The sequence below is a fragment of the Xenopus laevis genome, chromosome 8L (assembly GCF_017654675.1).
Source record: "Xenopus laevis strain J_2021 chromosome 8L, Xenopus_laevis_v10.1, whole genome shotgun sequence".
NCBI lineage: Eukaryota > Metazoa > Chordata > Amphibia > Anura > Pipidae > Xenopus > Xenopus laevis.
The window spans coordinates 130,979,321-131,106,447 of record NC_054385.1 but is presented as its reverse complement, the minus strand read 5'-3'; the positions used below and the strand labels follow the sequence as shown (position 1 = coordinate 131,106,447).

Genomic DNA, 127,127 nt, shown 5'->3' with positions numbered 1-127,127 from the left:
ATGTAATGAAATGTTTAAACAAAAATAATGTTTTGTGTAGAAAGGCTTCCAAGTGCTCTGCAGCACAATAACAGTTTTGTTTCTTTCTCATTCCACTCTTCCTCCAACTCTCTCTTGTGTTCTTTATTGTCATTTTTTTTCCTTTACAACACTCTGTATCTCCCTTCACTCCTATTCATTATTTGTATCTTTATACATTCTCCCTAATTGTAATCGGTATCACTAAAATTTGCCCTATTGTGTTTTTCCTTCTTTACTGGCATTACTAGCATACAGCTGTTGGGGAAGGAGGGAGCCAGGGCAGATGCAGGGTCTTCTCTATGGTTTCAGCCCCACCGGCTGCTCACCCTCTTACTCAGAATACACCGCTGTACTGCTACTTTTGATCTACACTCATATTGATATTGATCTACACTGCTTCTTTTGATCTACACTTTTTGATCTTTCCCATATTATACACTGGATTTTATTCTCCAGCTTTCCCTTTCCTACTTCACTTTCCTCATTTTCTCTGCTGCTCTTTGCTTCATTTAGTTTTCTGTGCAGTCTTAGATTTCTTTCTTGCTCTCGCCTCTTTTTATCACTATTTTGCCACCCATCTTCCCTCTCCCGGGCTTCTGTTTTCCTATATTCTCCAGCTTGGTGCGGCCTCACAGAGTCAGATCCGATCAGTCATTTATATAGTGACGCTGGATCCAATCAAACTACTGAGTTTGCATCAAGCCTGAGAATATCAGAAAAGCAGTAACACAGGACTGATTCAGTTTACACAGCGGGTGGATTAAGTTCTATTTGGGCCCTGGGCTGTTTGGAGTTTGGGCAATACTACTTTTTAATGCTACGCCCACTTAAAAGTGTATATGTTTGTACTGAAACATTCTAATATAATCCATTAATGTAATGCAATGACATAACACTTTGGGGCAGATTTACAAAGCTCGAGTGAAGGATTCGAATTAAAAAAACTTCGAATTTGGAAGTGTTTTTTTGGGCTACTTCGACCATCGAATGGGCTACTTCGACCTTCGACCACTTATTCGACTACGAATCGAAGGATTCGAAGTAAAAATCGTTTTTTCGATAGTCGAAGTACTGTCTCTTTAAAAAAAAATTCGACCCCCTACTTCGGCAGCTAAAAGCTACCGAAGTCAATGTTAGCCTATGGGGAAGGTCCCCATAGGCTTTCTAATGTTTTTTTGATCGAAGGATTATTCCTTCGATCGTTGAATTGAAATCCTTCGAATCGTTCGATTCGAAGGATTTAATCGTTCGATCGAACGAATAATCCTTCGATCGTTCGATCGCAGGATTTGCGCTAAATCCTTCGAATTCGATATTCGAATTCGAAGGATTTAAATTCCCAGTCGAATATCGAGGGTTAATTAACCCTTGATATTCGACCCATAGTAAATCTGCCCCTTTGTGTGTCACTCACTGCTCCTTCCCCATTGTACCTCAGGTGCTGTTATCTGATCAAACCCTTCATTTTTACCCACATCCCACTCTCTTCTCCATTTTATCTTCTGTACTACTCCATTATTTCTATGTTATTATCTCTTCCCTCACATTCCATTCCCCCTTTCTTTCCTAAATGCACCTCACGTGTGTCATTTTAACTTCCGTCCATTCCTTCCATTACCCCCTCATGTCATTCTCTTCTCTACCCCTTTCCTTGCTATTGACGCCCTGTGCTTTACATATAACATTTTCCAATCCCAACTTCTTTTCCCGCCCGCCCTTTGTTCGAGGAAGTATCAGTCTATCCTGTTCCACAACAGAATGCTGCAACTGTCGTGAGACTTTGGACGACACCCTTCCCTCTTCCTGTTCTAGCCCCGCCCTTTTGTGATTTAACCGGTGGAGCAGAAGTGACTGCAGTGGAAGAGGCTGTGATTGGCCCAATAGCAGCAGGCTGGCAGTTTAGTGATGTCACTGGGTTGGGGGCGTGGTGTTAGGCTACCACAGAAGAAGCTCAATGTCACATTGGTTCTATGCTGAATTTAGCACATGCCCAGTTGGTGAAAATTCAGCAATAATTATAACTCTCTATAGAGGGAAACTATTTTAATATCTAGATTTGCCATTGTGTGACAGAGATTCTACATCATTCCCATCAGGCCATGCGCGAGACAGAGGAGCTTACAGTCTAATGTCCCAGTCACACACAGAGTAGGCCCAGTTGCATTAAGAACCAACTAACCTGCCTCGTATGTATGTGGAAACCCAGTCAGTTGTGGGAAGAACATACTCACTCCTTACACACAGTGCCGTGGCTGGAATCAAACCCAGGACCCAATTAGGGTAAAACACCTGCCAAGGTATTAAAATTTTAACCAGCAATGTAGCTGCCGGTAAATTTGTAATACTCCGCTCCTCTCAGACAACCGCTTGGTTGTACCCCCCACTACTACTGCTGTTTCCCGTATCAAACCCTTCTCTCTTGCGACTCCTTATATTTGGAATGTCATTCCTGAATCTCTCAGGAGAGAATCCTCCTTCAGTGTTTTTATAACAAAACTCAAAGACTCCCTCTGGGAGCACCTGGATAACAGCTGAACTGGCACTTATAGAACAGTGTAACAAACTGTAACTTACAGCACCTTAATACCCCTCTGAATTGTGTCTGTATGTTACCCTCCCATTTAGACTGTAAGCTCTACGGGGTAGGGTCCTCTAGCCTTTTGTTTCCTTGACACTGAGCACTTAATCTGTATTGTAATTATATTTTATAGTTTTGTAAATTGTATTTCTAATAATGCACTTATTGTTACTTTTTATTTCAATGACCCCTTGTTTGTTACTACTAATTTATTGTTTTGCTGTACAGTGCTTTGCCCTCAAGGAGCGCTTTACAAATAAAAATATACATACATACATACATACATTCTACATGAGGATCTATTCTCACTGATTGTAGCTTGTTAAAGAAATCGAACGAAACTTTTAGGAATGATGGAATTTTCAGGACATGAGGTTGTAGGAAAGAATCCACAAACTGAGCAAGATGTTGACATATTGAGCCTGACGCTGAGATGATAGGTCTCCCTGGTGGATCAATTAATGATTTATGAATCGTAGGTAATAGATAGAGACACGGTCGTCTCAGATAATTCATAATTAAAAATGCACTCGTTTTTTCATCGATAAAGCCTCTCTTACTTTAATATAAATCTCATTAGCATACTGTAAGTAGGGATGTAGCGAACTGCCGTTTATGTGTTCGCGAACGCCGTTCGCGAACACCGGCAAAAAATGCGAACAGTTCGCGAACAGTTCGCGAACTTCGAACACCCGCAAAATCGTTCGATTCGAACGGTCGAAGGATTTTAATTGTTCGATCGAACGATTTTCATTCGAATCGAACGATCGAAGCCATTCTATCGAATGATTTCATTCAATCGAATGGCTTCGATCGTTCGATTCGAACGAAAATCCTTCGATTTTAGCGGTCGAAGGAATCGAATGCGAACTCATATTGGCGAACGTCGCACGACGTTCGCGAACATTCGGCGGACGCGAACAGTCGAAGTTCGCCGGCGAACAGTTCGCTACATCCCTAACTGTAAGGTGGGATCTCCTGTCAATTCCTCATAACATCTGAAAGTTGCTGAATTGCCTCTGACCTGTATTTTGCACAATCCATAACCACTTTTCCTCCCCCCTTATCTGCGGGTTTAACAATCCCCGATGCATCTCTACTTAACTCCTGAATGGATGACATTTCTTTGCGTTGTATGTTTTTAGTAAATCTGTGTTTACGTTGAGTATACAACCCAATGTCTCTTTTGCCATTGTTCACAAACGTACATTCTGGTTTATTGTGTATGGGCTGCAAGTAGGTGGATTTGAGTCGTAATTGCTGTGTCCCATTAGAAGTTTGTTGCTCAGCTCCTGTACCCGACAAATCATCTGTGGGTTTAGAAGCAAAAAAAGGATTTAAGTTCAATGTGCGACAGAATTTGAATTGTTCAACCTCAAAATCAAAACGGTTGAAATTAGTAGTTGGGACAAAGCTCAAAAGCACATACCTGGGTTTCTGTTAAAGGTCTGGATGATAAATTGAAGACCATCTGTCCCTTTTGCTCCGAGTCTTTACTGGACTCTTTGGGATCGGAGGACTGCTGTCCTGGGGTGTAGGACTGCTTGCTTTTATTTGAAGAGGCCTCTTCTGGTTTTTTTCTTGAGTACCCTTTGATGCCCTTGGATAAAAAAGACTTTTGTTGTGGTTGTTGAGCTGGGGAATCACTATTGTTAGTTCAGTACTACTCCCAGAGGAAAAACCCCTTCCTTGCTGTCTGGGGAAAAACTTCCTTGTTCTCCTATTATAACTATCACCTTTTAGCCATCTGTCTACATTGTCAGTTTTATAATCTTCTACCACTTTTAACAACTTTTTCTTTTTGAATGCTAACAACTCAAGTTTCTACTAAGTAGAAAATAAATCTCTTTCTTCCTGGGTTGAGACCTTGTCAAACTCCAAATCAATCTTAAAGGGATCCTGTCATCGGAAAACATGTTTTTTTCAAAATGAATCAGTTAATAGTGCTTCTCCAGCAGAATTCTGCACTGAAATCCATTTCTCAAAAGAGCAAACAGATTTTTTTATATTCAATTTTGAAATCTGACATGGGGCTAGACATTTTGTCAGTTTCCCAGCTGCCCCTGGTCATGTGACTTGTGCCTGCACTTCAGGAGAGAAATGCTTTCTGGCAGGCTGCTGTTTTTCCTTCTCAATGTAACTGAATGTGTCTCAGTGGGACATGGGTTTTTACTATTGAGTGTTGTTCTTAGATCTACCAGGCAGCTGTTATCTTGTGTTAGGGAGCTGTTATCTGGTTACCGTCCCATTGTTCTTTTGTTTGGCTGCTGGGGGGGGGGAAAGGGAGGGGGTGATATCACTCTAACTTGCAGTACAGCAGTAAAGAGTGATTGAAGGTTATCAGAGCACAAGTCACATGACTTGGGGCAGCTGGGAAACTGACAATATGTCTAGCCCCATGTCAGATTTCAAAATTGAATATAAAAAAATCTGTTTGCTCTTTTGAGAAATGGATTTCAGTGCAGAATTCTGCTGGAGCAGCGCTATTAACTGATTCATTTTGAAAATTTTTTTTTTCCCATGACAGTATCCCTTTAAGAATATCTGTCCTAATTTTTGGCAAATTGTGGCTAGCGTGTTCAATAACCAACACCATTAAATCAAGTGAGGCTTTGTTCAGAATGGCGCATCATTTCTGACAAAATTCTTTATTCTCCCGCCCTGTGGTTGGTGTGTTTGAAATTCTAAAACCACGGGGAATGAGTTTCTGTTTATAGTACTCGCTTAAAGTGACTCCATGTAAGTGGAGTTCCTGTTCTTTTTTTCTTTAAGCGTTCAAGATTAGTGATGGGCGATTTTCGCTGGCCGGCGTCTCGTTTTTGACGCAGGCGTCCGTTTTTTGGACACGGGCGTCTGTTTTTTTGGAAGCCCGCACACATTTTCCCAGTGAATTTTCGCATCCTTTCGCTAATTTATTCGCCGCAAATTCACGCATGGCAAATAAATTCACCCATCACTTTTCAAGATCTCTAGTTATATCTTGTGGTCTATCCGGACCAAAGGCCTCTAAAGGGCTACTCTTAAATAGAATTGAATTGATCAGACAAAGTATGTGTTTCTTCTCTGTTAATAATGTCTTTTGTCAAGGTCTCAATTTGTTCCATTTGAAAGAGTAATACAGATCACCAATTATCCAAAAATACTTTTCAGCACACGATTAGTATGTACAATGTCAATGTTAGTACAACACTTCAATATTCATAGTACTGATATATTAACATAATAATCCCCAAAACAAGAAAACCAAAATACCAGGGCCCTGCTAGACAAATAATAAGACAATACTCAACACATAACACAAAATATATATATGTTTTTAAGTGTAATGTCGTGATTGCCCAGGATTGAAAAGGGAATAAGAAAAAATATCCCGATTCAACAAATAAAAAAGGAAGAAAAATGACTATTAAATTAACAAAAAATAGTTATGTTAAGATAATGCTGCCATAAAAATATACAACATTTAAAATGTATTGAATTTCATTATATTAATGGGGTGCTGCCATCTCAAGTGGGGAAATTACATAGAAAAATACAATTTAGAAGGCGCACACCCTATATTAAACTGTGGGGTGCTTATTCTTATTCATATCAGTGCATGGTTGCTAGGGTAATTTGCACTATAGTAACCAGACTGCTGAAATTGCAAACTGGAAAGTTGGAAAGCGAATAACGTAAAAGCCACAAATAATAAAAAATGAAAACCAATTGCAATATCCCTCTCTACATCATACTAACAGTTAATTTAAAGGGGAACAACCCCCTGAAGGCAGACAGCAAGAACAGGACTGATCTGAGAAATGAGAATGAGAATGTCTTTGTCCACCTTAGTGCTCTTGTACTTGTGCCCCCCACAGAATTAAATGCACCATCCACTACTAAGTGAATCCTTTGTGGAATTTATTGAGTGAATCATAAGGCCTCATTTACAGAGAAAGTTTGCTGCAGTCATTTTAGGGAAAAAAGTCATTCGTTAAAGGGAACCTTTGATCTTAAGAAATAATTCCAAATCTTATTTTATGATGTAAGTCAAGCAAAATACACTTCATTTGAACTTTAAAAACTATTTAAATCTTGTTTTTTTTTTGTCTTGGAATTCACAATCACAGCAAGTAGGCAGCAGCCATTTTGTTAACACTGTTATTAAGGCAAGCTTTGCATCATGACAAAAAAAAGTTTATGTGCCAGAATGGGGCACCTGATGCCCATGCACGTTCTAAAGAGGGAGGGAGAATGTGGGGAGGGCAATGATATCTAGGAAGTGCAGAATGGAAAGTGAAAGTAATTTCCTGCCTAAGGCATAGAGGCGGGGCAGGCAATATTTGATTGACAGGTGAGATGTTTAAACAAGTTTATATCAGGTAAGGAAGTTTTAATAAAAAAAAAAGAATTTGGATTTCATGTTTAATATAAAAAGGCCTGTAATTATACAGATTTTTATGTCTGGGTGACAGGTCCCCTCTAGTTAGTGGTAGGCTGTGCACTTTAATAGGTCACTCTAGTGGTGACAGACCGAGTAAGGTTATCTAGCTGAGCAGCTAAGGCTCCACCAAGGAGTGTCCAGACTAGATTCCCTGGTGCACTAGTAGTGTACAGACTAAGGAACTAAGAAGGTATCTCTGGCTTCCACTTAGGATAAGGCCTGAAAGCTGGAGGTGCCTCTTTATATGTAGGTTTGTTCTCATTGCTCACCCTGTAGAGATATATACTGACCAGTGTTTTGTGCTGTGAGTATAAGCCTTACCACCATGTTCTTGGTTAAAGAGATACTGTTATGGGAGAACATGTTTTTTTTCAAAATGAATCAGTTAATAGTGCTGCTCCAGCAGAATTCTGCACTGAAATCCAATTCTCAAAAGAGCAAACAGATTTTGTTACATTCAATTTTAAAATCTGACATGGGGCTAGGCATATTGTCAGTTTCCCAGCTGCCCCCAGTCATGTGACTTGTGCTCTGATAAACTTCAATCACTCTTTACTGCTGTACTGCAAGTTGGAGTGATATCACCCCCTCCCATTTCCCCCCCAGCAGCCAAACAAAAAGAACAATGGGAAGGTAACCAGATAGCAGCTCCCTAACACAAGATAACAGCTGCCTGGTAGATCTAAGAACAACACTCAATAGTAAAATCCAGGTCCCAATGAGACACATTCAGTTACATTGAGTAGGAGAAACAACAGCCTGCCAGAAAGTTGTTCCATCCTAAAGCACAAGTTGCATGACTGGGGGCAGCTGGGAAACTGACAATATGCCTAGCCCCATGTCAGATTTCAAAATTTAAAAAAAAAACAAAAAACTGTTTGCTCTTTTGAAAAACGGATTTCAGTGCAGAATTCTGCTGGAGCAGCACTATTAACTGATGTGTTTTCGGAAAAAAAAAAGTTTTCCCATGACAGTATCCCTTTAAGTAAAAGAATCACTGCCGCCCATTTCCTCTATAATACCCATTAGTTGTAGTTCAACAGAGAGTACAGAGAGTTTCATCTGAAGCAAATGACAAGTTATAAAGCTCAAATTATGTAAAAGAGGCCACTCCATCTTACGATAGTGTTACAATTACATCAAAACCCCCATTTTACGTTTTTCAGGGGACCAGAAAAAATGGTGTAAAATCCAGGAAAATGTAAAATCAGGGAAATGTATTGTGCATAATATATAGATGGGACCACAAAACAACAATGAGGGAAATGAGGGAAAACTTAAAATCAGGGGATGTAAAATGGGGATTCTACTGTATATTACCACAATACCCACAAATATTTCCATTGACTCCCCAGGCACATTTACACGTAATATGTGACCAGTCATTGCAACATGTTAAAGGGACACTGTCATGGAAAAAAAAAAATTCTAATTGAATCAGTTAATAGCGCTGCTCCAGCAGAATTCTGCACTGAAATCCATTTCTCAAAAGAGCAAACAGAATTTTTTATATTCAATTTTGAAATCTGACATGGGGCTAGACATATTGTCAATTTCCCAGCTGCCCCCAGTCATGTGACTTGTGCTCTGATAACCTTCAATCACTCTTTACTGCTGTACTGCAAGTTGGAGTGATATCACCCCCCTCCCTTCCCCCCCCAGCAGCCAAACAAAAGAACAATGGGAAGGCAACCAGATAGCAGTTCCCTAACACAAGATAACAACTGCCTGGTAGATCTAAGAACAACACTCAATAGTAAAAACCCATGTCTCACTGAGACACATTCAGTTACATTGAGAAGGAAAAACAGCAGCCTGCCAGAAAGCATTTCTCTCCTAAAGTGCAGGCACAAGTCACATGACCTGGGGCAGCTGGGAAATTTACAATATGTCTAGCCCCATGTCAGATTTCAAAATTGAATATAAAAAAAATCTGTTTGCTCTTTTGAGAAATGGATTTCAGTGCAGAATTCTGCTGGAGCAGCACTATTAACTGATGTGTTTTGAAAAAAACAAGTTTTCCGATGACAGGATCCCTTTAAATAGAGATACAGAGACAATTGATTTCATTCTGCCTGATGGCTCTGTGCCCGAGGCGGTGGACTAAAAACTTTGATCATAAATAAACCTGTTCATGCCAAGTTTTATTCGTATTCTGCTCCTACAGTGAGAGACCCATAGGGGAGATTCAGATTAACTCCTGCCTTGCCAAGTATTGGAACACTCAACATATTCACCAAAAGGAAATGCAGGTAAAAGTGCAGCCCCCAAGGGCTCATACAGTATTGCCTGTATCATGTGGGTGAGGAGTTAACCCTATTAATGACTTGTTAATAAAGGGAAATAGCTGGATGGAACATGAGATAATACTCATTTTATTTTGTTTATTCTCTTCTAGTTACTGTGACCTGAACAAATGTGACCTTGATGACTTGATTTCTTGCATTAGACTGAGGCCCTGTGAGTGCTGCACTGTGGCCCTAATTGATGTCCCCATGAAGCAGCCATGTAGCATCAAGATTTCATAAATGAAAAAAAAAGCTTCAAGACACTCCCTGCCAGCCTACTCCAGCAGGCACATATTCAGGGCAGTAGCCACAGCCAATAAACTACAGCTTGCCTTCTAATGGCCACTCCCAGCACTTCCCATCAGGTTCAGCAGGACCCCAGTGATCTTGGAGATCAGAACCATTTTAATTGAGGATACATTGTTCTTTTTTCAAAGAAAATCCCCCTGAAACTTTCTTTTTGGGTCTCTTGTGATATGTTCTACTATATTTATTGTTACTCTCAGATGGATATAATAAGCTTTCATGCTTTACTAAACTAGAGTCCTGTTATGTAGACCCGCGCCTGACACAGACCCGCCACTTAGTATGCTCCCCTACCTAGACCCGCTGCCCTACCTAGACCTGCTCCTCTACCAAGACCTCCTCCCCTACCTAGACCTGCTCCCCTGCCTAGACCTGCTCCCCTGCCTAGACCTGCTCCCCTAGCTAGACCTGCTCCCCTGCCTAGACCTGCTCCCCTGCCTAGACCTGCTCCCCTAGCTAGACCTGCTCCCCTGCCTAGACCTGCTCCCTTAACAAGACCTGCTCCCCTGCCTAGACCTGCTCCCCTACCAAGACCTGCTCCCCTACCAAGACCTGCTCCCCTACCTAGACCTTCTTCCCTACTAAGACTTGCTATCCTGTCTAGACCTGCTCCCCTACCAAGACCTGCTACCCTGCCTAAACCTGTTACCCAACCCGAACCTGTGAATAATTCACTTACCTCCCGACCCAGCACCCACAAAATCGGAAATTATATCACTTTGTGCCAGAAGTGACATCACACCGGAACCTACTTGAATACATAGGGAAATACATTTTGCCAAACACTCATGGGACGGTAGGTTTTACCAGGTACCCAGACAGGTTACAGGCAGACATCAGAACTTTCTGCCCAAAACCTGACCACCTTCCAGGTACTTTAAAGTTTAGTTTATATGAATGATGTATTGGTGTGATGATGATGATAAGTGCCTGCCTTAATATGTACTTTTATAACCAAAAGCTGTGTGTTGAAGTGACAATAAAACTTGATATAAAAACATAAAAATCATGTTGTGCTTTATGATCTATATTGGATATATTCGAGAGCTGTAGCTGCTGCAGGAGTTAAAGCTTTTATGGATATACCAGTTTACCTAAATGGTTTTGCAACCACCTGCACTGAAACCTTAAATGGAACATGACACTTCTCGCTCTTGATATTCCATGGATATTGTGGCACCAAGTTCATTACATTTGCTGACCAAGACCCTACTCTTATCTCAGTACTATGGGGGTTATTTACCAAAACTCTCATTTTTTTCTTAAAACAAAGTCTCATCCATGAATTGAATTCATTTATCCCAATTCTTCTCCCCTTTAAAAACGTAACCAGATACATTGGAGGTTAAATAAATGGGCTTCTATGTGTACCTTTCTCCTTTTCTTGATGTAGGATGTGTGAAAATATCTTGGGTTCCCCCCGGTTTGGCCTCCGTCCTGGTTGACAACTCTGCATTCTTTAAAGGGAAAGTAAAGCCATTAACTAAGACCCTGGTCCCGGGTTCTCCATTAAAAGAGAAAACTATTTCCAATTAGTGCAATCAGCAATCCAAACTAGTAGAGTGAAGTGGGAATTGCAGGCAAGGGATTGCGCTTTTTATTTAAGGCAGCTTCTTCTGCCCACTCCTAATTCCATCTCTGCGTTGGCATACGGGTCACTTGCAACCTCCAACTATGTCACAACAAACCAAAAACATTTTCATCTTTCAACATTTTTTTTATCGGTTCACTTGGTTTCAGACAGTTCACCAGAAATAAAGACTTTTTCCAAATACTTTCTTTTTTCTATTTGTGACCGTTTTTCTAATATTAAAGTGTAAAGTGTAATTTTCCACCTTGTAAAGCAGCTCTGGGGGGGGGGGGTCGCCGACCCTGTAAACTGTTCCAAATTTATCCATTATTCATTTTTTGTGTTTGTCTCTGCTGAGCAGAATCCCTGAGTTTCATTAAATGCAGCTGTTAGACTTGATACAGTAGTCCTGCTTATATTCCCCATAGATCCTATGAGAAATGGAGCAACTAATGGAACTGCAAACTGAATTTGCACCCGGATCACTGAGCTGCTAAACTTAAAACTTCAATTTTGGAAAAACGATAAAAAATAAAAAATGGAAAGCAATTGAAAAAAGTCTTTACTTCTGTGAAAATCGGAAAACAACTGAAAAAAGTGTTGAAAGGTGGAACAACCTCTCGATTGATGATTTTTTTTTTAATACAAATGCAGATCTTATCCTGAAATTGAAACATTCTGAATGAAAGCTAAACTAACAGATATTGCAGATACTAAATGCCAAAGGAAGACAAGTAGGAGTAAGACTTTAGTTCTTATAATGGCAGTTATTTATACAGGCAGTTGCTTCCATGTAGCAGGCGCATGCACAGACCTGTCCTTAAACAAGGGCCCTCACTCTTGAACCTTTCAAATATCCTTAGGTGGGTCACTCACTAGGGGCTCAGAATCAGCTCCATTACCCTCTTATTCAGTAATATCTGTTGCACGTACAATTAATGGCGACAGTCCATTCAATACTGAAGAAGATTACAGCAACTTGTTTCAATGGAATAAAATAACTTTATTTGATACACATGGAAGGATCTTGATAACAGAGATGTTCCCCGGTCGGACTTTTACCAACCACTAGATTAATGCAGTGCAGTGAAATACTGTAGGTCAGTCTGAGCAAGTTCCGTTTATACTGTAAATAGGGCCCTACTGCAGGATGATATAAAAGCTGTAGAATTCCAGTGTTCTGGACCCTGGTGTCCCACAATCCTAAGGTCACATGAGCCAGGTACATGATAAAGGGGTAACAATGCTCTTGATATTGGGTGTTACAATGATATGGCTCCAACTGTGTAGGCTAATACCAATGGGACTGTCGTATGGACTTCACATATGAACTAACAGCTGGACTGGACCCTAAAGTGGAGGCACCTCTGTCCAAGCTTCAACATTATCCTGGAAACCCTATGACTGTCCAGCAGGTCAGTAGAAAAGTTTCTGTATACTTTATCTTTTGGTGCCCTTGACTGTTATAGGCCAGAAAAAGGTCTTTATTGGGAGAATATGTTTCCATCCATATCCTCAGACTTCCTTGGAATTTCACAGACAATTTAATTTTCATCCTGCACCAAACAAGATTTTTTTATTGCATTAGTTGCGGGGAAACAGATCCCTGTGTGTACAGAGAATTACCCTGGAACCCATCTGAGAAAGCCACCTGCTGTTCATATTGGCCAGTTGACTACAGCTTGTTTAGAACTGACCAGAGAAATGTCACGTTACTAAAAAAAAAAACCGATGAATGTAAATTGCAAAAGTACTCAGAGGAGCACTTTAATTATTTTAAGGGTTTACAATTTCTTTAAGCCAATCAGTGTTGTCCATTAGTTTCCACATAGTGGGGCTAATTAATAAACACTGGGAAAATTTGCCCATGGGCAGTAACCCAAAGCAACCAATCAGAGACTGGCTGTTTTTCATTGTGGAACAATGAAAGCAAACATTTGATTGGTTGCCATGAGTTACTGCCCAGGTACAAATGTGCCCAATGTTCTTAAATGAGGCCAAGTGAGTCATAAGTGATATTATAATATTAGAAGTCTATGGAACCCACTGGCAGTTTCCTGGTGTGGAAATTAATTTCCAGGTCACGTCAAGAGTCACATACAAGTAGTCCTTTAACCAAGCAGCTTTCAGACTCTACTGTTTTTAATTTCATTTAGTCTGCTTTGGCCCATGCAGATTAGGGCTGTGAAAAACGCCATAAGATCTTTCAGAGAAGTCCATGCCCCACCCCCAGCCTGAACATGGGAAAGAGAGCAGCCCAGTTGGGACAGTGATGGCCAAGAAGGTTTTAGCTCCCACATCACTGGGCCAGAATTAGGGGTCTTAACCATTTTGGGAAACAGTGCCATGTTCTTAATACAATGCCTACTACTGCAGTTATGGTTCCTCTGGTGTTCCATGGGTGCTGCACCCTGGGGATTCACTTGTACGTGACCTGGGTGGGGGTGGAGGTGCAGATTGCTGTTTTTGCCTTGGGAAAGCAAAGCAGAAAAGACAGAGTTAGGGCCATACCTGCCCGCAGTCTTGGTTGGCTTGAGTTTTAATTCTTGCTCCTTGCCACTTCAATACAGCGTAGGTGACACGTCCACCCTAAAGATAAATCTGATCAATAAACAGCTCACATATGTAACTCATGAGTGGGACAGATATCCTAAATAAGCAACAAGCATAAGGTAAAACCTTACCAACACCACCCAACCATTAGACTTCTGCTGGTGTCTTCCCCTGACTGTAGGTAACACTATGTACTATACATTATAAGATGGCACTTTCTGGGTCACTTGCCAGTGACTTGGCAGACCTGACAGAGAACTGCAGTACATTTCCCTGTGTAAGGGCAAAGTTGTGATTGGCTAAGAGTCATAACACCCATATCCTGCTCTATTTCCTGGCAGGACCAGTAACACCCATTTGTAGATAAACAAGGACCAACTGGAGAAGACCAATGGTCCGTAACAAAGGTATAATTTTTGAAGATAATTATTGGTTGGATCCCAAAGTTAAATCAGGCACCCCTTTTTTACTTCAGAGTGTCTTTTTCTAAATTTTTTAAAAAGTGTCATTTTTTTAATTTAAATTAGTGCCGTAAGGATGCCAGCAACATTACATTTAAAGGGGATCTTCACCCACAAACTGATTGTTCTACCAGGGTCTGACTGGTGGGTGCAGGGCTCACCGAGGCTGCTGCCCCAGGGGCCCCCACTGTGCCCACACCCCCGTCCTCCCCCGAGTGAGAATAAATGAAACCTATCTTCAGCACATCAGGAGAGGAAGATCAGCGGCCTTGGGGAGTGCCAGAAGGGTTCAGGTCTGGGCCAGTGGGGTTTGGGTCAGGACCGACCCACTGAGTTTTTTCCCGGTGTCCCGTCGGTCCAGTCTGACCCTGTGTTCTACTGCCAGGGTCAGACTGGGAAAAAACCTGGTGGACCCGCGGTTCTTGTGGGCCCTGCCGGCCAAGATCAGTACCCTGAGCCTCAATCTCCCCTCTTTGTCGCAGAAAAACAGTGTGCGCACTTTCACGTGCGTCTCTTTCTCTCTGCCAGTCGCAGCAAAAGCTGTACGTGCGCGTGCTTTCTCGTTTACGCACACGCACAGAAAGTGGGGGCCCTGAGGCAGAGCCCTGGTGGGCTCCGGCCCCCCAGTCCGACCCTGTCTACTGCAAGTTAGAAGATGATCTCCCAGATCTGATTGATCGCTAGCCATAACTGCGCCATTGCAATTTAGCACCTGTAGCACCTATAGCACCTATAGCATTTATTTGGGGACAGATATGTTTCAAATAAAGGGAAACCAAGTGTTTATACTCACCGACATCTTTCTGTCAGCTGGATGATATGGAAAAGAAATAACACATTATATTGGCTCAGCTACTGGCAAATGAGTGAATTAGTTGCATTCAGATTTTATGTACTTTTTGGCTGCATTTGATAAAATTATGTACTTTGTGGGGTTTGTGTATTAAACAGTGGTGATTTCATGTATTCCAGATGCTTCATTTATTTTATTATTCAGTAAAGCAGAAGGTTTGTCATTTGTAATGATAGTGCGGCCATTGGAGGGCACTTTAAATCTAAGAAGGAAACAACATTATTGGAAAACTCATATATAAAGGTAGAAGAGGCTCCTTGTTGGCCCAATGTGACTAAATGTGGATTAAGTACTTCTGAAAATATGATTTGCCTTTCTGAGCTATTTGTGATGAGGTGGAACAAAGACCACCCAGAGGTTGGATGGAGCATTGATGAAGTGTAAGAGATACTGTGGGATCATGGAGAGATAAATGGGATCAACTAGTGAGTACAGAAGCTGGAGTTCCAGCTAGGAGTTGAGTGATCCTCAGTTCTATACTCTGAGAGGTGGGACCCCAGGGGATGCAGACGGAGCACATTCAACATACTCAACATTCCACTCCATTCCATCAATGGGGTTCCAATGTATTACAGCCATTAAAGGGGTGGTTCACCTTCATCTTAAAAACTAATGTTCTGTAAGGCTACAAATGTATTGTTATTGCTACTTTTCATTACTCCTCTTTCAGGCCTCTCCTATTAATAGTCCAGTCCCTTATTCAAACATGGTTGCTAGGGTCAAGTAGACCCTAGCAACCACATGGCTGAAATTACAAACTGGAGAGCTGCTAAATAAAGAGCTAAATAACTCAAAAAACACAAATAATGAACCATAAAACGGTACCTTTTACTTGATTCCAACTAAGATATAATTAATCCTTTTTCAACGTAGTACCAGCCTATTTGAGTTATTTAGATTCCAGTTTATCCAATTAATGCAAATTTTTAGAATTTATTTCCTTTTTCTCTGTATTAATAAAAATGTACCCTTCTTCCAACTAAGATATAATTAATCCTTATTGAAAGTAGAACCAGCCTATTGGGATCATTTAATGTTTACATGATTTTCTAGTAGACTTAAGGTATGAAGATCCCAATTACGGGAAGATCCATTATCTGGAAAGCCCCAGGTTGTGATCATTGTGGATAACAGGTCCCATATCTGTATATTATTACACAGAGTATTTATACTGACCTTTAGGATATCGATTAAAATCAACATAAACGTAACACAAATCTTCCCCCGCCGTGTTGTTTCCACCTATGGTAAGAAATAGGATTCAATAGCAGGAACGCATTATTATTCACTTTAATTCCTAATACCATTAATAACATTTACAGGAACAGCGATACCTCCAAACTAGCGGGACTGGGATTTACTGTCTGAAACCAGTCAATGGCCAATGGGGTCAGTAAAAAAACAAAAAACTGTGCTGATTATTTGTATTTATGAATATGGAAAATATTAGGCCAGTGATAGATGTGATAGACCTGCACCTCCTTCTCCGTTTCCTTGCCATGTACTTAGACAATTGCAGATGGAGCCCTGACTATTCCAGGCAAGCTCTTTGGACATTTCCATTAATCATGATCCATTCAATTAACTGAACCTGCTAAGAATCCAGTTCAGAATATTTCAGTTCCGGGAAGATACTAAAGAATCACCTGGATCAGCCAGGGCTCCATCTGTAGCACAAGAACTAATAACCAGTCTGTGATCAGCTCTAGACATGGGCTCAGTTACCTGCTCTGGGCGGCTCCTCACTATTGTTGCTCCTGACTGACAGTTTACGCTTCTTCCTCCGTTTAATGAGTCCAGTGGCCCACATGAGAAATACTAATAGTACTGGCACTGCTGCTACCAATGGGATAATCACACCTAATGGTGAACCTCCGTCATCTGTGAAAACAAAACATTGCTACACTGTATTTACTCTACTAGGATACTATATGGAAGGTATTAAGCACAATTCAGCAGGAACAGCCCCTAAGTTTGCTCATAGTCTGTACAGAGAGATCCCATAAAACTATGGCAGCATAGGTATTCCCCTGTACTAAGCACAATTCAGCAGGAACAGTCCCCTAAGTTTGCTCATAGTCTGTACAGAGAGATCCCATAAAACTATGGCAGCATAGGTATTCCCCTGTACTAAGCACAATTCAGCAGGAACAGTCCCCTAAGTTTGCTCATAGTCTGTACAGAGAGATCCCATAAAACTATGGCAGCATAGGTATTCCCTGTACTCAGCACAATTCAGCAGGAACAGTCCCCTAAGTTTGCTCATAGTCTGTACAGAGAGATCCCATAAAACTATGGCAGCATAGGTATTCCCCTGTACTAAGCACAATTCAGCAGGAACAGTCCCCTAAGTTTGCTCATAGTCTGTACAGAGAGATCCCATAAAACTATGGCAGCATAGGTATTCCTCTGTACTAAGCACAATTCAGCAGGAACAGTCCCTAAGTTTGCTCATAGTCTGTACAGAGAGATCCCATAAAACTATGGCAGCATAGGTATTCCTCTGTACTAAGCACAATTCAGCAGGAACAGTCCCTAAGTTTGCTCATAGTCTGTACAGAGAGATCCCATAAAACTATGGCAGCATAGGTATTCCTCTGTACTAAGCACAATTCAGCAGGAACAGTCCCCTAAGTTTGCTCATAGTCTGTACAGAGAGATCCCATAAAACTATGGCAGCATAGGTATTCCTCTGTACTAAGCACAATTCAGCAGGAACAGTCCCTAAGTTTGCTCATAGTCTGTACAGAGAGATCCCATAAAACTATGGCAGCATAGGTATTCCTCTGTACTAAGCACAATTCAGCTGTAAAAGGACTTTCCACCTTCAGCAGAGTTTCCAGAGCCTGTAGTTACCTGGTTCTTTGGTACTAGTGGTATTAGGATCCATTGTACGTTCCATTACTTCTCCTGTTACGAGAGAAGAGTTAAAGGAACAGTGATCAGAATACAGAGTGATTAGCTGTGCCTGTATAATAGGATATACATTAGTATCTTTGGCCCATGCCAGTGATAGAACTCTGAAAAAGTCAGTTTAGAAGAAATAAAATTAAAAATATAGATACATTAATGACATGATTTGGTGACAGACAGTTCATATGAAAGGGGACTTACCTGAGCCCCCCCCCATAACTAAAGCTGTAAAGAGGGGAAGAGACAATATGAATAAATAACATTTCATTCGTTCTCTAATTGTGAATTCCATATTAAGATGTGCAAATAAAATGGGATGGGGGAAAACATAATATACTGACGATCATTCGCCACCACCCATTTCGACAATTATTTTAGTTGTATAATGAGGCTGACGTGGTTGGAGCAACATGTCGCTCAGCTTGGGATGACACCATCTTGGATTATAACCAATGATCCCCAGTAGTTGCCTAGTCCCAAGGACCAAAAGCAGACACAGAAATGTTTTTCAAGGACATGTACCCTGAGCTGCATGTAATTGTAATTTACATCATATATAAATGATATATATCATAGTTGGTTGTATGCACCAGTGGTGTAATTACCCTGTGATTTCTATACAGCTATAGAGGGAGAAGACTATTTGCCCTGGGTCCCCCCTGTGATTGAAGGATCTGGAAGCAGAAATGCATATAGAATGCAGGAGCAGCAATGCATGTAGAGTGTAGGAGGCAGCTGTGCATGTAGAATGCAGGAGCAGCAGTGCACGTAGAGTGTAGGAGGCAGCTGTGCATGTAGAATGCAGGAGCAGCAGTGCACATAGAGTGTAGGAGGCAGCTGTGCATGCAGAATGCAGAAGCAGCAGTGCACATAGAGTGTAGAAGGCAGCTGTGCATGTAGAATGCAGGAGCAGCAGTGCACTTAGCGTGTAGGAGGCAGCTGTGCATGTAGAATGAAGGATCAGCAGTGCACGTAGAGTGTAGGAGGCAGCTGTGCATGTAGAATGCAGGAGCAGCAGTGCACATAGAGTGTAGAAGGCAGCCGTACATGTAGGGTGTAGAAGGCAGCTGTGCATGTAGAAAGCAGGATCAGCAGTGCACATAGTGTGTAGAAAGCAGCTGTGCATGTAGAATGCAGGAGCAGCAATGCACATAGAGTGTAGGAGGCAACTATGCATGTAGAATGCAGGATCAGCCGTGCATGTAGAATTCAGGAGCAGCAGTGCACACAGAATGCAGGAGCAGCAGTGCATGTAGAATGCGGGAGCAGCAGTGCATGTAGAATTTAGGATAGAGAATATTGTATGTTCTTCAACCACCTTATTTAACCTTGTAGGTTGGGTGCAAAGCAGTACGGAAACCGCTGCAGCACCTCTTTGTTGCAAACAGTGAAAAGTTGAATTTATTAGGTCAAACAACAAGGCAACGTTCTCTTGCCCTTTCTCAAGCCTGATTACCAACGTGTCAGGCAACTGCTAAAAACAAGTGTTACTTGTGCGAGTTGCATGAATGGATGTGTGAAGTGAAATGTTCTGAAACTGCCTGTTTCTAGGAGTTCGGAAAATAGTTAGGAAATACAAAAAGTCCTTTAAAATCACTTTCTCTTGCTGATCTTTCCACAGTCTCTCAGCTGCACAAAAAAAGTATCCAAAAATGTATATGTAGATCAGCGCCTGCGGCAACAGAGAAAGAAGCAGAGACACAAAATAGTGCAACATATTTCAATATCACACCGCCACCCAGTGTCCAAGTTTTTTTTCCTGAGGTGTATTTCCCCTTTAAACTGCCACTCTTATAGGTGACATGCGAAGTTTTTCCAGTATCTTTCCACCACCGTTTGGCTGAATTGCCTACTTACAGACTGTGGGTGTAATATGTGGCCTGTAGTAGGTCTCTCCCTCCTTCTCCTGTCAGATTTAGTATGAAGAACGATCACACATAGGTATATGGATTTACACAGGCTGCAATCTCTGTATGGGGGCCCTGCCGGCGGGTGTAGTCCCCTTGTGGCTCTTCCTGTGTTCCCTGCGTGACGTCACTTCCTGCCTGACGCGCTTCGCCAATCAGCTGACTTGATGCAGAAGCCAGCTGATTGGCGAAATGCGTCAGGCAGAAAGTGACGATACACAGGGAAGACGGGAAGAGCCACGAGTTCCCACACCAGTCAATTGAACTGGAGAAGCTGCTCGGATGAGTAGAGAAACGTCTTCATTGATTACTTAGCAAGTCTAGTTGCTCTAGAATCACTTATATTAGATATAGGGCTGCTTCTTGTGTATCAGACTCCAATAAACAAACTACAAGTTCCCTATAAGAAAGATTTCCAGACCGAGCTCTTGTGCAGGATAAGTTTCCCCGACCAAACCTGACCCAGTAAGGTCAACAAAGCTAATAAACAAATGCAGTGAGTTGTACAAGAAATGTCCTATACTTACCCATTAGAATGAGCAGCCTGACTCAACAACCTGATTCCTTGAATAAAAGAGACATATGAGAACAAAGCGCCTTCCTGTGTTTCATTTCATTGAGGTCGAGAGTCTGTGCCCTCCTTGTGGGGCCTTTTCCTGTGTAACTACATCTGCCTTAGATATATACGTATTTATATAACAGATACTGCTCTCCCTTCTATAGTATATTATGTAAAGATATGCTTTCCCCTCACACTTCAGCCACACAAAGCGTAAATGTAGCATTAGTGGTTAGTTACACAGAACATTGTGTTAACAGTGACGTTAGCAGTCCATCCATCAGGGCCGGAACTAGGGGCAGGCAGGGGCCTATGGTGCATTTCTAGGGGGGGGGGTTGAGATGTACACAGTTCCCACTGTACCCTCAAATGGTGGCAGCCAATGAGGAGTGGGTGTCTGGCAGCTAGTGACTTGTGGTGGCAAATAAGTGGAAGGTTTGGGGGGATCAGGGGCAGAGCTTGGCTTTGGCAGCCTGGGGGCACCTATTTCTCATAGCTGAACTCTGATATCTGTAGTTCTAAATTCCACAGCAGATTCCTCCTTTAATGGTTCTCTGTCTATGTGATGTGGGGTCAGTCCTGCACACTCCCCACAACCCTATGGTACGGAGAGCACTTTTGTTAAAGCTGGGTGAGAGCAACACCATGTAGGGGTGTGTGAGATACAGTGTAAGTAGTTCTGTGCTCCAACAAAGAGGTGTGTTGGGGTAATTCCCCAGTAGACACCACCAGATTGTTGGGATTCTGGTGTAAAACCTTTATGGAACTCCGCTGCTTCTCAGACCCCCAGGGCCAATGATTGGATCATAATAGGAGCCAGTTTAGACCCACTTCTGTGTTAACAGCACAATACAGTCCTCACCTAAAGCTGGCCATAGACGCAAACATCCCATCGTACGAATCGAGGATTCATACAATTTCTGGACCGTGTGTGTAGAGTCCCGACTTTTTTCGTCCGGCGGAGATCGGTCGTTTGGTCGATGGGACAGGTTAAAAGATTTCTGTCGGCTGCTGATAATATCTCTGCGTGTATTGCCGGACATACGATTTTCAGTGGGAGACTGTCACCAGCTTTGGTCGGACATAACTTTCGTACGATTGCTGTCAGGGCCAGAACATCGGCTGATCTGTTCTTTTACTACTTTATTTGATCTGAATGGTTAGTGGCAGGTCGGGAGATGGGAAAGTCCGATCGTACTTTGATTCCTATGATCGGATCTTTGCGTCTGTGGCCAGCTTAATGGGATTTCTAGACCAGACTATTCCCACACCAGATATTGGTAGAAAAAAGCCCGTTGTATGAATAACTAATGTAACAGTTAAAGTATGAGAATCGTTTGAGTTAAGTTCAGAAGCAGATTGTAACCACAAGCAGATTGTAACCACAAGCAGATTGTAACCACAAGCAGCCCGTAATGGCAAGATTTGCACAAGAGTAAAACATATAATATACCAAAGTATTGGTGAGTGGCAGGTACCTCCGAAAGTGCCAGTTCTCCCTGTCAGCTCCTCCTCAGCCCCAAAAAAATGTCAAAGTTAATTGAAATGAGGAGCATGGACCTACTGATTGGGTTGTTTTTTTCCTTCACCAGCATTCATTTGAGATTAGACTGCTCTTGGGAAGAAGATATTACATAGTGTTTTCCTTTTAGTTTTTATGCTTTCAGGCCTTCTATTCTGAAAAACATAACTGCCTTCTATTCTGAACAACTGGCTCATTTGCCCCATTACAGGCTAAGTGTGCCCCTGCTCAAAACCCATGCCCCAGGCGGAATTCACAAACCAGATTGTTACCCTCTTGTACAAGTGAAATGTATGTGGAAGAAATCCTGTATACCAGCAGTTTTATACATTATAAATTTACCATGCCTCATCTCTGACTTGGTGAAGGCCAAACAAGAGAACAACAGTATCCTCATAAACAAGAACAAATCCTGCCATGACACCTGTTTTCTATATTCAATACTCTTCTCTATTCAATACTCTTCTCCATCCCTCATCAACAGTATCAGTCAACCTGACTTTCCTCAGGACTTTGCTGATTTTTTTAAAAACAGAGTAGAGTCAGGGTCGGACTGGGCCTGCGGGACACCAGAAAAAAACCTGGTGGGCCCCCGCCAGCCCAGGCCCTCTCCCCTAATCTGCAGAGCCCCAAAAATGAAATGTGCATCGCGATGCACTGGCGTTAGTGATGGTGTCTGCGCATGCACAGTGTGCGCCAGCATTCACACATGTGTGGTACACGCCAGTATTTTCGCGCATGCGAGGTACGCACTGGTGTGAATAAAACAAAAAATAACTTATAAACTCCTCCTCTTAACCTTCAAAGCCCTTCATTCCTCCGCACCTGACCTTGTCTCTCTATATGTTCCTGGCCGACTCCTCTGCTCCTCTCAGAGCAACCACTTGGTTGTACCCTCCACTACTACTGCTGTTTCCCACCTTAAATCCTTCTGTCTTGCTGCTCCTTATATTTGGAACGCCATTACTAATTTAATCTGGAGAGAATCCTCTTTCAGTCTCCCAGTCCCCCAATTTGTGTCAGTAAATTACCCTCCAATTTAGATTGTAAGCTCTACTGAGTAGGGACCTCTGTCATCTTGTCTCCTTGACACTGAGCTCTAAATCTTTTGGTAACTGTACTTTGTATTTGTTATATTTATTATTGTAATGACAGTGTTGTGCTTTCAAGTAGAGCTATATAAATAAAGATATACATAGATATATATTCAAACATGCCCTGGGTGATTCCAGTTGTTAGTTATGGCTTTACTTCTTTTCTTTCATCTCTCAGTGTGAAGATGAGATAATGATGGAAGTTGAATATAATTCCGTGTATACAGATTCCCCCCTGAGAGCCGCCCTTACTTGGATGGATTATGTTCTCACGCCAGCCTTGGTCACTAGTACCCTGGCCTTAAGGGCAGAGCCACCTATTTTACTGTAAGAGGGGTTTCTTGTCTTTCTAGGCTGTGGAGTGATATCTCTATGCTCTCCCACCAGTAACTCTCTATGTACAAGTCTATAAAAACTCTGTGATGCCTTTGTTCAGGGTTCTGACACTTTATGCATTCAGAATCCACAGAACTCATGTCAAATGAACTTTGTCTTTCACCTCAAGTGGTCTCTGGCTCCTGAAATTCCATGAGAGGTTCTATGCAGAGCATTGTAATCAGCACTGTAGTCTAGGAACAGCATTGGACATTTGTGTTAAGGTTCCTCAAGGTTTAGCAACTGCATCTTCTATGGATCTCTTTGGACCAAATGCAAACTGGAGTAGGTCTGAAGAGATGGGAGTTTATATAGTTGACAACCAGGCTCTTTCTAGCAACTAGTGATAAGGCAACATATATTTTTTGGTCAGATCTGTGAAGGTATTGATAGGTGACTAATTGCAAGAGGGCTATGCATGAAGGTCTGTTTCCTTGAAACCAAAACCAAAGAAGAAATGTTCCACTGCCCCCCTAATATAACCTGCCCAGGTGATCCCCTTCTGATTGAACTGAGAGGGAACCTGCTCTAAGACCTTCTCAAGGGGCCTCACTGCAGCTGGTGTTTCATTGTCAAACATGGCCAAACATGGGGAGGCCCATATGTCAAAGGTCAAATTTTCGAATTCATGTGAGTTTTTTTTTTTTAACTCTAATACATTTCAAATATACTCAAAATGTGATTGGGAGAAAAAAAATTGAATATCTAAAACTTGAAAGAATATTACTGACCTGAAAACTCAAATTGAATTTTATCTCTGAAAAAAAACGCAAATGTCAGGAAGGCTAATAACATCTCCAAATTGGTCACTGGACTTCTCCCATTGACTTATACATGAACTCGGCAGGTTTAAGTTGGCGAATAGTCAAATTCAAATTATTTCCAGGGTATAGGTTTGTCTCGAAATTCAAATTCAAATAGAGTTTGGATAATTTACAATTTAGAGTTTAGACCAAAAATCATTTTCGAAAATTTTAATTTATTATTCAATACTTAATAAATCTACCCCTTAATATTGCAAGGGACTATGTGTGTGTTTTATATAAGTCATTAGCAGCAAGAGATGTGTTCTTACAATATTGAAAGACTGACTCTGTTTTACATCTGTGACACCTCCAGCAAAAGCAAAAATACAATCTAAGTCTACATTTGTAGGGGAAGCATAGCAGGGGTGAGCATGGCAGATTTAGCAACTTAAGTCCATCAAGTTCAAGTACAGAAAGTTTAAGAACAACATATATAGTTAGATAGAGTTGGACAGCAGTTGGATCAGAGTTGGACTGGAATCTCCAAGCAAACATTGGACATCACTGCTCATCAATTCTTCAATCAACAAGATAAGCCGGATTATACTGTCTAACTATGTTTAATTTGATTGCCTTCTTTTTCTCTCTCTCCTCTATACTTCTGCATATATCCTCTGCACTCCAACATCCATCAAACTATCCGGAAATTGAAATCTCCTCTTCACTGCTCCCATCACCCTCTCTCAATCTAAGCACACTATCTTGTATTGTTAAATCTATTATCCCCTCTCATCCCATCAAACAATACACTGCTCGCACTGTCAAATCTAGGTCACACCTTGTCTCACTCTCATTATTACTGTTACTTGCAGCTGGGGATATCTCCCCAAACCCTGGTCCAACTCACTCATTTGTACCCTCACTTATTCCTACTCTCAGGCATTCAACAAGGTCTTTTCCAGTCTCTCAGACTTTGCGCACTTCTAATATTGCAAACCTTATTCACATAAAACCAGCACCCTCCCTGCCTTTCTCATGTGCCTCTGGAACGCACGGTCAATCTGCAATAAACTAACAGCAGTCCATGACCTCTTTATAGCTAAATCCCTTCACCTTCTTGCAATCACTGAAACATGGCTCTCCCCCTCAGACACTGCTTCACCTGCTGCCTCTGCTATGGAGGCTTCTCACTTACTCACACTCCTAGACCGGATGGCCGTCATGGCGGTAGGGTGGGATTTCTTCTCTCCCCCAAATGTAGGCAGGGCCGCTCCGGCCATGAGGCAAGGTGAGAATCTTGCCTCAGGCGACACGGAGCGGCCAGTTACCAGGGGCGGCAAAAAGCCGCCTCTGGTAACTTTAAGAGCCGAATTTCCGTTTTAAAAAACGGAAATTCGGCTCTTCTAGCGCAGCGAGCGCAATAGCGCTCACTGCACTAGCGATGCGGCCCCTCCTCCACCCGCTCCGACGCTGGTAGTTAGAAGAGCGGAGCAGGAGGAGGGGCGGCATTGGGGCTGCTGCCTCAGGCGGCAGCAGCCCCTGAAACGTGCCTGAATGTAGGTTTCAAAATCTAACTACACCGACTTCTCTCTCCTTCACTTCTTTTGAAGTCCACAGCATACGTTTGTTTTCTCCAATCTCTCTGTATGTTGCTGTCATATATCGCCCCCCTGGTCCCTACTCCACCTTCTTGGATCAGTTTGCTGCCTGGCTTCCATACTTTCTCTCCAGTGAGACACCTGCTCTCATTTTAGGGGACTTCAACATCCCCATTGACAACTCTGCTTCTGCTGCCACCTCTAAACTTCTCTCTCTAACAGCTTCATTTGGTCTCTCTCAGTGGACCGACTCCCCTACCCACATCGAGGGTCATGCTCTTGACCTTATATTCCGCCACTCATGCTGCCCATCCAACTTAATTAACTCTCCCTACCCTCTGTCTGACCATCATCTACTCTCCTTTCAGATACTGCTTTCTTCTGCACCTTCACAACCATCTCTCTCTACCCACACGTACAGAAACCTTAATGCCTTTGAACCACAACAATTATCAACAGTATCAGCACAATCCATATCTCATATTAATACTCTCTCCTGTCCCAATATGGCAGCTTCTCTCTACAACGATGCCCTTTCAACAGAACTTGACTCCCTTGCACCTTCTACCACCCGTCACAGCCGGCCAGCTAAACCCCAACCCTGGCACACTAGTGTAACTCGGTACCTCAGAAGATGTAGTAGATCAGCTGAGCGACGGTGGAGAAAGTCACAAACTGATCCTGACTTCATCCACTTCAAATTCATACTCTCCTGCTATAACCGAGCTCTATCATTAGCCAAAGAACAATACTTCTCTTATCTACTATGTCCTCCAAACCACAGCAGCTGTTTGCCACATTTAACTCACTCCTATGCCCCCCTCCACCCCCTCCACCTATCAATGTTACCGCCCAAGACCTTGCTCATTTCTTTAATGAAAAAATCGATCTCATTAGGCTGAGCATACCGTCCGACAACAATCTCAGACCAACGTGCAGTCCACTCACATCTACTTTGCACTCCTTCACCCCTACAACTCTAGATGAAGTTAGCAAACTTCTAGCCTGCTCAAAACCCACCACCTGTTCCCTTGACCCCATACCCTCTCGCCTCCTCCACCCAATCTCTGATACACTCTCTCCTGCACTTACCCACCTATTTAATCTTTCACTCTCTACTGGTACCTTTCCTTCATTATACAAACAAGCACTAATCACTCCTATCCTCAAAAAACCTTCCCTTGATCCCAGCTCTCCCACTAACTATCGACCGGTCTCCCTTCTTCCATTCGCATCCAAATTACTAGAAAGGCTTGTTTACAAACGCCTGATCCAGCATCTGACTCACAACTCCCTCCTCGACCCCTTGCAATCTGGCTTCCACCCATCACACTCGACTGAAACTGCACTCACCAAAGTAACCAATGATCTTCTATTGGCAAAGTCTAAAGGTCACTATTCCATTCTAATCCTACTAGATCTCTCTGCAGCCTTTGACACAGTTGACCACACACTCCTCCTTGACATTCTACACTCATCTGGCATTCGGGACACTGCTCTTTCATGGTTTACATCTTATCTGTCTGACCGTTCCTTTAAAGTTTCCTTCTCTAACTCTACTTCTACTACTTTCCCACTCTCTGTTGGAGTTCCTCAAGGCTCTGTTCTTGGCCCCCTGCTGTTCTCGCTCTATACAACTTCACTAGGAAAACGTATTCAGTCATTTGGACCTCAGTATCACCTTTATGCTGATGACACCCAACTCTACTTGTCTACTCCTGATCTTTCTAATTCTGTCCTTTCCCAAGTCACAGACTGTCTCTCTGCTGTCTCCTCCTGGATGTCACAGCGCCACCTGAAACTGAACCTTTCTAAAACAGAACTCATTATATTTCCTCCAAGATCTTCCCCTGTCCCTCAGATATCACTCACAGTAAACAACACCACCTTTCATTCCACCACACAGGCTGCCTAGGAGTCATCTTAGACTCTCATCTGTCTTTTTCACCACACATTCAAACACTTGCAAAATCTTGCCGTATTCAACTGCGCAACATTGCTCGAATACGACCCTATCTCAGTTCAGAATCAACTAAAACACTCATTCAGTCTCTCATCATCTCCCGCCTTGATTACTGCAACTTACTCCTCACAGGTATTCCAACAAGTCACCTTTCACAACTCCAATCTGTTCTAAACGCGGCCGCTAGACTCATTCATCTATCTCACCGCTCAACATCAGCTGCTCCCATATGTATGTCCCTTCACTGGCTCCCAATCTCTTCTAGAATCAAATTCAAATTACTTACACTCACATTCAAGGCCCTTAATAATGAAACCCCTCCCTATATTTCATCTCTAATCTCCAAATACTCTCCTTCACGAAACCTACGCTCTGCTTCTGATCTTCGCCTCACTTCTCCTCTGATCACTTCTGCCCATTCTCACCTACAAGACTTCTCTCGGGCTTCTGCTTTTCTCTGGAACTCTCTGCCACAAGCTGTCAGACTTTCTCCTTCCTTCCAAACTTTCAAGCGCTCCTTAAAGACCCACCTGTTTAAAGAGGCCTATTCGTTGTACCTTAATTTATCATTGCTGTATCAAAAATGACAAAATGTTTATATAATCCTAATGTCTCAATTGTACCCTAACCTTTAGTTTGTAAACTCTAATCTCTAGGTCCTTCTAACCCCATTGTATTCTGTAATCCTTGTCTGTTATCCACCATTTATTCCCTGTTTGCTATAACTGCAGTAAAGAACTGCGTATCTTGACAGCGCTATATAAATAAATGATGATGAAAAATAAACTCAGTGACTTTTTGAAATTGTTAAACCCACATGGACACCAGGAGAACATACACACTCCTTGCAGGTAGTTCCCTGGCTCAAATCCAAACAGGGACCCCAGTGCTGCTCTGTATTTTGCCCTGTAACAGCCTTGTAGTTGTAATCGCTGTCTGGTTGCTAGGCCTTATTTTCCCCAGCTACCAAGAACAACTTGGAAATCTTTACAAAACAAGGCATTCTGGGACACAAATCCAATAATACAGCCAGAAGCCTGAATATTTCTTGGAATTCCCTTTTATCTTGTAAGAATGAGGTTCTACCCATGAGTAACTGCTATAAACTAAACAGACTGCTGATAGACAAACCCAAGAACTTAATGTATAAGCAGGTTCCTAGAGCCGTACCAACAAAGAACACAGATAAAACATTCTATAAGGCCTTCCTGCCATTCATTGCATTCATTTTCAGCTGCCTTTTGGGAGCCCGACTAATGTATAACTTCAGCAAATCTGCAGCTGATCATTTTGTGTATGGATTGGGGTCTCTAAATATTTTTTGAGTGTTAGGCTTGAAAACACATCCTTGAGTGCACTTAAAGGAAAACTATACCCCCAAAATGAATCATATTTATGACATATTAAAGACTTACCAATCTGGTATATATATTTAAGTAAATATTGGCATTTTGTATCTCTTGCCTTGACCCACTATTTCAGGATGGTCTGTGTGCTGCCTCAGACACTTTCCAAGATGGTGACCCCCTGTGACAAGTTTGAAGTCCTGGATCATTGCTGCTATTGACAAGCTGGAACTTTAGCCTCGTGCAATAAGTTCACTCTATAAAATATGGCATTTTTAGCCTATTCATTTTTAGAGTTTAGTTCTCCTTTAAAATCTGATGCTAATTGCACTGGTTTCTGTGCTGCCATGTAGTAATTATGTGTATTAATTACTAATCAGCCTTATATTGTGACATTTCTATTCTATGTGTACTGTATATTGTGAGTGGCTCCCTAAGCTCAGTAAGTGACAGCAGCACAGAGCATGTGCAGTGAATCAGCAGAAAAGAAGATGGGGAGCTACTGGGGCATCTTTGGAGACACAGATCTTTACTGCTAAAGGGCTGTGGTTGCCTTGGGCTGGTACAGAAGCCCAAACCATAATGTACAATATTTCTAGCCTACTGCTTTAGTGCTTCTTTAAACGCTGCCACCTACTGGGCAAACCTTAAACTACAACGGACCCAGGAGAAGGGACATAGCTGCCCGGGTAGATCAAAGGACCACTTAGGTGTCCGAACTATATAGGGGAACTGCCTGAGCAAACCATACCTAAACCTCAGGGTCCCTACACAACTTAATGTACAATTACCCAGAATGCCTGCCTCCACACTTTTGTCATTTACACTATTTGTTCTCTTTTGTTTCCAAGATATAGACCAGGGATCCTCACCCCGTTTATATCCATGAGCAACATTTCGATATAAAAAGAGTTGGGGAGCAACACAAGCCTGAAAAAGTCCCTGGGGACACCAAATAAGGGCTGTGATTGGCAATTTGGTAGCCCCTGTGTGGCCTATCGGCCTACAGGACACTCTGTTTGGCAGTACAGCTGTTTTTTATGCAAACAAACTTGACTCCATGTCAGGAATCCAAAAATTAGCACCTGTTTTGAGGCCACTGGGAGCATCAAGGGGTTGGTGAGTAACATGTTGCTGGTGAGTCACTTGTTGGGGGATCACTGATATAGACTGTTTTAGACTGCTGTCATGCTGCTGTGATGTTAGAAGAGTCATCTTACCCATCTCTAGTCTCTAGTAGGGAGAGCAACATCCCAGACTCGTAGTTAATGTGTTTTTGCTGATCCTACACAGTCCGACAAAATGGCCATTAGGCAGAGTGGTTGTTGTTGTTACAAAATTCATTATATTAAACATTTAAAATAGTCCAAAATGGTCTAGAAAAAAAATAAAGTAAATTGAAAAAGTGCTTGGACAAGCAAGTGATTTTAATACATTTACACATTAATTAATATAATTCATTAAGTTGTATTCAGAGTTGACATATCCTTTATAGGATTTGTAATTAAAGGACCGTATTAACAGCACATGTATCCCTTAATATTTTGAAAATATAAATAAATCAATAATGAATTGAAATGAGAAAAGTGCTTAGAATAGCCCCTTTATCAATGTGACGTTCACTTATTTTAAAGGTTTACTTTTCCTTTAAAGTTAAAAGAAAAGGGTGAAAAGAAAGGGGGAGAAGGATGGAGGGAAAGGGGGAAATATACAGAGACAGAGAGAAGGTGGGAGGGAGAGAGAGAAGAGAGACATTATATTAGGGTAATGTGCCTTTATATAACATGACAATTCCTGGCAATCTGTCTGTCAAAGCTGCTGTCTGTACCCTGCACCTAATTCAAACAATCTATTCCTGAGCAGCTGCTTTAACCTCTCAATTACCCGTTTATCTTGTTTTCTGTTTACTTTTGTCACTTGAATGTTTCAATTCGGGTGGAATTTAACCCCGGGTTATCTGACAGCAAACAGCTTTTTTTTTTAATTATCATTGTCCTTTATCTTTACACTAATACTCAGGGACCTTTGGAATTCAAGGCTACAAAGGGTTATAAAATGCGGGTGTCACTGGAATGGAGGAGGCCCTTGTTCCAAGAAAACCCATGTTTCTTTTCTTGATTTTCATCAATTTACGGGAAACTGAAAGCTGCTGTGAGAGTGAAAGTGAAAGAGAGGGAATAGGAACTAAAGGGTGGAGATTTTTCATTGAGCAAGAAACAGACTGAGAAGTGAGAGAGCTGGAATATAGTCACACGTAGCAGCTTTCTAGGCAGCAGCCTTATACTTAGCCTGGACAACCCAGCAGGGATCTTATCCTTAGCCTGGACACCCCAGCAGGGATCTTATCCTTGGCCTGGACACCCCAGCAGGGATCTCATCCCAGGCCTGGACAACCCACAGGTAAGTGCTGAGGTTATAGGGGAGTTTCAGGCTGAACTTATTCATTTCTATGTCCCATGGTCATTATCAACATACTCTGTATCTCTGCCAATCCTGGGCCGTGTTCCACTTATGGCCTTCATAGACATTTCTGTAGAATTTGAGCCGCAGGTGATGACCCCCCTACACCCAAACAAAACAAATGGTCGAGTTATTGCTGTTGGGCTCCACATTATTTTCTTTATCAGGTTGTGTCTTATTTTCAAATACGTTTGCTGTTCTTTTTGCATATTTTGAGCTGTAACATTCTGTAATGTAATTGAAACTTGTTTTTTATATTATGCTGATACAAAGAACATCAGGTGTATTCTGTACAAACAAGCCAAATGCTCCCATGACTTTATTATTTGCTTTGGTGTTTGTATCAAAGAACCGGTAACACTGTATAGTAGAGACATGGATTAATGGAGTGCTACCATACTATAGTCATTCTCATTAACAGGCCCTCACGTATGTTGGAGGCAGGGTGTTGCAGAACTACAGGTTGAGTAAATAAATTGGGTGCCAGTTGTCCTTAAAGCAACAGTAACATCAAATTAAACAGCCATTCAAGCACAGGATACACAGTAGATAACAGATAAGTACTACTATAGTTTAAATAAACAAGCTGCTGTGTAGCCATGGGGGCAGCCATTCAAGCACAGGATACACAGTAGATAACAGATAAGTACTACTATAGTTTATATAAACAAGCTGCTGTGTAGCCATGGGGGCAGCCATTCAAGCACAGGATACACAGTAGATAACAGATAAGTACTACTATAGTTTATATAAACAAGCTGCTGTGTAGCCATGGGGGCAGCCATTCAAGCACAGGATACATAGTAGATAACATATAAGTACTACTATAGTTTATATAAACAAGCTGCTGTGTAGCCATGGGGGCAGCCATTCAAGTACAGGATACACAGTAGATAACAGATAAGTACTACAATAGTTTATATAAACAAGCTGCTGTGTAGCCATGGGGGCAGTCATTCAAGCACAGGATACACAGTAGATAACAGATAAGTACTACTATAGTTTATATAAACAAGCTGCTGTGTAGTCATGGGGGCAGACATTCAAGCACAGGATACACAGTAGATAACAGATAAGTACTACTATAGTTTATATAAACAAGCTGCTGTGTAGCCATGGGGACAGCCATTCAAGCACAGGATACACAGTAGATAACAGATAAGTACTACTATAGTTTATATAAACAAGCTGCTGTGTAGCCATGGGGACAGCCATTCAAGCACAGGATACTCAGTAGATAACAGATAAGTACTACTATAGTTTATATAAACAAGCTGATGTGTAGCCATGGGGGCAGCCATTCAAGCACAGGATACACAGTAGATAACAGATAAGTACTACTATAGTTTATATAAACAAGCGGCTGTGTAGCCATGGGGGCAGCCATTCAAGCACAGGATACCCAGTAGATAACAGATAAGTACTACTATAGTTTATATAAACAAGCTGCTGTGTAGCCATGGGGGCAGCCAATGTGTATAAGAAACGGATCCGCACACACGCTGATTAATGCAGTCGGGGAATATCCCCTTTTATTTAGCCACCAAACATCAACGTTTCGGGGGGGGGGAACACCCACCCGGGGGGGAACACCCACCCGGGGGGGAACACCCACCCCCTTCATCAGGATACAATTATTTGTGCAGTAACCCATTTAAACCCAACTTCCCACGCCTTCTTTTCCCATCATGCAACTTGCCACAAAAATGAACCCTTATGTGGAATACAGGAAATTTAACCTATATATAACATACAATGAAACAATCAATTTTGATAAGACAGGTTACAAAATGATCTTTTTCTATCTTAAAGTGTTCAAGTGCAATAATTATTATATATAAAAATGTAGTATCAAAAAAAAATTTAAAAAAAAATATTCACATACATTAAACACCATATTGTAAAAATCCATGCGTTGTATAAATATTATAATACCCTACTGCCCTCGCAATTTTCTAATAACCCTTAATATTATATGTGATCATTCAGCAGTTCTTATCTGTAAAAAATAGAAACATGTAAGAAGGTTAAAAAAAAGTTTATCTCTAATAAGAAACATGTATAACTAAAATTCTCGTTAACGCCCTAAGGTGTGAGTGTTTTTAGCTGCCAAATCCAAAAGGCCTCCCGTCTTAATAACGACTTCTTATCTATCTCACCTTTCTGCCTGTGTATTACTTCCAATATTTGCCATCTGAGTTGTGAAATGTTATGTTTTGCCTCGAAAAAATGTTTCGCCAGTAGGGTTTCCTTTTTAAATTGCTCTTTTTCTTTCTCTTTTTTCTGACCTATAGTGACCCCTTAACTTTTCTCTTCAGGCTTATAATTCCTTATTCTACTCTAATGTTCATATGTTACGTGGGACAGACTTCCAGAGCGTTTAAAACCCGGATGAATGAACATAAGAGTAGAATAAGGAATTCTATAGGTTAAATTTCCTGTATTCCACATAAGGGTTCATTTTTGTGGCAAGTTGCATGATGGGAAAAGAAGGCGTGGGAAGTTGGGTTAAATTGTCTCCTGATGAAGGGGGTGTGTGTTCCCCCCGAAACGTTGATGTTTGGTGGCTAAATAAAAGGGGATATTCCCCGACTGCATTAATCAGCGTGTGTGCGGATCCGTTTCTTATACACATTGGTTGCTAAGGGACCCGGCTGGGTCAACGGAAGGAACGCACCACCAACTGCAGGATTGGTGAACTACAGGTGTGCGGTAGGAGAATTACATTGTAGCCATGGGGGCAGTCATTCAAGCACAGGATACACAGTAGATAACAGATAAGTACTACTATAGTTTATATAAATAAGCTGCTGTGTAGCCATGGGGGCAGCCATTCAAGCACAAGATACACAATAGATAACAGATAAGTACTACTATAGTTTATATAAACAAGCTGCTATGTAGCCATGGGGGCAACCATTCAAGCACAGGATACACAGTAGATAACAGATAATTACTACTATAGTTTATATAAACAAGCTGCTATGTAGCCATGGGGGCAGCCGTTCAAGCACAGGATACACAGTAGATAACAGATAAGTACTACTATAGTTTATATAAATAAGCTGTTGTGTAGCCATGGGGGCAGCCATTCAAGCACAAGATACACAGTATATAACAGATAAGTACTACTATAGTTTATATAAATAAGCTGTTGTGTAGCCATGGGGGCAGCCATTCAAGCACAAGATACACAGTATATAACAGATAAGTACTACTATAGTTTATATAAATAAGCTGTTGTGTAGCCATGGGTGCAGCCATTCAAGCACAGGATACACAGTAGATAACAGATAATTACTACTATAGTTTATATAAACAAGCCTCTGTGTAGCCATGGGGGCAGCCATCCAAGCACAGGATACACAGTAGATAACAGATAAGTACTACTATAGTTTACATAAACAAGCTGTTATGTAGCCATGGGGGCAGCCATTCAAGCACTACTGTGTATCTTGTGCTTGAATGGCTGCCCCCATGGCTACACAGCAGTTTATTTATATAAATTAAACTACCAAGGGTAGCACCCTCCATTGGATATAGTATAGGAAAACAAAATAGTGGTGTGCAGGATCAAGAAACAGTAAATCAGCAGTAAATCAAAAACAAAAGGAACGAATGACCCATGAAGTTGCACCACCCCACCATACATGCCAGGTTCCAGTGTGAGCAAAGTTAAAAATTAAGCTTTAATTATTTTGGAGCTAAAAGAAAATGGGGAACATCCCGCTTAGTAGATCGGTGAGGCCGTATGTGCCTTGGCTTCTACCGCTACCAGAAATAGCCCATAGGCGTCTTAGAACCGGCACGCTATTCAGCCCACACCTCTCCCTTAATAAGCACAGTTGCTATCAATGCCCATACTAGAGGATTACTATGTCCTACATGTAGTAACTTCTGCCTAATTTCACAGCCAGAAATAACCCTGAGAGCGTCCTCGAGCCGGCCCGCTATTTGGCCCACATCGCTCCCAGAGTGAACACAGTTACTTCAATTTACCCAATTCAATCCAACACTCTATTCAACTATTCTACCTTCCTATTGCATTGCTGCACCGAGAACTCTAAGGGGAACGACGATTTGTGGCATTTTTGAGGCTCAGTCAGCTCTTTTAACAGCTTAGGGCAAGTTAAATAATCAAGGCCACAGTCCCGGTTTCCCTGTCTTCTACATCTTTGTGGTGTCCTAGGGATAGAAAAAAACAGGTAGCAGTTGATGGGACAACTCCACCTCCTTATCTTTCTCTCTTCATGAATTGAATTGATTGGGAAATAATTTATCCGATAATTTAATTTTTAAGAACAAGGTTACTGTTTAATTCACTATTTTTATAAACCAATCGGGATCTTCTTTTTTTTTAAAAAAAATACTAATTATTAGCGCAGCACTTTATTGAATGTAATTAACTTACTAATTAATTATTTATCACTTGGCACTTTATAGAATTACTAAGTAATTGTTATTTAGAATGAATTAAAAGGCCCTGTTTAAAACATTGACATATATTTATTTATTTAATTAATTGCACTAACCTGCGATTGTGGGTTAATACCCTGACCTACTAATTTGTTAAGGTGGTCAAGGTGGTGTTGTTGCACAACTACAGTGTTAGATTTCCCATAAGTTGGTTGTTAGTGGAATTAGTACTGGAGTAACTTCGAGACTAATTACTAGTATTGATAGTAGTGGGGTGCTTTTTTCTTTCTCTTTGAATCAACATCTTTAAATAATCAGTTCATGTTACCAGTGATAATTTACTTAATTTTGCCCATACTGAAAAACCTTCACCAGTTCAGCTTTACAGCACAGACCTTTGGATCTGGAATCAGGTGGATGATAACAAGCCAGGGTGAGAAGTCGTTGTCCTGGGAGGTGGTGTATCTTATGGGTACTTGAAGGCCCCAAACTGGGATTCCAAGTAGGTGGTGGTATTTCAAGTACACAGAGACTAAAATAGTCCCACCAGCCTAATAAATAGTGAGTGTCTATGGCATCTTTCAGCAGCCTCTCTGCCATTTGCCAGTCTGCAAATTTGGGTTGCCGCCTTTTCAGTTTGGGGAAACTACCCAGAGGGGCGGGGCTGATGACATCAGGGGAGGGGCCAATGATGTCAGGGGCGGGACTGATGACATGGCAAACTGCGATTTGCTAATCACCATGTCATTAGCTTCAATGTTCTGCCTGGATTTCCTCATTTGAGAATCCGGACAGGTGGCAACCATACTGCCCACAGATTGCCAGTCTGGGCCTGGGCACTAGGTTTAGTTTCACTGATTTGTGGGTCCAAAGTAAAATAAAGGGTTTCTTTTTCAAGGACAATGGGTGCAGGTGATCCTGGGAGTAGGAGGAGAGGCTTCCTGTAAAAGGAGAGGCCCTTAAATTCCAGCAAACTTCATCTAGCATAGGGCACGTAGTAAATACCGGCTCGTTGTGGCTCGTGTCTACACAGCTCCTTAACTTACACTTCCAAATGTCGACCTAAACACTGAATTCATGGGGGGTGGCCACACATTTCCATTTTGGAGCACAGAGACCCTGTCTTTCATGTTGCAAATCACCCCTCTGTTGCGATTTTTCTATTGTTAAACTACAGCAAAATAGTCAGTTACTTTTATAGAGAATTTATATAGTTCAATGCTATTGCCTTCAAGACTTTGACCCTTTCGACACCCCTTTGTCGGTGTTAGGCTCCACGTGTGGCGCTTATCCGATGGCACTAGACAAACCTGAGTCGCTCCGCAGTGGTATTGGGAGAGACTGGGTACCTGGTACTTACTAGCACAGTGGGATGCACTAGGTGCGCTTAGTTTTCTTGAATTGTCAGAAGTTGCCTTACAAGGAAACTTCTGAGCAACTTCGGAAAACGAAGTGCTCCAAGTGCTATCCAACTGGCAATTTAGATTCTAGCCAGCGGGAGGCAGTTTGGGAGATTAGTTGCTCTGAAGGAAATGCGATTTATCGCTGGGCTACTAAATCTCCCCGAATCTGAGTGTGTGTCTCTGCCCTTAATGTCCTTCCACAAAACAACGCTTCTTTAGGGTACTGTCCCTTTGAACAGGATATTCACTCCAAATCCTCTTTGGATGTTAACCGTTCTCTTCACGCGAGTCCAGCACAGTCAGTCATACAGTGAGACTAGCAGCTCCTTTGGATGCTCAGATAGGAATCTCCTGCTGTTTGTTCCTCCAGTCTGGATTCCTTTCACACTCTCTGTCTCTCCAGGCACAGTATGTGGCTTCCCTGTGCCAGCCAGATCCAAATGAATGTGGTGCAGCCTCTCAGCTCTCTGGTCTCTCTCTCTGTCCACCGTATGGTTCTCTCTGCCAGGCTTTTCTCTTATGTCAGTATCTGTGACTTCCTCTTCCTGCCAGCCACTCACTAGCTGCTGTGTCACTTCCTGCTGCACTGAGATCGCTGTACAGCTAGTTGCTAGGTAACAGCTTACAGCACACAGACACAGGATCTATGCCTGAGCCCTTACAGGGATAAGTGCAATGGTTTTGCACTAATTCCCAACACGCCATTTTCCCTTCAACCATATTTTCAGGAAGTTCTGAGGTATAAATAAGTGTTTATACCAATATTGCCTTAACTACCCTACAGATTCTAGCAGTACAGATATGGGACCTGTTCTCCAGAATTCTCAGGACCTGGGGTTTTTTTTATGCTTTAAGGGTCTCTCCATAATTTGAATCACCATACTTTAATAATTAAATCATTAAACATTAAACAACCCCAATAGGATGTAAGATGAATTATATCTTAGTTGGGATCAACTACAACTCTTTTATTATTACAGAAAAAAGGATTTTTTTTAAAGAATTATTTGCTTAAAATGGAGTCTATGGGAGATGGAAACCTTTAATTCAGAGCTGGATAACAGGTTTCCAGAAAACGGATCACATACCTGTATTAAAAACCATTACTAACCTTTAGGCTGGATACCCTCAATCACACGTTTGGGTCCATCTTGGTGGGGGGCAACCCCATAGTTTATCATAGGCTGTAACATATCAGGTTTTCTCACTGAAATCTATTTTAATTGCTTTAGTTTTATTGTTTATTGTATGGTATACAAAGACTGTATAGCACATTTATGGGGTTATGTAATAAAAGACACTAAGTTTGCCACAGTGCAGTAACCCATAGTAGGTATCAGTCAGGTAGGTAGTAGTAGTAGGTACCAGTAGGCAGCATTTACTGGTTACCTGTGTAAAAGCAAAGATGTTATTGGTTGCTATGGGTTTCTACTCCTAGGCAAACTTAGTGCCTTTTATTACATGTGGGGGTTAAAGTCTTATATCTTGCATGATTTGTGGCATGTGCAAAAACAAATAATTAATATGCTAACACTTATTCCCCCTCCCCCTTTCTGCAGGTTCCTACTGAGGAGCCAACTTCACCCTGAAGGATGAGATGTGAGAACTGTGGCCATGAATCAAAAGATTCATCGCCAAAATTCTGCAGTGAATGCGGCCACCGCATGGTTCCTCCCGTCACCATTTTAGAAAATCAAAGCAGATCGGGTAATTGTCTCAGAGATCCAGCGGTGAACTCAACAGATACCAAATATAGGATAGAATGGGTGTTTAATACTAATATGTTTTTATCAGTGAGAAGCTGTTGTGGTAAAAGCTGTTGTAGAACGTGTGCAACAGTATAACTTGCTCTACCAAGACATGCAGCCATTCAAGACTGATTGTTACAGTCCACTTTTTTTTTGTTCAAGAAATCTACAGCTCCTTAAAAATGACAAAGAATTGTTTGCAGGAAGTGCAGTGACACGAAACGCGTCAGACCTTGGACGCTGTTCTTAATACCAAGATTTATCTAATAAAGTAATGTTTTTTACCTAAATAAAAACCTTTGAATGGAGCGATTCTTGTGACCTTTGAGTGCGCCGCTACGTGAACAGAGGTGTATACTTGTGTTCAATTATGATTCTTCCAAATATTACTTGAAATTACTAGAATTCACTACGCCCCAGAACAAAATTGTCTTAGGGCCCCCTATACAGTGACTGATTGTAATTAGGGCCCTTAGAGAACTTCTTTATGGATCCTCTGTCCTGCTTATGGCTTCCAAACTGGGTTCCATCTGCAACTTTTGGTGCAACACATGGAAGCAAGAAAAAGAAGCAAGGAATCCAAGTTTGGGCTGTGGCTGTTGGGAATAAGTAAAGTGACCAATTTTCACTATATCTTCAGAACAACCCAAAGCCTCAAGTAATCTTCATCTGTCTATCCCCTAATCCTGACAACCTGACATAGACTGCACTTCTGGGCAGGGTTTATTGTAGCAGGTTGCTGGACAGAAGAGGCCTAACGCGTTTGGGATAAGATCCCTTAATCAGATCTTATCCCGAAATGCGTTAGGCGTCTTCGGTCCAGCAACCTATGTCAAGTCTATGTCAGGTTTGTCATGTGATACAATGGGGACACTGAAGAACCTGGCAGGGGGAGGATGAGCGGTGAGCTTGAGCGGTCTCTATTTGTGCTTTTTTACTTGTAATACCTTATCCCCTAATCCCTATACATGGAAACATGATCAGTAAAAGGTAACCACACTACTAAGATCCCTGCAGCTACGGTCCTTGCTGTCACCCTACTTCACGCTTCTATTTTGTTGCTCTCCAACCTAGAGTAGAAGTCATATTTACTTCCATGTAGGCTGTTCTCATAAAATTAGTTTGTGTTGAGCAAAATTCCTTGGCTTCACATCTTATTATTATTTTTATATCACAAACGCTTAGGGTGGAATGCAGGGTATTGTTTATCCTCTTGCTCATTATAATGAAATGTTGTGTGAAGCCTTTCTTCTTAGTTGACAATGCAAAGCAAATATGTAACAGTTTCACTGTATCTATAGGAAATGATGACACCAAACCAGCACTTACTTTTGAGAACAAATCAAAGCACGGAGAAACCCCAAGCATTGAAATAGCCTCCACCACTGTCTCAGATGAGGTATGTCAGAGAAATGAGAGATCTCTTTCACTAGAGGAAGAGGATGTGGCTTTCAGAATAGAAGGAACAGTAAGGATTATGTGTGCTCTGCTAAAATGTAAAACATAATGAATGAACTGAATAGATGTTCCTCATATTCTAGTGTATTTTTACCTTCACTTGTTTAGTTATACCATGTGACACATAAAAAAAAAAAAAAAAAATGTTGGGTAAGTACATGTATGATTAAAAGTCATGTGATTATTTGGATTTGGTTTGACCAGGCACTTCGATTCGGCCTAATCAATATCCTGAAAAAGGCTGAATCCTTTTGGCTTGGTCAAATCCCAAACCAAATTCTGGATTTGTTGCATCCCTACTAAATGGGTAATGTGCTCTCTCAAGTTTACTAATACAAATTGGTCCATCCAATATCTTTCATTTTCCCAAATGGTTCTTTCCACTGACAACTTATACATAAAATCCTTAATATATTGTGTGTGTGTTACAGGCAGAGGATAAAACCACAAGCTGTTGCACCTTATTAAATTCAGAGGCAGCGGGTCCTTGCAGGTCAGAAGATGAGAGCACTGATGCAAAAGAAGAAGAAGAGTGGGAAGTTATCAATGAGGATACAAAGCAGTATGAAAGTGCAAATGAGGATCATCCTTTCCAAGAAGCATGTGACGAAGATAAGACTAAAAAAAATGAGGATTCATTTTATCAGCCAGAAAACAATGCTGACACAGATAAAAGCCCTAAATCTGAAAATGTTGATGTTGAACAATATGGGAGAGTAGAGGAGGATTATCCTTACCAAGAAACATATGAGAAAGATAAGACTCAAAAGAAAGAGGATTTGTTCTATCAGCCAGAAAACAATGCTGATAAAGATAACAGCCCTACATCTGACAATTTTGATGTTGAACAATATGGGAGTGTAGAGGAGGATCATCCTCACCAAGAAGCATATGAGAAAGATAAGGCTCAAGAGAATGAGGATTCATTTTATGAGCCAGAAAACAATGCTGATACAGATAACAGCTCTAAATCTGAAAATGTTGATGTTGAACAATATGGGAGTGTAGAGGAGGATCATCCTCACCAAGAAGCATGTGAGAAAGATAAGGCTCAAGAGAAAGATGATTCATTTTTTCAGCCAGAGAACAATTCTGATACAGATAACAGCCCTACATCCAAAAACATTGATGCTGGCAGGACTAACAATTCTGCTAAGAGCAAAGTAGAACAAAGTACCACAAGAAACAAAGCAGAAACAGGCAAGAACAAAGAGAAAGAAAAAAGTACAAGCATGGAAAGTTCCACAACAAAGCAAGGCCCTGATAGCGATAGGATGAAATATTCTACAACTCCCGGTTATTTTACTAACAATTCTAATAAAGAGGAAGAAATTAATAAACAAACAGAGGAAAGCCCAAAGGACATGGCTTGTCAACCAGAAACCAGCAACAATACAGATGAAGGACATAATTCACAAAAATATGACAAGAACAGCACTAAAAAAACTGCAGAAAGTCATCCAGCTCATAATCCTAATACAATTAGAACAGAAGGAAAGGAAGCAGGTAATGCAAAACCAACCCAAAGTAGTAAGGGCATGAGAGGAACACCCCAAAGCAAGGGTTCTGGTAATCCTAATCCAGAGGAAACCAAAAACAGAAACAAGCCAACTGGCAGGGCATGGAGCCCAGGACATTCTTCTGAAAATAAGGGGGGAACAGGAAATACTTCCAAAACAAAGCAAGAAAGCACTAAACCACAAAGTAGTGATCCAACTAAAGATGGAAGAGGCAGCTCTAGATCTCCTAAACAAGGCCCAGGGACTTCTGACAATTCTGGGGAAGGGACACCAGAGTTAGAACATGAGAGATATTTGACTTCTGGGAGCCAAGGACAAGCAAAAAAGGGAGCTCAGGTAAGTGGAAACTTAATTTTTTATGTTGATGTACAAGTTCTGCGGCATTTTCATTGCAATGCTGTGTGGCATCACTCTTCCATACCCCAAAGTTGTTGTAGGACTAATACATCTTAATTATCATCTATAATCAACTACTATATTTGTGCTATTATACAGTACAGCTTATGTCACACAGGTTGTGTAGAAACTACTGGAGGAACCCTCCAGTAGTGACTGATTCATCTGACATTCTTACATTTGGACAACAATCTACGTCCCTTCCAACTATATTAATAAAGACTGTAGAATAATTATTGTGGACATTGGCATAAATTCACTATTGCCAAGGAATCATACTAATACAGCATATAATCTGGTAACATTTTTACAGAAGTGGAAAGAGAAAAAATCACAGGAACAAATGAGAGAAATAAGTGGAACCTCATCTAACGGAGGAAAACCTGTGAAAGGAGGAACCACGAGGTATGCTTTTTTTTAAAATCAGATGGATCAGTGGTCAGTGGTTTCATTATTTCACCTTGTAGCATTGGCTTGTTTCTGAGTTTTTGTGGCACCACACTGTACTATTTTGGAATAAATATATTTATATACAGTCATATAAAAAAGTTTGAGAATCCCTCTACATTCATGAAGTTTTGTTATTATTGGCTGAGCTTCCAAAGTAGCGACTTCCTTTTAATATATAACATGCCTTATGGAAACAGTAGTTTTTCAGCATTGACATAAAGTTTATTGGATTAACAAAAAATTAACAAAATTAGACAGGTACATAAATTTGGGCGCCCCAACAGAGATATTCCATCAATACTTAGTTACAAATGTAACAGCCTCTAGACGCCTCCTATAGCCTTTGATGAGTGTCTGGATTCTGGATGAGGCTATTTTTGACCATTGGTCCATACAAAATCTCTCCAGTTCAGTTAAATTTGATGGACAATCTACTTCAAATCATCCCATAGATTTTCCTTGATATTCAAGTCAGGGGACTGTGACTGCCATTCCAGGTGCAAAATTACAAGGGTACCCAACATTTTGCACATCCAATTTTTCACATATGATTTAATTTCATACAACTGAATACTCCTTCACTAAAACTCTTTATTCAGAAAACACCCAGTACTCAAATATTCCTGGGAAATCAAAGACATACCACTGTTATATTTTTTGTTGAAAGTGGAGTAAATTATTATGGCTGAGAAACTTTTTCACATGACTGTTTATAGGTTTCATTTGATATATAAGTATCAATTTACCTCCGACACTAAAGTGTCCAGGAAAAAAACAGCATTTTAAGTAGATCAGTATCGTTTGAGTTCTACCAAGTATCAGTCACGTAACTCCCCCACCGTGAGACCCAAGGCCGAGCCTAAAGCTGCTCAGGTCTATAGTCAAGCACTGTCTCATTCTGTCTTATTCTCTGAGTGTCAGTCTAGGGATGCCATTGGGATTATGTTGCAGTAAGTATTTACAGGTCACCTGTTTATAAAGAAACACCTGATGTTTATGATAGATGCCCCTGTGCAAACTTAGTGTCTTCTATTGTATGATACACAGTATTTAGCATATATATTTTATTATTATTAAAGTATCGATTCTTATAAAGATATGTTTAAATATTTATTGAAATTTGAAAACAAGGCTTTCTAAATACACATGCTAATATGGATATTCTGTATTGGCTGCGTCTCTTTATCTGCAGACTTGGGGATCCCGCAGATCTTATTTCTGTCTTTTTCCATGTCCTGGTTTCCAAAGACTTTAAAATCAATCCAGAAAATGTTGTGGTAGTGAAAGCTGCTCAGGTGGAAGGTTACAGAGACTGGACGGACACAGTGTGCCATCTGTATCCACAAAGGTAAGCAAAAGCATCAATCTGAGTATGTATTTATTATCTAGGTGCTCAGCCAGGCCTGGATTTCTGTCTTGGGTACCCCTAGGCCATTCTCCTTAGAATGAGGCTGGGCACCATGCCCCCCTAAAGTTCTTGCTGCCCTAGACTCGGACCTTTGTGCCGTCACCACAAATCCCGGCCTTTGTGGCCTCGCCATAAATCCAGGCCTGTGCTCAACTCATGCACAAAAGTTATGATGCCTATTGCACACTTATGATGATGAACACAAAAAAATATTTACTCAAGAATGTTGAGATTTGTTTACTCAAGAATGTTGAGATTCAGACTATTAAAATTATAATTTATTTTTAAAATCCTTTAAAAGTTCTTCATTCTCTGATTAATTACTCCGGAATATTAATGCCAGAAAAAACAAGGGAGTTTCTTATGTCATTCACGTTTTCTGGCATCAATTACTTTTTTTATATAGAAACTTTTTTTGAATCCCAAAACAAAGCCTGCTATTAATCTTTGGATCAAAAAAAAAAAAAAAAAAGGCAATCAATGCAAGTCTTAGGGGCTGATCTACTAAAATTCAGAGTTGGGTGTTTGCTGTGATTCGAGAAAATTGCTGGAAAACAAATTGTGACTGTAAGTCCTTTATAATTCATGTTTGTCAGACTCAAATTTCTGAGATTCAATCGATTGAAGCAATTCTGAAAACTTGAATGACAAAAATTCAGCATCTAAAACCTGTTGAGTTTTTATAGAAGTATTTTTTTTGAAATACAAAAAAATACAAAAAATTTTTATGGAAATGAATCAAAATTAAGATAACAATGCTATTACATTTTTTCTGATTTTTTTTCATAAATATGCTGGCAATCAAGATAATACTCTAGTTAGTTGTTGTCAGTCTCATTAAATGGTATTTAGTTTTTAATAATTTTATACCATTGTATCGATTTTAACTTGTCTTTCATTTGCTGTCATACTGTTATCATTTGTTTAACATGAAAATCAAATAAAATATTTTCAAAATAAAATAAAGATAATACTCAATCAACTTTATTAATATTTTCCAAGTGATGTACTAACCTGACCCATTTCGCTTGGCCAAAAATTTGTGAAATGGCGAAAATTCGCTAAAATTCATTGAAGTCTATGGCAACAAAATTTTATAGATGCACGCATAAGGTTTTTGAAGGTTTGGTAATATATGCATTTCATTTTTTACCCTTTACTGCTTTGTGAAGAGACCACAAGGGCTATTTGCTGTATGAAGGCCGCACTGAAATTTCTAAGAAGAACTTAGATAAATACATTCCATACAAGTATGTCATTTGTCATGAAAAGAAAGAGGAGGAATATGAATTAATTTACAAAAATGACTGTAAAGCGGGCATAATTGTGGATCGTTGTCTACACATTCCATCAAAGCTTCTGAGCAACCAGAGAGGTACGTAAGCCTGTGGACATGGAATTAAAGTATAATGTAACAGTGTTCCCCTGAATTTTTTTTACAAGTTATAGCTGCAGAGTCATCTCATATCAATTTATGAACCATCACAATATAATTTCATCTAGGAATTGTGCTTAAAAAATAATTGCAGCTTTAGACAGCTTATGGCACATTGGGACAGCTTATGCCATTATGCCATTGAGCTATAGCATTACAGAGAAAGCTTAAGATTTTTTTTTAAAGTTTAAAAAAAAAGTAAATGGCTTGTTATTACGACATAGTTGTATCCTAACTGCTTAAAGGAGAAGGAAAGCTACCAAAGCAGTTGATTGCAAATAGATTAGCCATATAAGTGCAAGCTAAAACACTATATTTATTCTGCAGAATGCTTTACCATACCTGAGTAAACAGCTAAAGAAGCTCGCTATGTTTCTTTAGGATAGCAGCTGCCATATTAGCTTGGTGTGACATCACTTCCTGCCTGAGTCTTTTCCTGCTCACTTATAGGTCTGGGCGCAGATTACAGCAGGGTAGGGGAGTAGTGAGGGGGGAGGGGAGAGGAGCAAACTGAGCATGCTCAAGCCCTAGCCCTGGAGGTTTAAGCTGAAAACAGTTAGTCTGATACAGAAGTCCATGTGTACACAATAGAAGGAAAGAAATGTGGTGTTTCTTTTGACAGAGGACTCAGAGCAGCATTACTTTGAGGGTTTACTGATGTATTTATATAGACCTTTCTGATAAAGCTTACTTAATTTTAGCCTTTCCTTCTCCTTTAAATGCATTGTGACTGGAGTAACTATAAGTTACGAAAATGTTGTGAAATGTTGTGTCTCCCATTAATATTTAGAATCCTCTATGTTGCCTTCCACTTTCTTCATGGCACATCTAGTTGTCATTTACTTGTAAAGTGATGTGTTAAGTGATATGCCATACTTTTGTACAGGTATAGGATCCCTTATCCAGAAACCCGATATCCAGAATGCTCCGAATTAAGGAATGGCTGTCTCCCATGGACTCCATTTTATCCAAATATTCCAAATCTTTAAAAATTATTTCCTTTTTCTGTGTAATAATAAAACAGTAGCTTGTACTTGATCCCAACTAAGATATAATTAATCCTAATTGGAAGCAAAACCAGCCTATTGGGTTTATTTCATGTTTACTTGATTTTCTAGTAGACTTAAAGCACAAAGACCCAAATTACGGAAAGATCCGGGAAAATTTCAGGTCTCGAGCATTCTGGATAACAGGTCCCATACCTGTATAAAAAACCAAAGTTTGAGCCAATAAGCTCTTGAAAAATATAAATATGTTTACTTCATTCTTGCCTGAGGTGTGTGAACTTGAAAAGAGTGTGTAACATGCTAATATCTTAACTCTGACACTTCTACTTTTATATTTCTAGAGTGGCACCAATACGATGACGTGTGTATGAAACGTGATGATGGATATATTAATAAGGCATACACATTTATAGGATGGAACAAGTCTACCATTTTTGAAGGGAAGAAATTGGCAGGAAATATCATGTTGGATGGAATCTTTAGTCTTCTCACTGACTGTGACTCCAGTAACTTGTCAAGTTTTCTAAATCAACTCCATCAGTTTTATTATGTTTTATTTAACTCACTGGTGTTTGAAGATGAACCCACAGCCTGGAAATCTCATGGGTTTGGAGAGAAGGAGGTACAGAATACCAGTTACAGTTCTAATAGTGTATTCAGGAGTACCCACATCAGCCTACAACATGCATTTACATACTTTGTATACTCTTGACACAAAAGCATCCTTCAGCTTTAGCACCCAACTGCTTGACATTTACTGAAGTGCTAGGAAGGAAACCCTGGAATTTGTGTAATCTCTGTATATGAACATTTTAATATTTCCAAATCTTAATGAATAATGAAATTTAAAAGCACCTGGGCACTCAAGTGTAATTTTCTTTGCACTTGTATACTTCTTGAGCCCTAGGACACAACTCTTTGCAGTCTTGCAATGGTGTGCAAAAACTCTTTAGGAAGCACTGTTTGAATTCAGTAATGATGCATAGTGATGGAAGGGAGCAGCATGGAGCTTGATTATCCCCTGTATCCCTTACCTTACTTGCCATTAAAGCGTGCTGTGTTAGCCTAAAGAAAATGAGTCCCTTGCACCGGAAAGTGCACTGAGTGAATATAGTAGCTAATCTTAGACCTTGGGTCATATTGTCTCAAAAACACACTTCTCTTGTGAGCACTCCGCCATCTTTGATCTGTCTCTCACATGCACAGTAGAGTGAAGTCTACTATCATACTGCTCATGCAAACTGATGAAGCAGATGTGTTGAAGGAAAGTAGTGTTGCTTAAAGGGATACTGTCATGGGAAAAAACATTTTTCTCAAAATGAATGGGTTAATAGTGCTGCTCCAGCAGAATTCTGCACTGAAATCCATTTCTCAAAAGAGCAAACAGATTTTTTTATATTCAATTTTGAAATCTCACATGGGGTTAGACTTTTTGTCAATTTCCCAGCTGCCCCAAGTCATGTGACTTGTGCTCTGATAAACTTCAATCACTCTTTACTGCTGTACTGCAAGTTGGAGTGATATCACCCCCCACCCTTTCCCCCCCCCCAGCAGCCAAAAAAAAGAACAATGGGAAGGTAACCAGATAACAGCTCCCTAACACAAGATAACAGCTGCCTGGTAGATCTAAGAACAACACTCAATAGTAAAATCCAGGTCCCACTGAGATACATTCAGTTACATTGAGAAGGAAAAACAGCAGCCTGCCAGAAAGCATTTCTCTCCTAAAGTGCAGGCACAAGTCACATGACCAGGGGCAGCTGGGAAATTGACAAAATGTCTAGCCCCATGTCAGATTTCAAAATTGAATATAAAAAAATCTGTTTGCTCTTTTGAGAAATGGATTTCAGTGCAGAATTCTGCTGGAGCAGCTCTATTAACCCATTCATTTTGAGAAAAATGTTTTTTCCCATGACAGTATCCCTTTAAGGAACTCCTGGGAAGTTGAACAAAGATGGCAGCGTGGTGCTTACAATAGATGATAGTTCAGGCTGGTGCATTTTGGGTATAAGGTTAGCAACTGTCTTTACTGGTGGTCCCCTAACAGATTTTTTCTTTAATATTACCAATAAATGGTGCCAAAGTGCTGAAGATAATCAGTGTTTTGTAAAAAAACAAAAAAAAAAAACAAACTTTGTCATAGGTTAGCAGTCACAAAAGACTAACAATGCATGTTTGTTTGTTTTTCTTAAAACAGTTGATTAATTTAATAATGGGAAAACTCTACCAACATCTTATCAACAAGAATTTATCAGCAGTGGATGCCATTATAAAAGACAGGCTGATGGCTGGATTACTCTGCGCCAAACTGATAGAAACCTACTCACTTCCTGCTGACAAGGATTCTCTTGTAAAGGTTTGCAGACTCCTCTCTTTGGAGCAGATGCTTAACAAAAACCTACCCATCCAACTTGAGGAACTGAAAAGAATCTTCTCAGTGTACGAGGGGTAGGTGTTCTCTTTTAATGCATTTTATGAAAATGGGCTTTTTTGTGTTTTAGTGAACCCCAATTTACAAAAAGTTACAAACAGAAATTGCCTTTGATGGAGAAGTTGCTGTCTTCTGTTGTCTGGTTATGCAAACATTTTTTGACATGTGTTTATTCAGTTGAGCTGAATACATATCTGATTTCACTGATTAAAACCATAATAGTCTGCTACAACTTGTAAGAAACAATAACCAACACCTCTTAGGGTGGCAACATTAGCTCACCTTGTTCCTTGAAGTGATGGAATATAGGACTTGATGTCCCTCTGGTTTCCATAGTAAGAAGCGCAAAGATTCTCAAGAACTTCAAGTCCCTGGCAGAGGGGGGCATGGAAGTAAATTTTCTGCATGCTATTTAGCAAATTGGTATTCTTTGAAAAAATATTGTGTATTAAAAAAAAATTGCCATTACCATTTGAACTTTGTATATTGCACTGAGCTCCTGACATCTGAATCTCGTTACAGAATAGAGTATTCCCTGAAACTATTCTGCATGAGATGCATTGATGGTAAAATTGAAGACTGGGTGCAGATATTGCCTGTTTATCACACATTTAACACTCCGGCTAAACCAGAGGATTCCACACAACTAAAACCAGAGGAAAACTGGGCAGGTTTGGACGGGCTGCCATATCAAACCATTGTGATACGGTCTAAGTTTTACAATAGGTAAAAATATAACAACTTTAGCTCATTTATTTCCTGGCATTTATACAGCACCAACATATTTATGCAGCACTTTTCAGAGATTATAAATCTTTCCCTGCACTGGTGAAGTTTACAATCTAAGCCCTATTAAATATACACATATACTGTATATGGCCAGTTTTTATCAGGAGCCAATTAACTTGCCTGTACGTTTTTGGAAGAAAATAAGAGTACACAGAGAAAATTCATATTGAAAGGGAAAATATAAAACTTTTTTGCAGGTAGTGCCCAAACTTGAGACCCCAGAGCTGCACGGCAGTAGTGCTACTCGCTGAGCCACTGTGCTTCCAATCTGATATACATAGTCTATGGATATCATCTGACGCTAGACCCTTGGTTATACTGTGCATCAGTCTCATGCTGGATCCTTTAGACTGTCTTTGAGAATGCCCAATCCATTTTATAAACCTTTAAATTGCTTTTCTCTTCATTTGCTGTGCTACTTTTGCCTTCCAAAATGAGGTGGGGATTACCATGATGTGTGGTCAACATTGGCAGATGTCTACACAAATGAAGACTTAACCTGAGTTAATCAAGGGTGTAATCTTAGGGTTTTTTCTTTTTTAATATTTAATTTCAATTTAATTTATTACATTTAAGACTTTTGCATCGGAGTCAGGTCAGAATTAATGTTTACCATTGACTTTATTACAGAGATGTCCAAAAATACATGAGGAGTAAGGAGAGTTTACAACAGGCAGGCAGAACTTTACACAGATCTTGGCTGTGTCTATTACCACTGGAAAACTTGTTCACGTTTTTGGATACAATTCCCACCGATTTCCGAGATGCTTTTACCGCTGCCTGGTACAAATTTCATACACAATCCTCAAGCAGCAAAGATAAGGTTTGTTTTATGTTACATTATATGGCATTTCTTGTCCCATCACATAACAAAATAATATTAGAGTAAAGGAAAAACTAATCATCTCAATACAGTGTACGAAGGGACAAAAAATATATTTTTAAAACGTCTTTTTTGCTCGCATATAACACTTGGGATGGGGAAAGCCGATTCTTGTTCTTCCTGTTCTTTCACAATACCACTGACTAGTCTGGAAACCGGATAAATTCATACACATTTAAATATATATCTTTTAATTCATTTAAACATTGGCTATAGTTCTGCTTAAGTACAATGAATTGAAAATTCTGTTTTTGTTTGTGCTGGATTTTTCTACTGTGATTAAATGTGAATACATTTAACCTGTTCATGTTTATTCTTAAATAATTGCTATGAAAACAAAGGAAGAAAACAAATATATTCAGCTGAAATTTTTTCAAACTCAAGTTCTTGAGGATTTCTCGAAAACACAATCTCGAAAATGGTTTGAAAAACCAAGTCATGGCAAGTTTTTTGGGAAGTGTATTCGAAGTCTTCTGTTTTTGTTTGTTTTATTAAATGGAGCATTCACATGAAACCCTACCCATAGCAAGTACAATCTTCACTACCATGGCCCGGTGGTAATACCAAAGGTAATGCCTACCCAAAAAAGGGTTAGGTACAGGGGTCCAGTGTGCCTTGCAACCCCCTGTGCTTTTCCTTTGTGCCTTATGAATTAATAGCAAGGAGGGTTGCTTGCTGGGTGATGTCCTTGTGCACCACTTTTTGTTTGCAGGATGGACATTCCAGTAGGCAAAGTGTTGCATCTGTCCATGGCAGTAGCAACTTCTGGTGAGACGGGTGCACTGGAGGAGAAATGTGGAGAATTTGTGCCTGGCGAATTTATTTTCCCATTACTACAATAACCCATTATACTGGTTACATTTAGTGATGGGTGAATATGGAGCGTTTCACTTCGCCGAAAAATTCGCAAATTTGCTGCAAAATTCACAAAACGGCGAAAAATTTGTGAAACGTCGCCGCCATCTCGTCTTCGACGCCGGCGTCCATTTTTTGGATGCTACCGCACATTCGTCTGCGAAAATGCGCCGGCGTCCATTTTTTTTTGATGCTGGCAAATTTTCAATGTCGATTTTTCACCGCGGTTTCGCGAATTTATTCGCCAGGTACAAATTTGCGGCGAATTCATGCCTGGCGAATAAATTCGCCCATCACTAGTTAGATTTCCTAAGACAGAAACCCATACTCCACAAGCTGACAGGTGCAAGCATCAACAGTTGCTCTCAATATAACATTTTCAGATAATTAGGTCTGACAAAAAGGATATTTGATGTCCAATGATGTAGTAAGTGCTCAACGTTTTTCATCAGTTAAGCAGTATCTGTCTATAACACAACATAATTGCATGGTGTCCCCATCTGTTTGGTCGTTCTGCAACAGTGTGGCCCTCCTCTATAGAAACAAACTGATGTTCCATCTTAAAATTAAAATCCAGAGAGTTTAAACCAGTTTTTTATTTCCATTACAGCACATTGAGAAGATTCTAACAAAACTTCTGAATATGGCAAAAGGACCGAGCCAGGGGTAAGTACAAAATCTGACAAAGTTTCCCTCTATGTAATCAATGTTCTGATTTTGACTCACATAGCATGCTTTTGCAACTATGTAATAGTTAGTAGAATATGTTTTAGTGCAATTGAGGTCTTTAATGCAATTTAATTTAATCAGTTTGGTATTGTAAATATGCTGAAAACTGAAAAAACACATGATTTGCATTTGCAAATTAGAACTTGAGTCAGTATTGAGCCAAGTCCACCATGGAAGATTCAGGGAGTTATTTATTAAATTCTTTACTAAAATTGTATTTAAAAAAACACTACCAAACTTTAGCTTATTTATTAATAAAAATACTTTGATTTAATCGGATCACAGAAAAACTCAAATTGCTAGAATTTTTGGGCTCTTTCCCAAATTGTTAGAATTTTTCAGGCTTTTTCCCTGACTCTCTCGATTATTTTCGAGTTTTTGTCAGATTTTTGGGCTAAACCCAGTGCATACCTTAAAAACTTCAAATTGAGATAGGTGCCTCACCCATTGACTTATACGGGACCTTGACAGGTGTGAGATGGCAGCTTTTCGGATTCTGGTTTTTGCAGCATCATAGTATAATAAATCTAAAAAAAATGTTTTTTTCCCCTCTAAATATTTGGGTTTTCTAGTTAAAAAAACTAAAATTTTTGGAGATTTCATCACTTCGGGGCAGATTTATCAAGGGTCGAATTTCGAGGGTTAAAAAACCCTCGAATTCGACCCTCGAAGTAAAATCTTTCGAATTCAAATATCGAATTCAAAGGATTTTTGCGCAAAACATTTGATTGAACGATCGAATATAAAAGAAACGATTTGAACGATTTTAAGCAATCGATCGAAGGATTTTTATTCGACCAAAGAAAAGCTTAGAAAAGTGATGGGGAAGGTCCCCATAGGCTAACATTGGACTTCGGTAGGTTTAATATGGCGAAGTATGAAGTCTAAGTTTTTTTTTAAAGAGACAGTACTTCGATTATCGAATGGTCAAATAGTCGAACGATTTTTACTTTGAATCGCTCTAATCATTTGATTCGAACGAATTTGACCAATTCGATGGTGGAAGTATCCAAAAAATTACTTCGAAATTCTAATATTTTTTCATTCTAATTATTAACTCGAGCATAGTAAATCTGCACCTTGGATTTCAATAATACCTCCCTTAGTGTTCAGCCGAATCCAAAATAATTGGATCCAGTGCATCTCTAGTTAAAGGGGACCTGTCACCCAAAAAAAATATTCAAAATCCTATTTTACCACATTAGTCAAGCAAGATGAACTTTAATTACACTTAGGGGGTTATTTAGGGGGTTATGCAAAAATCACGAAAAATTCATGATTTTTTTTTAAGAAAATCAGACTTTTAAAAAAATCATACATTTTTCGGAATTTATTAAACCCTGAGGATGGAAAAGTCTGAATCTGAAAATCCGGTTGCATATAAGTCAATGGGAGAAGTCCCAATGATTTTTTGATATGCGCTGGGTTTCGTGCAATACCTTGGAGTTTTCTGAGTTTTCAAGTGAAATTTATGAAATTTTTTTGAAATTCATGAAAATCGGATGAAAAAATCCGAAAATATAGTGAAAATCTGATTTTTTTTTCCGCAAATCACATTTTAGGGAAAAATCAATAATAAATAAGTGTAAAAAACCTGAGCGGATTTAATCGGAGTTTGTAGCACAAAATATTGAGATAAATTTCGACTTTGATAAATAAACCCCTATATATATTATTTGAATCTTGTTTCCTTCAGTCTGGGAATTCATAATTATAACAAGCAGGCAGGAGCCATTTTGAGGACACTGTTATTAAGACAAGCCTTGTATCATCTCAGAATCTTGTTTGTGCACCAGAATGGGGGACCTGATGTCCATCCCCATGTCCTGGTTACACAATTAAATGGTGAAGAGAGAGGGGGAATGTGGGGAGAGCAGTGACATGTAGGAAGTGCTGAATGGAAAGTGGAAGTAATTGTCTGTAACTGTTTGCCTATGCCTAAGACATAGAGGAGGGGCAGACAATATTTGATTGACAGCTGAGATTTTTAAATGAACTTACAACAGCTATGAATGCTTTAATAAAAAATGGAAAATTGGATTTCATGTTTAATTTGAAAAAGACTTTTATTATACAGCTTTTTGTGTCTGGGTGACAGGTCCACTTTAAAACATGAGTAGAAGTAATTTAACACAGCTTGATAAATATAGCCGTTTTATATCACTTTTTACTACTTTTTGTGTTCTACATAGCTTGATATATAAGCCTCTAACAGTAGTTTATATTTACTAAACAATTCATAGGGGCAGATTTATCAAAGGTCAAATTTTGAAGTTATTTGAATTTTTTGTTAACTCTAATACATTTAAATTTACCACAACTCAAATGGGAGTATATTCATGAAAAAACTCAAACGTATAATATTCGATCTAATACAACAACCTTAAAATTCTAATTTTAATCAAACTTGAATCGATTTGTCCTCCGAAAAAAACCTTGAATGTCAGGAAGGCAATTAACATCTTCAAATGGTTCAGCGGACCTTTGCCATTGACTTGTAAATGAACTCAGCAGGTGGAGAATATTCAAATTAAAACTGTTTCCAGGGCTGAGGTGTGATAAAACACATTCAAATTCGAGTTGGTGATTTAAAATTCAAATTTGTGAGTTTTGACAAAAAAAATGAATTTTGAATATTGTTCAACAAATCCAGTGATTATATGCATTGTTCCATTGATTGGATATTGTGTTATAAAGCCAAAATCAATGCTTTTAGCTTTTTTTTTATTTGAAATAGTATGCAGGCGTTTCATTTATTTACAAAATATTTCTTAAGTTTGCATATGCTACCCAATGAATTTGAGGTTTTGTGGTTGGATTAGTGTATATGTTTGTTTTATTAAAGATTTTTCACATTTAAAATTTTTCTTTGGGCGGGTATATATTTTTAGGTCACTGCAGAAGGACTCCATATACCTGTGTAATATCAGTTTGAAACTTCATCATTTAATCTGCACTCAAACAGGGCTGAATAAAAACAGTCAGCTCCCACTTTTGTCTTTCAAGATCGCACTAAAGCTTTTTGGAGCAGCACAGAAACAGGCAAGTGCGAGTTTCAAGAACAAAAAAGGCGGAGCACCATGAGAATTCAGTAAAATTTAAAAAATGAAGTTTTATTCAATAGACATCTAAGAACAAGTTACAGCAGCAGTGAACCCCTGGCTGCCCGCTTAACGCGTTTCGTGGCGTCCTGCCACTTCATCAGAAGCTCAGTGCGAGTTTCAGCCAATCAGCCATCTTGCCCTGCTCTACGCTGGGCCACATTTCTTTCAATCAACTCTTAATTGTTCCTGGAAACGTTATCTTCCAATATATCTTATATCTGTTAAAAGATGAGTTTGATAAATGAAACATTTTCATAGGTGTTACTTTTATTCAAACTTATTTTCCCATGAATTTGATGAATTCATTGAATCTGTACCACTTAAATGATCCAATTTTTTAACTATTATGTTACAAATACAGAGGCGTAAATAAAGCAAAGAGCTCTACCTAGGCCATGTTTCTTGCCTTTGTAGCGCTATAGTAAATTGAGTGCACCTTACTCTACTATAAGCTCCACTCCCAGTATATATGCTCCGGATGAGACCTTAAAATCAGAGAGTGAGCCTTTGCAGCAATGTGTGTAAAATCAGCACATACAGGATCAACATTACATTGAATAGGCAGTACTCACAGCACCTTTGGTCAGTATGATTCTCCTCAGAGATAGAAACAATACATGCAGCTTTGAGGAGGTACACCCAGCTTTCAGCCTCAGTTCCCTAAGTGGAACCTGAGGGGAATACTCTCTACCCTAGGTCTGTACACATAGTCCCTACTTCTGGGCAATTAGTACCCGGGATCTTAATCTCACTCACAATCCTCGGAGGAGCCTCAAGCTGCTCAGCTAAATATCCTGACTGTCTGTCACTCCTAGAGTGACCTATAAAGATGAGTAGCCTATCCTTACTAGACCTGACCTGTCTAGGTTCCACTCAAGCTCTGCCTCCTGCACAGGCTAGAGCCAGCACAAGATGGACACTGAAAGCATGGCTTCAGAGTCTTTTATAAGCTAACACAGTGCCATCTGCTGGTCACTGTGAGAAACAGCAAGGGGAAACAGTACCCCTCCCAACTGTATTTTATGACCCAGTTAGGTATCTATAACACTCGGGAAACTGCCTGGTAAATAATACCGGGGATGGCTATTCTACACATCCCTACACCCTACATATGGTTTACATGCTCTATATTACATTAAAAAAATCACAGAAGATGTTGTTAGGTGTATCCTTAACTAGCTCAAGATTTTCTGGTAGATAACCAGCAGAATCTACATTTTAGGTATCGCTGCTATAAATGTAATGTATGATTATTCGTTATTTTATCTAGGAGCCAATGAAAGGGAGGGAGACCAGTATCAATGAAGTGCAAAGCAATTTAAACAAAGCTGTTGAGATGCTGAAGACATGGCTACAGGACTTCTTTGGACATAGATTTAATTTTAGACGCTATGGATATCCAACATTTGGGGATGAACTTGAGGTATGTGTAACACACACATATATGCATATACACAATATGTTTTTGTTTGCATTTTAATCTGTAAAGTTGAAAAATAGACATGGTGTTTTGATTTCAGATTAACTCCTCAGTGCTAAACCCCAGTTGGCCAACATATAGCTAACCTAAAGGCTTGTTTGTAGTGACTATAGTGACTCAGTAATAACTCTGTGCTCCCTGGGGCAGAAGACAGTAGACAGTTTGTCGATTATTACTTGCCCTTAGCAAAGTTTTGTGAGGGGTAACTTTTTTGCAGCAGGTGTTTCTTGTGTCTCTTTTTTAGGAAGCACCCTCATAATGTAGCTGGAGGAACAGTATCCACTCTGATTTCACACACAGTCAGATCTGTCAATATTATAGGTGTCAATGATTCTTAAACAATATTAACTGTTTCTGTGCTTGTATGTATAAAAGTCTCTTTGGAGGGTGATTAAAATGATACAGTACAGTTGATCAGCATTATCTCACAGATGACAGTGCTTGCTCTGGACTGGTATTATTGAAAAACCTGTGGAATAATACTCACTTGAAAGTGTCCAATTTCAGAGTACAAGGTCCTCTAACTGAAACATCTGTGACATCCACCTCTATCCCGAAGTTTGAGTCCCTACTCTGCCCGGTGGTACCTAGTCCTTCTACTCTCCTTGTTGGGCATCAGGCTGTTCATGAATGACCTGATCCTAACTCTCACTTCTAGAACTAGAGCTCTATAACAAATCGATGTTCTAGCTTCTCCTACTGGCTCTTAGTACCATCCAGGCTCTTAGTACCAGAGCACATGGTGTCTTCCTTTTTTTATGACCAGGAAAACCTGAAAGCCCTGTCCAGTAAGGAAATTGCTAGGCAACAATTTCACCTGACAAGGAGATAACTTTCCCCCTCCAACACTGCAAACAGATCTAGCCCAGGCTTGTTTACTACACAAGGGGACTTTCTGAATGACAGGATATTAGAATTCAAGGCAAGTTTATGAAGAATTATTTCACTAACTTGCTTATTGTACTGGAAGGTGCAATTTTGTTTCTGTATGACAAGGGACTATACATGTATAGATATTTTTTATCAGAAATGTAATAGTTTATTAACCAACAGCTCTGCAAAGTACTATAATAGTTACTACTTGAAAAGGACTAATTTTGCACAGTCTTCATCCTGAAAATGCATTTCTTATGCAAACTCACTTGAGAAATTTTCTTGTGTGATCTCTATTCCTGAAGTAATGCCACCAAACATACAGTGCCAATCATGAGCTCATAAAGGGTATTTTGGCTTACGTGATAAAGGCTAGGGAAGGCTGTATTCTCTGGTTTTGTTGTTTTATTATTATTAACCACTTGTCACTTGGCCTTCGTGACACAGCCCTGTCTTGGTTCTCTTCTTACATCACCAATCGTTCCTTCAGTGTCTCCTACAATGGAGTAGCATCTTCTCCCCTACCTCTTTCTGTTGGAGTTCCCCAAGGCTCTGTCCTGGGACCATTACTATTCTCCCTCTATACTTCCTCCCTTGGCAAATTAATAAATTCTTATGGTTTCCACTACCACCTCTATGCTGACGATACTCAGATCTATCTCTCATCTCCTGATCTCAACCCAGAACTCCTAACTCGCGTCTCCTCCTGCCTGTCCGCTATCTCTACCTGGATGTCACAACGCTACCTTAAATTAAACCTCTCTAAAACTGAAATGGTTCTCTTTCCTCCAACTAACACCAGTAGCATCCCCGAAGTATCCATCATAGTTAACAATTCCACTATCACCCCCTCTCCCCAGGCCCGGTGCCTTGGGGTTATCCTAGATTCTGCCCTGTCTTTCACTCCTCATATCCAGTCACTTATTAAATCTTGTCACTTCCACCTAAGGAACATATCCAAAATACGATCATTTATCACCCAAGACGCTGCCAAAATTCTTATTCACTCTCTCATCATATCGCGTCTAGACTACTGTAACTCTCTTTTAATTGGCCTTCCCCTCCAGAGACTGTCACCTCTCCAGTCCATAATGAACACTGCTGCGAGGCTCATACACCTCAGCAACCGCTCCTCCTCTGCCTCGCCATTCTGTCAATCCCTGCACTGGCTTCCGTTACCTTTCAGAATCAAATTCAAATTAATGACACTGACTTTCAAAGCACTTCATAACTCTGCCCCACCCTACATCTCTAAACTCATCTCTATATACTCACCCACTCGCTTACTACGCTCCTCTACTGACCTGCTACTCAACTCTTCTCTCATTACCTCCTCACATGCTCGCATTCAAGACTTTGCAAGGGCTGCACCCCTCCTCTGGAACGCTCTCCCACGGTCTGTCCGACTTTCTCCCAACCTTTCTACTTTCAAGAAATCTCTGAAAACGCACTTCTTTCGAGAAGCCTACCCTCACTCTGCTTAACTACCAAACGCAATACCACATTTCTCACCCACTTAATTCGATCTTGCCCACTCCCACACCTTGTGTATTACTCCCTTCCCTTTAGACTGTATGCCTATGCATAGGGCCTTCCTCACCTTTTTGTACCTGTATTGATTGTGATGTTTGTTACTCCATATATTCTATGTATGTAATTCATGTGATGTAGTTGTATAATCACATTTACTTTACAGTGCTACGCAATATGTTGGCGCTATATAAATACATGTTAATAATAATAATAAATAAATAAAATAACCAATACACTTGATACCTATTACTGAGGTTTGGCCCAAAACATGTTGTATAGAATGGCACAGCAAATGCATCTATGCAAGGAAAAATGTCCTGCGGTTGAGTTATATTTTTGTTTCTGCAGTTATTACACTGTACTGCATAAAAACAGATCCCTATAATCTGCCATTCCCACACTTATCTCATCTAGTTTTGGAATAACCTTCTTATGAATGACGACAATATGGACCTGAAGTGGAAAGAACTGCTTCTCTCAGATCTGGCCAGGAAAATAAAAGAGGTACTTCTTTGAATGTCACCAAATGTAATCTTTTGTATTCAAGAAAACAGTCACAAAAATGTTAATTTTAATATGTTATAAAAAAAACATTTGAAAAATATTTGTAATTAAAATGGACACAATCACCTGCAAACATATCAAGAAATTAGGCTTGTCAATGATTGGACATTGCTGATGCGAGAATAATATTAAAAGTGAATTCAAATACACAATTCCCTTAAATATTTTTAACATATTTTAAGTAATGCCTTAATGAGGAAATTATATTTCTCCCCACTTTAATTTAACCTTGAGGTCATAAGTACTTATTAAATAGAATACAATTTAAACAGAAATCACTAATTAATAAATGAAGGCATTAATGTGTTTTAAAGGAGTAATATAATTTTAATTGAATTGAATTGAATTGCTGGGATTATTGTGTGGCATTATTTTGTACAGGCTGTGAGCAAACTTGGGGGTTGTTCCTGTAAATTTAGTACAAAGGAATACCCATGTACGATATTGCTTCTCTGGCCCCTAGTCCTCCAGTACCTTCATACTGGGTCTTTTTCTGTCAGGCTGCAAACCCTCCTGTGATGGGGCTATAGAATAGAATATTTGGGAAGGTAATTGATGTATGATGCAATCTAGATGGTTATAAATTGCTTACTATTTTGTTTGTTCCATAAAATCTTAGGGGCTTATTTATTAAAATCCAAATTTTTGTGAGTATTTAAATGAAAAAAGTCTGACCAAACTAGAATCCACAATTTGACCTTATTTATTATTTTTTTTTTAAAAAAAAAGCACGATTTCTTTGGATCGCGGACAAACTCAATAAAAACAAGCGAACACCCGAATCATGCAAGTTATCCCAAATCACTCAATTTTTTTCTCTTTTTCCCATTAATAGTCAGATTTTTGGGATAATTCCAGCGCAGACAACAGAAACTTCCAAATAAGATAGGGACGTCTCCTATTGACTTATATACAACCTTGGCAGGTCTGAGATGCCAGATTTAGAGATTCTGACTTTTTGCAGCACCGGGCTTTAATAAATCCAAAAATTACCACTAAAAATTGGGATTTTATTGTAAAAAAAATTTGAATTTTTCAAGTTTTCAACATTCAGACTTTGTTTTTTTTACAGGAAAGCCCTGTGGAACAGATTAAAATCTTTTGCAGAGAACATTCACTGTTGCAACGGCTTCATATCTCCATAGAAGAATGCTTTGAGGAATGCGCCATTAATGCTGTTCATAATGCATATAAGGTAGGAACTCAAAGTTTACCATGAATTGATAATCTGTAAATATTTGTAAGCAGTAAGTGACTCTTCTCCTTTAACTCTTTTGTTTCTTTGTTATGTTTTATTCATCTTTTTTTGAACCTTTTGAAATAGTCTATAAACCTTATAATGAGCTCATGAAATGTTCTGTCTTTTCTTCATAGTCTCATAACAATATTCTCAACCAAATCTCAATAAACAATCTACAACATTTTAGAAAACTGGTATCAACAATAATAAGAAACTCTTGGCCAAAGGATGTGCAGGGAAATCCAACTGAGAATAATAATGAGATTTTAAAGCACATGCTGCACTGGAAGGATTTCACTCATATATTCAAACTATATGGTAAGAGACGCTTTCATTCAAAAACAAATGTTTTACAATTGGGTTTAAGTCCAGCACATGAGTAAAATAATAAGTAAAAGAATAAATCATGTTGTTCCAAATCAATGTTGTTTCCTTTAACAGATCCTAACCAACCAATCACCTCTCAGTTTATAGAAGAAACTCAAAAGCTTGTTACTTTGTCAGATTCGGTCCTTCTTGACACCGTTTGTCGCCTAATGCATGGAGATATTCTGTATGAACACCTCAAGTTGGTACTGGGCAATAAAAACCAGTTCTTGGATATATGTAGACTGAGTAAGTCATGAATTTAAGAATGTTTTTTTTTAAAAATTTTAAAAATAAAAATACAATGCAGTTATAGATGGGGCAAATTATTAAACTTCAGAAGTTTTTGGTTTGAGGCAAAAAAATGCTCTCAGTTGTAATATTTTAGTTGTAAAGTTTTCAGAACTCAAAATTTTAAAATTTTCAAAATCTTAAATTGAAATGAAAAATTGTAGCAACTAAAACTTGGCAAGCTTCTATAGAAATCAATAGGAGAGGTATTTAGGGATGGGCAAATTTTTTCGCCTTGTTTTGCCAAAAAAAACGAAGCCCATAGACTTGAATGGCGTTGTGCGTCAAAATAAAAAGACTCGCGTCAAAACATTTTTGACATTTCGCCGGCAGCAAATTTTTGGCGGAACGAAACGGGTCACATTCACCCAACCCTAGAGGTATTTTAAATTGTAAATTTATTTATTTTTACAGTATTTTTAACAGGCAAATGCTTAATAACATTGGAAATAATTGAAGAGATGTGTTTTTGTTACTATCAATTAGAAAAAAGGAATGCAATTGAGCTGAATAGCAACTTTTTATTACTAGCATTTTACAGAAAAACAGGCTAAAACCAGCAGCCATGAAAGAAATTTTTTTAATGAGCTGAATCATGATTTTATTTCACAACTGAATTTATAAGAAACTTGATTTGAAAATGAATATATTGTCCTCCTCTTATCAACCACTGTTTATCCATACTTTGTTTTAGGAGAAACCATAAAGGTGGAAGATGTTAAGAAAGTTCTGGAGTGGAGGAATGAAGAGCTTAAAACAGTGAACTGTAAGAAAACATGGGTGGAGAACTTGCTGAAAACGTGCCAGAACATCAGCAAGTCTGTCCGAGGTAACATAAAGAAGACTTAACTTGTTTAACATACTGTTTTTAGCCTTTTTCACAAAGGTTTCATACATATTCAAATAATGAAACATTTAATTTTGCAATATAGAGAAAATGGCTTTTATATTACACATTTTAATAAAAAATCTTGAATGTCAGTGGAGCAAAGGAGGACAGGTATCTCAGAAGCAATGTATTGTATAATAAGCTATGAGAGCACTTGGGCATTCCCTTTCTAAAAAAAACATGTTGGGATAAGAGTGGTCCACTGGGATATCAAAAAAAATCCATGTGGGTCCTGGTCCTGGGGGCCCCATATGTTGCCCACCATCACTTATTTTCCTTAATGGAAATAAGAAGAAAACACTAAGGGGCATATTTATCAAAGGTCGAAGTTCGAAGTTAAAAAACTTCGAACTTCGAATTCAAAAAGACCAATCAAATGGAGGTCGACGTTTTTTGGGGTCGAAGTGGCCCGAATTTCGCCTACTTCGAATCGTATGATTCGAAGTAGCACCACTTCGATTCAAAGTTTTTTTTAACTTCGAACTTCGATCTCCCAAACTCCCCCAATTGCCTCTATACAGGTTCTAGGAGGTCCCCCATAGGCTAAAACAGCACTTCGGCAGCTTTTAGGTGGCGAATGGTCGAAGTCGAAGTTTTAAAGAGACAGTACTTGGACACTCAAAAAAATTTGATTGGTATGGCTTCCTTCTTTCCATTTTTGGCAGAAATGTTTCTGCAAGACATAGTTACTTAACTATCTGAATGGTATTAAATCTTCTAAGTAAACATCTAAATACACATAAATTGGGTTGCTGGAGCACTCCAAGGGGCAGATTTATCAAGGGTCGAAGTGAAATCGAGGGAATTTTTGAAGTAAAAAAATTCAAAATTCAAAGTAATGTTTTGGATACTTCAACCATCGAATAGGATACTACGACTTCGAATTTACTTCAAATTCGATTCGAAGTAAAAATAGATTGAATATTCGACCATTCGATAATCTAAGTACTGTCTCTTTAAAAAAACTTCGACTTCAATACTTCCAAATTAAAAGTTTTTTGAAGTCAAAGTAAAATCGTTCGATCATACAATAAAAATGTTGAATCTTTCGATTTGAAGGATTTAATCATTTTACTTTTACCCAAATTTGATGAAAAAAGTTTGAATTTCGATATTCGAATTTTAAGTATTTCCAATCGATGAATTTCGAAGTATTTTTGACTTCAAAATTCGACCCTTGATAAATCTGCCCCCAAGTCTAAGTATAATATAAGTACAATGGAAGTGCAACCGATCTGGCCAAATTAATCAAAACATATAAAAAAGAGAGGGTTTATCAATTTTGTGATCCCCTGTTTCATTAGTAATTAATATCTGTGTAAGTGCATATATCTTTAAAAACAGAAGTTTTTATTTACAAAGTTATGATCATAAAATTGGCAAGCCACTGATAAATAGATTTTCTGTACTATTTACTAACCTGTAATAGAAGATGACTTTTTGTTCGAATACATTATTTATACAATTTTTAACCCCCTTTTGCCTTCTGTAACTCTATTTTTTCTTTGTTTGAAAACAAAATAAAGCATACATTAGGAACATTGGCAAGCCACCATACCACATCAAGGTTAACTGCACATGATGGTCCCATTTATATTCAGTCAAACTTTTTACAGGCTGGCACTTCACTGCATGGTTCATTTCTTGGGAAAAGTGTCTTCTAATCAAGGCATTGGTCCCCAGGCTAGATTCCCACAAACTCCATTAGCTTATATAGGAGAAATATTTGCAAACCCAAAACATTGGTCTTATAGGTTTAATTGCCCATTTATTGTGGCTTTTATAAGCAAGAGATTGCCCAGACCAACACCTAGTACCTAGGTCATGAAACATTTTCTCATGAAATGTAACCATGTAGTGGTTTGAGTGGGGGAGATGTGCCCAACTTATATACATGGTAGGAGAATGTAGGATTTACAATTTCTTTAATTATTCATGTATTGTGTTTTCCCCCCATAGTGAATACTGAGGAAATTCAACAAATCCTTTCTGTAAATCTGGGAGCACAAAAGTTAAATGATTTATTACCTGTTAAGACACTTGGTGCTACTGAACCTCCTGAAGACAAGGTGACATTGTTTAACAGTTTCACTAATTCAATAATGTCAATGGCCGAGAGTCTTCACACCCACCGGCACAGTCATGTTTTCCGCATGTTGTGGAATGAGGCTGTTAGCTCTCTTTCAAAGAGAGATGAAAATTTAGAAAATGAAGAAGATGATGAACTTACTTTGGATGAGATGCAGGAATCCTTGTTCACACCATGTTTTGATAAATACACCAAGATATACGAGGACATCAGATCTGAAGAAGTGACCTTTGAAGTCCTGGACACATATTTCAAGACTTTCAAAAACCATTACCAAGCCCTACATAAAGAACTACAAACCATACGCCAGTTAGATCCAGAGGATAATGGTTCCTGGGTCAGTGGCCGAATAAGGAAAATTGAGCAGTATCATCAGTTACGTGAAGCCTTTGAATCAGCCCAGATTGTTGATGACATCAGAGATTTCTGTAAACTTTTGGGAGATTTTAAGACCCTGAATACTCTGCAACAATTTGTAAGTATAAATTTCAAGCGCACCACGGGGCACATTTACTAAGGGTTGAATATTGAGGGTTAATAAACCCTCGATATTTAACCCTCAAAGTAAAATCCTTCGACTTCGAATATTGAATTTGAAGAATTTACCGCAAATACTTTGATCAATCGATCGAAGGACAAATCGAACGATTCAAAGGATTTTAATCCATCGATCGAACGATTTTCCTTCGATCAAAAAACCTTAAAAAAGTAATGGGGAAGGTCCCCGTAGGCTAACATTGTAGCTCGGTAGGTTTAAAGTGGCGAAGTAGGTAGTCCAAGTTTTTTTGAAAGAGACAGTACTTTGACTATCGAATGTTCGAATAGTCGAATGATTTTTAGTTCAAATCATTCGAATCGAAGGTCGAAGTAGCCTATTCGATGGTCGAAGTACCCAAAAAAAACCTTTGAAATTCGAAGTTTTTTTACTTCGAATCCTTCACTCGAGCTTAGTAAATGTGCCCCCACATGTGCAATGACAGACTAGAGCATTTAGAAATAATAAATAATAATATGATGCCTTGTAAAGAAGTCTGTGGGGCACATGGGCAGGCCGGGGGGGGGGATACAAAAAAAAAACACCAATGCAATGTCCTGCAGTTGGGCAGTGCCATTTATATCCATAAATATTGTATTTGATGTGATGTAATATGCCTTTTTGTTTTGAGGTCAATAATACCAAAATGGTATTGCACAGTCATCCAGATGCACATGAAGGCAGCAGCACAAACATGATTTTTTTAGCATATAAGAATTGAAATCTACTAAACTGGTCATTTATTGTATCTGGTTCTGAGCCACTGCTGAAAATCAACCTTTGTCCTGTTTTATTTCTTTTAGGGTCTGAATAGGGTCCTTGAGACACTTCTTTTATGCTGGACCCATTGTCCTTAGTAAATCTTCTCCTGCTTCTAATTACATAGTGCTAATCACATACAGTAGGTGTTCACTAAAACCTTGGGAATTTGCAGCTTGTTACAAAAATATCACCGTAAAGAGATTTTACCTCATCATTCCCCTTATAGGAAGGGCACAACAAATTCTACAATCTTTTATACATGTAGAACATCATACACTTTTTTATATTCATTCATACAATATGAAATTCTGTTGAAACACTTACAGTGCTGGGTTTAACTGCTTTGCAGGGTGCTGACTTTAGTGATTACAAGGAAAAACCTTTATCTTTTATCACTGAAGACATTGTAAAGACAAAGGAAGCGCTTTGTGAGATAACACAAGAACGTGCTGAGGCTCTGAAGGAGGCTTTAATGAGAAAGGAATTTATAAAGTGGGTTCGAAACTCACTGGAAGGTAATAGACAATTGCAATTTCATTTCTGTTTGTATTTATATTTTCCTAAACTAAGCAGAAAACCAGTGGCAGAGAAAAGCCAGTAACTGCATATACCTGTCAGTGCTCATACAGGAGGAATTTGGGCACAAAATGGGCATGTGTTAATTTTCAGGCTAGAAGTTGTCTTGTGTGAGAACTGACAGTGGAAATAAGTTCCTATCAATGCACAAATAACACTGGACAGATTGACATGTGTTCCAACAGGGGTTTTCTGTTAGGGGAGAAGATGTCTTGTCTCAAATGATCTTAAATTTGGTCATGGCCTCTACAGAGGGATTAGCGATCTCTGTGTACTTGTGACAGTTAGGCGTATGAGTAATTAAGAGAAAATAACTCTACTCAATTGAAAACTTTCAGAAATGCACAGGAACAAGAATTGGACAATGTTTTTCAGATTTTAGCTAAACTTTAAATGATTAATATTCTTGCCTAGATGTCAATGAACTGAAAGTTTTTGTGGATCTGGCCTCCATTTCGGCTGGTGAGAATGACATGGATGTTGACCGTGTTGCTCAGTTCCATGATGCTGTTTTGGGCTACGCCCCTATTTTGTATGAACTCAAAGAGGAATTTGGATTTAATGAATTAATGTTATGCTTGAAAAAACTTTGGAAAGCCCTGGAAAGTGACCCAAATCTGCAGAAAAAACTGGTAAGCCTTTTGATAATACTTGTAATTATGTTCTAAAACTGATTTTTTTTCTAATTACAGATGTTAAATATGGCATAGATTCAACATCTTTGAGTGGGGTGATAATCACAAAATAACTATCCAATATATACATTTTAGTAATTGCACAATATTTTGAAGCATTTGTTGTTTTAAACATTTTTAACAGCAGTAGACTGCAGACTGAAAAAAAGTGTTTGTTTTTCTCATAGAGAGACTCTGCCCGTCACATAGAGTGGCTGAAAACTGTAAAAGAAAGTCATGGATCTGTGGAACTCTCATCACTGTCTCTGGCATCTGTTATAAACCAAAGAGGCATCTACATTATTCAAGAGCCCAATGAGAACCTAAAGGTATTTGGTGAATCGAAAACCAATTCAAAAACTGTACGATAATTTTCAGGAAATTAGATAAGGGAGTATAGAATTTTAAATTGTTAAAAGTGTGTGAAAAGTTTTTTTAAAAAATCAAAAATTGCAAGTAATTTGCTGTCTCACTTATAAAGATTTTGTGGAGGTAATTTACTAGGAAATAATTTGCAGAGATTGAACCTTTTGTTTAGGTTGAAATTTGCAAAATATAAAAAATAAAAGCAGTCAGTTTACTTACAAAAATAAAATAAATAATTTCAAAACACATATATGATGTATTCATTAAAAAATATTAGCTTTACAAATGGCAACAAAATCATACAATATCCTCTGTTATAATAGGAAAATCCTGTGAGTGCACCTGATTCCTCTAGTTCTCCATATTTTCTCCCCAAAGTGTTAAATTCTTGTCAATATTTATAACCACACATATGAATCCATATGAAATAGCTGTAGGCTAACACTAGTGAAGGGAGATATTTTGGAGAACATTTAGGTTCAGATGGGAGGTAGAGCAGACAACTGGAGTAAGTTGATGGGAAGATATGGGGGAATCTGACCCATTTCAATTCGCTGAAAATCTGCAATATGGGAAAATTCGCCCATAAGTCTTTGGATGTCAACATTTTTTTGAAGCGAGATGATATTTTTGTAACACAACAATTTTGGGCATCATTCACTTTGCGAAACTTGGTGAACAATTTCGCTCATCGCTAGAGAAGAATATAGAAAATGGAGCTAACTGTATTCACTAATGCTATTCTTGAACAGATAAACCCAGACAGTGTCCTGAGACTAGAAATTCCTGATGATGATCTGGAACAGAACCAGGTGCGCACCTTTAATTTAGAAGAACTGAAGGAGCTGTTGAGCAAGCTCATGCTTATGTCTGGGAAAGGTGACCAGGGTAATGCTGAAGTTGAAAAGTTTTCAGAGGTAAGCTAAAGTCTTATTTAATGACTCAATATTATCTATTTTATATTTGTATGGATATATAAACTGCTAGGTCCTGTATTCGAATCCCTTTACTCTGTAAAGCACTACAAAGAATAATGGCTCTAAAGAAATAATATTCATAAATAATTAAATTCCCTTTTATTCTGCAGATTTTCTCCAATGTTCAGAGACTTGCCAAGGCCTACATTGATCTCTGCTTGTCTGGAGACATTTTATTCAAAACTTGGGAGGCCACTATCTACTGCTCAGATGAGATTGATATTGCTATTAGGATGAAATTTAAAGTAACAGTAACAGCCATTGGGGAGATAGGAGCAACAGGAAATATTTTTGAACTGCTTCCCAAAATCTGCCAAACCATGGAAGACATATTAGAAAAAAGGCAAACTTTTATGGATGAAAAACGTTCTCAGCATTACTTTCTAAATTACTACACCGCAGAGCAGTTGGTCTTCCTTAGCCAGCAGATTCAGAAGCCTGATGTTAGTGAAGAGCTGCTTGTTATGTTATCCTTTATCAAGCCTGAATGTACAAAATCTGACACCCAGCAAGCTTTATTAGCTGCACGGAGGAAAGGAACATCAAAGCTCCTTGCGACTACTAATAATTCTGCTTTGTTTAACTTTAAAAAATCTACCAATGTTCAAGAGAAACTACAGATTGCTTGGAAATACTCCATGGACTGCATGAACAATTTGTTTCCTGGATGTCTGGATATAAATACACTTGGAAGGTCCTTAACTGAACTGGCAAAAAAGGAAAATAGCCCAGTGACCAGAAGTCTACATCCCAGTCTAAAACCGGGATGTCCCAATTTGGTACTCTGTGCATCATCAGAGATTCTATCTTCAGCTCTTGCTGTATATATGCAGAATTTAAATCAGCCACTTCCATCTTATGATGAAGTTCTTCTCTGTTCACCTAAAACTACTTACGAGGAGGTGGCATTGTTTTTGAGAAGATGTTTCACACCAGGCTACAGTGGGAAGAAGATTTACAGTTTGCTGTATGCAGAAGATCTCAGCTATGATACAGCCTATAGAGCTGAACAACTGTTTTACCAACTGCAAAAGACAAAAGGCCTAGACTACCACCTTGTGATTATCTGTGACCGTGAGAGACATCATTTGCATATACCATCTACCTTTAGCCAATACAAAGTGCAAGTTGTTCCTCAGAGACTTTTTGTTGAAGTTCAAAAATATTTATTGCAACATTTTACTATTGATCCAAATGTAGTCTCAGCTGCCTCCGTTTTTAAAGGCGTGAGTGTGGGAATAGTGACCTCCAAACGAGCAGGAGTTGGTGAGTATTGACTATTTGAAAAAATATTGTATATCTAGCTTTAAACTATGATCAATCAATTTACTTTATTTAACTCTCTTAACCCATTACTTATGGACCACCTTTTTTTTTAGGCTGGAAGGTAACTTCCTATATTGGTCATAGGCAGCAGTCATATCTCAACTGACTTTTGGTTAACTAGGGTTTCTCCTCTTTTTTCTGCTGTAGACCACTGCAATTAAATCCATAGCCACAGTTCTAAAAAGTAAAACAATGCATGTAAATCAGTTGAAACCTCTTGCCAGCTGTTCATATGTATTCTCTTTTTTTTGTCTGTGCAAGAACAAAAATATATTCTCTCACTGAGAAGTGCCATGACTGGGTGCTCTCTCCTATTACCTTTATTAAAATAAGTGTCATGTTTAAATACCTGGAAGTGCCCTCACTCAAGTGCCCAAGCTTAACTATGACAATGGAAACATTTCAGCTTTTCATCATCTTCTGTCCTACTACCAAAAAAAATCTAGCTAATAAATATATTTGTACTCATTTAAGGTAGAAACAAACCTAAGAAATCATGGAAATGAAAAAATTAGATGAGTGGTTAATGATGCCTTTGTGTCTAAGGTTTCTTGGTGCAACCCCCTGGCCAGTCTAATAAAGGGAAGAGTGCATGTCTGGTTTCATTATTTATAATTGTTTCATTTATGACAGATTGACAATTTGTTTTAAGCATTGAGGGCTTGTTAATCATTTTCAGGAAAGTCGCTCTATGTGAAGAGACTATATGAAAGGCTGAAACTGGAATTTCCAAATGAAAAGCCTCTCCAAAAAATAATCCGAATGTTTCAGCCCCAGGTGGACGAAAACAAAGTTCTGCAAAAGCTTCTTCCATTTCTAACCAAGGAAAATAAAAATGTGCCCATAATATTTCATATTGATATCACCTCTTCTGTAAGTATCTTGGAGAAGTGCCAGCATTGTCACTTAAAATCATGCACAATATATGCTTGTGTGATACATGTGACTATGTTTTTTAACAGGTTAACAGGGGAATTTCAGAATTTCTTTTCAAACTTTTGATTCTTCAATATCTAAAAGATGATGAAGGGAGAATGTGGAAGCGCCAGTCTTGTCAGCTTTACCTTATTGAAATCTTAGAATCTTCTTGCATAATTTCTGAGAAGCAGAAAAAACCTGTGAGTTTCGGTATTCACTAATAAACAATATTAGTGTCATGTGTCTTCCGTATAATTACAATTACTAAAGATAAATGTGCTTTTTATTACAGGCACCTCAGATGGCGCAAAATATTTTTATGGACTTTTTCCCTAAAATATCATGCTGTTCTCCAAATGAGGTGCTGACAAAAGTCACAGAAAATCAGACTGGACAAAATGAAGATCCTGGAATGGATAGAAAGGAATTTGAGAGTGAATGCTTTCAGCGGCCTTTTCAGTACTTGATACGTTTTGAAGGGAAACAAAGTCTGGATAAATTTACATACAAGGAAGGTTCCGTAGAAGGAAATGAGGCAAAATGTCTGCAGTTGTTCCTTTTGCACTGTGGGGTTATGGACCCATCATGGGCAGAACTTCGAAATTTTGCATGGTTCTTAAATGTTCAGTTAAAAGACAGTGAGAATTCTGTTTTCTGCAAACCAGAATTTGTGGAAGATGCTATGCAGGGCTTCAAGAATTTTGTTGTAGACTTTATGATATTGATGGCAAAAGATTTTGCAACTCCTTCATTACAGATCACTGATGAGAGTCCAGGCAGACAAACTTGTGAAGAAGTCTGTACTAATGATGGAGACCTTGCTCCATTTCAGATACGTAAAAAATGGGAGGCTGAGCCACATCCCTACATTTTCTTCAATGATGATCGCATGACAATAACATTTATCGGCTTTCACTTGTGCGTGAACAGTGCTGGAAATGTTGATGCGATCAATCCTAGAGATAAGAGCATTATTAAGAAAAATATTATGACAAGACAACTTTATCGAGACTTAATGCTTCAGAAAGTTCAGTTCGATATAGACTTTGACACTCTACCTAGGGAGGAAAAGATTAATATGTTATCCAGAGTTTTGGGGATTAATAAACCGCAGGATCCAGATGAAACATATGAGTTGACTATGGATAACACTCTGAAGATCCTGGCTATTACAATGAGGTTCCGGTGTGGAATTCCTGTTGTCATTATGGGAGAAACAGGTTGTGGAAAAACAAGACTCATAAAGTTTATTTGTAAATTATGGAAAGGAAACCTGAATGCAGAAAATACTACATCTGATGCAGAAAATATGAAACTTGTAAAGGTTCATGGCGGTACAAGTGCTGAGAGTATTAACAAAAATGTGCTGGAGACACAAGCCATTGCCCTCACTAACAAACAGAACAAATGTGATACAGTGTTGTTTTTTGATGAAGCAAACACAACTCAAGCCATAAGCAGTATCAAAGAAGTCCTGTGTGACCACACTGTGGATGGCTTGCCTTTAATTGAAAACTCAGGTTTGCAAGTCATTGCTGCATGTAACCCCTACAGGAGGCATACAGAAGAAATGATCAGACGATTGGAATCTGCTGGTTTAGGGTACAGAGTAAAAGCAGATGAAACTAATGAACGACTTGGGTCCATCCCATTAAGACAATTAGTCTATCGTGTTCATCCATTGCCTCCAAGTATAATGCCACTGGTTTGGGATTTTGGTCAACTAAATAATGAAACCGAAAAGAAATACATTCAACAGATAGTACAGCATTTGGCAAATGAGATTGAAATGCATCAGAGCGATACACAGATATTGACCAATGTGCTTTCAGCTTCCCAGTCATATATGAGAAATAGAAATGACGAATGCAGCTTTGTAAGCCTTCGAGATGTTGAACGTTGTGTAGAAGTGTTCAGGTGGTTCTACCGCAATAGTGACCTCTTGCAGGCAAATATAGAAAATAAAAAGGCGTGGTCTCTTGTTTTGGCCATTGGGGTATGTTACCATGCCTCATTAGAAAAGAAAGATGCATACAGAAAGGCAATTTGCCAATATTTTCCTGAACCCTACAGAAACCAAAGAATAATTCTTGAGAAAATAACAAGTATCCAAGACCTCTTTCTAGATCGTATACAAATAAGAGACAACATTGCCAGGAATCTTGCTTTGAAGGAAAATCTATTCATGATGGTGATTTGCATTGAGCTCAGAATTCCATTATTTCTTGTTGGAAAGCCTGGAAGCTCAAAATCCCTTTCAAAGACCATTGTTGCCGATGCAATGCAAGGCCAAGCATCACACACAGAACTCTACAAACATCTTAAGCAAATACACCTTGTATCTTTTCAGTGTAGTCCTCACTCAACTCCAGAAGGCATCATTGGCACTTTCAGGCACTGTGCTCGCTTCCAGAAAGACAAGAACTTAAATGAGTATGCTTCTGTGGTAGTGCTAGATGAAATAGGGCTGGCAGAAGACTCTCCTAAAATGCCTTTAAAAACATTGCACCCTTTGCTGGAGGATGGTTGTATAGATGATGAGACATCACCTTACAAAAAAGTTGGCTTCATAGGAATTTCTAACTGGGCGCTAGATCCTGCAAAAATGAATAGAGGCTTATTTGTATCCCGTGGAGACCCTGATCAAAATGAGCTTATTGAAAGTGCAAAGGGAATCTGCTCGTCTGATCTCTTGACCATTAAGGAAATTGACCATCATTTCAAAAGTTTTTCCGATGCTTATCTGAAACTGTGTGAAAAACAAGATAAAGAATTCTTTGGTTTACGAGATTTTTACAGTTTGATAAAAATGGTGTTTACCTATGCGAAACACTTAAAAAATGAGCCAACACAGCTTGAGATTGCAACAGCAATACTGAGGAATTTCAGTGGGAAGGATGACTTGGATGCCTTGAGTATTTTTATAACAAATCAAGAAGCAAACACATATAGGGAGGAAATTAAAATAATGGATTTGGTAATGGAGAACATAAGAAATGAGAGTGCTGATATAGAGGCTCGATACCTGTTGTTATTAACTAGAAATTACGCAGCACTGCAGATTCTACAACAGACACTGGCTAAAGAAAATCAACATCCTGAGATTATATTTGGGTCCAGCTTTCCAAAAGACCAAGAATATACTCAGATCTGCAGAAACATCAACCGTGTTAAAATCTGTATGGAAACAGGACAGATGGTTGTCCTTCTTAATCTCCAAAATCTTTATGAGAGCCTCTATGATGCATTAAATCAATATTATGTCTATCTAGCTGGACAAAAATATGTTGACTTGGGTTTAGGCACACATCGGGTAAAATGTAGAGTCCACCCAAAGTTTAGACTGATAGTCATTGAAGAGAAAGAAATTGTGTACAGAGATTTTCCAATTCCTCTTATTAACAGACTTGAGAAACATTATCTGGATCTAAACACAGTTCTAGAGAGGGGACAAAGAGCCGCTGTAGAGGAATTGAATGACTGGGTTAAAGATTTCACTGCAGGCGACAGAGAACAACTAATTGGCCAGAAACAGGACTATAAACCTGCAGATGTCCTTATTGGTTACCATTCTGACACCTGTGCATCAGTGTTGTTACAAATAACAGGAAAACTGAAAGAGGAATGTGGTGACAGTGACCTTTACATGGCAGAAGTGAAAGAGGAGGCAAAGGCTACTCTGCTGAACTGTGCAACACCCGATGCTGTCATTCGACTGGGCAGAAAAGAGTTGGTCGATGAGTACTTCAACAAACAGAAACATGGATCTCTGGTTGACTTTGTTAAGAGCCACATCCATTCAGGATCTAAACATCAAATTGCATTTACAGAGGTAATCTTAAATTTGTTATTGGTGAAGTTATTCATTGGTTAAACAGTACATTCCAACAAGCTCCTGAAGACTACTGAACTCTATAAAACACAGATATTTGCATGAAAATCAATATTTTTCTTAAACATTCACACACTTTATAGACTTTGGTGCCAAAGCAAGTAGCTATAAAGCCATGTACACTTAGTTTATATAAGTATATTCTTATACACCTGGTATTCTTAGACACATGGTCATCATTTATTCCTGCTGCACAATTTTACATTAATAGTAATCAACCTCACTCTGAAACTTATTTCTTTCTCTCTCTGTGAAGATCACTACATTTTCACGCCTTTTGATGTCTATTGACAAAAGAATTTTGGAAGCCGAGACAAAGGATGATGTCAAAAGTGTAGAGGTGCTGTCATTGCAACAGTTTGATACGGAACATTCTTTCCTGAAAAAAATCAGGTAAGAAGTTGTTATTGTGAAAAATGGAATGGAGTCCATTATAGAAATGATTACCAAATAGTATTATGCAATTAATAATTAAATAAAGTAGGAAGGCAAATGTTAAAATGTTAATAGACTTAAAGAATCATTTTCCATATGAAAACTTATACAGGACTAGAAAGTACATGTATTTTAAGATAGGTAAGGTGAATACCATATACAGAAGGGGACTGATTTATTAAAATTTTTAAAAAAGAATAATATGATTTTCAAGGCAATCAACTTTTTGTTAATTAATGTGATTGCCTCTTGTAGATTCAATTTTTTTTTTTTGAAATACAGTATGCACAATTTGACTTTAAATCGAGGAAACAAAATCAATCAATCAATCAAGTTTTTTTGTGATTTTTTTTTGAATTTGACAATTAGTGATTTGGCCTCCCCAGCTTTTATAAACAAGTTTTTAGATTTAATACCATATCCTACTCACGACTGATCATCTTCACACTCTGGAACTGAAGGCTTAATATATGGAATACATGTTCTTTAATCCAAAATGTTATCACTGTGATGCTTTATTAATGATCAACTTCATGTGTAATGTGTTTTTTAAATTCACATAAACAGGAGTTTTCTAAAAGATTCCACTGGTAATAAAATACTGATCATACAGTCAGACTTTGAAGATGGATCTCAAGGAGCCCATTTGGTTGCATCTGCCAAGTAAGTTGATGAAAAAACATGTTTCCCAAATAAGCAGACCTCTGTAAATGTCATTTGTAGACCTACAGATTCAGAAATTATTCTATTGCCCATATTATTATTTAATAATCCACAACCCGCTGTAAAATTTAGCAATTAAATACAATCTTTTATTTAATTGTTATTTACACTATGGCAAACAGTCCAGAATTCCTATCTAAATTATTTATTCCTATATAACTTTTATTATTCTATATTCTAACTTTAATTCGTTTAGGTACGCCACTGTAAATGAAATAAACAACTTAAAGAAAGACAACACTGAGAAGACATCAACCTTTGTCTATTTTATAACTAAACTTCCTAGAATACAAGGGGGGTCATCATATGTGGGATTCCATGGAGGTAAGAATTTTAGTGGGTCAAAAATGTATATGAGGGTTTTTGCTCAATATGTATGGGGCAAACACAGGCAAAAGTATTGGAATCTATTCTGTAGGGGCAGAATCAATGGATATGTGTTATTTATGGGTTATATATTGCTTGATCTGCTTTTATTGTTGTTAATGCAAGATAGGTGCCTAATGCTCGTCAACAATTATTCCTTTTTGGCAGTTATTGGTTGCCATAATGGTTTTTCTAGCTCAGTAATTCTTTTGAAAAATTATGGTAATAACATATTCCAAAGTGAAGCTTCTGTAGGGTATTGCTTTATTAGAAGTACAACCTGTCAGTGCAAGTTTTGGCATCTGTTGTAAGGTCTGTATTGTTACAGGACTTTGGCAATCTGTTCATATTGATGACTTAAAGGAACCAAGCGATAAGTTGCCAGATGTAACTGCCCTTCAAAACATGACAATAAGCCAATTATTTTATGGAGGTGAGTTGGTGACATATAACTTCTTTATAAATACATACATTTCTATCTTTGATGTCAAAAAGTAGCTAGATTATCTGACTTGGTGCTTATTTGTTACTCTAAATATAAGGGGGATTGTGTATGAATGTGACTGTGAGTGTGAGTGTCATATACTGTAGATGTAACCAACCCTCACAATAAATAAATAAGGGCCTCCAAACTTAGAGAATTTGACCTGTTTTATGTTGGTTTTGTTGTTTTTTGAATAATAATTGTAGGTACGTTAGTAACACTAAGGGGCCGATTCACTAAATTCGAGTGAAGGATTCGAAGTAAAAAAACTTCGAATTTTAAAGGTTTTTTTGGGCTACTTCGACCATCGAATGGGCTACTTCGACCTTCGACTACGACTTTGAATCGAAGGATTCGTAGTAAAAATCGTTTGACTATTCGACCATTCGATAGTCGAAGTACTGTCTCTTTAAAAAAAAACGTTAACCCCCTAGTTCGGCAGATAAAAGCTACCGAAGTCAATGTTAGCCTATGGGGAAGGTCCCCATAGGCTTGCCTAACTTTTTTTGATCGACGGATATTCCTTCGATCGTTGGATTAAAATCCTTCGAATTGTTCGATTCAAAGGATTTTATCGTTCGATCGAAGGAATTATCGATTGAATTATTGATCGAATTTTCTGCGCTAAATTTCAATTCCTAGTCGAATATCGAGGGTTAATTAACCCTCGATATTCGACCCATAGTGAATCAGCCCATAGGAGTCTGCTTGTCCTTGCCTCTATTTTGATATTTAACTCCCTTCAGTTTCATATGTGATGGGCCATTTGATGTTTGTGTAACTAGTGTATAGTTTTTCTCACATGAGTGTAATAGCTATTTCATATCCATTTGGCATAATATAATAATTATTATGTAAATTCACAAATAAAATATTTTGTAACTTTCTGATTCATTGTGGACCTGATTATCCTTTTCTTTAAATTATGTTAATTATAGCCACAGCTGAATCACAGTTAAGATATGTTGATGGCATGGAAGGTGGCACAGACGCTAGTTATGACACTGAGCCAGACCAGATACCAGAGGTATGTGCATCTTGCAAACTAAATAATGAATGAGAATCTAATGCAGAATTTCTAGTAAGAGTCTATTAAATCAGGATTACAATAAGATTACCCTTTTCAGATAGTAGGGCAGATGCAGAGTACAGATGCACGAGCAGGGCCTTGAAGATAATACTCTGTAACAAAAACGCTTGGGTCCATCTATAGCACCTGTTTCTCATTTATATTCTGGAGGGTTTTAGATTGATGCCAATAACATCTTTAATTACAGTACTGATGAGTGGGCTCCTTCTTTGAAATCTTCCATTTGGCTTCTGGAACCTCAATCTAAAAGTGACACCATATTGCAGACCACATGATTTGCATATTTGTGCAACTTCCAAAACTCTTGCTTTGGTACTAATAAAGAATAAGGTTTATTTGTTGAATTTTTTTTTTAGGTAGTAAACACCACCTTTCTCATTCGGAGCTGCATACAGAGTGCAGTGGGCATGATTACAGATGAAGAGAATACTCCCAGCCGCAGCACAAGGAGGATTGAAATTCTAGTTAATCTACTGAGCACCGAGGACAATCTAAGAGGTAAAATGCACATTATACAAGCTTATCCCAGAAGATACCTTTTCCCAACTGTTGTGATTCTTCCTACCCAGCATCTACAGGACACTCAATGAGTGTGTGGTATTAATATTATTTAATATTACTGGACTCCTTCATTCCACCACCTGCTTTGGATTTTAAAGAAAGTAGTGCACTCGTATCTGCTTATTTTAATAAATGAATGGGCAATACACATTCTTCTATTAGTTGCTTTCAGCTCAACATTGATATTTGGAGAGACTTAGTTTAAGGAGAAGCCAATAAGACCATTGTTTTACTATATATGGAGGATATGCTGCTGTCCAAATTTTAAGAAGGAAGTCTGTTTATTTTAAGTCTAGCATTTATTTGTCCATACAAAATTACTGTATTCTGTTTCTCACTTCTATTATGTTTTCAGTTGATCTCACCATGTTTGGTATTGCTATACCATTTGCATTTATACGTCTTTCAAAATAGTTACTGTTTGCCCCTACAGTTAATTTTTGTACTGGTGTACAATGCTCATAAGAAAACACAGATGTTATACTATTTCAACAATTTATTTTAAATGTATGATTTGTTCCAGTCTGGAAAATAATTGTCTAAATCTTTCCATTCAATTCAACTTGATTTATTCCCTGTATCAATCTTTTATAATCTGCTCCTTCTTACTTTGCCAGCGAGGCCTATGTGATATATAGTATTCTATAGCTTTTGCGCCATGTTAATAAACATAACTGAATTAGTATTTATGTTATAACCTCCCACAGCTTCCCTTCTACAAACACTGAAAGTTCGTGTTTATGAAATTCTGAAGAACCAGGAAGAGAATTCATATAACCCAAATGAGTGGCTTGTAAGAGCTGCCTCCAACCTTGATGCATTGCAAGAAGCTGGCACATTCCGGTATAGTAAATATTTTAATCTTCTGTTCTATCAGCCACTGTTACATCTTCTAATAACATTTCCCTTTCCTCAGAATTTATTTTCTCAGCTTCTAACTTTCCCCTTTTCTCCACTCTTACCCCCATCGTAATCTTCCTTATTGGTTTTCCTTTTCAGTTGTAAATCCCCCTTTTCTCTTTCACTGACATCTTGTAACTGACTTCCATATCTAATTTTTAAGGACAGGAGGTATAACATGAGAAAAAGGAATAAACGTCTCATATACAAATACAGCATATTAATTATGCAAATTATATTTAGTATTCATATAATTATTGAATATGTATTTGTATTGTATTATTATTATTATTATTAATTATGTTGTTGTTGGTGGTGTTATTATTAGTATTATTAATATTCTATAGATACACTCTTTGGAAACGTATTCAGGCTGCTGTGATCCCAATATTTGCACATCTCATTTATCTGATGGATTGTGATGCCAACCTGGAGATTCTGGTGAACCCAGAAACTGAGGACTTTCTGAAATCTTTATGGATTTACATTTTCAAAAATAAAAATCTTCTAAATATTTCCAGCAGCCTTGGTAATAATAGGTATGTACCCGAATGAAATTAATGGATTTCTTTTGAGAAAAAAAACTATTGTCAAGTAAATAAAATACATTTATTTTGTTTGTTTGTTTACAGTTCTCAGACCATAAAGGCAACTAATTACATGAACCTGTTGTTTTGTGAGGGGAATTCAGTTCCGTTCAGCTGGAGAATTAAAGATTATTTGGAAGAAATTACAGCACAAGCTCAGTACATTGATAGTGTAGAAGGTAAGATGTAACATCAACAGTGTATGGTGGATATTAGAGGTTGTCAAACTGTGAGGCTAGCAGTAATTGATGGAGGCCAAAACCAGGGTCAATTAGGGTGAAGTTTGAAAGTGAAAGAAATATTAGTAAAACTATATTGAGGAGAGTTATGATGAACACCATATTTTATATATCCCAAACCTAAATCTATTGAGGGCTGGTCAAGTGTTCCAAAGAAGCCTCAAATCAAAATAGGTCTAAAGATGTTTTTGCTGTATATGTTACTTCTCCCCCTCCAGGTGTTTATGAAAATTGGATTTAAGAGCGAGATTCAGTGACAATGATTCTCAATTCTTCTCTTCTATTTTGCGATTGAGAAAGACTGTTTTTCTTATGTATTTTCACTCTTAGGTGCTGCCCTAAAATTGGAACTTAACATTTTAGAGACAAAGCAGGGCGAGGGGGTTGCATTGCAAGTGCAGAGAGTGTAAATGCACTGAAAAGTAGTACAGGTATAGGATCCCTTATCCGGAAACTCGATATCCAGAAAGTTCTGAATTACGGAATGGCTGTCTCCCATTGACTCCATTTTATCCAAATAATCCAAATTTTTTAAAATTATTTCCTTTTTCTGTGTAATAATAAAACAGTCGCTTGTACTTGATCCCAACTAAGATATAATTAATCCTTATTGGAAGCAAAACCAGCCTATTGGGTTTATTTAATATTTACATGAATTTCTAGTAGACTTAAGGCAAGAAGACCCAAATTACAGAAAGATCCGTTATTCAGGTCTGGATCATTCTGGATAACAGGTCCCATACCTGTACATATTCTTGAATGTTAAATCAAACAAGCCCTTTAATTTCAATAGTCTATGCAGACATACCGGCACCCCAAATGAAAGGTCAAAACTGTTTGTGTTTTGTCAGCATTTTTTTGGCCACTGATTTTTTTTGGAATATAATACTTTTTTCCCTATTTACTAAATAATTTTCTTATGTTCCAACCCTGTCCTTTTTCACTTTTTATGAGATGGTAAATATGAAAAAATATCAGGTCACCCAGAAGAACACCCAAAAAATCTTGAATATGACTTGAATATGATGGCAAATTCATACTTCTAAATAAAAACTGTACCATAAAAATAAAAAGAAATGACTGAACATTGTCCCATTATACTGTTGTCTATTCAAATAAACAGCACTGCAGTATTCTAAATACTCGACATTGTGTCATTAAATCTATGTCTATGGTTGAAATGTAATGTTTATGTAACTTTAAAAAGGTTTTCATATAAGCAAATCATATAATTCATGTTTTCAGGTCCAGAGATGAAGTTTGTAAATATGTTTAGCAATGTGCCTTTGGGACAATATATAAATAACATGGAGGAAAATGATCAACAAAAGCTGTTCCAGTACTACAAACGGGACTTTTTACTTCTTACTGTGAATATATCCTCCAGGGATGAACTCAAGGTACAACATTATTAAGTCTATACTCTAACTAGAAATATATGAGTGTGCTATAGAATACTAACATGGCTATGGTAAGCTTTCGAAGTACTGTTCATTAATGTTAAAATGTTAACTTATTTTGGATAACACAAAATCATATCATATTTTGTTTTGTAAAACATTTAGAGATATTCTAATAGCCAATATGCTCCAAAAGGGAAGGGAATCTAGTATTTTGTCAGAATTCATTTTGGTTTCCAATTCTTGTTTCCATGCTGTTCACAGTTTTTAGAGATTTCGCTTTCCGCTTGTATTGAAGAATTTAGAAGAAGTAAAGAAGGAGAAGAGCTGACACTTCCCTGGGTGCATCTCGCTTATCACCATTTTCAGCACAGGTTCCAAATATTCTCTAGGATTGTAGCGATCAGTCCAACTGTTCTGGAGAGGATGAATGAAGGTTTCCAAGAGATAGAAGAGATTCTAACAAATCAGATGGTAGGGACGTATCCCATGTCCAACCCCCGAATTCAGTTTGTGCTGGTCTGGGTAATAGATTGGGCAAGAGGGAAAAATAAAAAGTTTGTCAGATATTAATTGTTATTATAAAGGGTCACTACACTTTATTGATTTTTATTTTATCTCTATATTTGCCTAATTGAAATGCTAAGTAAGCAAATAATTTTTACTATTTTAATATACTTAGAGAAAAGAAAACAGATACACATTTATATGAATATACAGATTAAATTCCTATTTATGAGTAATCTTGATTGTATTGGCAAAATACTCATTCATTCTTCCCCCCCCCCTCTGCATCTTAGGCTATTGATATATGGGCTGGATTTGAATGCTTAGACATTTTGGAAGCCACCATTCTGGACCCAAACCCACAAGCATGGTTGAATGAAGTAAAAAACCTTCAGCTGACAATTGAACTCATTTGCTCAGAAAAATACTTAGAAGGGGAAAGTGACTGGTGCACACAAACAGTTGAGCAGATCCGGTATGTATTTTACCTATAGCAATAAACAACATTTGGCATGCATGTTGGTTGCCTGGGAAGTGAAGTCTGGAAATGAAACAAATCTTGAACACCAATTCCTTCGTTTCTTTGCAATTCCATCTTTAGCTAGCTAGGTAGTGAGGTGTGGTTCATTTATATTGTGCTTGTTTTATATCTGGTAACCCCCTAAAATAGTTTCACTTCTTTACAGAACCATGTGGCATTGTATCTACGCTATTGCATTATTTACAGAACATGTCATTTTGGACGAGACTCTGCAGAACCCTGAGACCCAACAAAAACTAAAAGAGCAAACTATTATGTTTGGCCAGGTAAGAAGATGAAAGCCTTATGCTTATTCTTAAAAACAAATCCAGAAAAATCCAATTGTAGCTACCAGGGATCTGGTATTATATATCTGTCCCATCTATCACTGTCATTACATATTAAATTAAGGCCAAAACTTATAACATTAACCATATAAGATTACCAATACAGTTCTCTGAAATAACAAACAAAAGCTAAGAAACAATGTTGGGTATAAAGGGTTATTAGATCTTAATTCTCCCCATTCACGAATATTGCTATTCTTATATATATCTGTAGCAGATCTAGCAATGCTGGTAAAACTCTTTCCTGACTCATTTACTAACAATCAAATTTGTTTTTTTCCATGAATCTCTAAAAATGTGTGTGTTTTTCCTATTTTTCTAAAAGCTCTAAAAATTCTAAGTGTTTAAAACACGACAATCACTAATACAAAACTGTGCCAGGTAAAATTTGTCAAGGTCCTATAGAAGTCAGTGGAAGTGGCACTGATCCTATTGGACTGTTTTAAATCAATTTGGACTTTTAAAAGTTTTTGGATTTTTTTTTCGCTAGGAATTGTTAAAAACACTTGATTGTTCTTGGTTTTCAAGGTATTCATATGTTTTTAGTGCATTATGTTTCATTATTTACTTTTTTCTGACAATTCCTATAGAAAAACAATATCTGAAAACCTCTAAAAGTCCAAATTGATTTAAAACGATCCTATAGGATCAGCGCAGCTCCCAATGACTTTTATAGGACCTCAACAACTTTTAACTGGCAAAGTTCTGTATTACCGGTTTTTGTAGTTTTTACACTTAATAAATCTTAAATTTTTAGAGCTTTCTTAAAAAAAACTGAAATACCACAAACTCTAGAGATTCATTGAAAAAAATTAAATTCAATTGTTAGTAAATGGGCCCCTAAAGTTGGGGAGGTCCATTTATCAAAGGTCAAATTTTGAATTCATGTGAATATCGAATATACTCACAATTTAACTGGGAGGTTATTTAAGAGAATATTTGAATGTGTAATATTCGAACAAATAGTTCAGACTCAAAAATTTGAATAGTATTTGAATCTTATTTGATTCGTATGAATCAAGGTTTACTCTGTAAAAAAACTCGAATATCAGGAAGGCTATTAACATTTACAAATGGCTCAACGGACCTCTGCCATTGACTTGTACATGAACTCAGCAGGTTTTGGATGGCGAATACTGGAATTAAAACTGTTTCCATGGTCGAGGTGTGCGGTTCAAAAATTCAGATTCGAATTTAATACTGAACCCTTCATAAATCTGCCCTTTAGAGTTTGTGAATTTATTCAAAAACCTCTACAACCACTAAAATCCAACCTTTGATAAACAGGCCTTCATATGTATTTCATTCACACAGACACAGATTTTGTAGTTTTTATTATTGCTTTTTTATTCAACAGCATATCAAAGGCTTTCCTGAAATAAAGTCAATTGATCCTTATAAGGCAGTGATTGAAGTTATTAAGATGAGCAGAGAGGCAGTAGCTGAATCACTTTCCAGGTAAAATACTAGTGATAAAGTTCTACAAATACTTATATGACTGTGCTGCTATGAAGTGTCCCATTGATTACCATGGAAAGATGAATTAATTTTGGACAAATAGTTATTCGCTGTGTTGGTTGATCCTTCACAAGATGTTTCCCAATGAAGCAGATCAACATGTACTTACATATTGTCTCTTTCTCTTAGGGAAGACAATGTTCAGTTCCAGCAAAACTGCAATGGATTCTTCATTGACATTCTATGTACTCGGTTCTTTGAAGGCAACTCTCCCCCAGACAAAGAAGTTGTTGATCAGCTGCTTTCTTCTCTTTTCATAACTGGTAATGTATGAAGGACAAGCATAGGACTTGTAATGTGGGATAGTTTACATCAGTAATCGTGAACCAATGACTCGTGAGCAACATGTTGCTCCCAGTGGCCTCAAAGCAGGAGCTTATTTTTGAATTCTAGGCTTTCAGTCAAGTTTTGGTTGTATAAAAACCAGGTGTACTGTCAAACAGAGTCTGCTTGAGATTGCCAGTCCACCTAGGGTCTACCAAATCACAGTGCTTATTTGGTATGTGTTGCTCCCCAACTCTTTTTACAGTTGAATGCGGCTCATGGGTGAAAAAGGTTGGGGATCCCTGGTTTACATGGACTAGATTCTTGCATTTTGGTGTTGAGATCTAGATTTCCTTTTCTCAGGTTCAGAGAATGATGGAAACGATCTGTCACCTTTTACTGCTGGAACTAATGAAAACCCTGCTATCCGATCTGTGATCCTGAAGATGCTCCTCAAGTACAGGTTAGAAGCATTATTTTACTGTATTTCATTAATTAGATTATTAGTCTTACTATTATGTATTAATACATTTTCAAAATATTAATTTTTTTTTTATTAAAATGACATTATAACCATGTGTGATATATACACGAGTGTAAAATAGAGCCATGTTATTTATGGTTTTATAAGTGTACTTTATTTCCTATGTTATGCAACAGATGATAGCAACACTAAGGGGCAGATTCATTAAGGGTCGAATTTCGAAGTTAAAAATACTACGAAATTCGACCCTTGAATTGAAATCCTTCGACTTCGAATATCGAAGTCGAAGGATTTAGCGCTAATCCTTCGATCGATCGATCGAAGGATTTTTCGTTCGATCGAACGATTAAATCCTTCGAATCGAACGATTCGAAGGATTTTAATCCAACGATCGAAGGAAAATCCTTCGATCAAAAAAAGATTAGCAAACCTATGGGGACCTTCCCCATAGGCTAACATTGACTTCGGTAGGTTTTACCTGCCGAAGTAGGGGGTCGAAGTTTTTTTTAAAGGGAAAGTACTTCGACTATCGAATGGTCGAATAGTCGAACGATTTTTACTTCGATTCGTTCGATTTCGTTCGAATTCGAACTAATTTAACCAATTCGATGGTCGAAGTACCAAAAAAATACTTCGAAATTCGAAGTATTTTTCATTCGAATCCTTCACTCGAGCTTAGTGAATCTGCCCCTAAGGGTTATTTATAAAAGCTCAAATTTTTCTGGTCGTGCGTTTAAAGGGGATAACTAAACATTTTTGTAGAAAAAAAACCCTCAAATTTCTCATTATTAAGTATACCCCGAGCCTGCTAAAAGTCTCAGAATCTGAAAATACTCCATCTCAAACCAGCCGAGTTCATGTATAAGTCAATGGCAGATGTCTCTATCCCAGTTTGAAGATATTGTGGTCTACGCTAGGTTTTGTATTATAATCTGAAGAATTTAAACTTTTCGGTGATAATCACAAAAAAGGAGTGCTTCAGGTGTCAAATCTGAATGATTACATTTTTTTCACGATTTCATCAAGACCTTTCACTATCTTAATTTTTCAAGTTCTTTTATTCATATATAAGGGGTTAACATAGATGGGAGTTTGGTTGAATTTGTTTTACTGAAATAATGAGAACATTTTGAAGTTTAGTAAATGACCCTCTAAGAGTTTGTATCCTTTGTTTCTCCTTTAGTTATCCATTTAATCAACATGCAAACTGAGCATGCAACAATATTCAGAAAGGTTTTTGCATTTATGCACACCCAATTAAACTTGCAGTGAACTAAAGTGCGCCTCTTCAGAGTCCCTGATGGAACCCCAGAATTGTCAGCCTGGACCCTTTGGAAATTCAAAGTTCCAGAGGGTCCAGGTTGTAGCAATAATCGCTACTGATTTGCACCAAGTGAATTCAATGCTAATGTCATATTTCTCCATGTCAGTTTGGGGGACACAGGAGACAGAGGGTATAGCTAATGCCACTAGGAGGCAGGACACAGCAGAATAAAAAAGGTGACTCCTCCTCCGCTAGCTATACCCCCAGCAGTAGGCAGAGCCTAGATCAGTTTTTGTTGTGTCCTAAGGAGGTTAGGACTCTCTCTCTCTCCTCTTAACAGTTTATTCAACCTTTTCTGACACCGGAGAGTCTAAGTCACCTACACTGTGTAGCGTGCCTATCCTGACATCTTCCAACAGTGGATTCTGTCCCTGGGGTCGCCAAGGCTAAATGCAGCTCTGACCACCCAGCCTAGGGTGCTCCAGGTGTAAACCAGCCATCCAGGTTTCTGAACCCCCAAGCTCTGCTCCCCCCAGGTGGACCAGGCCCCCCAAGGGGATGGCCCCCCACCCAGGGAGATTCATTAGCTTCAGGTTCGGAAAGCCATCCAGTTTGGGCAACACACCTAGCCACGGGAATTCCTAAGCTAACCCTTTCCTTGGACAAACTCCTCTCCCGACTGGAAAATCCAAGGCAAAGGGTCTCCAAATGCAGAGCCTCTCCCCAGATGAGGAGAGTAGAAGCAACTCCCCAAACCCCTCCTCCCCACCACCAGAACTGGAGGGGGAACTCTATCTTTCAGAAGGCAAACAGTTTCAAAATTCAGACCGCCCAGAGGACGAGTTTCCAGAATATCCTCTGAAGCAGTTGATCCCCTGATAACTTCTGTCATGGGGATGCTCAAACTGCAGGAACCAGAGGAGAACCCCAATACTTATAAGGCTCTTTTTAAAAGAAACAGCAGATCCTCGCCTTTTCCAGCTCACCCCCAACTTGAGCAGATTATTCAACAGGAATGCGACAAACCTGAGAGGCTTTATCAGCCAAACTGCAGATTCCTGAAACGATATCCCTTTCCACCAGATTTGACTGACAAGTGGTCCTCACCATCCTTGGTGGATGCCCCAGTCTCGTGGCTGTCAAAGACTACAGCCCTAGCAGTCCCAGATGCCTCCTCATTCAAGGACCATATGGACAAAAAGCTAGAAGGCCTGCTCCGCTCTCTGTTTTCAGCCTCAGAATATCCCTCCACACAGTACTAGCCACAGCCTGGGTCAGTAGGGCTGTACAGACATGGTCCAATTCTCCCCTTCAAGCAATCTCTTCAGGAGCCCCACACCATGAGCTTTCTCAATGGGCATCCCACATAAAGGAAGCAAACGACTATATCTGTTAGGCCTCCCTCAATGCAGTGCAGGTAATCAGCAGAACCTCAGCACTGTCCATAGTGGCTCACAGATGCCTCTGGATGAAGCTGTGGACAGCAGACCTCTCATCCAAAAAGTCTCTCACCTCAGTTCCATTTAAGGGAAAGCTTCTATTCGGCCCCGATCTTGACAATATCATCAGCCAAGCTACAGGGGGCAAGTGCACATTACTTCCACAGCCACATTAGCACCAGGTCATCCCCACTATATATAAAAGCCCACTCCACCTGGGGGATGAGCACATCCTGGGCCTTCAGAAATAAAGCCTCAGCTGATCAGCACTGCAAAGTGGCCACATGGACCTCAATCCACTCCTTCATAAAATTGTATCACTTTGATACTTTTGCGACATCTGACACCTGCTTCGGCAGGAAGGTTCTCCAAGTCGCCGTGGTTTCTTCCACATAGGGCCTATACTTCCCACCCTGAGGTTAGGGGTCAGCTTTGGGATGTCCCCATTATCTCCTGTGTCCCCCAAGCCAACATGTAGAAAAGGAGAGTTTGTGTACTCACCGTTAAATCTCTTTCTCTTCAGTCACTTGGAGGACACAGGACTTCCCTCCCTGGATAAAGGCCCTCTCTATCCGTCTAACATGGTTCTGGCTCTAGCCAGTATGTTCAAGTTTCAGTTATTAGTTCTACTATTCAGTTATTCTGTTACTATTTTGGTACAAACTGATCAAGGCTCCGCCTACTGCTGGGGGTATAGCCAGCAGAGGAGGAGTCACCTTTTTTTATTCTGTTCTGTCCTGCCTCCTAGTGGCATTAGCTATACCCACTGTCTCCTGTCCCCCCCAAACGACTGAAGAGGAAAAGATTTAATGGTGAGTACACAAAATCTCCTTTTTATGCTGCTCAGCAGTTGTGATGCCACTCCAACACAAATGATAAAGAAATAGTGTGCCCCAGAACTTGCAACAGTGTTCAAAATGGGAGAAAAATGAGTGTCCATATTGTACTGCATTGTGGAGGGAAATGTGCATTGCTTTATTTAAATGCTTATTATTTATTTTGTTACATCTTCTGGAACTAATGTATCCCATATCAACCTCTTTCATTAGCTTTGAAGAAACACAGAAATATATCCAGGATCACTTAATCAGAATACAAGGAAGCAACTTGACCACAGAAATACACATGCTCTTTATCAACTGCCTTGAGGTAAATACAGCTGCATAATACTGATCATAAATACTGAGATGTTAAATTAACAATTACATAAAATCAAGAACTTTGCCAAACATGCAGTTGCACAAATGAATATATTGACATGAAAGATCTTCAATAAATGAACTTTATTCTATGACTTTATCACACACAATATCAGAAGTCCTATCACCAAATTTGAATGTCCAAGAAACATCAGCATAATTTTGAGTGACTTTTGATATTATCCCCAAACTGATTTGTTTTCCTAGTAGGTTACAACTGAAACTGTATGAGATCGATAGATGAAATTCATGTATGTGTTTATTGACATCAGTGAGCCACCATATTTAGTTGTTTAGTGGTAAAATGAGAAATGATTGTGTGCTAGATACTTGATGAGCTTGACTTGCATGTTCTGAGTAAGCCTGGTTCCCATGAGGCTCCTTTCATATGATAAAGTTCCTAGGGAAGTTGCCTACAAGAGAACTTGGATACTTTACACTGTTTCTGAACTTATCTTATTTGGTAGACATTGAGAAACTAAGAGTAACAAAATGATTGAGGATTTTGTTTTACAAAGAAGTATTATTTTTGGTAAACCAAATGTGAAATTATTATTATTAATTGTTTGAGCAAATTGTGATGTGTCTCTTTATTTTACTTTTTAACTATAACTATGGTTAACTATGTTCTGATTTCTCATAAAAACTGGAAATTCATACGTCTACAACTTGCTGTATTGTAGGACTGTATGTATGAAAGGTTTCAAGCTCTGCGTGAGGAAGACAAATTGCATTACCTCAAAGACCAAGGTGAATTTCTGAGAAACTTCCTCCAAAATGGTCATCCCCCTAATTCCCAAGAGACCATGGTTGGGTTCCTGCAAGATCTTGCCAAGGTTAGGTTTGCACTCAATGCAGTAGCGGAACTGCTCTCTGAACCAGACAATGGTAAGTGTCGGTTTGTTGTTTTTATTTCTTTTTTAATTGAATTTTAATCCTTCTTTTGTTCTGGGGCACTTTACCTTACTAAATGAATAAAAAGACAAAAATCAGCAATAACACTAGATTTAGGGTCAAATTGTAGTGGTTTAAAAGGTTTTTGAAACCATGATTATATACTATTTCTCTAAAACCATGAATGCCATGAAAGTTATTAAAGGAGAAGCAAAGGTTAAAATTAAGTAAGCTTTATCAGAAAGCTCTATATAAATACACCAGTAACCCCTCAAATTAATTCTGCTCTGAGTCCTCTGTAAAAAGAAATATCACATTTCTTTCCTTCTATTGTGTACTCATGGGCTTCTGTACCAGACTTCCTGTTTTCATCTTAAACCTCCAGGGCTAGGGCTTGAGCATGCTCAGTTTGTTCCTCTCTCCCTCCCTGCTGTAATCTGAGCCCAGAGCTATGAGTGAGCAGGGAGAGACTCAGGCAGGAAGTGATGTCACACCAAGCTAATATGGCAGCTGCTATCCTAAACAAACAGAGAGCTTCTAGAGCTGTTTACTCAGGTATGGTAAAGCATTCTACAGAATAAATAGTGTTATAGCTTGCACTATTGTGGCTAATCTATTGGCAATAAGCTGCTTTGCTAGCTTTCCTTCTCCTTTAAAAGATCTAAATACAAAAATTATTGCAAAATTAGTCTTGGTTATCAAACAGGTATGGGGCCTGTAATCCAGAATACTCAGAACTTGGGGGTTTCCGGATAAGGGATCTTTCTCCATACCTTAGGATCTTTCTCTACTAAAAATAATTTTAACATTAAATAAACCCAATAGGATCGCTTTCACTCTGATAAGGATAAAGTACAATGTACTGTTTCATTATGACAGGGAAAAAGAATATCATTGTTACATTAATGCTGAAATCTACACATAGGGGCAAATTTACTTATGGTCGAATATCAAGGGTTGATATTCGACTGCCGAATTGAAATCCTTCGACTTCGAATATCGAAGTCAATGGATTTACCGCAAATAGCTTGATTGACCGATCGAACTAAAAATTCGTTCGATTCGAAGGATTTTAATCCATCGAAGGAACGATTTTTCTTGACCTAAAAATTGTTCCAAAGCCTATGGGGACCTTCCCCATAGGCTAACATTGACTTGGGTAGGTTTTAGGTGGCGAACTAGGGGGTCGAAGTTTTTTTAAAGAGACAGTACTTCGACTATCGAATGGTCGAATAGTCGAACGATTTTTAGTTCGAATCGTTCGATTCGAAGTCATAGTCGAAGGTCGAAGTAGCCAATTCGATGGTCGAAGTAGCCAAAAAAACATTCGAAATTCGAAGTTTTTTTTTATTCTATTCCTTCACTCGAACTAAGTAAATGGGCCCCATAATATAATGATCTATTCAATATGTTTAATGTATCTGATTTTGTCGTATAATTCTACAATTCATTTGGGCTAAAAAAATCTTTTTTCTTAAATAAATCCTTTCCACTTTAGTTGTAAATGAGAAGAGGGAATTTCTCCAAAGTGGACAACATTTTTGTGAACATTCAGCTAATGACTGGTACCGAGTGTATTTGATCCGCAAGATGGGAAATGAATCCGGAAGTGAATATGTCCAAAATCTTAGTAAAGATGAAGAGTTTAGATGGTTATTCCCACATCAAATCTTTGGGGAAAGGGTAAAGTAATCTTTATTTTTTTTTAATTGCAGCATTTTAGTTCTACATAGAACTTTACTTCTAAACCCCTTTCCACTTACTGATGACAGCTCTAGATTGCAATGCAACGTAACTTTGAATGCACTTCAGTTGCAAAGGCAAGAATGCTAAATGTGTTAATAAGTTGGTAAATTGCTGATACAGGTGTTTAAAAAATGCACAAATTAGAACATTTATCTTTGCACCTTGTACACTTGAGAGGATGGGCAGTAAACCTATAGAGTCACTCAAATAGAATGCAAATATAGCGCAAAGGTTACACTTAAGGCAGGATTTTATGAAATTATGAAAGAACAAGATAGTTGAACTATAACTCATATAGGCCACTGTGCATAAAAATAAAAAGAAGGATGCCAGGAGGTTCTTGCTGCAAACAAACAAAATCACTTTTATTGTCCAAGACAATAGATCGATAAGGTATTCTCACAATCACAGAGTCAATTGCAGACAAGATGTTAGAATACCAGGGCAATTCAAGCAGAGACAGCAAAGATGTGACACCATGTTGAAGCAGTTAGGGTAGTTGAAGGTGCACCCCTAGGATGGCATGTCCTGCCGTGGTCTGGATCCCATGCAGTGAAATGGATCAGGGAGATCTGCAGTCCCTACACTTTAGGCAGACTCAGGGCCTAGGGGAGAACTACTCGCTGCTACAATCCTTGTTGGAGCACAGGCTGCACTTTCTATTTAACCTCTTCATCCTCACTTTCCTAGAAAGTGCTATAAAAGATCTAACCTGTCACTGGCTGGCCTGATTCATGGGGTCCCTGCTCCCCATCTTGTCACTAGAGGTACTAGTCCCTCTAGGGCAGAACAGCTTTACTGGATCTTAGTGGCTCACTAGAACACATCCAGCTGGTTCAGCAACCAGAAACCAAAGAGAGAGGACAACCCCAACAAAACACTATGTTAAAGTAGGTCAATATTACAATATGTATATAAACGTAAATAAAGTAACTAGATACATGGGTATCTACCAGGCAAATAGGGAGATTTAAAGTCATAGGGACATACTAAACCTATGGGTCCCTACAAATAATTCAAATGAATGTGGGGTGCAAATATTTCTGGTCTACTTGGTGGAGGGCCAATAATGGAAGCCAGTGTTGACCACTCCCCTTTTTAACCAAACCATGCCTATGTGACCACAAAAATTATCCATATTGATGGTGGTAGAACACAAAAAAAACGAAATGGTTGGTGCTCACTGCAGGGATATCACTCATCACTCATGGCTGTTATGTCATTAAGATATACCCTTATCTATATATTTCCTCCTCCCCTGTGGATAGCACAGCAACCCCCAGCACATGTACGCCCCTAACAAGTATTTCTAAATGCTAATGTAATGCTAACTTGGGCTGGGCAGACCAAAAGGAGTGCTTAGGATACAAATGATTTAGTGCTTAGAGCATGGGTTACTTGTGACTCAAACACTTCAGGTTAGGGCCTTCACTAAGTGGAAGATTTCAGGTGTGGTGTAGTGTAACTACAACTCCCGCAGGCTATAAAACAGGAAAAGAATGGGCGATAGGAGGTTCTTGCAGTCAAACAGAAAAACTTTTATTTGTCAGAGACAAATGATCCACAGGGTTGTACTTACATCAGTACAGAGGCATTTGCAGAATATATATGCACACCCTGCTCACACAGAGCTGACAGAGGTAGAGGCAGAATATATAGGCACACAACAGAAGTTCAGAGGTAGAGGCAGGTGCATTTTCCTCAGGCTGTAGTCAAGACAGTACAGCACCTCCAGGCAGAAATACCTCACACTTGGTCTGGATCTTACCCAGTGGAGGTGTCAGGGAGGAGAAGCTAAGCCTGACGCCCTATCCACTGTGTCCCTTCACTGTAGGCAAATCTTATAACCTGGGAAGCTACTCCCTTCTACACCTCCTTGATGGAGCATAAAACTGCTCTTTCTCTCTTACCTCTCTGCCTTTCTCTCCTAGAGAGTCTATAACAATTATATTCCTGCCACTCACTAGCCTCATTCACGGGGCCTCTGCTTCTCTCTAGAGGTACTGGTCCTTCTAGGGCACATGGCTTTCTGGGCCTTGCTGTACCCAGGCTCCCCTGTGTAAACCCAGATGGATCAACATCCAGCAGCCAAAGAGGAAGATCCACCCCATCTCTCTCACTATACCAAAGTGTGACAGGGTGTGGTCACGGTGCCTCCTGGCCAATGGGAATTCCAAAAACACCCGCACACCCTCGTCCTTCGATAGTGACTCCCTGGTGCACAGCAAAGGAAGGAGACGGCCACCTTCCAAGTAACAGCAGTACAAAAATTTCACCGGCACACAGGATAATGCAAGCAGGCTCGGCCTTGCTATGTGATTTATTGCAGCATGCAACGTTTCGGGGTTACCGATAAAGGGGGTAACCCCGAAACGTTGCATGCTGCAATAAATCACATAGCAAGGCCGAGCCTGCTTGCATTATCCTGTGTGCCGGTGAAATTTTTGTACTGCCTCCTGGCCAATAGCACAACTATGCAAATGACATCTATCTACATGGCATCTGCCCAGCAACTATGGAGATCAGGAAGTGTAGGGAAATAAAGCCATAGGGGACATGTTAACCCTATGGGTTCCTACACTAACCAACCCCCACCAGGTACACCTCCCATAGGCAGAGTATGGCACACATAGAGAGAGAGCAGTATATGGCACACACAGGCAGCATAGGGCACACATAATATGGCACACACAGGTAGAGTTGGACAGACAGAGTATGGCACACACAGGTAAGGTAGAGGATAGAGCGGGCACATGCAGAGCAGGTATAGGAAACCTATAATGACCACTCTAAGATGAATAGTATGTTATGTACTATGTACAGTGATGCAATGCCAGTGCTTCTCCTAGAGTATGTATGAGGTTAGAACAGGTGAACAATATGGGCACCAACAGTCTGAGGTGGGATCAATGCAAGGTATTGCAGAAGTGAACAATGGAGGTCTTTACAGATGTGAACAATACAGGGTTTTTAAAATGTCAACAATACATGGGATTACAAATGAGAACCATAAAGGTCTTTTACAGCCTCAATCTGAGGTGTGAACAATGTAGGGGCCAGTTAATCTCAGTTCTGAAACCTTCTGAAGTTTAGACAAAGGTAAGCAATCAAAGCAACCACACAAGGGGGGGGGCACGGGCAAGATGTGGCCCACAGAGTGCTAGTTAGGCAGCACTGGTTTAGATGATTGACCAGATCCCAACATCACAGATCCTAATTGTTTTTATAGATTATTTTTACACCATTCCTGTTGAAATGAATGCTGTTTAACCTTTTCATGAAAACCTCTTGTAGAGTTGAGTTACACTCAATCCAGCAGTCCTGAATTCCCTTTGCATGTATATAAAAGATACTAGACCTGGGATTTACAGCGCAGTGCCTCCACCTAGTGGGAAATACACCCCAGGGGGAATTCCACCAGGAATATCAAACACACAAGTTGCAGAAAACAAATATAAACTTTATATAGCAGGAAAATACATGAACATTAACTGCAAATTTACCAATATAAACCCTGTACTGGGGAACCTGTGTAGTACATCCAACCCTGGCACATTCTTTCCTAGGACACAGTTCCATACTTCCCTCCAGATTGACAAATATATAGCACAGTTCAATCTCTGGTAATATGTCCCTTCCCCATGAGCTCTGTATATACCCCAGGTAGCACTACCTGCCCCAAAATAACTTTGCTTTAGATAAGGCAGTTGGCAGGCACTCAATCAACACCAGTCCTCAAATAGGGGACCACACAGATGGTAAGCAAAACTATATCTTTTGGCTGGAGCTTGCTGCTTTTCCTAATCAGAGCATGTACAGCCTATTCACAACTCCTTTACACTCTCTCCCTATATATATATATATATATATATATATATATATATATATATATATATATATATATATATATATATATATATATATATATATATATATATATATATATATATATATATATATATATAGTCTGTTTAGTTATGCAGTTTCAGAATCTGATATGGGTCCATTCAGATGTTTATTTGCTATTACAGGAGAACAACGCTAACCAGCTTGACCGATTTTTGGTGCATAAGGATGGTTATAGGGAGTTAAGAGAAGGTGTTGGAGAAGTCATAGTTTCAAGAAAGGAGGAGAGTCTTCAACAAAGACTAGAGGTAACATTAATTTATTTATCTCCAGTATTTATGGAGAGTGAACAACCAGGGCTTTATTTTGAATGAAAGTTTTGTTTAAGAATGAATAAACTATAGTTCTAACAAAATTGTTAAATATTTTATAAGGTGGCTTGATATTAATTTACCACTAAAACTTTGTTAAACTTTCAAACTGGCAGAGCAGGATCAGCCATCAAAATCTTTGCTTTAGTCAAATAGAATTAAGTTTTATATGGATTATATAAAGTAGGCCTCCAAATTATATACTGACCCTATGAATAAGGATGTGAAAGATGGGCAATGAAGAAACAGAAGAATGAGTGGCAAGGATCAGGCCTGACCTTCCACTTCAAGTAAATAGTACAACACTGTGGCTGTCTCATTTTAGGTAGAGGTTCATTTGAAAAGACAATTATGTTGGAAATGTTGAATCGAAAAGAGGAAAAGGACCAGTGGCAGCAAGATGCTTGGGGGTATATTTATCAAAGAGCGAAGTTAGAGATCACCACAGTCCTCTAGACACTCTCTATTCATTTCTATGGGATTTTTAAAAGAGTATTTTTCAACGGGTGAAAGTGAAAGATTTTTAAAAGAGTATTTATCAATGGGTGAAAGTTCATCATTTGATAAATATGCCTTTCAAAATCCCATAGAAATTAATGGAGAGTGGAGGAATTTCATTCTAGAGGACTGTGGCGATCTCTAACTTCACTCTTTGATAAATATACCCCTCTAGAATCGTGAACATGCCTTTGAAAAGACCCAAACAGAAGACAGAACAATGAGAACATGTAGAAACACTGTTCATACAATAGGGTTTTTTGTTCCACTGGAATTTTAAGGCAAAATTTTGTTATTTTAATACATAGCAGGAGACGTTTGATATTTTTTGTGATAGGTCAATAATATCTATCTTCTTTACCTGTTAAGGGTACTTGTAAAGGGTACTTGAAATTTTGTTTTGCATAACCATGTACTGTATCTGCTATCGTGGAGGGGTGAATAGCACAGGTATTAAGTTACATTGGAGTGAAGAAGATGGAGTTCCGCACACCGGGCTGTTTTTAAAATACTTTGAAAACCTTTATTATTCCATATTAAAAGACATGTTGCTTGGTCCACAAGTCTTTTAACATGGAATAATAACATGGAATATGGAATAATAAAGGTTTTTAAAGCAGCCCGGTGTGCAGAACTCCATCTTCTTCTTCTCTGCATTTCGTGCAGCGTGGGATACCAAGGGAATCCTGCACCCAGTCACATGCTAATAGGCTATGAGTCAGAGCAGTTACATTTCTCTACCTTCTATTTAAGTTACATTCACCTGTATGATGCCAAAAGGTGTTGTAGGTGTATAGTCAAGTGGCTCCATTGTCTCTATATTAGACTGGTGCCAAGTTAACACAGAAGTAGATGCATGTTCCATGATACCCTGTGATATCACCTAACATCAGTTTATTTCTTTGCAGTTGGATGAAAGTTCTGCCAAGGAACAAGCTGTTTACCTGCTCCTCGCCATTTTCTCTGAAGTAACAATGAGATACAGAGAAGCAAACAGGGTCGTCACTCAAGAAGTAAGTGAGAGCTTTGTCTGGCTCCATATTTATCACCAAAAACTTTGGGTGATTCCTTATCATAATCCTACCACATACCTCCTCCAGGATCGCTTCTTGTTCCATAACTGATCCACTACATGTGGAAACTGAGATTATCATGTTTACTTTCTTCAGATGTAAGTTATTCTAGATATAGGAGAGTATAGAGAATTGCTCACCCTGTCAGTTTAGTTTTCTTACCCATTTTTTTGTGTTGAACACTTTGTGACGCCTTAGAGCTAATTGTCAGGTAATTAACCCTCACAAAAATACTCTGCCTTTTGACCAGATAAGGTGCATTTCTTTTCTTGCATTGGTTTTCTTGGCTCTTTCTGTAGAGAAACTGAATTTATCAAAAATTCCCTTTCTTTTTACAGGAGACTGATAATTTAAGGAATTTCATTCAAAATACCAATGTTCTCCAGGAGCAGTCAATTCAGCAATTCTCCCAGTCACTCCTAACAAACTGCCGACCCCTAGTGAGAGTTGCTCCAGACATGACAAGTTCTCATTACACTATAGTGTCCCTGGCCGTACATCTTGGTGCTGTGCTTCTGAGCACTGATAATGATCTGTTTCAACCACTGAGGAATTTAGCCTTTTCCCCTGACAGAATGCAGGTAAATATCTTGTATTAATGACATGACATCATTTGTTTTTTTTCTCACTTTTTAAAAAAGATCTGCTGTACACTATGGGGTTATATCTGTATGCTAGGTGCAGTAATAGGCATAATACAAATGTCCCCTTATAATTTTTCCTTTTTTAGTAAATCTGGGGCAAGGTACATGGTGGGTCAGGCAATGAAGTCCTATACCAAAATGGATGGCTTAGTATAGCAGTGGAGATGGGACATATTTATCAAAAACTGAAATTAAACATCACCACAGTCCACTAGAGTGAAATTCAACCACTCTCCATTATTTCTACTGCACATTTATAGACATATTTAGCAATGAGTGAACTTTCACCCTTTGATAAATACTCTTTTAAATCCAATAGAAATGAATAGAAATTTCACACTAGGGGACTGTGGTCATCTCTAATGTCACTCGCTGATACATTTGCCCCACTGTGTTACACTGAGGATCTGCACGTAATTTTTGTTTCCTTCATTTCAGCAATCATTCCTACCAACAATGCCACAGGACATGCTAAACAAAGCTAGAGAAGTATTGGGAAATGAAACTTGGTATGGTAAGACCGCTATAACATGTTAATGTATCTATGTTAATAAAGCAAAACAATGACAGAACAAACAGAAAGTTCTTTAAGAGTGAGAAGGTATAGAGGGCAACATATTTAGCCAGCTCAAAGGACTTTTCCAGGTGGAAAATGTTGGTTTCATCCAAGTGAATCAATAAAGAGCTGGGAGTTATTTGAACAAGAAACATCCTAAGCTGTGATGTGTGGACCTGGCCAACCCCTTCTCATTGACCAACTGCAGAACACGTAGCTTTTAATTTGTACACTGCAGATGGGCTCCAGAAAGTTAGCTTCATCATTGGTGGGATAGTAATGGGATGGGCGAATTTGACCCGTTTCGTTTCGCTAAAACTTTGCTGCCGACGAAATGTCGCGACGCCCATTAAAGTCTATGGGCGTCAAAAATTTTTTTGACGCATGACACCATACAAGTCTATGGGCGTAATTTTTTCAGCGAAACAAGGCGAAAAAAATCGCCCATCCCTATCATCTGGGGCTGTCCCCTTCTAATGTCATTGAGTTTAACTTGGGTGACTTTGGGCTGTGTTGAGAGAGGGCTGAGAAGGAGCTGGTATGTTTGGGTGCAGGTCAAAAAATTTCCAACCTACACATTAGTGATGGGTGAATAAAATTGTGGAAAATTCACTGGCCGAAAATCTGCTGCGACAAGAAAAAAAGTTATGCGTCAAAATTGGGGCGCTCATAAAAATTGATGAACATCAAAATTATTCAGACGACTATTTGCATTAATTCATTTGAGCAAAATAGTCTTGTGTATAAAAATTGTCACTTGCGTCAAAAATTGTTTCTTACCGTATTTGCTGTGGCATGGTCTCCAACGGGCCCCAGGGGGGAGCGGGCCCTGGTGCGATTGCACCCCCTACTCCCCTGGTAGTTACACCACTGAATGTTTAAGGTTACATCAATGTAGCTTCATAAGTGGCAGTATCTGAACCATTCTTGGGGGCCGATTGACTAAGCTCGAGTGAAGGATTCGAATGAAAAATACTTCGAATTTCGAAGTATTTTTTGGGTACTTCGACCATCGAATGGGCTACTTCGACCTTCGACTACGAACTTCGATTCGAACAATTCGAACGAAAAATCGTTCGACTATTCGACCATTCGATAGTCGAAGTACTTTCCCTTTAAAAAAAACTTTGACCCCCTACTTCGGCAGATAAAACCTACCGAAGGTCCCCATAGGCTTGCTAAACATTTTTTGATCGAAGGATTTTCCTTCGATCGTTGGATTGAAATCCTTCGAATCGTTCGATCGAACGAAAAATCCTTCGATCGATCGAACGAACGTTTAGTGCTAAATCCTTCGACTTCGATATTCGAAGTCGAAGGATTTCAATTCGAGGGTCGAATTTCGAAGTATTTTTTACTTCGAAATTCGACCCTTAGTGAATCTGCCCCTTGGTGTTCATCAGAAATACTAGACTGTATTAGAGAGTCTAATGCACAGGTAGTGTTCCCAGTAATTTTCTAGTAATGCTGCAGAAACCCCATTGAGTTTTGTGAGTAACCTTAGCCCCAGACCGACGCTTAATGTGTATGGCACAGGGCTATGGTAATTATTAGTGAAATAACTAATATTCTGTTTTTTTTATAGTCTGTGACAACAATCATTATGTTCCAGTTCCTGGCGTAAGTACATACATTTTACATGGTATTCTTTCATTCTGAATTATTAAGGGGGAATGTAATTAAAAATCACAAGTGATGTATAAAATGGCGTTTTTGCGAATGTTTAGCGCTGCTCACAATGTAAAATCATTCGCTGGTGAATATTACATTTTACATATTACATTCCCCCATTAAAGTTGAAGTCTTTGTAGTGCAAAAGTAGTAAGTAAGGAGAACGTTAATGTTTCAAATTGTATTCAAAACAATTATTCACTTACTCTAGAAACTATCATCAGAGTGTTCTAGTCCACTCCACTTCTTAAATTTACAGACTCCCAGATGCTATTGTTCTAATCCCAACCAATGCTTCAGTTACAGTCTCTGGCCTCTTTCTTGAACGATGCCGTCAGTGCCACTTGCTGCCTAGGTTTCAGACTCCTACTATTCCCACTGTAAACTGTCATGACAGTGATCTAGTTCAGTACACATAAACTGCCAGTTGTGTTTAACAGGGCTTCTGTCAGAAATCACGGGGCCCCGTACAACAAAATATTCTCGTCCCCCTGGTCCCATAATCACCCAAGCTCCACCCCACAGTAAAAAGGCCACACAGACATCAACACTAAAAATAGTAACCCCCCCGCGCAAGTTATAAAAAGCCACTGGTGGTCAGGACCCCCTTAGAAGTTGAAAAAATAATATTGGCAGCCAGGGTCCCACATAAAAGTTTTTCTAAAAACACTGGTGGTCAGGCCCCCCTACAAGTCAAAGAAAAAATTATTATATAACATTGGTGGCCATGGACCCCCCTTACAAATTATAAAGAAACATTGGTGATCAGGGACCCCATAGAATTTTTTTTTTAAAAAAACATTGGTGACCAGAGGCCTAAAGAGTATTAAAATAATACATTTGTGGCCAGGGTTTTAAATTTTTTTTAAAACACATTGGTGTTCAGTGGAACTATCTTAGGCCTTAACTTCTGTTCTTTTTGTGGCTTTGGGTCTTTTCATGGCTTCGGCTCAGTTCACGGCTTAGGGTCTTCAGTGCCTCAGGTCTTCAGATCTTCGGGACGTTGGAGCTTCAGGACCATCAGTATTCTGCTCCACTCATGGGGCTTGAATTTGGCCATGCACAGCCCATTACTAAAACACAATTTGACATCCTGTAATCTCATTCATTGCTACCATTAATTCTGGCTGTAATGCTGTGAAATCCCATGTCCTCTGAGGTTTGAAGAATTTCATATATTTGTTCTCATATCATTCCTTGCAGTGTGGGATGCCAATGAGCTACGCCAAGTGCCTAGAATGTGGAATTGAACTGGGGGGAGTTGACCACAAAACTTATAAAGGAATGAGAAAGCTTGAGTAAGTCTCAATATGTCACCTCTGCTATATCTCTTTTAATCACAGATGTACTGTTACACCTCACATATACTGTAGAAAGATGTTTTCATGAAGACATTTTTATCGTTAATTTAACAGACAGGACATTGATGAGACAGGACATATTTTGGGAGCACCTGAGACTCCAGTGTCAGTTGCGGCAGAAGACAGAGGCATGAGTGCTCCTGTATTTAATGTATTGAGGCTGGTGACCCACCTGGCGATGTTACTAGGGGCAGAACAAAATCGAGAGGTTGAGTATCTCACCAAAATAAATATGTTTCACCTTTACAAACTTCGTGTATGTAGAATTAGTAATTAACTTTACAAGTTCAGTTCTTCAGTCTCTTTCTCTTACAGAATGTGAAGACCATGGTGAAACCAGGAGTGGAAGATATTGGGACTTTCCTTTTCCGACATCTAGAGAAAAATTTGGAACAAGTAAAGAACTCCCTAGGGGAAAGTGTGGATAATACGGCCACTGTACTCCATCTTGTTTTCTGCAGGATGCTCACTATTTCCAATGATCAACCTGACCAGCGTAAGCTCTAGATATCCCTTCCAGTCTTACTAGTATAGAAAACGTATGGAGTAAGTTAATATTTCCGAGCAACACTTTTCTTCTTATTTAGACAATGAGATAAACTTTTAGAGATGAGTGAACTTTTTAGCTGGTACATTTTCACCGCAAAATCTGCATTTTTGCCAAAAGCAAATATATTTGTAAATCCACACTAGAATTGGTGAAAAAATTGTATTGGAATTTCTCCAAACGTTTTGCTTTACTGGGAAAAAACAAATTTTTTGTGCTGGGAAAAAATGCAGAAAAATTGCCATTGTAATTTTGCCCTTTCTCAATTTTTTTGTCTGTTTTGCTCATTACTAATATAGAACACACACACACACATATATATGTAAGGAAGGCTTACCTTCCACAGCATGGCTGCATTCCGTCCTCCCAAGATGGCGGCGTCCCTTCCTCCCATGCAGTTCTTCCTGGGCGCAGTTCTGTGAGGTCATCATCTGGACGCCAGCACAAAAACGCCAGCGTGATGACGTCACCACGAACGTTTTTGGCAGCAATGAAGGTCTATTTAAGATGCCAGAGCACTCCAGACTTTGCCCTACAATAGGTTCCACTTCGCGAGTTCCTGGGTGCGCTATACTACTTCTATTGATTCTGATCTTGACCTTACCTAGAAAACCATACATTGAACCTTTGCCGCCTGAATTGACCCTTTTGCCTGGACCTGACTTTGCCTATCTCTTAACCCCTTGAATACCTTGAACCGGTTGAACTGTGCTTCCTCCTTGATCCGCTACTCCTGGCTGAGCCTTCAGGCCCCTTACAGTATTGTAGGGCCGAGGAAAAAGAGTCTTTTAAAGTTTGAAAGTCTTCCAGTGCCTGAAGAGGTCTTCCACCTTTATGGATGAGTGAAAAATTGGGTGCAATCGTGGAAGAAAAACCTTTGATGAACTGCCGGTAATAGTTGGCAAAGCCAATGAAACGTTGAATAGATTTTGGAAGTTTCAAAAGAACCTTTCTCTAATTTAACAAAGAGAGCGTTTTTCCATAAACGTGAAAGTACATCACGTACTTGGAGCCGATGTTCTTCCAAGGATTTGGAGAAAATAAGAATATCATCCAAATAGACAACAACACAAAGTCCAAGAAGATCTCTGAAGATATCGTTTACAAACTCCTGAAAAACTGCAGGCGCATTGCAGAGCCCAAATGGCATGACGAGGTATTCGTAATGACCATTACGAGTGTTAAAATCAGTTTTAAGAGGAAGAGGGTAGCGGTTTTTGGAGGTAATCTTGTTCAACCCCTGGTAATCAATACAGGGACGTAGACTACCGTCTTTCTTCTGGCAGAAGAAAAAACACGCTCCCGCTAGAGATGAAGAGGGACGAATGTAGATTCTCCTGGATGTATTCCTTCATGGCCTTGGTCTCAGAAGGAGAGAGTGGATAAGTATGTCCCAGAGGAGGCATGGTACCAGGAAGCAGCTCCACAGGACAGTCGTAAGGCCGGTGTGATGGAAGATCCTCGGCAGACTTCTTGCAAAAAACATCATAAAAATCCCTGTAGGCAGATGGCAGAGATGATATGTCCAAGGAAACAGAAGATAATTTCAGGAGGGGTTTAATGAGGAAGTGAACTGGTTGAACTGTGCTTCCTCCTTGATCCGGTACTACTGGCTAAGCCTTCGGGCCCCTTACAATATATATATATATATATATATATATATATATATATATATATATATATATATATATATATATATATATATATATATATATATATATATATATATATATATATATAGAACATTTGTATCCAAAGTACAATAGGTTACAGTTAATTATAATGGGGTGGCTCAGGTTTTACATATATATATATATATATATATATATATATATATATATATAATTTGCACTGACAAAGGTGCACACCAGGATTTTTCAATTTAAAACTCCATGTTTATTAAATAGATTTAAAACAGGAACCGGCCAACGTTTCGGTCATTTTCTAAGACCTTTATCAAGACCCTGTTCACAGTAAAACATCAGTGTTTAAATACCTAAAAACATGACACTCACCCCTTTGTGCACGCCCACATGATTATGTGAAAAAAGGAAACACCTGCACCAAAAAAGAGCAGAGAAGGATTAAAAACATTGTGGCAAGTATGTACAGATTGTATAAACACTTCAATGAAAGCAGAGAATAAATGCATTGAGGACATAGAATGTTTGCAACTTTGTATCCAGACTATTAGCGTTGCTCAAGGAAGCATAAGTAGGAACAATATTCGTTTAAGCCTAAAGGAGCAATAGTGTTTAATTTGCGTATCCAGAACGCTTCCCGCTGAAGTAATAGTTTAGACCTGTCACCCCCCCGTTTCGGGGGAGGGATATGGTCAATAGCTATATACTTGAAGGTGGGTAATCTATGATTCAGTTCCAAAAAATGCTTTGCGACAGGTTTGTTAGTGGTCCCATCCCTAAACGCTGTACTGATCGCGGACCGGTGCCCATCCATTCGTAATCTAAGGGTCTGGTCTGTCTTACCCACATAGGCAAGGCCACAGGGGCAGGTGATTAAGTAAACCACGTGGGTGGTGGTGCAGGTAATGTGGTGTCTAATAGACAGGCGCTTTCCTGTTTGGGGATGAAGGAAAGATGTGCCAGGAGACATATATCTGCATGACGTGCAGCATGGGCAGCGAAAGTAGCCATGCTTTAGATCACGTAACCAACCACCAGGGTTCTTTGTATAGCACTCAGTTGGGTCACTCTTAACGAGTAAATCCCTAAGATTCGTGCCTCTTTTATAACACATCATGGGGGGACTAGAAGTCAGTCTACGTAAGTCAGAGTCTGCCTCTATAATTTTCCAATGGTCCCTCACCCCCTTGTTGACTATACTAGTACTTGGATTGTAGGTAGTGGTGAAAACCAGCCTTGAAGTGGTTTTCTTAGTCTCACTTGCACCACTGGACCTATTCCTTGCTATCGCAAGGGCCTTGTCCAGTACCTTGTCTGGATAGCCACGATCCTTGAAGCGGGCCCACATCTCACGTAGCTGTAATTCAGTTTGTTGTTCTGAGGAGTTATTGCGAATCACCCTACAAAATTGAGAGATGGGAAGGGATCGCTTCATGGTGGGTGAGTGGCAACTTCCATAGTGTAGCAGCACATTTTTATCGGTGGGCTTTCTGAAGAGGGTATAGGTAAGGCCATGATCATTCAAAGATAACTCAAGGTCAAGGAAATGTAATTTCTTTGAGTTAATTTCATATGTGAATCTAACTGGACTATCCAGTGAATTTAAATAATTAATCATACCCGTAAACTCCTCTACAGATCCTCCCCACAGAATGATCATATCATCGATATAGCGATGAAAAAACAGCATTTTGTCCCCAAACCGGGGGATAAGTATTTTTTGCTCGTATAAGTGCATGTATAGATTGGCGTATGAGGGCGCCATGGCCGCCCCCATCGCCGTTCCGGCCACCTGTAAATAGAAATTGCTTTCAAATTTAAAATAGTTCAACGTTAGTGCTAACTCCAACAGTTCAAGCACAAAAGGAATGGGAGGGCCTATATAGGAGTTAGATTCCTCCAAAGCCTTCCTGACCGCGGCAATCCCAGCCTCGTGTGGTATTATAGTGTATAAACTCACCACGTCCATACTAGCAAGGAGGACCGTGGTGTCAGTAGGAAGAGTTAACTCACGAATACATTTTAATAGATGTGGAGTATCTCGCAAATAAGTGGGCGTATTCTGTACTATAGGTTGGAGTAATGTGTCTAAATAAATCCCTATAGGGTGAAGAAGTGAATCTCGGCCAGACACTATGGGGCGACCAGGCGGTCGGGTCAAGTTCTTGTGAACTTTTGGTAGTGTATATAGTACAGGGCACTTAGGAAAATCTTGCTTCAAAAAATCTGATAAGGTTTTATCTATTACTTTACCTTCAAATGCCATATTGATTAAGGTGTCAACCTTGTGTTTGAATTTAAATAAAGGATCACCAGTGAGCTGTTTATATACACCACCTTAATCAATATGGCATTTGAAGGTAAAGTAATAGATAAAACCTTATCAGATTTTTTGAAACCACACGAGGCTGGGATTGCCGCGGTCAGGAAGGCTTTGGAGGAATCTAACTCCTATATAGGCCCTCCCATTCCTTTTGTGCTTGAACTGTTGGAGTTAGCACTAACGTTGAACTATTTTAAATTTGAAAGCAATTTCTATTTACAGGTGGCCGGAACGGCGATGGGGGCGGCCATGGCGCCCTCATACGCCAATCTATACATGCACTTATACGAGCAAAAAATACTTATCCCCCGGTTTGGGGACAAAATGCTGTTTTTTCATCGCTATATCGATGATATGATCATTCTGTGGGGAGGATCTGTAGAGGAGTTTACGGGTATGATTAATTATTTAAATTCACTGGATAGTCCAGTTAGATTCACATATGAAATTAACTCAAAGAAATTACATTTCCTTGACCTTGAGTTATCTTTGAATGATCATGGCCTTACCTATACCCTCTTCAGAAAGCCCACCGATAAAAATGTGCTGCTACACTATGGAAGTTGCCACTCACCCACCATGAAGCGATCCCTTCCCATCTCTCAATTTTGTAGGGTGATTCGCAATAACTCCTCAGAACAACAAACTGAATTACAGCTACGTGAGATGTGGGCCCGCTTCAAGGATCGTGGCTATCCAGACAAGGTACTGGACAAGGCCCTTGCGATAGCAAGGAATAGGTCCAGTGGTGCAAGTGAGACTAAGAAAACCACTTCAAGGCTGGTTTTCACCACTACCTACAATCCAAGTACTAGTATAGTCAACAAGGGGGTGAGGGACCATTGGAAAATTATAGAGGCAGACTCTGACTTACGTAGACTGACTTCTAGTCCCCCCATGATGTGTTATAAAAGAGGCACGAATCTTAGGGATTTACTCGTTAAGAGTGACCCAACTGAGTGCTATACAAAGAACCCTGGTGGTTGGTTACGTGATCTAAAGCATGGCTACTTTCGCTGCCCATGCTGCACGTCATGCAGATATATGTCTCCTGGCACATCTTTCCTTCATCCCCAAACAGGAAAGCGCCTGTCTATTAGACACCACATTACCTGCACCACCACCCACGTGGTTTACTTAATCACCTGCCCCTGTGGCCTTGCCTATGTGGGTAAGACAGACCAGACCCTTAGATTACGAATGGATGGGCACCGGTCCGCGATCAGTACAGCGTTTAGGGATGGGACCACTAACAAACCTGTCGCAAAGCATTTTTTGGAACTGAATCATAGATTACCCACCTTCAAGTATATAGCTATTGACCATATCCCTCCCCCGAAACGGGGGGGTGACAGGTCTAAACTATTACTTCAGCGGGAAGCGTTCTGGATACGCAAATTAAACACTATTGCTCCTTTAGGCTTAAACGAATATTGTTCCTACTTATGCTTCCTTGAGCAACGCTAATAGTCTGGATACAAAGTTGCAAACATTCTATGTCCTCAATGCATTTATTCTCTGCTTTCATTGAAGTGTTTATACAATCTGTACATACTTGCCACAATGTTTTTAATCCTTCTCTGCTCTTTTTTGGTGCAGGTGTTTCCTTTTTTCACATAATCATGTGGGCGTGCACAAAGGGGTGAGTGTCATGTTTTTAGGTATTTAAACACTGATGTTTTACTGTGAACAGGGTCTTGATAAAGGTCTTAGAAAATGACCGAAACGTTGGCCGGTTCCTGTTTTAAATCTATTTAATAAACATGGAGTTTTAAATTGAAAAATCCTGGTGTGCACCTTTGTCAGTGGAAATTGGATAATGCAGCTATTTTCAGCGTAGCACCCAGGTATGTGACTTATCATTGGAATCTCTCATGGATGGTGTGCGCTAGGACTTTGAATGTGTATATATATATATATATATATATATATATATATATATATATATATATATATATATATATATATATATATATATATATATATATATATACAGTAGACCTTGTGAATCGACATTTCCCAGCATCCCTAGTAACTTTCTCACCATGCCTGGGAGTCATGATAATTTGTCCTTCGTGCACCATCACTTGTTGGTGTATTGGGTGCAAAGTCAAAATCATATCTTTGGTGAAGGAATTCTGTGGGTTACATGATCTGCTTTTTAGCTGAATGCCAGTTAAGAGGAGCAACAACACTGTGCGCTCCTTCTGCTCCTAGTTACAGAGTTCTCTAAAGCCTCTGCTAGTTACTAAGCTGTTCAGTCAGGCTCCATTGGCAAAATAACCTATCACAATATGCTGATCCTTAATAGAAAAAGTAAATGGAATCCCAAGTTAACATGGAATATATTTATAGTTTCTGCAAGTGCTACACAATCCTGCAAAAGGGAAGCCGTCTGATAAGGTTCTGATTCTTTCTTGTTGTCCCTTAGCTCTTTTACCTTTCAATCATAATCTGTCAACAAAGGACGTGAGAAGCAACTGGGAGAGAAATATGGCGGCATCAGTCATCGCTCCGGTGCTTACGGTAAGCATAATATTTTAATATTCTTACATAGCTTTGATTACTTATATTTTCATTGCTACACACAATAATACACCTCAAACTAGACGTAAAAGAATAACCATCTCTGAAGAAACAATAGGAGGAGACGTATAAATCTATTTAGATCTTGTCACATTTCATCAGTTCATATTATGGCCCAATAGATTAGGTAATGATCTTGTAGTGATATATTTATTCTGATGTTGGCTCAAAGGAATTGAATAAATCCAAATTGTTAATGAAATGCATGTATTTACAGTATATGACATATCAGGCCTATGTATGTAACTATGATGTAGACAATGAGACTGAGTCAGTTTGGAGATGATGTTCATTTTTTATTTGTGGTTTTTGAATTATTTAGTTTTTTGTGAAGCAGCTCTCCAGTCTTTTCACAATCTGACTATTTAAAATAATAACTTACATCAGCTCCAGGTAATAAACTCATTTTAGACATAAGCAGTCAGCAAAACTGCTTCTGATGTTTTAGATTCTGTAGCAACCATAGAGTGACTTCCCTCTAAACATCAATATATAGACCCCAAATACTTTAGTTCCTGGTTGGCATCACTGCAAGACCCCAGCTATTGTGACTCTTTTATAAATTACATTCATTTAATAATGAATCCAATTTATATATTACCTTCTATGGTGCCAAACCATCCAGCATGTTGTAGACACTGATCAGAGTCAATTTGTAGTAGGTCATCATAATTAAAGTTGAAACAGGAAAAAAAGTAAAAAAATACCTGATTTATACCTGAAGGTAACTTTAGCAACCACAGAGTGACGTTTTAAAAAAATTAAATTGTCTGTGGTCTTCCATTCCAACAAAACCTGGATGGAATGTTTTGCTGTCACTGGCTTTTGGAATGGGCTTACTTGGCCTTGCTTTACTTGCAATGTGTAACGTCAATTCAAAGGGCGACAATCATACTGATAAAAGGAGGTGGATAATTTAAATGTATGGCCTGGCAAACGGGCTGAATGATTTGCTAAAAAGTAAAAAAGTGCCTGTACCTGCTGTAAAATCATCTGTCCCAGCCAAGAAATCTTTTTTTATTTTTGAAGAAGTTACTGTTTCTGAGAAAGGAAGTAATGGTGTTTCTTTACTTGCAGAATTTAAACCAAGATCTTGATGATGTCAATAACTACATAAGGAATGACAAGAGAATAAGTTCTGACCCAATAATCAGAATCATATATGGGGAACCGTTGCATAACACTGATATTGTGGCATTGCCAGAAGATGGACTCATTCCCTACTCAAAAATATGGAGCTGCAGGACAAGAATTACTGTTGGGCATCTTCAGCATATGGTTGAGCAGAAGGATGGGGTGAATAATCTGCCGATGCTGTCAACATTCCTGAAGGATGTGAGTACCAATAAACAGGTTGTTATGTATATAAATATAAATATATAGAATAGGGAGCATCAAAAGTCCAAGTGTAGAAAACATTCACCAACTATAGAACATGGTCCAGGTGCATTAACCCCAGACCCTCAGCATAGGGAGTGCCAATGCATAAGCAGCAACAACATGGGCAATCAGGCACTCAAAGGATTCCACAAGGGAATCCACAAGGATTCCAAGGAACACAAAAAGAAAATTAATGTTTTCAAAGTTACATTGAAATGATTAGAATCTCAATCTGTCCTACACATTTCATGTCCTAAGAACACTTAATCATGGGCTAATTCTATACATGAGGAGGTAGGTATTTATAGGTTTCACAGCCTAAAGGAACAACTGTAGAAAAAAAAGGTGTGCAAGTTAGTCTAAATATATATGCAAAAATATAACAAAATTATATAAAAACAATCAAGATACAATATGGAGTGGTGAAATATATGCATAGTATATCTCAAATGTAAATATACAATATACAGTATATCTAAACAGGTATTCACATACAGATACACCAACTTGAGCACATAAATAATTATTGATTAGAAGTTTCCCCTTTAGGTCTCAACCAAACATCTGAATAATAATAATATGAAACAAAATTATATATATATGTGCTCCCAAATTTGTCTTTTTGAGTCAGTGTTCTTGATTGTTCTCCTTGCATTGAGAAGAAAGATCTAAATCATCTTCATTTTGATGAGCCTTTAATGTTCTTGAATTATCTTCTATCACAGGAATGTGAACTCCGCCTGGTTAAGTTCCTACCAGAAATATTAAATCTTCAGAAAGAGCTGGTAAAAAGATTCCAGAACTTCCGAGATGTGAACAAACAAACAATTGGGGAATTTTTAACCAGCATACCTGTTGGTAAGTGACCTGGGAGAATAAATAAGCACAACAAACTATCCTGGATGCACATCACTACTAATTTATTCTTTATTTTAATTTTATTTTCAAAGATGGTGCTCGACGTGTATTTGAGAAGAGAATACAAACTTTCCTATTTACATGGAATTGTCTAAGACATTCTCTTCTTATGAAAGGTGAGAAAGTCCAAATAAATAAGTGCAAACTAAACTTGGGACTTGACAACCACTCATGATTTGTGCCTTATTGTGCTACTCAAGGTTGGTTCAGCATTCTGTCTTTTTGGTCTTAACTTTGCCTCATTCACACTAAAACCTTCCTAACCTTCGTCTTGACTTATACTTGAGTCCTTCCAGTCATTGAGGCAGATTCACTAAAGGGCGCAGATGAACGGGACTGTCGCTAGCATTCATTCGCACTCTATCGATAGGCGACTTTTCACTCAGTCAAATGGTTGTTGATCCGCAAATTCACTAAAGTTCAGATTTTACTGAATGTTACCTCTTTCGCCAGAGTTGACTTCACCACCTCAGACAATCCGAACTGCTAAAATTAAGCTAGATCTTCCTTAATCTTCAGTGTTTAAAAAACGCTGGTGACTTTTCCTTTTTTTTAAGCGGGATTGCCTTACTAACTTGAATTTTTTTGGGTTAACATTTGTCCCCAGACATTTGAGAACATATGGAACATTCATTTTACAGTGGGCTCGTGTGTAGAGCATGTCTTTATTCAGGTTCCTTGGACATTTGAAATAAAAAGTGGTATCTTCAAGCATTTGCACCAACATCTCTAATAAAGACGTCCATACAACTTTAATGTACCCGCCCTATTCAAACTGACCTAAGCATAAGATCACTAGTGAAGTTTCGCTAGGCACAAGCTAGTGCATCTTTGCTAGGAAATGCTCGCACTACCGAAGTAATGCTAACGAAAAGTCGCCAGCATTCAGCACCCAAGATACAACTTCACATATTACTGAATTTACATAGTGGTAATGAATTTGCACCTGCAAAGTGGTGCGAGCTGTGTGAAGGGGTCTCTGGCGACATTTCGCCCTTTAGTGATTCTGCACCATTGTCTTTAATCTAAATATTCCCAAACCTTGATCTGATCTTGAACTAGGTGTTGCTGACCCCCATCTTTAGATATGGGATAGATTCAACAAAAGTCAATATTAAATAACAATAAGGCATGAAGAAAGTAAGGGGGAGAAATATTTTCCAGCAAGAAACCATGCCCTAATCCTTACATGTGGAAAGGTTTCACACTGACAAGTTGTTAAGAGGCTGTACCTTTGAGAATGGTGTCAACTGAAGGTGCATCATACTAGTTAAACTTCTTTAGAATTAGATGTAAATTGCAGGACTGTATAAAGTTGAATGTTCTCCTATTTGGTCTGCAGGGGAAATAAAACTCCCAGAAGAAGCCTGTGCCAGTGACCTTACCCTAGCGAGTGACTTTGCCATTCTCCTTCCGAGTCGACAAGGACAGGGTCTCTGTGCCACAGCATTGGTCAGCTATCTCATCGCTCTGCACAACAGCCTGGTTTATGCTGTGAGACGCTTCACCAGAGATGAGCAGACGTATGTTGACCTCCAGCCATTTGAGAATATTTCATTTGCTAATAATTTCATAACTGATCTATATCAGTAAAGCTGAAGGTTGGCCATTATTTTCTATGGAAGCATTAATGACCCCTTATTTACAGAGCTAAATCAAACTCATGGTGAAGGAGAGTGGGTTAGCAACAATCAAAATGTTGGGGATATAATTAAGAGAAGAGAGGAAGTGCTAAGGGGAACCTGTGTTTTTTTTAAGGATAACAACAAAGTCCTTAATAATTTTGTGTGATGATCATAAACGACCAGTAGATATGAGACATGCCCTCACTCAGAGAAGCATCACTAAATGGGCTTATTGTGTGGGCTAGTGATTGATACTGTTACTTGGCTGTTTGGTGAGAGGAACTGCTTACATTACTTTATGTACAATTACTCAGATACTCTATTGGGGCAGCTGAAGCCATGGATCTACATGTGATCAGTTATGAGGTGGAAACAGATCTGATGCCAATAATTCTGTCCAACTGTCAATACAACACCCAAAGAGATGGGAAAGCCTTAGAGGAGATTGATCTGCAAAGGATCCAGCGTCAGATCATCAGCCGATTTCTCCAAGGCAAACCTCGCATTACCCTTGTAGTAAGCTGTGTTTATTTTATCATACCTTCTCATTAAAAATATGCTTCTGTGTCTCTCAAGTCTATTTTTTTCTTTTTACCAGTCTATTACATTGTAAAATGAGTATTTCTTTGGTTCAAACATTTCTCATTAACAAGCTTCTCATTTGATTTAGGGGCTGCCTACCATTGTCCACTCCCAAGATCGGAACTACGAGAACATATTTAGAGACGTGAGGGAAAAAGTCTTACAGGTAAGGAGTGGACCTCTGTTCTGTCCTCCCTACGTGTTACCCTGGGGCAGTGTGTAGTTCGACATGCAGCTAAAGCTCCCCACATTCCAATAAAGAGACTAAGCTTGGAGTCTGTAGATTTTACTGAATAAGCAAGTGGAATAGAGGTGAAACTGTAATACAAACAGCAGAAAATATAAGTTTGCTTGCAATGAACTATATAAAAACATGCAAATGAACATATAACTGCAGTATAAAATATATATACTGGCATAAATGTCTCTATAGCAATGTCTCTGGGGTTTCTGGCAGCTGTGGAGGTGTTTTGGTGTAACTATTTCCTTACCAGCGATTCTATCATAAGGAGAGATGCAGAACTGTGTGCTTCTTCCCACAGCATGGTCTGTAAAATGGAGTCCTGGCTCCCACAAGGCATTGCTCTAGGTCACATGGTGGACGTACGGTAGCCTGATTAGTCCAAATTCTGCCATAAGCCTTATGGAGGTGTAAAAATGGATATAGGAAGTGACGTTGTGCACTTACAACATGGGGCAGATTCACTAAGGGTCGAATTTCGAAGTAAAAAATACTTCGAAATTCGACCCTCTAATTGAAATCCTTCGAATATCGAAGTCGAAGGATTTAGCGCTAATCCTACGATCGAACGATCGAAGGATTTTTCGTTCGATCAAACGATTAAATCCTTCGAATCGAACGATTCGAAGGATTTTAATCCAACGATCGAAGGAAAATCCTTCGATCAAAAAAAGTTTAGCAAGCCTATGGGGATCTTCCCCATAGGCTAACATTGACTTCGGTAGGTTTTATCTGCCGAAGTAGGGGGTCGAAGTTTTTTTTAAAGGGAAAGTACTTCGACTATCGAATGGTCGAATAGTCGAACGATTTTTAGTTCAAATCGTTCGAATCGAAGTCGAAGGTCGTAGTCGAAGGTCGAAGTAGCCCATTCGATGGTCGAAGTACCCAAAAAATACTTCGAAATTCGAAGTATTTTTCATTCGAATCCTTCACTCGAGCTTAGTGAATCGGCCCCCAAGTGTCCAGAGAAGGGAGCAAATGAATTGTAGAATATGTTAGCATGGTGACAGCTTATGCTGGAGACACGACAACCTCAGAAGTAAACTGCCTTTGCTTTCATCATTTCTACAATGAACATGAAGTTTTCATTAGATTTAGTTGCTTATTATTTCTTGTTTCTTAAGGATCCACTGCCAAATTCAGCAATAGAAAACATAAGCAAAGATCTGGATTTGTACAGCGATGTCTGTGATGCGCTTCAAATCATTGAGACTATGTTGGGGTTCTTAGCAACATCCGGGGGCAATCCAGATCTTCCGCTGACCACTTATGTAGAAGATGTCCTACAGATGAAGGATCAGAGCGATGAGAACATCCTGGAGGTCAGTATTTTCCAACATCTTATAGTATTTCATATCTGACTGCCAATCACATATGCCCCACATATTAAAGGATGGTGGTATAAAGGAGAAGTATAGGAAGCCAGTGTTGGTGAGAGTTTGAGGGAAGTCTTCTCATTGTTCACAACCACCCACATATATCTGCTGATCAGAAATAGCAGTTTGGGCCTTTCTCAGGATATTCTAATCCTATATTGTAATACAGACTTTACAACAATTATTTATGATCATGATTGATTTACTTATACTGTAATTATATACTGTACCAAACTATAGAACATAAGGATATACTGAAACTGCTTTGAGTAAGTCTTCACTGCTCCTCCCCAAAGCTGGGTCTGCTCCCCTGTATACTATCCTCCCCCATTTTTAAATACCAATATTTTATTTTACAGATTTACCATATTTTGTTCTTGTATTCGTTTCCAGGCATTGAAGCAGTGTCACTTGAAGCACACAATCTCACTATGGCAGCTTCTCACCACTTTACAGTCTGAACACCGCATACGCCTTAAAAATGTAAGGTTACAAATTTGAGCTGGAACAATATTTTCCTCTAAATGAAAGATTTACTCACAGTGCAGCCCTCAGACCAGGAATGTCAGTATCACGTGTAATGTAGGGTTAGCTTCATGAAGGTTCTCTAATGGGTAAGGTAGGCCAGATTTTCAAATATCAATAACAATGTATCTTTTTCATAACAATGTATCCTCCTACTAAGATCATATAAGGAGATCATTTAATTCACTGGCAGGGTGTGAAGGTTTCCATGAGTATCTTGATGCACTGTATATTGTGGGGAATCATGTAAATAAGAAATATAATTTTTTTTTTCTTTTTTTTAAAAAACGAATATTAATCCGAGGCACTTAGAAAAAAATGTGAATTCTGTGAGTGTAAAATGCAAAGGCTGATTACATTTCCTTCTATGTGGATGTGTTTTCCCTTTCCAGGATCCATTTGCAGATCTGGATGAAGGGTATAAGCAGGAATTAGATGAGGAGAGTCAGAAGCTACTGACTGCGTTCTTGGCACAACATGGACTCAACGTCTTTCTTCTGGAATTACATGAAATGATCATCTTAAAGCTCAAGAAGCAACATGGGGCCAATGATTTCCAACCTGCATGGGGGTAAGAAGGGTCCCTGGTGGCCCAACAGCTTTAAAATCCCAGATCCAGAATATGTGGTCTTTTGTGTATTAATTAATATTCTGTGATGTTTGAATAATTCAGAGTTAATTTAAAAGAGAAAACAATTTGGTTACAGGTTAAGAGAAGTTCTGGGCCCATTGCTTGATGGGAAAGAGCAACCATTCCCGGCGCTGGAGGAGGATTTCCCAGAGCAGATCTGTTTGGCTCACTGTGTGGAGAGCTGGAAAGTGGCGGCCGCCATGAAGTGGAAACGACATTGATGTTAAACAAACATATTACAGTTAAAAATAAAATAGTATAATCATCTTTTTTTGATTCAAGTTAAAGCCCTGCTTAAAATGACATTTCTTTCTATTGAATTCATGATTTTAAAATAAAAATAATTCCCTTTCTATTCTACTTATTTCTGGAATGTAGATACCATCTGGTCTCTGGGATCAGTGATTTTAGTAACCCAAAACAAGATTTCTTATCATTGTTATACAGTATTTATGTTAAATAAGGGCTCTCCTATTCATTATTACTATGTGTGTATTTAGTGCCTTATTATTTCTATCTCAATAGAGATACTGTTCAGTTGTACATCCAAAATGGGTTACGTGTGAGACCCCAAACCCTGGGGTAAACTCTAGTATGGATCAGAGCTGGTGATGGGATGTTTAATCAATTAAAATGTCCTCAATTATTGGTTCTTTGTTGTACTGCACTTGGTGGGCACTGTGGTCTTTGCTGTCCTGCAGGAATATCTGAGGGGTCATTGACAAGGCCCCATGCAGTATGCAAAATGCAAAAAAAACACTGCAGTCTGGCTTTTATGCACTTGTCCCACTGCATGTTGCATTATGTGAATAGCTACACTCTTTTTTGTAGTGCAAAGACCTACAGTCTGCTCTTTGAATCTGGTGCAGCCTGCTTCTTGGATCCCAATGAATGACTCCTATGAACTCTGCTTAGTCATCTTCCTCAGCCTTGTGCTTCATCAATATCATCATGATTTATTTATATACAGTAGCTTGCTCTATATATAACCCTATTACTTTAGATAGAAAAAACTTAAGGGGATGGCAGCTCAATTTTTAGGCAGCAGAAAGAGCAGGATGAAGGAGAACTTGGTTAACTGTGCTTCATTTGGACCTGCTGCCCCAAAGTCTGGACCAAAAATCACCCACCTCCAACCATAAATACTACTTGGGAAACCTAGAGTTGTTACACAGATGACTTTTATATGGACACTATATCACCAGTGGGCCACCAGTATGCTTTCCCACTATCTCTACTCCAGGGAAACATCCTTCCTGCACACAGACCTTTCCCCCTTAACCATTTGCTCATATTAAAACAAGGGAACAAAGAATAGAAGCTGCTCATTGTAAAAAGGTAGTGAACGGGTTTCAAGAAAACATAATTCTACTATATACCATATACTGTTTACCGCATCAATGAATGTGAAAGTTACCTGGCAATATTATACTGTATTTGTGTATAGGGCTGTCCTGGAACAAACAGACTGCACTTCTTATGTAGTTATATTTCTTATAGTAGCAACTAAAGCTGGGGATAAATGTAAATATATACTTGTTTGGTCTACACACGAGTGGATCTTTGCCCAGTTATATTAAAAAAAAAAAAACATTTGTATAATAAGTATTGGAAGCATGAGCAGATAGAATTTGCATTACCCCCAATTTGTATGGCATTTCTTAATGTGTAACTGATTCCTGATTTACTCGTATGTACAGTACTCATCCACTTCTAAGACTTCTTCAGGTGGAGTATGCTAAATACATTCCTAAGGAGGTAACTTGGACCATAGATCCCCTGTAGATGGAAGGGTCAACACCAGGATAACCAAAAGTCATGTAGTTGTAGTGCCAATAATCGACATTCAAATACATTAGGACCAAGTGGGCTTTGGGCCAAGACAACAATCAGTGAACATTATGGAAGGATAAAGTAAACTTTTTTACAGCTCTTTTAAACCTGGCACACCTCTTCTGGATCCCCAACCCCTCTGGGGCTGTCGAAAATGAATACTCCCAACATTAAAACATGATCTATACCTATGGGATTCAGTTGCTTTAAAATTAAACTCAGCTCAACACAACCTACATAACAATCCTATACAACAAAGACTTTCCACAAGGATGATCTTCCCTTTTTGGACCTTGGATCATCACAAATCTAATAACTATAGAAGGTTTCCATAACATAATACCCTTTGGGCAATGAAAAAGCCAACAAACTCCCAAATGCACAATTCTTTCACTATCCACATTTTGTGGGATCTAAAATAAGAGCTCATCCATCATTCACCACCCACATACGTTGAAACATTATGTCGCTCACAATCCAACCCAACACACATTTAGGGGGTTATTTATTAAGGTTTGAGTTGTGTTTTCCAGGAAAATTCAAGTTTTTGAGTTAATTTCAACATTTTTGAGTTTTTTAAAAAAGAAAATGGAATTTTTTCTTATTTATTGTTTCCCAACTCTGGAAATAGCTAGAATCTGAAAATACACCATCTAAAACCTGTCAAGGTCATATAGGAGTCAATGGCAGAGGTCCCTTGAACCATTGGAAGATGGTAATAGCCTTCATGATGTTCAAGTTTGTTTCGGAGGGTTTTTCCCAAAAACTGGAATAATGTGACCATGGACCAAAGAAAACTGTATTAATTCAGATTTTTTTCTTCAATGAGATATCATTCAAGTTGTGAGTTCATTCAAGGTATAAAAAACTTTAATATTCAACCTTTGATAAATAACACCCTAAGCGTGAGTTCCTTGTGTAGGACAGGATTGTTTTGCCCTTAGTATTATTATTCTTTGCTCTGTTCCTCCAGGTTGTATTTGAGATCAGCTAATCCTATAAGAATCCCCTGTACATTATTAGGTTCTACACCTGGAGATGATAGTATGACAATGAATAGTTGTTGTACTTCATATCAGTGAGTTTCAGTATTATCCAGGAGTCTTTTAAACCCTAGTTCCCTCCCAACTGGGCATTAAGTTTGCCATGTCTTGGGAAAATTGTATCATGCTTACTGTGATTTTCCTTAACTGGATGTACTCCATATCAGTAAATTCCCATTAGGTATAAGCAAAATGTTTCACCGAGTTTTGCCATGGAAATGACGCCCATAGAATTCAATGGTAAAAAACATATTGCGCATCAAAAAAAAAAATTGCCACACATCAAAAAAAATATATCACCTAGAGACTTTAATGCATTTCGACAAATTTGTGGCTAAGCAAAACAGGTCAAATTCACCCATCCATAGTTTCTATCCCTTCTACAATAGTTGTCTTAAAGTTTACAACAAAGATGCCATAGAGGCAGTGGGGTGGCTTTTACAGCTTTCGGAAGGGTCCTTCTGATGGGGCATGGGGCCGGGGATATCCTGGTGAGTGCTGATATTGAGTACGTCCAGGAAAAGAAAATCATGGTAAGTATGATACAATTTTCCCTTTTCTCCTGACAACTTCCTTGACTACTTGCTGGTCAGACTGGTGGGAAACTGACCAGCAGGTGGCGCTGTTGTAACAAAATTCATTCATATTAACAGTACATGTATCCCTTAATATCTTGGCATTAAAAAAATAAATAATGAATGTAAATTACAAAAGTTCTTAGAATAGTCCCCCTCATCAGTTTTACATCCACTCATTTTAAAGGTTTACTTATCTTTTAATATAACATTACCCAGAATGCTTGCCTAAGCACAGTTGCCATTTACTTTAATGATTTGCTTTCTTATGTTTATAAGATATAGACTATTTTAGAATGCTTATATAATGCTGTTGTTGTTGTGATATGAGAAGTGTCTCTAGTCAGTAAGCAGAGCAACATCACAGTGCCTTGCTTTTCTAATACGGGTATGGGACCTGTTATCCAGAATGCTCTGGACCTGGAGTTTAAAATAATCTAAAATAGTATTGAAAAAGAAAGGAAAAAATATGTCTATGAAGAGTTTCATTCATCCAAGTCATGATATACAGTATCAATAAGCCAACTGGACATTAGGGGGCACATTTACTAATGGTCGAATATTGAGGGTTAATTAACCCTCGATATTCGACCCTCGAAGTTAAATCCTTCGAATATCGAAGTCGAAGGATTTAGCGCTATTCGTTTGATCGAACGATCAAAGGATTTTAATCCATCGATCGAGCGATTTTCCTTCGATCAGAAATTGGCTAGAAAGCTTATGGGGACCTTCCCCATAGGCTAACATTGATGCTTGGTAGCTTTTACGTGGCGAAGTAGGTGGTTCAAATCATTCGATTCGAAGTCATAGTCGAAGGTTGAAGTAGCCAATTTGATGGTCGAAGTAGCCAATAGAAATTCAAAGTATTTTTTATTTTATTCCTTCACTTGAGCTAAGTAAATGTGCCCCTTAGAGTTTTGTGAAAATGTTTCACCGCTCATCTGAGTGGCTTCTTCAGTGGTCGAGAATTCCATAAAGGGTAGTAAAGTCACAGACATCCAATCACAATGGTTCCATTGAACCTCGTTATTTCTCAAAAAGGCAATAGAATGGCATAAACTATTCCAGACCCTACATCTGCAATCAACATCACCTCCTCAAACAGGAAGTCAGTTGCTGCAGCTCTATGGAGGATTTCCCAGCCCCTTGTAAACCCTTGGATTATTTATTTACATTCTTGAAATTTTGATTCTGGGAAAGGGAACTCATCAGCTGACATTTATTTCTGTGAGTGATGGGAGCAGCTGAAGCAATGACTGCACTGACAGACATTTGGAAATAAGAAACCACTTGATAAAGAGCAATGGTTCCATTGAGGAGAAAATAAGTTAAATTGCAATAATGATTGGACAAGCATTCATAATTTAACATGGAGTGGTTTACAGGGTTTACTTATCCTTTAAAGTAAAAAAAAAAGTGCTAAGCCCCATTATTTTGCACCCCCCCCACATGAAAGAAAGGCGACAAAGGGGGAGAATGATGGAGAGAGAAAGGGGGAAATATACAGGGACAGAGAGACACTGGGAGGGAAGAGACAGAGACACGTAATATAGAGAAAGGAGTATGTGCCAGATGATACATTAGTTTAATGGCACACGTAGTAATTCCTGCCATTATTTCCGTAAGCGCTGCTGTCTGCACCCCGCGTGTAATTCACACCATCTGTTTCTGAGAACTGAGCAGCTGATATAATCGCTCAATTACCCATTTATCCTGTTATCTATTTACTTTTGTCACTTAGGGTCAGATTCAATTGAGTGAGAAAAACGTATTTCGTGGCTTACCACGTGAAAACTCATGGCCGATATTAAATTGGAGGAGAAAAAACTTTTCACCAAATTCAGTTCCAGATTTTTCCCATTGGGTCAGATTCAATTCAGTGAGAAAACTTTTTCTTACTGACTTGAATCTAGCCCATTGACTTCAATAGAGTTTCACGAAACACGTATTTTGACGCCCGATGCAATTTTGACGCCCTATTTTTATACGCGCGCCTATTTTGTCCAAATGCATTAAAGTCAATGGGAGTCTGATTAATTTTGAAGGGCAACAATTTTAATGCTAACGACTATTCTGACGGACACATTTTTTTGACACAACAGGTTTTTCATCAGTGAATTTTTGACGCAGTTTTGTGAATTTATTCACCGGCGGCGAAACCTGGATTGCGCATGGCAAATTTTATTTGCCCATCACTAGTTTTCACATGATAAACAGTGATATACGTTTTTCTGAATTGAATTGCATCTCAATTTGAAACTTGTCCATGAGTTTTCACATGATAAACCTTTTTCTCACTGAATTTAATCTTGCCCTTAATGGTTCATTTTGGGTAGAATTTAAATCATGCAAAAAAAGACAAGCTAAATGGAAAAGGGTATTGCACCGAGGAGTAAAATTCACCTAAAATACATTTTTAAATATGTAAGTAACAGGTGTATGGAGGGAACCCAAAATGTTACTGTCAGCTGTTATAGAAAACCGGGGCAAGTGGTCTAACTCCCAGCAACTCCCTGTGAGCATGAATATTGATAGACTCTATCCTCAGGTGGGACCCTCGCTTATGGGATGGAGGAAGGGATACCACACTGGTATTAGCAAACAGCATTCACTCTGTCTCAATAACTTTGGGCCCAGTGGTTTATTTAACAGATTCAACCCTCTCACTTTGCAGGGTGCATACTCAGTTGGTATAACCAAAACGTACATCAAATGGCAGAAGGTCAATCTGATACAAAATACTCACAACACTCTTTCATTTCCTTCACCAAGTTTCTAATGGGAAGTATAGCCTGCCTCTTGGTCACCAACTCTAAATCACTAGATGAAGCCAGCAAAGCTGCATTACTCCAGGATCTACTGAATCCTGCGCCTGACTGCTTGGGTCCCTATAATGGCAGCAGAGGTATCACAGGGAATTACCCCTCACTAATCTCCTTGTTACCTAACTTTTCCTGATCCTAACTGTCATTCCTAGAGTGACCTAAAACAGTTTATAATCTAACACTTGCTTCTCCTATACTGAGGTCTACCTCCACCTCAGGCCCCAGCAGCAACACCCCACTTCCTCCAGCCAGTGGGAGCACTAGAAAGAGACAGAACACATGTGGGCATCCCTTTTTATAACCTCTGAAGAACTACTCTCCCTCCCATTAGTAAAGAAGGAACCAGTCTAGCTGGCTAACACAATCCCTGAGAATCTACAAATTTACAGGTTAACAAAAACCTTAACCTTCTACAAGTAGTAAAAGATGAAGCAGGTTGGGGTGGGACCTTTGATATCAGAGGGGGGTCAGTTGGTTGATGAGAACAGAGATAAAGCAGAGATTCTGAACTGTTATTTTTCATATGTCTACACAAATGAGGGACCATGCCGATAATGTCCAATGTAATGTAATATTTACATTTTGAGCAGTGCTAAACATTTGCAAAAATGCCATTTTAAATAACTCTTTGCAATTTTTATTACATTCCACCCTATATATGTAAAAGACAATGCATTTACATTTTACACATTGCTTTCAGTATGTAAATTACCCCTTATGCCTTTAATTATTTAGTATAAAAGGGAATTACCTCCCTTCTATGTTAAACAAGGGAAAGTTGTGCTCACCACTATTTTTTAAAACCATTAGGCGGGGGTGCAATGAGGCTGTGACCACAAAATACATATAGTCAACTACAAGAGGTCCTCTGCACTCAACCCATTATCAATATATTTAAGACAGAGACATTTTGTGCTACTGCTACTAATAAATGCCTTACCCTTTAAACAAAACAGGGATTGTTTGTCTCCCTTCTATGTTATTTTTTCATTAAGTACTGTTTTTGGTTAAGAAGTACTGGGCTTAAGTCTCGTTGGGAAGTTCATCCTGGAGACCTGTTACTTTTGTGAGGGTCCAGTACTTTTCCTACAATTAAGGATATTTCCCATCTCTTCCTCTGTGATACATTCGTGCCACTTGTTATTCCTGTGTCTTTCTTCCTTTAATAAACCTATTAGACTATCTGGAATATTAGGAACATTTGTCTAATGATTTAGCCTATATACTCAGTAACAATAACACTCCCCCAAAAAATCTCTATATATACAATGTAACCTATCCTTACTCATATGCTTCATTTTAAGTAAGTGTTCATGAGCTCTAATTACCTGTATACACAATGCATTTGCAGCTATTAAATCTTCCTGCAGCTTTAATTTTTTGCACCCTTTCTATCAGCAAATATATCATCTCTCTCCTATTTTATTAGTAAGTGCTGCACAATGTATTTATATTCCATTCGCCATTCATAGTACTGAACATTACAGTTATATTCATATAATACATATCATATCATATAATACATAAGAACCATAAATATCCTGTAAATGATATCCTTATAAACGGTGCTTAGTGATGTCATTTCTGTCACATGACTCACTGAAACCTGTGTAGTATAATGAATAAATTTACCCCATGTTGCAAAATGTGAGTTCCATGACCTGTATGACCTCCTTGTTAACTTATATCTCCCATTTTACTTTACTGAAAAATTAGCCAATTTCCCAATAAATTCGCTAAATTGGCGAAAAATTATCGAAACTCGAAATTTGACAGGCTCATCAGTTTTGACGCCAGCATCAATTCGTGTTTTGATGCAAGCAACTTTTCCATATTTTTTTGATGCTGCTGAATTTTCAAGAGGAGGTACTTTATTTATTACATACAGTAAGTGGGTAATTTACTTAACTCCAAATGCAAAAGTCCCGAAAAATTTGTGATTTTTTTAAAATAAAATCGGACTCGAATTTTTTAAAACCCGAGGATGGAAAAGTCCAAATTTGGCATCTGAGACCTGTCGTGGTTGCATATAAGTCAATGGGAGAAGTTCCAATGATTTTTTGATGTGCGCTGGGTTTCGTGCAATACCCCGAAGTAAGAAATCTAAGTTTTTGGGTGAAAAATTCGAAAAAAATTGTGAATTGTGGAAAATGTAATATTAATAAGCGTAAAAAACCCAATCAGATTTGATCGAAGTTTGTAGCAGAAAATGTTGACATAAAATCGGACTTTGATAAATAACCCCCCTTTAGGTGTTATTGCCTGTATGTCAGTACAAAACAATGTAGATATTGTTCTAGAGCAGGGATCCCCAACCCTTTTTACCCATTCGTATGAAAAAGTAGTTGCGGAGCAACACAAATATGACAATAGTTCCTTAGGGGTGCCAAATAAGTGCAGTGATTGCCCATTTGGTAGTCCCTTTGTGGAGTGGCAGTCCAGGAGTTTCTGTTTGACATTACACATGGTTTTTATTCAAACAAAACTTGCCTCCAAGCCTGAATTTTTTTTTAAAAAAAGCACCTGCTTTGAGGCCACTGGGAGCAACATCCAACGGGTTGGTGAGCAACATGTTACTCACAAGCTAGTGGTCGGGGATCAATGTTCTAGAGTTTGGTTAGTCTGCTTTGTCTGACCGTGGGTGGAGTGCAGCTGAAAAAAAAGTCTGAATAACTAGGGCCTTGCAGAATTCACACCAATTTTTTGATGTAAATTGTGTGCCTCTGTCAGACAAAATGTTATCAGCTGAACCATGAAGTTTAAAGACTTTACGTAAAATAAGATCTGCAGTCATATTTTCTGTAGGAAGACCAGAAGTCGGGATAAAATGGGAAATTTTGATAAGGCAATCCACCACAACTAATATGGTATTAAATCCAGGGGGATCAACAATAAAATCAAAAGAAATATAGCTCCATGGATCTTCCAGAATCGGAATTTCAGACTTAGGATGTGGGAGGCTTGATGAAGGAGGTCTGGATAGTGCATCTGCTTTACTATTATGAATTGGTGGTATGACTTGGTGGTAAGAAATTACAAAATCAAATCATGAGGAAAAACAAGGAGCACCTAGCCTGTCTAGCATTTAGTCCTTTGGCAAACTTAAGGAATTCCAGATTCTTGCGATCTGTGAATACTGTGAGAGGATTCCGAGCACTTGCAAGAAAGTTCCACCACTCCTCGAATGCAAACCTTTATAGCCAGAAGTTCATTGTGTCCTATATCAAAATTTTTTTCAGCTTCAGTTAACTTTTTTGATAGGAAAGAACAAGGATACAGGAGTGATTTTGGGCCATGGCGTTGTGATAATATTGCACCCACTGCAATGTCGGAGGCATTGTCACGGCCGGCACCCAACACCAGAACAGGTGCCAAGTACCCTGGTCTCGGCTCGGCTTCACCAGTAGTGTGACCACCGTTGGGCTTCGGGAGGAGCCCTCAGCTTACTTGGGTGCCACCTGGACTTAACGAGGGGTACACGGCGAGATGTTCTGGCTGGCAGAAGGGCACGGCAGGTAGAAAGTCTTTTGGGCCGAAGGTCACGGTACAAATGGAGCAGGCAAGAGAATCGTCAGACAGGCTGGGTCGAGGCAGGCAGATATCAAGAATTGTCAGGCAGGCAAGGGTCAAAACTGGGTAATCAAACAGATGGGGTCAGGCAGAAAGAGTAGTCGAGATGCAGGCAAAAGTCAGGATTCGGTTATCAGAATTGTCAGGAACAGGCAGGGATCAAAACCAGATTAAGAGACTGAAGTTACACAGGAACAGATAGCACAAGGCTTCAGGAACTACAGAAACAAGTTTCTATCACGGGCACTGGCTGGGGGTCTCCGCCCTAAGAGAATCAAGATGGCGCCGAAGAGCCACGCGGCGGGCGTCCCCGCCGGTGGAGCGGCGGCCGACCCCACCGCGTAGGTAATTTTATTACAGCCATCTACCTCAACAACAAAAGGTTTGTCAAGATCGGGATGTTTCAAAACTGGAGCCTAGTACCCTCCTCATTAACTGAATGGAATGTGACTTTATCCGTCACCCAATCTATTGCTGGATTAATCTTAAATTGCCAGGGGAAACCTAAAATAATGTCAAATGAAATTGAAGACAAAATATCAAAAGTAACTTTGCCAATGAATTCTTTATTAGAAAATAAAGATACATTTTGAAGTTCATGGCTAATTGGACCTGAACATAAAGTAGAACCATCAGCCACTTTAATTTCCATTGGAGAGTATTTAAGAGTAGCTGGGAACCCAAGTGGGTCCATTCAGTTGAAATGAAATTGCTTTCTGCATCGGAGCCTATAAAAGCTTCTGTCTTAATCCATTGATTTGCCATCTGCAGAAAAGTGCCCAAAAAGGGCCTTTACCACCACAGTACAAGCAGAGATGTTGCATCCTCCGGCAAATTCTTTTTTTTTTTTTTTGTCAATAATTTTATTGAGTTTTCCATAAAGACAATAGAATATATTACGCAGATTGAGTACGTCAAGATAACAAAAGAAAAGAATATACAATGCTGTATAACATGCCAAAGATTCAAACAAATATCTATAAATATATACTCAAAAG

At 39.0% G+C, this 127,127-nt stretch overlaps 1 protein-coding gene and 1 long non-coding RNA gene across 4 annotated transcripts; one reads left to right on the top strand and one right to left on the bottom strand.

Annotated features, from left to right (window-relative positions):
* Positions 1–4,152: 4,152 nt before the first annotated feature.
* On the bottom strand, positions 4,153–11,070 carry LOC121397252. The gene is made up of 2 exons (XR_005963608.1): positions 10,988–11,070; positions 4,153–4,199 (listed from the first exon to the last, which is right to left on the bottom strand). It is a non-coding gene; the product is annotated as an uncharacterized LOC121397252 (long non-coding RNA).
* Positions 11,071–31,033: 19,963 nt separating this feature from the next.
* On the top strand, positions 31,034–116,636 carry LOC108699444 (E3 ubiquitin-protein ligase RNF213). 3 transcript variants are annotated; one of them, XM_041573684.1, is made up of 66 exons: positions 31,034–31,476; positions 38,915–39,062; positions 40,405–40,502; positions 40,993–42,417; positions 42,791–42,882; positions 44,120–44,275; positions 45,508–45,710; positions 47,119–47,399; positions 48,975–49,225; positions 49,731–49,934; positions 50,628–50,820; positions 52,346–52,401; positions 55,356–55,506; positions 56,839–56,991; positions 59,869–59,958; positions 61,091–61,213; positions 61,393–61,576; positions 61,700–61,873; positions 62,610–62,744; positions 64,764–65,368; positions 66,540–66,705; positions 67,181–67,398; positions 67,629–67,769; positions 68,559–68,723; positions 68,894–70,049; positions 70,789–70,982; positions 71,072–71,227; positions 71,320–74,859; positions 75,176–75,312; positions 75,922–76,017; positions 76,274–76,401; positions 76,772–76,876; positions 77,866–77,954; positions 78,374–78,515; positions 79,286–79,421; positions 79,826–80,017; positions 80,111–80,244; positions 81,550–81,704; positions 81,969–82,178; positions 82,505–82,686; positions 82,898–83,018; positions 84,436–84,536; positions 84,726–84,859; positions 85,224–85,323; positions 89,097–89,196; positions 89,930–90,134; positions 91,639–91,823; positions 95,918–96,040; positions 97,510–97,614; positions 98,013–98,255; positions 98,757–98,832; positions 100,460–100,494; positions 101,749–101,843; positions 101,961–102,114; positions 102,222–102,402; positions 108,851–108,945; positions 110,083–110,340; positions 111,111–111,243; positions 111,336–111,419; positions 112,646–112,830; positions 113,247–113,444; positions 113,599–113,676; positions 114,876–115,073; positions 115,521–115,610; positions 116,045–116,223; positions 116,360–116,636. In XM_041573684.1, exons 2-66 carry the CDS (start codon positions 38,948–38,950, stop codon positions 116,502–116,504), a joined length of 15,732 nt encoding a protein of 5,243 aa, XP_041429618.1. In that variant the 5' UTR covers positions 31,034–31,476; positions 38,915–38,947; the 3' UTR covers positions 116,505–116,636. The 3 variants fall into 3 exon arrangements, with proteins under 3 accessions (XP_041429618.1, XP_041429617.1, XP_041429619.1); XM_041573683.1 differs by having other exon boundaries at positions 31,035–31,476; positions 112,646–112,826; positions 113,243–113,444; XM_041573685.1 differs by lacking the exons at positions 31,034–31,476; positions 38,915–39,062 and adding an exon at positions 39,627–39,712 and having other exon boundaries at positions 112,646–112,826; positions 113,243–113,444.
* Positions 116,637–127,127: the final 10,491 nt, after the last annotated feature.

Bases quoted from the DNA above. Each gene is read 5' to 3' on its own strand.
- LOC108699444 (XM_041573684.1), top strand. From the start codon at position 38,948: ATGAGATGTGAGAACTGTGGCCATGAATCAAAAGATTCATCGCCAAAA. The intron at 42,418-42,790 runs GTAAGTGGAAAC...ACATTTTTACAG, and splicing joins AAGCAAAAAAGGGAGCTCAG to AAGTGGAAAGAGAAAAAATC. The intron at 75,313-75,921 runs GTAAGAAGTTGT...TCACATAAACAG, and splicing joins TCTTTCCTGAAAAAAATCAG to GAGTTTTCTAAAAGATTCCA.